The 144179-nt window shown below is 43.3% G+C and overlaps 2 protein-coding genes across 2 annotated transcripts; both read right to left on the bottom strand.

Moving 5' to 3' along the window:
- Positions 1–27426: 27426 nt before the first annotated feature.
- NOX5 (NADPH oxidase 5) lies at positions 27427–133807 on the bottom strand. The gene is given in 21 exon segments (XM_034994621.1): positions 27427–27555; positions 28474–28637; positions 30295–30983; positions 36151–36271; positions 36449–36578; positions 38397–38539; positions 40498–40630; positions 42227–42449; positions 43049–43066; positions 43570–43693; positions 43922–44075; positions 45345–45379; positions 45382–45597; positions 46466–46521; positions 46523–46660; positions 46662–46715; positions 47722–47803; positions 51039–51189; positions 53034–53157; positions 56628–57002; positions 133729–133807. Coding segments are annotated over 20 exon segments (2934 nt in total). The 5' UTR covers positions 56678–57002; positions 133729–133807.
- On the bottom strand, positions 105056–133926 carry SPESP1 (sperm equatorial segment protein 1). The gene is made up of 2 exons (XM_034993911.1): positions 133729–133926; positions 105056–106417 (listed from the first exon to the last, which is right to left on the bottom strand). Exons 1-2 carry the CDS (start codon positions 133796–133798, stop codon positions 105372–105374), a joined length of 1116 nt encoding a protein of 371 aa, XP_034849802.1. The 5' UTR covers positions 133799–133926; the 3' UTR covers positions 105056–105371.
- Positions 133927–144179: the final 10253 nt, after the last annotated feature.

The raw sequence follows: 144179 nt of genomic DNA, 5'->3' as shown, positions 1-144179 counted from the left end.
GTGCCGCTGGGGCCTGAAACCCCACATGTCTAACACCTAACTCATTCGCACCCCCACCCTCCAAACCACACGCTCCAAAAACTGCTTCCCTCTGTGTTCCCACCACCACCACTGAGCTGGAAACCTGGTCAGCCTTGACCCTCCCCAGGCTCTGTCCCCCAGATGTAACCAAGCCCTGACTATAAATGGCCCTGGAATCCATCTACCTCTTTCTTCTACACTTTCATCTGCCCGTTCATGGTAGGCGCTCAGAAAGTAAGGGGTGACTGACGGTTTCTATTTTAGCCAAGGCCCCACGCTGTGTTCTTCACAACCTCCTCTCTGCTCCCGTGGCCACCAGAGTGGCCTTGAGGTGAGGGCAGGGTCTGTCTCGTCGTCGCTCTGCCTGACCAGAGCCCGGGACGGTGCCTGGTGCTTAAAGATCTCCCCAGAACGGTGTGCACTGAACGGATGAACGAACGGATGAGAGAGAAAAGAGAAGGGGGACGCTTCCCGGGGGGAAGAGGCAGCACCTCTGAAGGCCTGGGAAAGCAGGGGTGCTCGGGCCCGTGTGTGGGCCTTGCTGCGGCTGTCAGGCGGGGGCCTGCCCAGCGCCCGGCGCGGGACTGTAGAGAACCTTCTGCGTGAGGCAGCCAGTGGAGTGGAGAATTCTGAAGATGCTGTGGGTCTCCAGATCCTGGGAGTCCCCTAGGCTCCGGACGGTTAGCCCCTCTCACCACCCAGAGCAGCTAAAAGTTGAATCGCTCCATTTCTTGTTTGAAACCCTCAGAAAACTAGCCCATCGAGGCAGGGGCTCTGGGAGTAAAGCATGCTTGTTCGTCCCTCGCCCCGGTCACGGGGGCTAGGCATGTGGGTTGACGACACCTAGGAGTTCAGCGACTGCAGTGACGATAAAATGTGCAGCGGGGAGAAGGCTACATGGACCCGCGTGCCTGTAAAAAGCTCGCACGCTTGAAGGACCTTCTGTGCCTTGGCAGAGACAGCCCGCTCGTGGCAGACGCACAGATGCGGAGACAGACCTGTGGCTTCGTGACTTTGGTTTTCTCCCTGAGGTCTCTGTCCTTTTGTAGACAAAGGCTCGCTCTGCCCCCGCTCCTGCTGGACAGGGCCCTCCTTCAGCGCCTGACAGGCTTGGAAAGAAAGGTAAGGAAGGAGAACCCTTGGTTTTGTGGTGCTCCTGCCTGGGCCAGTCGCCATGCTGGACACCTCGCAAGCATTATCTTATCCTGCATTCGCAGGAACCCTGAAAACAAACATCCTCACCTTCCTCATGTTTCCAGACGAGAAGGCAAAGGCCCAGAGAGGTCCCCTGACCTGTCAGAGGCTGAATGGGGGGTGAGCGGCAAAACTGACACCCGCGTGCAGAGTTGTTCTTCCCGCAGACCTAGTCGCCAGGCTGACTCCACGACCGCGTTTAGATCGTAGGGTCTCTGTAACCTGCATCACAGATGTCAGCCACACAGGATACTGCGGGTGTTCATACTTCCTCTGGCTCTGGCTCTGAGGAGAAGCCTGAGTAGTAAAACTTACGCAGCGCCCCAGTGTTGCATGTTTGCAAGACAATAATATACATGCACCATGAGAGACTCTCTGCCTGATTTCGCCATGGGGAGCTCACCTTTCATTACGCTGCTTAAAACTAACTTCCTTTCTTCCTCCTTTTCTTCCTCCCTTTCTTTTTTTTTTTTTTTTAAAGATTTTATTTATTTATTTGAGAGAGAGAAAATGAGAGAAAGCACATGAGAGGGGGGAGGGTCAGAGGGAGAAGCAGACTCCCTGCCGAGCAGGGAGCCCGATGCGGGACTCGGTCCTGGGACTCCAGGATCATGACCTGAGCTGAAGGCAGTCGCTTAACCAACTGAGCCACCCAGGCGCCCTCTTCCTCCCTTTCTTTTCTTTCTCTTTCTCTTTCTATCTTTTTCTCTTTTTCTCTTTCTCTCTTTCTTTCTCTGTCCCTTTCTTTCTCTCTTTCTTTCCTTCCTCCCTCCCTTCTTTCCTTCCTTCCTTTCCTTCTTTTTTCCTTTCTTTCTTCTTTTCTTCCTTTCTTTCTTTTAATATGGAGAGGTTCCAAGAAGATAACCAAAAGTAAGTCTTTAAGCTTTCTGGTCAGATTAGCCTTTGTTGACACTAAAAAAAAATCTATTGGGGCACCTGGGTGGCTCAGTTGGTTGAGCGTCTGACTCTTGGTTTTGGCTCAGGTCATCATCTCAAGGTTGTGAGATTGAGCCCTGTGTCAGACTCTGTGCTGGGCGTGGAGCCTGCTTAAGATTTTCTCTCTCTCTCTCCCTCTGCCCACCACTGTCCCCATCTCTCTCTCTCTCTTTCAACAACAACAACAACAATAACAAAAAAACCTATTAACTAAACTTACTGTGGTAATCACTTCACAAATGTATGTATCAGATCTTCATGTTGTACACTTAAAATGTATATAGCATCTGACCATTATATCTCAATAAAGCGGGGGGGGGGAATCGAAGTATAAATTTTAAAAATTCAAACAGCAGGAAAACTTGCAAAATTAAGTACCATCCCCTTCTCTCCCTGTCCCAAAGTCCATCTTTGCTAACATTTTCTTGTGATTCCTTCAGGAAAAAGGAACATGAACAAATAAGACTCCATTTTGTGTGGGACATGAGTGGGGTTACAAGATACCCCTGGATGTTCTGCACCTTGTTCTTTTTCACTCAGTAACACATCTGAGAGAATCTTCCCCCCTCTTTAGTACCAGGCCATCCACCTTCTTTTCCGGAACACATGGTGTTCATTTTCTTTGTTCATTTGAAAACGTGGTTTGGGGTCTTTTTCTTATCAAACACTTAGAACTTATAGAAATCAGTTTTTGGTCAATTTTATGTGTTACAAATACATTTTCCCATTTTTCACTGTATAATCTCAAATAAATGCTAGCATTTGTTTCTAGAGGTAGCTCAAACGATTGCTTCACAAGGACCATGGGGAGGGCAGGAGGGGCTGTATTTGTTTTCTATGGCTGCCATAAGACATTACCCCAAATGTAGTGGCTTAAAACCAGTTGAATTTACTATCTGCGGTTGGCAGTCTAAAGTGGGTCAGCGGGGCTCCTGGAGGCTCTGGGGGAGAACCCATCTCCTTGCCTCTTCTAGCTTCTGGGGCCCACCTTAATTTGCGGCTGCTTCCTCCATCCTCAAAACCAGCAGCATAGAATCTTCTCTCCTCCCTGGTTCTGTTTTCCATCCTCCCATCTTTTCTATTTGAGCCTCCTGCTTCCTTTTATAAGGACACTGTGCTTACATTGGACCCATCCAGACAATCCAAGATAATCTCCCCATCTCAAAATCTGTGATCACATTGGCAAAGACCCCTTTGCCATGTAAGGTGACACAGTCCCAAATTCTAGGGATCAGGACATGGACATCTTTTGGCAGGCCGTTATTGAGGGAAGAGAGGGAGGAGGGGTGGGCGGAAGAGGTTGGTAGTATTGTCCCAAAGCATAGTCACCCCTCCTCCATCTCTGGCATTCTGGAACTTTCTATATGCACTGTGACCTGAGCCTCTCTGCAGACGTCTTCTTCCAACCCCACCTAAAAGGTGACTTCCTTGGGATGCCTGGGTGGCTCAGATGGTTAAGCGTCTGCCTTCGGCTCAGGTCACAATCCCAGAGTCCTGGGATCGAGTCCCGCATCAGGCTCCCTGCTAGGCGGGGAGCCTGCTTCTCCCTCTGCCACTGCCTCTCTCTATCTCTCTTTGACTCTCATGAATAAATAAAACAAACAGACAAACAAACAACAAAAAAAAGAATTAAAAAAAAACGGTGACTTCCTTGTTCTTCAAGGGCTGTCACATGACCATGTTTGTTTCTTACTCACTCTTGTCTCTGCACCCCCTGCCCCCAGTGGGGAATAGGGACAGCTTCTGGAAATCAAGCTCTTGTGCTAAGAAATTAACTCTTAATTCCTTGCCAGGCTGTATGCACCTGGAAGCCAAGGGCCAAGTCTTCAGCTCTTGTTTTGTACCCAAAATGCCTGGCCTGGCACCACCTGCCATCAGAGAGAAAAGGAAGGAAGAAAAACTGGAAGAGAGGGAGGGAGCTGCTTCTCTCAGCCCAGCAGGCCTCCTGCACAGTCCTGCACAAAGACTCCCTCTCTCTTCCCTGAGGGCCTCTGCTCACCTGGGGCTCAGCTTGACTTCTCTCTCCCCCGTGGGGGCCTGAGGTTTTCTAAGAACCACCTGGGAGCAAAGACTCTGCAGGAGGACCGTGCCCTAGTTTCCTTCTAGCTATCATTGCCCTGTTTTCTCTCCAGCAGAACACTGCGGCCACCGCAAGGGCAACAGGGACACCTGGTATGAAGTCGAACCTCTTTCGGGGTTCTCCTGGGGGTGAAAGGGTGAGGAGGGCAAGGGGTGGTTTCTGGCATAGGGAAGGAGTTCAGATATTGTGTCTTGTTCAGGTACTTCCTCTCAGAGCCAGGGGGATGGACTGGATGGCCTCTTGGGTCACCACCAGTGGATACGTGCTGACATATCCATAACCGCTGCGTCCCCACTCCTGCAAACCTGCCTGGGCCTCCTCTCTGAAACCTCCAGACTTGAGACTTCCCTGGACAAATGGCCATGGAATTTTTTTCCCTCCTGATTTTAAAAATAACACATACCTCTTATTATTAAAAAAAAAAAAATTGACAATTTCAGAAAAACAAAGCAGCTGCAAAGTCCGATACCCGTAATCCAGATATCCGGAAGGAACCATGGTTAACATTTTAGCTCTTTCCTTCCAATCTTCTTACTCTGCGCATATATTTGCAATTCCTGTGAGAGGCTTCTTTCTAGAGTCTTCAGGGGATGGAGTGCCTGGAGATTAACTTACTCCCTCCAGGTGTCCCCAGTCGGGGGATGCTGTTCATGCTCAGTCCTGCTTGATGTCTTTCTCCCTCTCCTCTCTTCCTGTTGCCCAGCTGACTGCTCACCTCTTCCTGCCCAACCCTTCTGGGAATGGCCTCTCTTCCTAAAACGAGGAACTCTTGAATCCACTCCTGTGCCTCCCACATTCCATCCTCGGGCTCTGAATGACCGTGGCTTGTTCTCTATTGCCTCTAGAAGACAAGTAGGTCTCTGCAGGACGGGTGCAGGGGATGAGGGAGGAACCCTGTTCTCTGGAGCGCAGGGATGAAGGGGAGGGGGTGGAGGGGTCTTTCTCCCAAGCTGTAGCTGCTTCACCCAATGACACATTTACAATACAATGTATCTTACTACCTCAAGACTAATTTCTTCCAGGAAAAAAGTCCCACAACCATATAAATAATATTTGACACACATAAGAAATTAATATTCTTCCTATTACTCTACTTGTAACTCTATTTCCTGTGAGCAAACACGCTGACCTTATTAGCCCAAGAGAACATTTACCTCTTCTCTGTCAAGGTTAGATGACAAGATATCCTTCATTAACTTGACAAAAAAAGCATATTGTTTTAATTGCTTGGAAAGGAAATTGGGGGTAGGTATAGGGTGGTGGGGAGGGCGGGGGTGAAAAGTCACTTTTCAGCCTATCACACACATATTTTTAACATAGTTGGAATTATACAATTTTCTATCCTGCTTTTTTCACGATATGATAAACATTCTCTTAAGTTTTAAAAAAATTCCCTAAAAACCCTGTCTTATATAAGCACCATATTAAATGATTGTGTAACATCCCATCGTAGAACACAGCCTGGGATTTTTAGGGTTAGAAAGTCAACGTCCCAGGATTACTCTTGCTAAAGTAAATCTTTAAGAGCCCTAATAACTAGCTGGGGAATTGCTGGAGACTTTCGAAAGAAATCACTAATAGGGATCAGCTTATGTTAAATTGGAAATGTTGTTTTAGGATATCAAAGCTGTGTGCAGAAAGCACTGAGGCCAGACCTGCTGGAACCGTGTGAGCTGGGTCAAAAAACATATCCTAGGAGGAGCCAAGATAAAGTATTAAAAAAAAAAAAAAAAAGATAACAGACAAAAAACCAAACCAGATACAAAAGGCACCCTACCTGGGTAATTGTGTCAGTAGCCATCAATCGGTCCCCAGGGAGTAGAAGCAATGACATTTCGTCTTGGACACAGGCAGACAGCTGTATTCCTGGATGGGAATGAACAGAACAGCAGGCCAGCAAATTCCTAATTTTGAGCTCTGACCAGGGACCAGGTAGCTCTCAGTTCCCAACCCTGGTTGAACATTAAGGGAAAACACAAAGGAAATGTCCAAGACTTAGCTCATTCTGATTAAAGAAAAAAAACATCAGATTTTATTTTATTTTATTTTTGTCTGTGGAACCTGAGGGAAAGCTCTCTGTTCAGTTTGCACACTTGAGGTACTCTAGAACGCCTTTCTGAAGGTGGGCAGAGGACTCCATGACCTCCAGTAGGTGGCGCATCTACCTCCACCAAGACTTGGCAGGAAATACTGGGATAGCAACAATTTTACAGAGCGTTTTGTGCCCAGGTGTTTTAATTTTGCAAACCCTATTTTCAGATCTCATCATGAGGGAGACTTGGTTAGTAGGAGCGGAATTGAGGGATGACAAGGAACTCGGCTTCTGACCGCCTCGGTCCTCTCAGACATTTCCAGCAGTCCTGAGTTTCGTCCAGATATCTGCAGGGGACCTTCCAGGAAAGTGGTGGGCTGCTCACCGCCCATTAGGCCTTCCCTATGGCCTTCTGCGAGGGCCCAGTCCCAGCAGATGTGGCCCAGAATTGGGTGGCAAGCTGTGGAAGAGGAAGCTGTGTTCTATCACAAGCAGCTTCCAGCAGCTAGCCCTGAAATGGTCCCTCTCCGCCTAAGCCATGTCCCCTGCCCGCAGTCAGATGCCCCATCAGCTGGTAGGAACCATCCACACTACCTCCTAAAGCTGTCTTGGATCCATTTCTCTTCCTCCCCAACACCAGCTCCACGATGCGGGAACCATCTCCTCCCTGGTCTACCGACCTCCGATCTTTCTGTCTTCCAGTCTATTCCACAGGCCACAGCCAACGTGATCTTCGTCATCTGAGAACTTCAGTTTCCAAGATGGTGTCAAGTTGGCAATGCCCCTTTCTTTTACTGGCAACCATCTAAATCCAAAAAGAAGTTGAGAAATAAAAGCACAAACTCCATTTTTGTAGAAGTAGAACCTAAGACACAAAATGGGTGGAAGAGTTGACCCAGAACAACGGCTCTTCCACAGAGGTGCTCGTAGGAGGAAGTGGTGTGGGGGCACCGGGCTATAGAGTCTCAAGGACAGCTTGCAAAACATTCATCTAGAAGGTCGGGGGCACACCTGGGGGAGCAACGGAGAAAGCCTTCATTTGCAACAGCGGAAGCAGGTGCACACGTTGGTGGTGTCGGTTCCGCTGGACCAGGGCTAACCGTATTTGTAAGAAGTAATCTGTCTCTGTGGCAAGAGGGGAGGAGAGACTTGGTCCCGGGAAGAGCCTCACCGTTGGTGAAGAGAATTCAAAGCTAAGAGCCCTTATATTGACCTCAGTCACCAGGAAAATTGAGCCCACCTGGAAGACAACCTTGGCTGCTCTGCAGGAGGCCCAAGGGAAGGAAAAAAAAAATCACCGACCTCAGTGATGAGTAATCTATACAAAGCAATGACAAGAAATAAAGGCAGGGGGAAAAAAAAGGAAGAAACACACAGCAGGCAAAGAAGACACACCAAGCAATGTTGCCATGGAGCGGATGAACAATCTAACCAGAAAATTAAGAGAACATAGCAAAGCAGTTGTCTCCATGAAGAAAGTGCCGACATTAGAGATCACAAAAGAGGTCATGAAACAGTAGGAAGAAATGCGTCCCGAGCCAGATTGCGCAGAAAAAAAAGACAACCATCCAAACTTCATTCTTAAAGTCTAAAATCGGAAGGAGTAAAAGTGATGATAAATTCTGCTGAAAACTCAGCGAGAGACAGGAAGAGGAAGAAAGGTCCGCAAATTACACAGAAATAAAGAAAGGGTCAGCGAGGAAACTAGACGTGAAGGACGAAGACAATCTGTTTGTAGGCACAATCGATCCTTCTGAAGGGTGCCCAGGAAACTGATCATGTGCTTTGCCCTGAGGGAGGAGATGGGTCGGTGGGAGGAGGGCCGAGCTGGAAGGGAGAGTTTTCCCTTTGCTCTCTTTTAAAATGTTGACTTGCATGAACATATTAGCTCTTCAAAGCATTTTTTTTTTTAAGATTTTATTTATTTATTTGAAGAGAGAGGGAACACAAGCAGGGGGAGTGGCAGAGGGAGAAGCAGGCTTCCTGCGGAGCAGGGAGCCCAATGCGGGCTGGAACCCAGGATCCTGGGATCAGGACCTGAGCCGAAGGCAGACGCTTAACGACTGAGCCACCCAGGCGCCCCTCTTCAAAGCATTTTAATCAGGCAATCCCCACAAGCCCTCAGCAGGCGGGCACATTCACCAATCTGATTATGGTATTTACTCTTCTCCCTCCAAACCCTTGAATGGCTCTCCTTTGCCGGTAGGATAAAGAATGCACATCTCCAGATGGCTTAGTAGTGGGGTGATCATAGAATTTATTGCCCCACAGGGCAGTTTTGAGGTTCACAGGGAGTGCTACATGTGTAGCCCGAGGCCAAGGTCACCTACCTATGTGGCGGTCATGACCTGACCCTTGCTGCCCTCTCCCACCTCGCCCCTCAGCACCCCCAAGCCCCCGGCAGGAGGGGGGAGCCCTAAGCCCAGCCACACTCCAGACCTCCCCACACAGGCTGCCCTGTATTGTCCCTCCTTCCCCCCTCCCCCCCCATTCTCTCTCCTTCCCACACACACCTCCCGCCCCATCTTATTCTGCCCAACGCCCTTTGGGTCTGAATGTACCTCTCAACACTTACACATTTTACCACTTCTAAAAATGCGCATTTCCCCCTCTACTTATCTGAAATTACCATAGGTCTTACCATCCAGGCCGTCCCAGTTTCATCGGCAGCGTTTCTCCTGGAGGACCGTAAACTAATGGCACATCTTGCAACAGAACGCATGACTAGTTCCATGGCTAGCTTCCCACTAACTGGGACATCTTTGAGCGTAGTCCCATGGGTGATTTTTCATTGAATCCCCAGTTGCACTTACTGGGAAACAGTAGTGACACAGTAAATAAATTCAGCAATGAGCCAGAAATTTTCAGAAAAAAAAAAAAATTGGGTAGGGATAGGGGATTTTCTCTTAAAAACTTTTGGAGATTTATCCCCCCCCCTGAACATTTCTGGTTTTCTTGGGGTCTTCAGATCTCCAAATACCCAAACTTGGTGATGGAATGAAGAAAATCAAGTTCCATATAAAATACATCTTTATGTTTCTAACAGCAGGACTTTAGATCTAGGGATCTAAACAGGAAAGTGAAATAAAAGTGAAAATATGTATATATTTCTATTTTCTTTCAGAGTTTCCACCTTATCCTTGCCTTGGTTCACAAGGTAGAAGTGACAAAGTGCAGAAGAACATACTCATTCATTCAACAAACATCCATGGAGTCCCCATGATGATTTGCCTGCACTTTGTTCCCAACTGAAAACACCACAGCAAACAAGACAAAGTCCCCTCCCCGCCAGAGCTTACAATCTAGTGATGGATGTGAAACAGTAACATACACACAAATAAAAATATAACATGTCAGAAGTGGTGGTTATAATGACGATAATGTGAGCATACAGCATTTTGCTACATTTGGGGGTCCCCAAGCTTATCTGATCATAACGAGCACCAGGAAGCTCATTAAAAACAGAGTCACGGGCCCATAGCCAGGCCCACTGATTTGAGATCCCCAGGGGAGAGACCTGGCAAAATTATTTGAAGGAATGCTCCGGTTGCTTCTTGTGATTACTGGATGCCTAGGCTGTATCGGAGGTTTTGAACTTTGGCTACAAGATAAAATCACATGGAGAGCTTTAAAGTATATGACACCCAGGTCCCTCCCCTAAAGATTGTGATTTAATCTCTCTGGGTGAGTTCTGACTTGTGTATTTATTTAAAAGCTCAGCTGGGGATGCTAGTGAGCTGCAGGGTTGAGAACCCAGGGCCACAGGGTCTCGGGGATGGTTGGAGATCAGAACCAGGAACTCGCCAGCGCTCGGGCTATCTGCTGCCCATGCTGCCCAGGAGGGAAACATCAGGCTCCTCCACCCAGCTGCCCGCCTGTGTCCAAGGCTAAATGTCTTCAGATCTATACCCAGAGGCAGACTGATGGCCAACTGAAGTCCTGGGCCTTTTACATCGGCTTTTATCCTTTTGCTTTGGCTCCTCCTTGGCTCTGCTTCCTGTACAGCCAAGTCCGAGAGGTGACCCCTACTGTAACATTTCAGCCATGCCTGGCCCCAAGACCTTCCGTGCCCAGCTGTGACTACCTGGAGGCCACTTCTGCTCACCGAGCACAGACTGCTCCCCATTAGCGATTTCGTTGGAAAGTCCCCAGTGTATCATTTCCATTAGTAACTTCATTTTGAAATCCCATCAAGTCTACCAGGTGCTATGCTTGGAACCCAACACGCAAACACCTTCACAGCTCTCTCGAAAGAAAGAAAGAAAGAAAGAAAGAAAGAAAGAAAGAAAGAAAGAAAGAAAGAAAGAAAGAAAGAAAGAAAATGATTTCCTTTTTTAGCTCTCCAAAATCATTACATCCCTACACCTGGCCTCTGATGGGAATTGAAGAGGGAGAGGAGAAGATCGGGGTCCCGGGACGTCCAGGCGAGAAGCGCCTGGCTATTCTCTTTTCCTACGACTAGCCTCTGCAGTTAGTCCTGCCCTGACACGAAATGGAAGGGCAGACCCCACCTGGCCTTGGTTGGAGCTGCGTGATACCCGGGAGCCTCAGGGACTCCATCTGTGGGTGTTGCTATAAGAATCAGGGGTGCCCGTAACGGAGGCAGTGGGTACTGCCCCCTGCACGTAGTAGGCAGTTATGACTGTTCCTCCCTCCCTCCGCCTTCTGGTGTTTTTCTTCTAGAGAACTGATTGTGTCAGGACTTTTTTATGTCATTGCTCAATGAGCTGGAAATGGCAGCCCCGCTGATTAGAATGCTGGTTTGCAGGGAACAAGTCGGAGTGTTGACATTTGCAGAAAGCTTTCTTGCTAAACTTTAAACACTTTGCAGATCTAATCCTGCTGGCATTGCCTGTTAGGGATATTCCTATGGCTATGACGGGCACGCCGAGTTCAATCAGACACCCAGGGAAAGGGCAGGATAATTGGTTTCCTTTAGGGTTGCAGCCGAGTTAGGTGGACACCACATTCTTTTTCCCATGAAGGAAGCTAACTCGTATTGAGCGTTACCTGTCTGGCACATAGGAGGAACTCAATACATGTTGGCAAGCTGAATAATGGGAAGGAATGATTAATTAATTGCATAGGCCGGAATGAACCGTGCATTTTTATCGGGTACTATTTATTTTCTTATGCGCAAATGGCCGATTTCCAATATTGATGTGTTTGCTGGAGCACAAAATGGCCACCTTCTCACTCTGTTCTCGTTTGGCCTTCCCTTGGGGCGTGTTGGAGAGAGAACACTCTGGCCTCGGAGTCTCTTCTTAGAAGGACACTAGTCCTATTGGATCAGGGCCCCACCCTGTGGCCTCATTTTACCTGATCGCGCCTTATTCCAAATAGAGCCACACGGTTAGGGCTTCAACATATGAATTGGTGAGGGGCCAGGGGAGGGCACGCACAAATGCAGACCACAGTGTGAGCCTCCAGGGCAGTAAGTCCTGCGAGTGAGAAACCCTGGAGACCCCTGACACAGACTGGCAAGGAAGCTGGGGCAGGGGCAGATGGGGTGAGGCTGCTAGAGGAGTGGAAATGTGGCCTGGCTGGGAAGGTGGTGTCCAGGTTAGCTAGGCAGAGAGGGCGGGCGGGCCTGCCAGGCACTGGGAACTTCCCCGGAAGAGCCTGGAGACAGGGGTGAGCCTCAGAGGAACTGGAAACTGGCTGGCGGGGGGGAGTTGTTGCTGGTGCAGGGAACTGGGCAGAGGCAAGGCGGGGAGAGGTGATGGAGACCCCAACGGGTCTTGTGCCACTCACAGGGTCGTCCAGTGCCCAAGCTAGGGTGCTGTAAGGCCAGGGGCAAAACGTGTCGTTGCCCTGGAAATAATCTGATGGGGAAAAGAATCAGCTCTTTGTAAAGTGTTATTTATGAATTGCTTTTCCCTTTCAGTTTCAGAGATGGAGGTGGTGGCCTCCTTCCGTGGGCTTTGTCACGTTTCGGGCCTCTGCAGTCTCCATGGGGCTCTGATGGTGAGCTCCTGAAGGCCAACAGGAGCTATGGAAGCGTTTACACAGGGGAGGGGGTAGTAAAAAAGAGGCCAGCTTTCTCTTTGTTTCATCTCAGGGGCGCAGGGAAGTGGGTTCAGTAAGGCTGCTGGGATGGGGGGCCCAGCCTGCAGGGAGGGAGATGGAGGAGGAATACGGGGTTTGTCTGACGATCCCAGGTGTCCCAGTCCCCTTCTCCTGCAGAGGCCTAGGCAGGTTGGGGGGGGGGGTGGACAAGGGTGGTGACCAAGAGGCCAGATCTCAGGGCTGAAGCCGGCTTCCTCGGTTTCCTCACTGGCTGCAGCCACGACCTTGTAGGGGAGCAAACCATCTCGGGCTTCTCTGTGCCCCTTCCTCCTGTCTCTGGTTTGTGCCCAAGGCCCCGACTGATTCTTCCCTAGGCCTTTATGCAGAACCTTCGTGGACTTCCCAAGCCTGGGGACTCCGGGGCAGCCGCTGTCCCTGCAGGGCACAGAACAGAGCACCCAGGGGAACGAGAGTGCCCCACGCCCCTCCCTGCTCCAGGCTCACCAGCACACCCCCCTTCCCCCTTCTCCCCTGATGTCCCTTGGCCACTCTGCCTGGTCTGTGCCCTGCCCCTTTGGGTGTAGACACCCTCCCCACCCCTCTCCCCCTCCGTAGCTCAAACCCCACAAGGGGAGCGCAAGGGTCCAGGGGAAAGGAGGGATCAAATCAGGCAGTTCCCATTCTCTTGCTCCTCAGCAGACCACCCTGAGCACTAGGGCTGGCAGCCTCACCCAGCAAGTGCAAGGCCATGGAGATGCTTCCCTGCTTTTTTGAGCCAGGTCCTGTAGGGCAGACCCAGTGAGCTGTGAAATGCCTCTCCCTCTCGTCTGTCTGCTTCCTTCCAAGTCCTGTCTGCCTGCCTCCCTTTCTCTTCATGATTTTCCTTGTTCCATCACACAGGGAATACACAAGCTCATTTTCATGGAAGACGTTGGAAAAATAAATGCTTGAGATCACAAAGCAAAATGTCAATATCAGAGTGTACCTCCATCCTTGCCCCGCACCACCCCCCCAATTTCCCTTGCCTCCTCCCAGGTGGAATCACAGCCAGAGTCTGGGCTACACCATCTCGTCCGTGTTCCTCGGGGAAGTTCCTGCATTCACACATTTTTTTTTTAAGATTTTATTTATTTGAGAAAGAAAGAGAGTGAGTGAGAGAGAGCACGAGCAGGGGGAGGGGGGAGAGGGAGAAGCAGACTCCCCACCAAGCAGGGAGCCCGATGCGGAACTCAATGCCAGGACCCTGGGACCATGACCTGAGCCGAAGGCAGACGCTTAACCGACTGAGCCACCCAGGCGCCCCAGGTTCTGTTTTTTTTAATATAATTGGGGTCATACCATAAGTGTTCTGCAAATCGCTGTTCTCATGTAATGTGTAATGTGTAATGGGGGGAGCTGTCAATCACGGAACACACCGGTCTACATGGAGCCCTATCTCATTCCAACAGCTGCCCGTTCCAATCTGCGGATTTCTCTTGGTTTTTTAACCTCTCATTATTGACATCCCTGGTGTTTCTAACTTTTATTTTGCTATTACAAACAAGGACGTGATGACTATTATATTAGTTATCTATTGCTGCCTGGCACATTACCCCAAAACTCAGTGGCTTAAAACCATATTAAATATTTATCATCACTCCCAGTTTTTGCCAGTCAGGAAGCTGGGAGCTGCTTGGCTGGGCGGCTTCTGGCTCAGCATTTTTCACGAGGCTGCAGTGACTGGGAGTTGACGGGGGCGGGAGGGAACGCTCACTCACAGGGCTGGCAAGTGGGTGTTGGCTGTTGGTGGCGAGCCTCAGTTTCTCCCCCGTGTGGGCCTCTCCACAAGGCTGACTGGGTGTCCTCACCACACGGTGGCTGGTTTCCCCCAGCGGGAGTTGGTTCAGGAGGGAACCAAGCAGAAGCAGCAATGCCTCTTACAACCTAAGCTCACAAGTCACACGTTGTCCCTTGGGCCATGTTCTGTTCCTCAGAAACAGGTCACTAAGTCCAGCACTTCTGGAGGGAGGAGTGCAAAGGATTTGTGAACATATCTTAAAACCATCACTACTGCCCTGATACATAATCTTTGTGCATTTATGTGAATGTATCCTTAGACTAGATTTCTAGAACTGGAATTGCAGGATCAAGTGGTGTATGCACTTTTAATTTTGATCATTCCTGTTTGTGCCAGAAACTGTTCATCGTCCCCTGCTATCCATTGTCTGTCTTTTCCTGCTTCACCAGACCTCCTGGGTTTGAGCTGGCTCGGCTCGGGAACATATTTCCCAGCATCCCTTGCAGCTACGTGGAGCCATATCACTAAGTGCTGGACAATGACAGGTATCGTGTGAAACTGGGTCATGCCCTTAGAGGAGGCTGTTGGCCTACCTCCTTCCCTGTGGAGAGAGTGGGGTGATACATGGAAAGACCCCGTCCCTGGGCCCCCTCAGGGAGCCACCCTTCTTCCCAGGACTTCCTACCAGCTTAGACTTCCGTATGAGAGAGAAACGGAGTTAGACTACCTGCATTCGTGTCCCATCTCTGCCACTTGACTCTGTTGACATATCCATCCTGAGCTGTTGGCAATCCCGTGAGAACCTGCTGTGTCCGGAGCTCACCTTTGGGGGGCTGAGAGGGACAACAGGCCAGGCTGGGCTACAGCCCTCACCTGGAGAGTGGGGACAACTCCCAGGGCCACTGCCAAGACTGGATGAAGTTACCCGTGTATCGGATTGTGCCCACAGCACCCGGACGCCACAGAGCCTCAGGTCGGACAGCTGGGATAACTAAAAAAAGCCATAAAAGAAAGTTTCCAGAACCACCCCCCCCATTTCCTCTCTGGTGACTTCCATAGACTTGAATACCCATGTTTGTGTAAAAGATATTCTAAATGCTTTCTCACTGAAGGAAAATTGATTGGTGTTGTTTTGTGCCCTTCTGCTGTCACACGGACACTTTGGTGGGGGACATACTGTGTTTGACTAGACCACGGAAATGAAAAGTCTGTGAAATTTCAGGTACCAGCAAAGTTAAGTGGGGGCACTTGGCCCACTTGGAGGTGCTTCGCTGATGCTGTCGAAATCATAATTTTTAGGGAGCAGGCCCCCCGACCTCCTCTCTGCTCCCCGCCCTTATGTCTTCTCCCCTTCTCTCTCTCCTGCTCCCTCTCTGTCTTTTCCTGGCCTAAACGGCCATCTGAGTCCCTGATGATTCAATGTGATTACATTTCCATAGGCAGGTGTGTGTCCTCTTTAGTCACTTTAAAAAATAAATCACAAAAATAAATAAATAAATAAAAATTAAAAAATGAATCACTTGGCCCCACAGTAGTCAATGCATCAATCTGTTGCTCTCCTCTGCTTTCCAGAAACGGATTGCTCAAAGCGCATATGACTGCTGGGTAAGGTGAGCGGGGAAGGATGAGGTGGAGTGGACTGAGTCCTTCCGCTCGCCCTCCATCTTCCCGCCCAATCAGACAGGGACCGGGCCATGCCCACAATGATGCCCATCAGGCAGCATGTGCTGCGTTCTTGGGGCCAGTGACAGTGAGCTGCGCAAGAAATCAGGCTTGGGGAGGAGAGGCGGGGCTCGAATTTACTGACACCTGTTCTGTGCCAGGCCCTGTGCTTTCTTTTGTGTCTGTTCTCTTCTATGGGGGGATCGGGATCCTGGTGGTGGGACCCTGGGCAATTTCGCCTTTCAGGGCCTCGCTTGTTCAGACTAGAAACATTACCTCATTCTCTAGTGATTCCTTTTGCTATAATGGAAGAGTCTGGGGGTTAGACAGACCTAGCTCACCACTGTGGGCAGATTGCTTAGCCTGTTTTTTCATCTCTAAAATGGGGATGGAAATCAGGATCGAACGAGATAATATATTTAAGACACCTTATAAATAGGCAGCTAAAAAAGGATGGTGTTTAATCTCTCCTTCATAACACACATAACATACTTCAGCATCTTAGAGATTTGATTATTTTTACAGGATGGGGTGGCAGTGTTTCAGGATGTGTGTGTGTGTGTGTGTGTGTGTGTCTTAATGAAAACAATGTGGGGGAGGAAGAACTGAGTGTTTGTGGAAATCTTGGCACTTTAGAAAACCAGACCCCTGACTCTACAAAATGCTCCTGGGCATTCAGTCAGGGGGTGGTGGGTATCAGAGATGTCCCCCAGTGAACTGGTCCTACGGTCTCACTCCGTGTGACCTCCTTCCATATCTGATCTGTGCTGGTCTCTGATTTGCTTTAACCCATAAAATGTGGTGGGCACCGAGACAGTTCTGGGCCTAAGGCTTAAGAAGCCCTAGAAACTAACAATTTTGTGCTTTTGGGGGACGTGGAGCCAATATGTAAGAAATTTGGTCTCTCTGTGCTGGAGAGAGCATATTGAGAGAACACGTGGAAAAGAAGAAACTCTTAGAGTATGTGGAGAGAGAGAGAGAAGTGCAACCATCCCTGTGTCCCCCTGAGCCCAGCCTTCCTGCCACACCCGTAAGGCACCAGCCATGGGAGTGACCCATCCTGGACGCTCCAACCCAGTCCAGCCGCACATGGTTGCAGTCCCAGGCGATACCATGTACAATGGAAGAACTGCCCAGCGGATCCCAATCACCCTCCAGTCTCATGAGGGATAATCACATGGTTGTCTTAAGCCATTAAATTTTGTGTATTATACAGCAATAGATAGCTGAAACAGCGGGATTTTCAAGTCTTCACTATGTACCAAACCATGGACGCTCATTATGAGAGATATGCAGGCACTGCCCTTGGGAGCTTAGTATGGGCAAGGAGCTTGCACACAGGCAAGCATGAAGATTCAAGACATTTATTAATCCACACTCAAGTGCGTGCTTAGTAGCGTGAGACGCAGACTATGGATGATGGGGTTGGGAGCATAAAGCAGGAATACTTCCTAGAGAAAAGGAGTTTTGAGTTGGATTTTGAAAGAAAGAGCAGATGACATTAGGTGACGTTTCAGAGAATGAGGGGTAAGACATTGATAGCAGCATGGCAAGAAAATTAGGAGCACGGGGAGAGGGAGCTGAGAAACATAAAGTCTGGTATTAGCTGGATATAAAAATGGGGAGGCGGAAAGGGGTCTTGCCAAGTTAGGTTCTAGGCCTGTAGTGGGAACCTGAGAAAAGTCGGTCCCCTCCCCTCCGTGTTTGGTGGGGTTTTGACCTCTCCTACCTGGGAAGACCTGGGTCACGGGTGCCTCCTCAGCTCTGGGAATCAGGGCCAGAAGGTGATGGCCAACACCGAGAAACATTAACTCATCAACAATGAGCCATTCTGCCCTTCCCTTGAGGAACAAGAGGGGCGCAAGTGCAAGTTGTAGGGAGAGGGGCGGGTGGTCCCTGCTCTAAGCCCAGAAAGGCCGAGAGGGTCAGGGGCCAGGTGGCTTCTCACAGCATCTCTTTTCAAATTTCAGGGTGCCACCTGAATTTGTGGGGCCACCCATCTTACTCCATTTATAATTTTGGCCTACACTGTTATGAATTTTTTTAGGTATGGAGTGAATCGGTTAGGAATCTGTTTGGTTGTAAGGAACCCATCGCCAACTAACAGTGCCCTAAGGGGTAAAGACATTCCCTCGATCCACAAAAAACTACTGAGAGCTGACCACGCACCAGGCACTGTTCTAGGAGCTGCGGTGAGACCTGAGAAAAGCGAACTTCTTATCCTGGAAGAAGCAGCTTAGGTGAGGGCAAGGACTTGACATTGCCTTGGATACCGGGGTTCCGTGCCTTTCTCCTCCGATCACTCCAGGTATTGGCTTCTGCGTCGTGGTCAGCGGATGGCTCTGGTTGTCCAGGAATCTCACTCAGTCAAGACGGGAAGCAGGAGACAGAGGTGGCACCAGACTTTCCTGTTCCCTTTCCCAGAAGAACAAAAGCTTTCCCGGAAGCCCCGGCAGATTCTTGCTTACTGTCATCCCTGGGGAGACCTGGTGTCGGTGTGTGCCTACATCAGAATTTTCATGACTCCTTAATCTGGTCGGGATTTATCACCTGGGGTTGCCCAGAACAAAGTCAGGGTTTAGTTTGCAAAGAAAAAGGGAGAAGAACATTGGGGTCAGGTGTCTTGTTCCCTCACTGTTCACGGGGTGGGCGGACACCCACTAAGGTAAACACTCCCTGGGCAAGGGTACTATCGCCAACCTTCAGTATAGAGAAACGATTTAAAAATGATGTTAGATACGATCCGAGGTCAAGCAAAAAGCCTTTATGTATTTACTGCTGTTTACTAAGCTCTTTTCCAAGGGCTCTGTAGGGCACGGGAAGGGGGACGAAAGGCTCCAGCCTCGGGGACCTTTCAGACCAGCTGGAGGTGACACACACGGGCACACGGAACAGCCTCCCCCGTGAGAGAATGAGGAGGCTCTGGTGGGATCTGAGTGCACAGACCGGAGGGAACAGAGGTTCGAGCACCAGCGATCCCCGCGTGAGCCATTCTCACGGCCTTCCCTGCCCACACCCCTCCCGGAGACCACGGCCTGCTCACAGCGCCTGCAGGGGTAATCCGGAGACGTCCGGGCCCATCCCCACCCCAGCCACGGCTGATGGGACCAGACATGGGCCCCGAGCCAAAGGCAGACAGTGGCTGGCGGCCAGAACAGGAGCCCAGCCACTCAGATACTCTCTCTCAAGCATCTGGGGTCAGAGGCACGGAGACTACGGCCCCCTGCGCGAAGGGGTCTCCATACCAGAAGGGGCCAGGCGCAGGGATCTGCCAGCAGAGGAAGCCAGCAGGGAGCTGAGAGACAGAGGCCACTCGGGTCCTTGAGAAGCGAAGGGCAGCCTCACTGCTGGCTTGGGTCCATCCCCTCCCGGGATTGGAGCTTGCCTATGCCATCCTGACCATCAACTTTCCTTTTGCTAGGGCTGGCTTGAGTGGCTTCTGTGTCTCGGCTTGAATGGTTTTGGTGTGGGCAGGCTTTGCCCTCACCCTTCACCCTTCACCCCTTCATCGCCTCTTCACTGCTGCCCAATCCATCCTCCCGGCCTCCGCCTTGGTCCCGGTCCTCTTCCCCGACCTGGGCTCCCTGCATTTGCTCTCCCACCTCCATTTCATTTACAAATGTGGACGCTGATCTTTCTTATGACCCTGTCATGCCCTTGCTTTAAATCTTGGAGTGGCTCCTCAGGGCTCCGCTTCCAGACCCCGTTCCATCGCTGCACTACCCCCCACCTCGGCTACCCCCCGACTCTGCTACCCCCCCTGCCCCGCCCTCCACCACCCAGAGATACACAGTCCCACGTCCAAGCCTCCGCACGTGCTCGGACTTGTACCCCGAAGAGCCGCTTGCCTCCGCCCCTATTTCCCACTCCCCCTTCAAGACCAAGGCCGGGGGTCATTTCACCCCACCCTGACCTTGGCCCCCTCCTCCTTTGGCCATCACAGCACTTTATGAGGCTCTCCGCAGGCATCTCCTTCATCGTATTGGCACCACACTCGCTGTCCTCGTGCAGGAGGAGGGGGCTTTCCTTCCTGGGAGATCAGCCTCAGTCCAGCCCGCGTGGGCGGCCAGGTTCTTTTTGAGACCCTCCTACCTCCTAAAGCCCACCCCATCTCCCTGCTCACCTGGGGACATGGGGTCAGGCTATTTGAAATTGGCCCTCTTGTCCTCAGCACTGAATTGAAACCCCCGAGAGAATTTTGCTGTTTTTCTTCTTCTGGAGAAGAGCACAAAGCTAAAGAGCAGGGGCTGCGAAGTGTGGCTTAGATTTGATAAACAGGCAGGAGATTTCAGAAGCAATCCAGGGAGAAAAGAACATACATTATTCCCGGAATTCACAATGCAGCGCTAATGAGCTGGAGGAGCCATGATTTGATCTCGTCCTGCCTCCTACCGCCCAGGACGAGTGGGTTTGGGATGGGATGCAGGAGGGGCACTGCAGCAGTATCCACACGGCCTGGCCCGGGCTTTCCCCGGAGGTGGGGTAGGGCAGTGGTGTTTGCTGCCCCCTGGGTGCCCAGTGGTCCTCCGTGGGACAGGAGGGTGCTTATTAGGCCTCCAGATATGGCTGGTCATGAAGGACCTAAAGACAAGGGACAACAGCTGTCTCCTGATGGCAGGGGCGGAACCTGGAAGAGGGTCCTCACCAGAACCCAACCAAGCTGGCACCCCGATCTTGGACCGCCCCCCCCAGCCTCCAGAACTGAGAGCAATAAATTGTGTTCATAAGCCACCCAGCCTGTGCTGTTTTGTCATAGCGGCCCAAAGAGACTAAGACAGAAAAAACCAACTTTTATTGAAATGTAACTACATGCATGGCACTATTTTAAGCACCTCGCACACATTAACTCATTGAATCCCTACCACTGTCCTATCTAATAGGTTCCATTATTATTTTGTCCCCATTTTACAGATGAGTAAACTGAGAGCAGAGACCTTGACCCTTCTGTCCACAGTTGAACTCCAGCACCCAGAATGGTAGGAATTCAACAAACTCGTCTGCTTCACAGCACCAAAATGCCTTCTGATGTGGAGCTTGGAGGGGGGGTGGCCAACAACCTCCCCTGGGACACGGACTGAGGCTCTCATGCCCATCCCCACCACCCTCCCTTCACCCACGATTATTTTCCAAGGCCAGCGATGTGCAACACTTTCTCATAGAGAGAAATCAGATTTAGGTTTTGCCTCCAAGTAGATTATAATGACAATTTAATAAGCAGGGTTAACCTATGGGTAAAAATTATGGCAAAATAGTAAGAATCACAAAGAAAAGCAAACAATGTGCTGTAATAATTTTCTCATTCATTCATTCACTCCCTCAAGGACCATTCATCGGGCTCAGCCCTGGGATGCAGGGATGAGAGTGACTTAGGTCCCCCTTCTGGTGGGAGGAGACAGTGACTGCCCCGTCCAGGGTAGCAAAGGCCTGGGTCATGCTGCTGAGGAAAGCCCGCTACTGGCCAGAGGCTTGCGCCTCCCCCTACCCCCATCTTTCTCCTCTCTGCCCTGCGGGTGCTTCCACCAGAGCTGGCCTGGTCCGGAATGCAGCCTGCAGGGCTCTGGCCTCTGCTGAGAAAAGCAGGTCGGTGGACCTTGTCCTGGGCCTTTGGGTTGGCTGACCCCCTTCAGCGCCCCTCTGGCCTCCCTCCCTCCCCTCTGTGATGGCTGGTAGAGGACCCCAGGCACCTGCTCACTCACACAGAGCCAGCTCCAGACAGCACGGCCACTCCCCCCACCGACCGGGTGATTGATGGGGCTCCTTTGAATAATAACTTGGCAAAATCACTCTCTCTTTTTTTTTGCTCTCCCTATTTCTGATTCATTTGCTCTTTCTAAGTCATTCATCTCTTTCAAGTTACAGGAAGAGAGAGGAAGAGGAGGATGAGGTGTCACAGGTGCAAGGGACCTCGAGCCCCACCACCGAGTCTCACAGGGGGACTGGAGACACGAGCGCCTCTGCCTCTTGGATGTCTCTATTACACCTGACCTCCCCCCCTACCCCGTGGGAGAAAAGCCAGCGTGGCCGGTGGGGGAGGCGGGGGAGGCAGGAGCCTTTCTGAAGGCAGCCGCCTGCTCTACTCACAGGAAAGGTCCCGTCTGCCTGCAGGGATATTCAGGTTTTCCCACCCTCGATGGGGAGCAGGAACGAAGGTAGGGAAAGGAAGGAGAGATGGGGGCTCAAGGGGGTCCTGTCAGCTTACCAACGCCTTCGCTGATCACCTGCTACATACCAGGGGCCGAAAGACAGACAGATAGTAGACTCTGTTCCTGCCCTCAAGGGGTCCCCAGGCTAGTAAATAGGTAAGTACCCGCGGAAGATGCCTGAACGAAAGTCGGTCCCGAGCCATCATACGGAGGAGGCTGTTTATTCTGTGACGAGAGGGACCAGGCAAGGCTGTCTTCACAGATGGGCTGGTGATGAAATGTTCTGAAACCTCAGCCTGAAGGCGGGGAAGGGTGCTCCACATGTCAGGCACCGTGGAGGCCAAGGCTTGAAGGTGCTCTGTCTGGGAGGAGCTCTGTTACATGGTATTTTTAGAGCACGGAGAGGGAGATGGGCATTGGCAAGATGCAAGAGGTCAGGAAGGGCCAGTGATAATGTGGTTGCAGATCGTAACTGAGTGCTTAGCTTATGGGGGAGGTCTGTGTGCCCATCTCAGGGCTTGGATGATAGCCAAGGGACAGTTACCCAACAGGAAGATGTGTGATTAGATCTGCAACAGTTGGGGAGGGGGGATTGGCTGGGAGAGGCTGGAGGCAGGGAGACCAGCCAGGAGGCTACTGCAAGAGTCCAGGCGAAAGGCAGTTGAAGGACTGAACCTGGGCAGGGCCAACTGGGGAGGGAATGGATGTGAGAAACGCATAGAATGTCATGTTGACAGAGCTTGGTGATTGGCTGGGGGAGGAGGATGGGGAAGATAGAAGAGTCGATGCTACCTCCCGGTGCCACCAGCTGAAACAGGGACCACAGTGGCAGAAACATTCATGACATATGGCCAAGCTCCTGCCAGGTGGTAGCGTTATTCCAGTCCCAGAGACACAGAGACAAATAATTCATTTCTCTTGAATGCTCTTCAGGGGCATTTAAAGACAAGCTTAATTTATATATAAAAACTCGTATCCCACATTTGGGTGCACCTCAGAACTTCTTTACCAAAAAATGTGCCCTTTTCTCGCCTGCCCCACAGAAACTCACTACCTATTTTTCTTTTTTGTTTTCTCCAGCAGGCTACCCTCACCCAACTGGGCTGATTCAAGATGGCCCCATTTGTCCGTGGGCAGGAGCAGGGAGCCCCTTTGGGGCCATTGCCACGGGGCTCTGGTTGGGAGGCTGGAAGCTGCCGGCAGAGACAAGTCTCCTTCCAGCCCTCTCCGCCACTGAGCTTGAGTATTTTTCCCCCTGGGATGGATTTCCCCGTAAAATAAATGTCTTATCTGAATTAATCTTGTTTTTAAAAGGAGAGAGTCATCATATTGTAAAGAAAGATCATAAAAAGATGCATCAATCTGTCGGGAAGGCTGGTTACGATGAGTGTTTGTTTAGCAGAAACCGTGCCCCCCGTGCACCTCCCCCCGCCCCCCCGGCCCCCCCCCGGCCCCTCCGGCTCCCCCGGCCCCCGGCATCTGGCCTGCGAGGCTGAGCTGTTGCTGCGCCCAGCCCGGTGCATGCAGCTCCTCCTACCCAGGGCCCCTGCAGTCTGTGCGCACCGGCTTTAGTCCTGAGACCGGCTAGGGCCCGCAGGTTGGCACACTGAATCCCGGCAGGCAGGGACCTCTCTTTCCAGAAGAGGCCCAGCAGCGCCCCCCGCTGGAGGGGCCGGTCCCACTGCCCAGCCGCGGCCCGGACACTTCCATTTGGGAGCTAATCGGTGTTCAGGATCGTAAGGACACCTCAATCTCTCCATTTTGTTTATTCTCGGAAAAAACAGAACAAAACAAAACTATATAGGGGCGCCTGGGTGGCTCAGTCGTTAAGCGTCTGCCTTCAGCTCAGGCCTGGGATCAAGTCCTGCATCGGGCTCCCTGCTCCGCAGGAAGCCTGCTTCTCCCTCTCCCACTCCCCCTGCTTGTGTTCCCTCTCTCGCTGTGTCTCTCTCTGTCAAATAAATAAATAAAATCTTAAAAAAAAAAACCAAAACTATATAGGCCTTAACCTAAGAACATAGATTAAGAAGTAAAACAATCACGCAAGAATTCCTGAAGAGCCGGGTGTAAAATTCCTATGCCATAATGTGAAACGTTACATGGGTGATACATGAATGCATAAAAGAGGAAGGAGGAACGCATGAGAGTCCTCCTTTACCTCCTCCACCGTTGACCACCGCGAACGTTTGGTGCGTCGCCTGTCTTCCCACGCGTTTCCACCGATTTAGCCCTTGCTCCATAGGCATGCGCGGTTTATTTTGTGGTTACGTGAAGTTTATTTTTCTTTTACTTAACATCCTTTTAAAAAAATAAAACTATAAAACCTACAGACATTTACCATAAAAACTTCGAACTTTATGGAGGGGTAGAAGATAAAAAGAAAAAGAAACAACGACAACAAAACAACCCCCAAACAAAATCCTGTCCCTCCTGTCCCTCCATTCCCACTCCCCAAACAGGTGAAAAACACGTATTTTTTGCGTATCTTTTAAGAAAGGAGTATGCATATACTAGCATTTTAAAATACTCATCCTTAATTTGTTCATCTTATAGATGAGGAAGCGACAGCTCAGAGAGGTCCCAGGGCAGATCCAAGGTCACACAGCTCACTGCGACAGAGGCAAACGTGGAGGCCCGTGCCCTGACTTCAGAGGGCAAAGGCCTCTTTTTCTGTGGGCCTGCCTTAGCCCTCTTAGACCCGCAAATGTCTAAGGAGGAAAGTCAGCCATCTTGTTGATGGTAGGATGGCCCCCATCTGGACATCCAGGCAACATCCAGATGGACAGACCACCTACAATGATAGGCGGTGGCAGAGCCCTGGGTCAGAGCCTGGACCTACAAACTCTCCCCCAGCCAGGCCTCTTCTGACCTTACAGAAGGAAACGTGGGAAGCCCCAGGACCTGGACAGTGGGTCCCAGGAAGGGAGCGGTATGGGGGGAGGGCGTGGCAGGGAGAGGGTCTGTGTGCGCATCTGTGTGTTGGTGTTAGGGGCCGGCAGCTAGAGGAACTCTGCTCTTGAAAATTAATTCTCTCGACTTCACACATCTGCCCACGTCTGGGCCTGGAGGTGTTGCCTGGAGCTTCGGGGGGTGGTGCGGGGGGGGGGTGCAGTCTCCTCCCGCCTGCCTTGGATTCACTGCCACTCAGGAACCCGTCTCCTTCCCAGCAAACAAAACCTCCAAGATCTCTGATTCCGCAGCGCCCCCCAGTGGGTAACTGGAGTATGTCTGGAGAGAAAGCCTTAGGACTCACCGGGTCTTAAGTCAAACATGTGGGCCCTTAATGGATTTTAGAACTTACAGTCTACGGCCATACCACCCTGAACGCGACCGATCTTGTCGGATTTTAGAATTTATATATATAAAAAAAAAGATTTTATATTCATGTTCTTCCAACTGTTCCCGCCCTCTGCATGATATAAAATTCTAGATGAACAGAGACAGACAGAGAAGTCCTACGCTAAACAGACTCTGCTCTGCCAACTTTCCAAATGACTGGCACATTCCCATTGCATACCCCAGCCCTGAGTCAGAACACCCTCTTAGTTAACTTCTCCACTGCAAAGAGTGACAGTTTCCCCCAAAGACTTCACAAGTCTGATGAAGGAGGGAAAACCAAACCGGCAGGGGGAAATGGGTTCCAAGCCTGTGTGACCTCAGGCTGATAACGCGACTCCTCCATGTGAGCTGTGTGCCTACCCTAGGCTCGCTGGGAACGGAACCTGGCCATGTGTAGAAGGCCCCTGACACCAGGTCTCCCAGATGTGCGGGTTCCAGGCGCAGAGGGGCTCAGTGAGGCCCAGCTCCCCTCCTCCCCACCCTCTGCACACAGCCCTTCCTCTGGCTCCTCCTGCCTCCGATGTCCTGCCTCTGTCCCCAAGGAGCACTCCGCCCTCTCCCCCAGGGCGCCCTTGCACTCCATCGGCCACCTTCCCCTTCTCTCACTGCTGCTTTGTGAAGAGAACTTTCCCCACCGACTTTGTTTTGTTGTCACCCACAGGATGCTTCCATCGGTCCTCTCCACTCAGCCTGTGCACACCACCCCCTCATCTGTGTCCCAGCTTCCCCCTTGGATGCCCAGCTCTTTCGAAGGGGTGTCATCATCACGGCTGTCACCCAGCTTCACCTGTTCTCCCTCTGGGTCTTCCAATCCACACAAAAGAAAGGCACAACCGCAATTCCGTGGGTAAGTGCCTGATTGGAACCCCTGGAAGGCGGGTTGGGGAGGAGTGTTTTAGGCTCTCACAGAGAGAGAACTAGCCGGACAGGCTGCAATGTGGAGGATGCCCAGGACCTGAACGGTTCACAGGGGCTGGCGGTGCGGGGCAGGTGGGAACCCCCAGCTCCGATCCGAGGGGGCGAGGGCCAGCCCTCCCTCCCCTGCCCTCCACAACGTGTCTCGTAGGAGAGCTTCGGCATTTGCTCTCTCTGCCAGGTACTCTGGCCACACGGTGACAGATGCGAAAGAGGCTGCCTAGGAAGAAGATGCTGAGACCCAGAGAGCCATGTAGGGATTGAAGATGCCTGTTCTGAGCCCTGATGCTTATGTCTCATTCTATTCTCACAACTGTGACTGGGTGATATCATCAGGGCCATTTTTCAGATGAAGAATCAGACTCGGAGAGGTGGCTGCACCACAGCGGTGTGGCTCAACGGAGCTTCAAGTAACAACCTGCGTGGTTTCCAGGCACTCGGCCTTTCTGTGTCCCCCTCGGATGGACACACACACACTGTCTCCCACCTATTTCTCTGATGACTCAGTGCATGGGGAGAAGGGAGAAACCAACATGTGGAGCCAGGAAGGGACACTGAGGGACATACGCAGGGGAGAGGCAGAGGGAGAGGGGCGGGGGGGGGGGGGGGAAAAGGGACACACAGCTGGGGGACAGTGACATAGGAAATGTGCTGCCTATCTATTCCGAAGAGGATTCATTTTGAATAAAATACATCTTCCGGGTCTCCTCCCCAGGACTTCAAATCAGAATCTCTGGGAATGGGACCCAGGAGTCTGCATGTAAAGAAAGCTCCTCTGAAAGGCAAAGCGTGCTCTGAAGTGCATCACAAAAACAAGGTGCGTTGATGGACGGAGAGAGGGCTAGATGGATAAAATGCAGGAAAGCAAATATAGCAAAACGCTGACGGAGCAATCCGGCAAGTGGGTAACCCTGTCCACCATACAATTCTTTTAGCTGTCTGTAGGTTTGAAAATTTTCGTAATAAAATGTTGGGGTAAAATCCCGAATGACGTGATGATTAGGCAGGTGTGGGACCACTGCTGTACGGGAAAGACTCCCTCAGGGGACTTTTGGAGGGGCAGTGGCCTGGGGAGCCCCCTCTGCACCCCCTTCCGGAGCCGCCGGCCTCTGGCCTGGTCAGTTTCTCGGCAATCCCAGAATGCACAGCAGCACCACGCAGGCCACTGCCCTTTCCCCTGGGTCCTGCAGGAAGTCCATCTGCCCTGGGTGTGGAGCAAGACTAGGTGGGTCCTCTGAGGCTGGCCTCTGTGGGGCCTGGGAGCAATGTGATCGAGTTGGCTGGCAGTATGGGTTGGGCAGAACTGGGAGAGACGAGGCTAAAAGTTCTCTTGGAAGAATTTGAGGCCGAACTGCTCACAGGGGCCCTTGAGCACCTTGGCCAGGGCTGGGGAGCCACAGAAGACCTGCACCTTACCCTTCTTCTCAGCAGCCACTTTCTGGAGCACCTGGAGCCCACACCGGGTAGGAGAGAGCAGAGGGAGGGGAGTGAGCCTGTGGACCCGCTCAGGGACACACCCAGCTAGAACTGACAACATAATGGGTCGGCAGTGATGTCCCTCTGTCCCCATGAGGAACTCCAAGGCACAGGTGCTTAGCTTCAGAGCAGAGGGTCCAACACGCAGCCATTCTTTTGGGGGGCCATTTGCTCAACCGCCAACCTGACCCAGACCCCAGGAAGGGGCTGGACAAGAAGACCCAGGCCCTCCACTCCTGGAGCACATCTGCGGGGACACTGCAGTGTTGGGGGCAGGGATAGGGCCCCGTGGGCACGCTGAACCCCAACTGTCCGGACATCCTGCTAGTCCTCCAGCAGTCACGTGCCTCCACTGAAATGTCTCTTTCCTAAAGTCTGACTGTTCCCCCAGTGAAGACCCTTTCCCACCCCAAATTCTGCTTACGCAGATGGGAAAGCAGTACCTTCTGGCACCTCACACAAACTGCACTCCGACTGGTAAGTACTCGGGGAAAAATAATTTAAAAACCAATCTGAGAAATAAAATAGAAAGACCGCAAACTTTTGTGCCTTTGGGCCTCAGTCTTTCCATTTGTACTGGGAAGGACAGGACCTGGTGCTTCCCCAAGACCCTGTCTACTCAGGCCTTCTGACCCCAGTTCATAGGGAGTCAGGGCTGGGGGGAGGCCTAGGAGGTCAAATTGGCTAAATTCTTCTCTGAACAGATGGGGAAACCGAGCCCAAAGTTGGAACAAGGGGAGCCAGTCATGGCGCCAGTGATCCCGGTTGGACCCTGGATGCTGGCCTCGTGCCCGCTCCCTAGCTGCTCGGCCCTAACCTCCCCAGCCACGGCCTTAGGCTCTCAGCCCCACTGGTCCCTGCAGGCGGCGGGGCTCTCGCTAGCCTTTACCTTGCTCCAGTCAGGCCGCCCAGGCTGGGTGCGCGTCTGGAGGCCCGTGATGGAGTCCTTCTCCTTCTCGGCCAGGAGGTCAAGGGCCATCTGCAGGCTAATGACCTTCAGATCATGCTTGCCCAGTGCAGAGGTCATGTACATATGCAGCTCCAGGAAGGGGCCTGGGTGGTGGGAGGCAAAGGTGGCACGGAGGGGCTCACGCCCGCGATAGGCACAGGGCACGATGTCAGTCCCTTGTCCCCGGGGCTCGGAGCGAGACCACGGGTGCTCAGGACTCACACCTTCAGCCCACCAGTGCTTTAGAAAGGAAAGCTGGCCCACTGCTGGGGCGGAATCTGCTCTGCGCCAGGCATATACGGTAACTATATCCACTGTCTGGCCTGCACCCCACAGCTACCTCAGGACTCGAAGGGGAAAGGCATCCCAGGGCAGCATGGCAGTCCTTGGGCTCTGAAGCTCACGCCCTGTCACACCTCGTGGTGTGTGTTCAGTCTGGCTGGGCACCCAGGCCCGGCACAGCCGAAAAGGTAACCGAGACCAAAGGGGCAAGGGTTGAATGACGGGGTCAGATGGCCAATGCTACCGATCTACAGAGAAGGGCTGGGCAGACGGAGCTGCTCCCTGGGAGGGTGGGGGCTGGGACGGGTCTTGGGAGAGGGTCACGATTCCAAGCTGGGGCGGGGTGTGGGAAAGGAGGGCATCCTAAGAAGGGGGGACAGATGAGCCAAGGATGAGGGGCTTGAACAGACGTGGTGTGTGTCGGGTGTGGTGTGATTGCCCGCCTAGAACGCAGGATCCTTGAACAGGAGCAACAGGAGATGGGAAATGAGACTGGGACACGCACTGAGGCCGGAATGGGAAAGGCCTTGAATGCCCAGCTGGCAAATGGGGGCAGGTAGTGGGTGCTGGAGCAGGGGGTGACAGGATGAGAAGAGCTTCCCAGAAGGGGAGCCAGAGGACAGGAGGGACAGGGCAGAGACTGGCCTGGCTCTGCCTGGACACAGGCCTGGATACTGGCAGGTGTCCATAGCTCAGGGCCTGCAGTGGGACGGGTTTGCTGAGATCTGGATCCCTTCGGCTCTCAGGGCAACTGGAGCTCCCTGGTGGGCACCTCTGTGCTCAAGCAGCTTCCTCCATTTTCCCTGACATGGCAGACGAATATTACCATTTTCCATGTGGGCCACAACAGGGAAGAGGCTGGTGGGTACCACCTTCCACTTGCGCATTGGTCTAAGCCAGAAATGACGGGGCCTGATCTGAGACGTTGGTCCACGAGCTGATGATCACTTCATCCTTCTCCTCTCCCAAGACTAAAGGATTCATGCCATCCCAGCTGGCTCTCTATTGTTTCATATGCTGCCATTAGCCCCCTTTTCCTTTGGCTTAAGGTCTCAGTTAAAATGCAAATGGCCCTAGGAGGGAGAAAACATTTTATTTCACATATCACTTAACTTGAGAGAGCCCTGACCCTTCTTCCCCTCCCTCAGAGTCCCTATCCCCAGAGAGGGGGGCGGGGAGAGCGACACCGTGGTGGGAGGGAGAAGGAGGAGCGCTGGAGAATGACCTGACATGGTTTCCGTCCTCTGCAAAACTGTTGTGTTTGAGACAGCCATTCCATCTCTGGGACACTCTCTTAAGGAAATCATCCAGAGGAAGGAAATAAACTGTGTGCACATACCTATTAATTGCAGCTTTATATATGCGAGTGGAGAATCGGAACAAGTAAAAGGTCCAGTAGCAGGAGCATGGCAGACCACTAGCTGTATCCTCCATTGTACAGCCATTAAATACTACTGCTGCTGCCACTGCTGCTCTTACCGTTGCTCATATTATTGCTACGACTGCTACGGTTGCTACTCTGACTCTTACTACTACTGCTACTACAGGTATTGCTACTACAGGTCTTGCTACTACCACCACTACTACTACTGCTACTATTGCTACTCTGACTCTTACTACTACTGCTACTACAGGTATTGCTACTACAGGTCTTGCTACTACCACCATTACTACGACTGCTACGGTTACTACTCTGACTCTTACTACTACTGCTGCTACTAGTATTGCTACTACAGGTCTTGCTACTACCACCACTACTACTGCTACTATTGCTACTCTGACTCTTACTACTACTGCTACTACAGGTATTGCTACTACAGGTCTTGCTACTACCACCATTACTACTACTGCTACTATTGCTACTCTGACTCTTACTACTACTGCTGCTACTACTATTGCTACTACAGGTCTTGCTACTACCACCACTACTACTGCTACTATTGCTACTCTGACTCTTACTACTACTTCTGCTACTACAGGTATTGCTACTACCACCATTACTACTACTGCTACGGTTGCTACTCTGACTCTTACTACTACTGCTACTACAGGTCTTGCTACTACCACTATTACTACTACTGCTATGATTGCTACTATGACTATTACTATTACTGCTACTACTACTACAACTATTGCTACTACTGCTACTACTACTATTGCTACTACTGCTATACTACCATTACTACTTCTATTGCTACTACAGCTACTGTTACTACTACTATTACTACTACTGCTACTACTATTACTACTACTGCTACTACTAGTATGATTGCTACTACAGCTACTACTACTATGATTGATACTACTGCTACTATTATGATTTCTACTACAGCTACTGCTACTACTACTGCTACTAGAGCTACTGCTACAACTACTACTGCTACTATTACAGGTACTACTGCTACTAGAGCTACTGCTACAACTACTATTACTACTACTACTGCTGCTACTATTACAGGTACTACTGCTGCTGCTTACTTTACTGAGCAGTTATTAAGCTCCAGTCACTGCTCCAGGTGCTGCACAGATGAGTTCATTGAATCCTCATGACAACCCTATGAGGCGGGTACTAGTTACATCCCTATGTTTCGCATAAGGAAATCGGAGCAAAGCAGTTCAATAATGTCCCCAAGTTTCGATAGCTATTATGGTATAGAATAAAGATTCAAACTCAAACAGAATGTTTGAAGCTTAAGCTGTAGAAATTAAAAGCGGGAAGCCACACATTCTTGAACTCAAACCTTGGTAAATAATTAAAGTTGAGATCAGAAGTCATGGGTTTCTGTTGCAGTTAATGAAAAACCCTGGAAGAAATTTGAGGTAATAAAGTCGTTGACTCAAGGGCCTTGAGAAGGCAAAGCACCAGGTTTGCTGTTATCCTTTGTTTACACAGATTAGGAAGAAGCAAATAGCAAATATTTATATACCAGCAACCAGGAAATTTAAATGAAATCTAAACTTCCCCCTAGCTTGTCATCATAAAATTGCGTTTCTAATAAATTAATATACATAAAAGCATTGAGAACGAAGTTGAGGCTCTATAAATATTTGCTATAATTGTTATTTACAAGAAAGGGCGAGGAGCTTTATTGCAACATTCTAAAGTTTACCAATTCTGTGTCAAACACTGTTGACTTGTGCTTTAGGGCTTTGAACGTTTGTTATAATAAACTACATCTGTTTGAATGTTTCTTATAAGAAACTGCGTTTGAGGGGCGCCTGGGTGGCTCAGTCGTTAAGCATCTGCCTTCGGCTCAGGTCCTGATCCCAGAGTCTCGATCCCCCAGTGGGATCGAGTCCCACATCAGGCTCCCCGCTCTGCGGGAAGCCTGCTTCTCCCTCTCCCACTCCCCCTGCTTGTGTTCCCTCTCTCGCTGTGTCTCTCTCTGTCAAATAAATAAATAAAATCTTAAAAAAAAAACAAAAACGGCGTTTGATTACTTGAACTTTTAAACTATTTATCATAGGAATTTTAATTCACTCATGGCAGCCTTAGGATAATTAAACAGCCAAAGATCTGGTTCCATTGAACTCAACCAGTATAAAACCTCCCCACCAATTCTCCAAAGTTAGAAACCTATCTAAAGATATTCCTCCTCATATTATTATTCCATAAGTAAAACAAAACAATGATTCTAACAGATTAACTTTAAAACCCAGGACAAAAACCTCAGGATTCCACAAAGATGTCTTGTGAAGACTCTGATGAACCCAGAGAAACAGGCTATCAGACTAAGCCTTGGCTTAGCACAAAACGTAGGCAGCAACCCTTGGGGGGGGCAGGGGGAGACTGCGGGGCTGGGTGGGGGGACATTCACAGCATTCATTTTATTTTTTTATTTTTTTATTATTTATTTATTTATTTATTTATTTATTTATTTATTTATTTATTTATTCTTATGTTAATCCCCATACATTACATCATTAGTTTTAGATGAAGTGTTCCATGATTCATTGTTTATGCATAACACCCAGTGCTCCATGCAGAATGTGCCCTCCTCAATACCCACCACCAGGCTAACCCATCCTCCCACCCCCTCCCCTCTAGAACCCTCAGTTTGTTTTTCAGAGTCCATCGTCTCTCATGGTTCGTCTACCCCTCCGATTTCCCCCGCTTCATTCTTCCCCTCCCGCTACCTTCTTCTTCTTCTTCTTTTTTTTTTTTCTTAACATATATTGCATTATTTGTTTCAGAGGTACAGATCTGAGATTCAACAGTCTTGCACAATTCACAGCACTTACCAGAGCACATACCCTCCCCAGTGTCTATCACCCAGTCACCCCATCCCCCCCCCCCCACCCCCCACTCCAGCAACCCTCAGTTTGTTTCCTGCAATTAAGAATTCCTCATATCAGTGAGGTCATATGATACATGTCTTTCTCCGTTTGACTTATTTCGCTCAACATAATACCTTCCAGTTCCATCCACGTCGTTGCAAGTGGCAAGATCTCATTCCTTTTGATGGCTGCATAATATTCCATTGTATATATGGACCACATCTTCTTTATCCATTCATCTGTCGATGGACATCTTGGCTCTTTCCACAGTTTGGCTATTGTGGACATCACAGCATTCATTTTTGATGAAAGAATAAAAGAAGGGACCAAACAGGAAAATAATTCGTACATGCTAAGCTGTTTAGCCTGTACCTTAGACCATTCTCTACCCCTGTTGACTGCCACCTCATCTGGAAGAATACTGAGCATTCACCCCCCCAATCAATACCTATGCTTCTTCACCTGTTCATCTCTACTAGCAGATTATGTACATTAAAAATTTATGTCGGAGGGGCGCCTGGGTGGCTCAGTCAGTTGAGCATCCAACTCTTGGTTTCGGCTCATGTCGTGATCTCAGGGTCGTGAGATCGAGCCCTGCGTCAGGCTCGGTGCTCAGCGGGGCGTCTGCTTGAGAGTCTCTCCCTCTGCCCCTCCCCCTGCTTGCACGCTTTCTCTCCCTCTCAAAAAATAAATAAATCTTAAAAAAATTATCTTGGAGGAAAAAGAGTAATATTTACTTTCACCTTAAACAACTAGAAAAATGGGCAAAATACATGAAACAATGGTTTCCAGACTCATGTGACCAAGCAGCACAGGACTGTAGTCACTGAGGGAGGGAAACAGATGAAGTGAGCCCAGCTCACTGCCTGATGCTGGTCTCACTGCGTTGAGAAGACACAAGGCAGTCAGTCACAAAACTGAGGAAAGGGAACTGCAAGGAAAAGGAGCAAGGGGAAGAAGAGAAAGAGGAAGGGAAGAGGGGAGGAAGGAAGGGAGGGAGGAAGGGAGCTCCCTAGCTCCAAAAATCTGCATAAAGTTTCTGCTAAGTCTTTGGCTGAGTGTTAACCAATACATACAGGAAAGAAAATTACCAGAAAACACTAGGCTGAACAGTACTGGGAGCTCGAACAGAGCTGGGAAGAGTTTGTGTTTCCATCAACAAGCGTGGAGAGACCTTGCAATGTTCAGGGCAGTGGGCAGAGCCCACAGAGGTATCGCCCCACACTAACACCTACTCTGCACTCACCCTAACAAAAGTGGTTTTTTTTTTTTTTAAAGATTTATTTATTTATTTGAGAGAGCGAGAATGAGAGAGAGTACATGAGAGGGGGGAGGGTCAGAGGGAGAAGCAGGCTCCTCGCTGAGCAGGGAGCCCAATGCGGGACTCGATCCCGGGACTCCAGGATCATGACCTGAGCCGAAGGCAGTTGCCCAACCAACTGAGCCACCCAGGCGCCCTCACCCTAACAAAAGTTAAAAGCAAGTCTTGAAAGGATCCCGATTCCCCTAAGTAACACAACTGTGCACTGGAACAAGGTACAGTACTGGGTAAAGAAATACCACAAAATCCAGAACACACAACATGCAGTTCACAATGCCTGACATCCAATAAAATTATCGGGCATGCAGAGAAGTAGGAGAATATGTTCCATAACTAGGAGAAAATTAGTCACTTAGAAGCAGATCAAGAAATGACAGAGATGATGGACATCGACAAACATATCACAACAAATACTAAAAGTGTGGTTGAGAGAATGTAAAAATAAAAGAGAGCAGATAGGATGAAGAGAGAAACAGAAGACATAGAAGAGACCCAAATGGAACTTCTAGAGAAGAAAAACACAACAGCACAAATGAAAAACGGAGAGGATTAACAGCTATTCTAGGTCTTTTGGCTTTCCAAAAGAATCAGCTTCAGTATCTATTTTTATTTATTTTTTTAAAAGATTTATTTATTTATTTGAGAGAGAGAGAGGGAGAGCACATGAGTGGAGGGAGGGGCAGGGAGAGAATCTCAAGCAGACTCCCCACTGAGCATGGAGCCTGATGCAGGATTTGATCTCACGACCCTGAGATCATGACCTGAGCAGAAATCAAGAGTTGGGTGCTTAATTGTGCCACCTAGGTGCCCCTCTCAGTATCTATTTTTAAAAGCCTGCTGAGATTTTGATTAGGGAATGATAGATTAGGTGCTGCAATAGAAAAGATCAGTGAATGTGAAAACACACAGTAGAAAACTCAAAAATGAAGCAGAGATGGGGAGGGGGGGCAAAGTCTCAGTGACCTGTGGGATATCAAACAGTCTAACTGTGTAATTGAAGTGACAGGAAGGAGAGACAGAATAAAAATATGTAGAGAAAAAAATGACTGAAATTTACTCAAATTTGATGAAAACTATGAAAACAAATCTGATGAAAACTAGTCCACACATCCCAGAAATTCAATGAATTACAAATACAAGAAACATAAAACCATTTCTCAGAAATGTTTTGTAGTTTTTAGTGTACAGACTTGCTCATATTTTGCTAAATTTATCCTTAAGTATTTCATGTTTTTAAATTTTTTATTTAAAGTTTTTCATTACTAATTATCTGTTGCTAGTAAATAGGAATACAACTGATTGTGACCTAATATCCTATACCTTGTGGAACTCACTATGAGACTGATTGAAATGAAGAGCTAAAACTGCAAAACTTCTAGGAGAAAATACTCATGACCTTGGGTGAGGCAAAGATTTTAGAGAGGACACAAAAGTAGGAAGAATGAAAGAAAAAATCTGATAAACGGGACATCACTGAAATTTCAAAATGTTGTCCTTCAAAAGACAGTTTAAGAAAACGAAAAGACAAACCACAGACGGGGAGAATGTATTTGTCAAATGTGCAGCTGACAATGGACCTGTTTTCAGAATACATAAGGAACTCTTACAACTTAATAAAAAAAGAAGGCAAAAAACTAGATTTAAGGAGTAGACAAAATATTTGAACAGACGCTTTACAAATGCACAAACAGCAAATAGGAACATGAAAATATGCTCAGCATCATCAGTTGTTAGGGAAATGCAAATTAAGAGCACACTGAGATACTGCTACATACCCACTAGAATGGCTAAAATGTAAGACACGGCCAATATTAAATGTTGGCAAGGCTGCAGAGCAACTGGAACTCTCGTCCACTGCTGATGGAAACACAGAAATTGAAAAACCAGTTTGGCATCTCCTTATAAAGTTAAACTTAACACTGTGGACATAGACAAACATATCACAACAAATACCAAAAGTGTGGTTGAGAGAATGTAAAAATATAAGAGAGCTCCCCACCGCGCTGGAGCCCCTTCCTTTGTCCCCCTGCTTACCAGGCCTTAGGTCCCCCTGCTGTGGAGTTCCCTTGGGCCCGTAGGAGGTCAGCTCCACGGTGACGTCCCTGCCGAAGGCCACTGCTCCCTGTACGGAGGTTCCCGAATGGATGGGCTGGCACGGCAAACTCTGTTTAGTTTCAAAGTGGAAATTGCTTTGTTATTTAAATCATGCAATCAATACGTGTTAGTTTGTAAAGACTCCCATGTTACAGGGCTTGAAAGAATAAAGTGAAAAAGTACCCTGAATAAAGTGGAATAGCTTCTCTATAAATATTTTTCGATGTCCTTCCAGACTTTTACTTACACACACAGACACACAGACACACATACACACACACTTACATAAATGAAACATACCGCTTTTTAACCTGCCTTTTCCACTTAGTACATCAGATGGCCTAGCTTTCCATGCTAACACATATACAGTTACATAATCATTTTTAGGGACTTACTATTCCATGATAAGCGTAATTTATTTAGCTACACCCCTGTTGTTGGATATTTCGAGTATTCCCATTTTCTCATTATTGTTAACAACAACCACCATATATAAAATAGCACCTTTCCTGTCTCTATCCCTCTACCCTGATTTATTTTCCTTCATAGCATTTATTTTCACTTGACACATTATGCATGTATTTTGTTTGTTTATTGTCTAGCTCTCCCTCCAGAAGTTAAGCAGAGACTGCATCAATTTTGTTTACTGATAGATCTCCAGCATCTAGAACCGTCCTTGGAAAACCGTAGGTGCTATGCTTAATAAATTGCTAAATGAATGAATGAACAAGGAGATTAACGCACTTCCTGTGCAACTATCCAATTAACTTCTTAGGACAAAGCCCTAAAAATGGAAATGCTGGGCCAGTGGGTCCACATATTTAAGATGCTGATGCATGTGGCCAGACTGCCTGCCAGAAAGATTGTGCCAACTTATTCTTTGGCAGTGGTGCCTAAGGTCCCAAAGAAACACAGCCTTTCATGTATCTACCCACTGATTCCTGGGGTGCAGGACTCAGCTGGTTTGGAGAGCCAGCTTCCTCCATCCCCTGAGTAAGAGCAGAGAACGCCCTGCTTGTTTCTACCTACGTTTCATTTCCCAAAGCTTTAAAGCTTAGAAGAGGGATGCTTGCCTCTGGTCTGGCCTGGCAGGATTCTGCCTGGTTTTCTCCCCTGGACTTTAAATTCCACAAGAGCGTGGCAGGGCGGAGCCAGGCCCGGGACTTCTTTTCCTTTGACCCTGGGCAGGCTTTCCCATTGTTAACATGTCTCCCAGCTGAATGGTACGGTCTACTAGCTTTGTGTCCAGGCACTTTCAGCCTCCTCTGTCTATTCTTACTGTGATCTCGCTGTATTCCTCCCAAACCTCCAAGAGCTTGTATTCATTCCAGACACTGGCAACTTGTCAGCTTTGTGGGTTTCATCAGGGCTCAGAAGATAACAATACCACCACCGAAGCTGCTGACGGGTATGATGAAGGGTCCACGGGGACCCTGCTGACCCGTCAGCTCAGTAGTTTACCTGCATTCATTCCATCATCGGTCCTTAAAAGAATCGTGTGAGAAAGGGAGGCCAAGGATGGGAACCACCTCCAGGTGGTTGATGAATAAGCTAAAGCTCGGTGAGGCTAAAGGATGTGCAAGGTGAGGCTAAAGGATGTGCACAGTTAGAACGTGCTGGAGCAGAGACATGGAGGTGGGCTTTTCTGATCTCAATTTCCTCTCTCTTTCCATTGTCCCTCAGCTTCTAAAGGAGGGCATGGGACTGGGGAGGACCTGGCGTGGTCAGGCTCTTGGATCACACAGTTCACAGCTGCCTCACTCCCTGTGCAGCAGTCTAGCCAGCGTATACAGCCATTGTTCAACGATGGATGCTCACCAGCCGCCAGCACAGGGTCCCTGTTGGGTCTGTCCCCACGGTGGACCCTTCCTCCCCCGAAGCCACCTACCTGGGCCTTCCTCTGGCTCTTCCTCATCCTCAACCTTCTTGACAGCTGTTTGCGGCCACTGTCCATGGGGCATGATGTCTTGAAGGACTCATACAGCCTGTCTGTCCACTGGCCTTTGGACCGGACGTGCAGCCAGATGGTGTCTGAGCAAGAGACAGGGCAGGGGCACGGGGGTTCAGCATGGGTTCCTCCAGCGGGGAGCAGGCCTGTCTCACCTGAGGGACTGGAGCTGGGCATTAACTGTTCAAGTCCCAGACTAAATGTCCTTCCTCAGGCCCAAACCAGAGTCACAGCCCTGGGACTGGGAAATCTGATTTCTCCGGTGTGAGATCCATGAAGTCAACTTAAGCCTACAAAGTAAGGGTTCGGTCTCCTCTGCCAAGACAGGGGTCAGAGTGACCCTGAGCACCCTAGGAGCTCCCCGGGGGTGCAGGCCCTGCCTCCTCCATGAGGCCAGGGTCCCACCAATGCAAGGACCACTCCCTCCCACATTCAACCAGGTGCTTGTCCATGGCTCTGCACACTGTAGGTGTTCAGTCTGTGGTGGGACCAATGGCTTTCATTGCGCCCAGTGCCTGGGACCTAACAGGTCCTTATTCAGCTTCTCTGCGGAGTGGATGACTGGTAGAAGGCGGTGTGGGCTGGCTTCTCTGCTGAAGGGTCCCAAGAGAGAATCCACAACATTAGAGCAAGGAGACAGGCAGATTCCAAGCTGAGACCCTGAAGAAACCCCTTGGAGAAGGGGTCCAATCGGTGACACCTCCCTACAGTGCACGCAGTCATTATAATCATACTAATATCAGTATACTGGAACACAATGCAGCCACAGAGGGAAGTTTTTGTTTTAAAAGAACAGACATGCAAAAGCCTTCAGGACATACTGTGCATGGAGAAAAAATGGGCTGCAAAACAGCATGAACAGTGTGATTCCGTGTATGCAAAATTCTCTCTATACCTATAGAACCACGAAGAAATATTAATACAGGGCACCTGGGTGGTTCGGTCGGTCCAGCGTCTGCCTTTGGCTCAGGTCGTTATCTCAGGGTCCTGGGATCGAGCCCCGCATCGGGCTCCCTGCTCAGCAGAGAGTCTGCTTCTCCCTTTCCCTCTGCCTGCCACTCCCCCTGCTTGTGTGCACGCGTACACTCTCTCTCTCTCTCTCTCTGACAAATAAATAAATAAAATCTTAAAAAATATATTAAGACAGATCACCAAAAGACTGACAATGGCTTTCTTTGGATGGAATTATTTGAGGGATTTTAATTTTCTTCTGTACATATCTCTATACTGTCTGAATTTTCTGAGAGCATATGTCTTCTTGAGAAGCAGAACAGGGAAGAAACATAGGAAGAAAATAACATTGCCCCTCCTGCCACCACCCCCACCTTTGCCCCGCCGTACATCGAGCCACCACTCAGGTGACTCCAGGGCAGGCAGTGAGCAGCCTCACGTGGGGAGCCCTTGCCTTGGGCCTGCACCTTGAACTCTGGGAGCTGGGGTTCCCTGGGAGGCAACCCGAGTGGAGCTAAAGCTTTTAGTAGGGATGAATCAGAGAAAACAAAAAGCAGGACCCTTGGCCCCTCATGAAGTCGAGCAAGGGTCTTGCTGTCATAGGTCATGCAAGGAATTCCTGCCAGAAGTACCACTTAAGGTGGAAAGTGGCCTAGGAAGAGGGCAGAGGTCCAGGAACTGGCTCCAACAACAGCCCAGGACCAGAAGGCAGGCACACATGGGGCTGGGGGCCAGAGGTCCGCTGAGCAGTTCTGTGGGTGCTGGGGAGCCAGAGAGAAATGGGAGTGGTCCAGGGATGGGCAAGAAGGATTCGAGGGATTCTGCTGCCTCGAGGCTCCACAGGGCTCCTGCCCACAGGGATGGGGGAAGATGCCCGGGCCTCATGTGATCCTCACGGCAGCTGGCCCAGCCCTGACCTCCCCAGTCAGGAAGTGTTCAGGCATTTGCTTCCTGGTTTCGGAGGGAGCTTTTGGAGGGCAACTTTGGGTCTCTGGTCTTGTTTACTCCCGTGTTCCCAGTTCCCAGCCTGTGCCCAACACCTGGCAGGACCCTGTAAGTACGTGCCAAGTGCGTGGAGGGGTGGCCATACCTTTCTGCTCCAGAGCGCTGCTGATAGTGAAGGGCTGCCACTCGTAGAGCGCGATGCTGGGGACGTTCAGGTACAAGGAGTCGCCTGCTCTGTAGTGGAAGAGAGGGGGCCTCTCGATGAGGAGGTGGGTGACCTGGGGAGAGAAGAAGGTCAGGGTCATCCATGCGGGCTCAAAGCTGCTGGGGGGCCCCCTGGGCAAGAGGGCAGAGGCCGGGCCATCCTCCTCCACCACCACCCTGGTGGGCCCCAGACTTGAGACCCTCCCGTGCCTGTGAGTGGGGCTCCCCCTGCACCCCTCTGCCAGGTGGGGGGTGGGCGGTGATCAGAGAAAGGGAGAGCTGAGATGTGTCTGAAGTGAGGCTCATGGCTTGATCCCACGTCTTAGGAGGTAAACACTGCTTTTCGTGGCCCCTTCTCTGCTAAAGCCCCCTGACTGCTCTAGCCCCTGTGTGGAACTTCTGTAGCATTTGGCTGGGATTCCAACCACTCATGGGCATCTCCCCTGGGAGAACGACGTCCCCCTGGACCACAGCTTCAGTTCACTGAGCACTCACTGGGTGCCAGAGCTGTGTGAAGCACGGAAAGTGTAATCTCTGTCCTCACAGCCATATTCTCTGAGACGGATGCCATTCATTCTCTACTTTACAGATGAGAAGCTAAGGCTCAGGATGGCTAAGGAGCTTGCTCAAGGCCACCAGCGAGGTAACCATGGGATGCGAATCTCATCATGGCCGTCTGAGGCCAGAGCCTCAATATAAAGCGCATCACTCTCCATGTCCTCACACTCAACTGCCCAGAGGTGAGCCCACCTGGAACTGCCTTCCCTTTTCCCACAGATGGCCCAGTCACTCAGACACCTGGGAGATGTCCTAGGCTCCCTCCTCTCTCCCACCCCCAAATGCAGCAGGTTACCTCTTGAGTCTGTCTGGGATATGCTGCCCCACCCCCACCCCACAGCCCCTGTTGAAGGTCAAGGCCATCAGGAGCTCTCATCTGCACATGTGCAACAGCCTCGTAAATAGTCCTCACCAAGCCATCTTCCAGAGTGACTGTAGAAATCTAGCTGGAACACAGACCCGCCTAATACCACTGTCCCCTTCCCCCACCCACGCAGGGGTTCCCCGTTGCCTGCAGGGCAAGGAGCCTCCGGGCCCACCAGGCCCCGCCCACCCCTTCTCCCTGGCATCTTGGCTTCAGCTGTGCCAAATTACCCACAATCCCCAGGTACAGTATACCCTCCCAAACTCGGTGCCTTTGCTGGTGCTGTTCCTGTTCCAGCAGTACCCTTCCTTGTCTTGTTTATCCAACAAACTCCTGCTCGTCTCTCAGAACCCTGATGTGGCACCTCCTTCCTCCTTCGGGAGCCTTCTCTGACCTCTCAAGGATAGTTTTGTACCTCCTGACATTCTACTCTCACCCGCACCACCCTGCCCTCTAATGCAGGGCCAAGCAGGACAGTGCCTGAGCCATCTCTGTGTCTCTGCTACCTAGCACAGGGCTTGGCAACTTGCAGGCTCTTAATATATGCTTCGTGAGCTGGTCTGTAGTGGTGTCCTGCCTACCTGTCATTCCCCCGCCTCCAGTGTCACTCCTGAAGGCCAGACCGGATCCTGGACTTTGCTCGTCTCCTCCACCGTGCAGGGGCTGTAGCTACGCTAGTCCCTATTTCCTTGTGGGTCTAACAGGGTATCCGGCTGCTGCGCCCTCCACCTTCAACTCCCCTTCGCACCTTGGAGGGGAGGAGATTGACTTCCACAATGCACAGGGCTGCCATGCGGGACACTGCTAGCCCGATGATCTTCTCCAGGAAGAACAAGATGCCAGGGACCAGCAGCCACTTCCAGAAGATGGGCCCGTGCAGAATGAGCAGAATCCACATGGGGAGGTAGGTCAAATGGGTCCAGAAGAACACCTGTGAGGGTGGAGAGGGAGGGGCTGGTAAGCTTCCAGAGCTCAAGACCTGGGGGTGGAACAGGGCCAGAGCTCAGGGCCATCCTCAAAGCCAGGGCAGCACCCAGAGCCTTGGTCATACACACCCTCTCCTGGGGACTGGGCTGGGTAGGAGGCTTGGGATGGGAAGCTTTGGGGCTTCTTTATTCTGGGGGCTTGGCCCAGAGATCACATAAGCATTCCTGGTCCTGGCAGCAAACATCTGAAACGTCTGCCTAGGGATATTCTGGCCAGAGTGGAGTGCCCCCAAAGGGCTTATGAGCATCAGTGTCCCCATCACATTGACCCTTTCTCAGGGGGAAGAAAAGAAAGACAGTAATTTCCTGGGCGTGGAGAAGAAAGAGCATGAATACCGGCTCTGCCCCTAGCCACAGGAGCGTGGGCTGGGAAATTACTTGTCTGAGCATCAGACTCCTCATTGGTCAAATGAGGATGCGGAGTCCCACGTCAAAGGACTGCTGCTGGGGCTCTGTATACGTCCATCTGATGTGACCAGATCAGCCCCGGGGGCTCCAAGCCAAATCTGGGACCTCCTGCATCTTGAGGACACTACACAGAGGGGAGTGAAAATGGAACTAACCTGTTGGGAGCATCTGTGTGCCAGGTGAATAGGTAGAGGCTTCACATATGTTATCTCATTTAATTCCTAAAATAACTTCGTAGGTAGAGAACCACAGGTCCACTTTTTTTTTTTTTAAGATTTTATTTATTTATTTGCGAGAGAGAGAATGAGAGACAGAGAGCATGAGAGGGAGGAGGGTCAGAGGGAGAAGCAGACTCCCTGCCGAGCAGGGAGCCCGATGCAGGACTCGATCCCGGGACTCCAGGATCATGACCTGAGCCGAGGGCAGTCGCTTAACCAACTGAGCCACCCAGGCGCCAACCACAGGTCCACTTTATAATCTAATCCAATTTGGGCAGGGGGCAGGCCAGCAAAAAGGCAGAATCTTCCAGAGCAAAACATTTTCCACTTGGCAGACATATACTACGACCCAATGGCAGACCCCAAATCACACGCACATGATATGCAGATCAGCCTGGGCACCTCCTGGGCTCTGCAGGAAATGAGAGGGAAGCCCAGCCTGGGAGAGCAAAGGGACAAGGGGCCACCCCTCCGGACACAGGAGATGGAGCAGACAAGCACCGGTCGGGGAGGCTGAGCCATGGACCCAGCTGATGCCAGGCCTGGTGGTGAGCAGCAGTTCCCAGAACCGGAAGGCACTGGCCTCGGACTGAGCCTGGAGCGCTGGAGACGAGCACAAGGCAAGCTCTTCCCTCTCCACTGTTCCTTCGGGGGCCCCGCCCCTCCCCGTCAGACACCCACACGGGTAGAGACTTCCATCCAGACCGCTGGCTGATACAGGACACCCCTTCCCCACCCACTGGGCCTGCAGGACACACAGGGGCTGTGCCCCACGTCCTGGGCTGGGGAAAGGCCCACCCAGGTCCTCTCCCCCAGCCCCAGGCCACTCACCGAAGCTCACAACATGGGCCACAGTGTGCACAAGGGAGAGCACAACCACCACGTAGCCCATGAGCTGGTGGAAGTGGATGTTCTGGTCCAGCAGCCGGACCTGGGCCAGCCAGGTGGCCCGCGGCCATGTCAGGCAACGCCCAAGCATCAGCACCTGGCTGGACACAGCAGCAGAGAGCCCCCACCTGGCTCTCTCTTTCTCGGCCCCGTTCTCCTTTCCCCAGCAGCTGTCTCCCCGCCTCCCTCTGAGCGGGCTGTGCCTCCCCAATGGGCTCCTTCACCATCTCCCCTGCCCCCAAGCCTTCGCTGCCCCCCTAGGTCCACAGCCGAGGTGTCCAAAGCAGGGTCTCCGGAATTGGGGCAGGAAGAGAAAATGTTACAGAATGACTGCTGGTATTACTTTTACCTAAACACATGAGAAGCACAGAAGCTTTGGCTAACATTTAATATCCATGTCGACACGGTGCCCTCATTTAGTCTGTATGTCAGACGGGTGCGTGTTATGTCTAGTTGTCAAGGTGTCCTGGAGGAAGACCGGGTTTTCCAAAGGGGCTTTGGACGAGGGCTCCCTCCTTGCTCATTTGCTTTCAATATATGTGTGCCCAGATACGTAGACTTGCAGATGACGTTGTCTGGTTTTAACCAAGTTAAACTACCTCTCACAGAAAAGACAAGATTTCCTGTGGAGAAAGTGCTGATTGAAAGCAGTGTTAATAAAGCAAGTGACCAAGCAAATGAATTATGGGTCTCTGACTCTTGGTATGTAGCCAGTTCTGAGGATAAAAATAAAACCCACATAAGAAGCTGACATTATCAAGAAGAGTATCTGAACTAAAGATGTACATCCCTGACCGTTCACGATGACTCTTGCCTTATACGGTACTATAATGGTAACAGGGCATGCATATCATTATAAGTAAATGAGCACATATTGGGTCATTGGAAGGGTTTTTCATTTTCTGTTTCTGTTTTATTTTAATTATAGCAATGCACAATCAAACATGCTTGGAGACCTCACTCCCTGGCCCAGAGTATCAGTTCTGACTCATTAGCCTGGCATTCAAGGGCTCCTACTGTGTTCTCTATCTGCTTGGAGTCCTGCACGGGAGCTACCTCACCTGCCCTGGGGCCACCACAGGTTGTTGTGAACATCAAATAGAAAGGGCTTAGCACCGTGACTGTACATAGTAAGTGCACAAAATTGCCGGCTGTGTTTTACAGGCTGTGTGACTACGGACAAGTCACTGCCCCTCTCTGGGCCTCAATGTCCACCGAGTATTGATTGATGGAGCTGACGGCTGAGGTACCCTTCTGCCCTGGCACTCCGGGTGTCCACGTGTGGGTCCCTTGGGCTATGAGGAACCTGCATCAGCATGCCCCCCCTCCCGGCCCGCTTCCCAGCATTGTGCCCGTGGACTCCTACCGCGACAAAGCTACAGTCAAAGTTGAGGCATTGGCGCAGCCCTTGGCCACCATGACACTGGGGCCCGGGGCCCGGTGCACGCTGGCCGCCAGCGCGAAGAGCAGCATGTGGAGGCCCACGTCGGCGGCCAGACAGAGCAGGTGGCTGCGGTGGTTGGAGAAGGCGGAGGTCAGAGGGCGGGCACGGCACCAGCGTGGCTGGGCGGTGGGGGGGGGGGGCTTCAGCCAGTGCGTAGCGCTGCGAGAGAGGGGTTCTGCTCAGAGGCACGGGCCAGGCGGGCTGTGGGGGGGCAATCCGCGTGGGGTGTGGCGGGCAGCACCCGAGTGGGACCCTAGAGACCTCACGCCCACCGTAACCCACCAACTCTCTGGAGCCTCGCGGCAAGCAGCTGGCTTCCCTTTCTAGAAGGAAACAGAGAGGTCAAGCGACTTGCTCAGAGTCACACAGCTAGGCAAGGCCGAGATGGAACTCCCATCTGTCTGATGCCATAATCACGACTGTTTCTATTACTTCCCTTACCTACCAACTGAAGGGGGGGGAAAGGCAATCGAAAAGGATGGAAAAACCTGAGATATGTTGTGGTAAATAACCCACAAGTAAGCTAATACACAAAAAGAATGAACTACAAAAGCGGCCCTTTTCAGAGCTTGGAGTCAGACAAACTTGAGCATGTCGTTACACCCCGTCTATTTTATTTTCCTCCATAGCTCTGTTCAGTTTAGCACTTCTCTAGTTTATGCATTTGTTTATTGGCATAAATTACTTATAAATTAACAGTGCCTGCTCGACCAAGTTGAATAAATGTCTGCCTCTGCTAATTATTTGTGTGATCCCAGGTAAGTTACTTCGGGTGAGGTAACTAATTTCCTTTTGGGCGTTGCTATAAAATGCACGGGTATATTTGTAAAAATGCCCAGCCCACTGTAGGTGCTTAGTACTGTGAAGTTGATTCTGAAAAAACACTGTAAAGCAGAGACATGACCCTAGCTCCCCGCAGAACGGACCTTTGTCCCCAGTGAGAAAGCAGGCGGGGCTGGGGGATCCCCGGAGCTTACCGGCCACTCTGCACACCTGGAATCTAACCTCTACACGGGCAGTGCCCACGCCAGAGACAGAGCCACATCTGATGGTCAGGTTCTCCATGACCGAGGGGAAGCGCTGCAGCTCGTTCCGGATCGAAGGTGATGGCGCGGTTGCAGTCCTGTCGGCGGACTCCCAAGAGCTCCAGTAGCTGGTCCAGCTTCTCGTCCGGCCGCGAGATGGCGCTCTCGCGCACGCACGACTGCAGCACGGTGCGCAGCTCATCCACGTCGATCGCTGCCTGTCCCAAGTGGGGATGAAGCCGAGGGAGGGCCTGCCCCGGACCCCACTCTCTACCTACAGACTCCCCCGTGCCCAACGACTGCATGAAGTGGTGAACTTTCGCTATTCGCCCCCCTCCAGTTTTCTGCCAACCAAGTCCCTTTCGGGGTATAGACCAGGCAATCAAAGTACATAATATCATCCCCAGCTCAGAAACCTTCCATGGCTCCCTACTGCCCAGCTCAGTGGAGATAAACTCCTCCCCAAGCATAGAGAATCTTAGCTTTAGTACATGCCTTTCTCCAGAATCTGCAGCCTCCTCTCTAAGTACTGAGCTTCTAAGACCATCTGCACAGAAGATACACTTGCTTGGGGCACCTGGGTGGCTATATCAGTTAAGCATCTGACTCTTGATTTTGGCTTAGGTCATGATCTTAGGATCGAGCCCCTTGTTGGGCCCGCGCTGAGCTTGGAGCCTGCTTGAGATTCTCTCCCTCCTTCTCCCTCCCTCTCCCTCTGCCCCTCTCCCCACTGGAGCTCTCTCTCTCTCTCCAAAAAAAGGGGGGAGGGGAGGCGGGAGAGAAGATACACTTGCTTAATCTGTAAGGAGCAAATGCCCAGAGCCTCAATTATCCAGAGGCAAATTGTACAGGGGTTGGTGGTGAGGGAAAGTTCCCTGTTGTTCTCTAACTTGTAGCAGATCTTGCTTTTCCATGTTGTCCTGAGAGGTCAGAGCTGAGCCCCCAAGTCCAGTCATGTGGTCTTATGTGAACATGAGTGACTAAAGGTGTGATGGGTCAAGGAAGCCAAATCTACCCAACAAGATGAGATTTGGGCCATTTTTTTCTGTATATTTTTCCACTCTGCATGAGCAGCAGGGCCCATGATTAATGAGCTCTTGGCCTGATTTGGAGGGAGACACACATGAGGTAGCTTCATGTTTCTGCCCCTTACTAACTGTGATGATGGGCTGTAAGTCCTTCGGAGCGGCGAACCTTCCTTTGCTCATCTACAAAATGGGAATAATTCCTCCCTTTCAGAACTGGTTCAAGGATAACAATTATAAAGCACTTACTGCAGTATCTGGAAGAAGGTAGCTGCATATAAATGGAAAGTCTTATTGGTATTTTGATCATCATAAAGGCCCAAGCCAAAGTCTGTAATCACATGACAGTGCAGAGTCTAATGTACCACTCTCCAGTCACGCCTCCTGTCCTTCAGCTTTCCCAGTCAAGAGCCACCATGCAACAGGTTTCTAACTGCATCTAGTGTTCCTCCCCTGCTGCCTTCACACCCTCTCATCCAACAAGCTTTATTCACTCCTTGGCTAGTTTCAAATCCAGGGTCCCCCTTCACTATTATTCTCATACACACATTCCTCTTCCTTGTCCTCCTGTCCTTCTATTCCAGTGACCTAAATGTATCCCATCCCTGAGTGAATCTAGCCACCTGTTCTTTCCCTTCCTGCACCAGGGCAGCTGATAGAACATTCTTGAAGAAAAGCTGTCAAGACAGCAGGAAGCTTTGATCCCCAGCCACAGCAAGGCCTTCAACTTGCCCGGCAACTTTCTCCTGCTTCTCTTGTGAGGTCACTCTCCTACTGCCTGCAAGGACCACTTCTCACCTCCATGTGCATCCACTCCCCGCCTGGCTCTCAGAGAAAACAGAAGCCACTGGAAGGGAATGCCCTCTGGTTCCTGCCATAAAACTACAAATCTCCTTCCACCTGCCCTGTCCTGCCTTCCTCCCCACCACTGCCTGCAAGGAGAAGGTGAGTGTGCTCTTTTTCCTGTCACAAACCAGCCTCTCAGGAGTGAGCAAAGCTTGGTGGTCAGGAAGCAGTCAGTAAGGACTGTCCCATGGAGACTGGGGGGGGGGGGGGGGTCTGAGAAAGATGTTCAGGAAGCAGGTGTGGCCAACTACCTGTGTACTAGGGGAAGGGGGCCAATTTGGGAAGTGGGTTCCAGGAATGAGGTCTGGGTAGATTGAGTCAGGTGGGACTGGTAGCTAAAGAAACCCCATAGGACAGAGGGCCCTGCCCGGGAGCAGGCCTGCAGCTAGGTTGAGCTTTTCAGGATGCAAATCCAGCCCAGTGACCTCTCTGCTCAACACTCTTCAGTGGCTCCCCATGGTTAATTGTACTGAGACCAAACCTTGGCCACCAAGGCCTGTCCAGTCTGGCCTCACCCATCATCCCAGTCTCACTGGATGCCTCTTTCCAACTGGAGTCCTCCTTCCTCTGATGACTCCAGGGCCTCAGAGATGCTTGATGCCCCACAGTTGCCAAAGATTTAAAAGCAGGACATTCATAGCAGTGTCATTTTTAATGCAAAAGAAAAAAGAAAGAAAGGAAAAGAACAGAACAGAAAAGAAAAGAAAGTGGTGGGAATGGGGAGACAATGAAATTCTCCATTTTGGTAATGGGGTTTGAATAACCAGTAATAAATAACAGCTAACACTTATAAAGGTGTGCTGGGCACTGTTCTGAGTCTACATAAGCTAACTAATTTAATCCTATCAGCCTCATGAGTGTAGACTGTTATTATAACCATTATTCACATATGAGAGGTAGAGAAACTGAGGCACAAAGAAGTTAAGTGACTTGCCCGAGGCTCCGTGATTATTAATAAGTGGTGGAGCTGAACTTTGGCAGCCTGACCTCCCGGTCAGAGATCTGAACTCCTAGGCTGTGCTGCATGGGACACAGGGTCACATACGTACAAAGGGTGGAATCGGACACGGTCACAGAAAGTGATGCTGTAAACACACTGAGTTACCACTTCATACACACTAAGGTGGCTACTATTTTTTTTTTTTTAAGATTTTACGTATTTATTTGAAAGAGAGAGAGAAAGCAAGAGAAAGAGCATGACCAGAGGGGGAGGGTCAGAGCGAGAAGCAGACTCCCTGCTGAGCAGGGAGCCCAATGTGGGGCTTGATCTCAGGACCCTGGGATTATGACCTGAGCCGAAAGCAGACATTTAACCGACTGAGTAGGGGGCTACTATTAAAAAAGAGAAACAGAAATAACAAGTCTTGGCAAGAATGTGGAGAAACTGGAACCCTATGCGTTGCTGGTGGGAAGGGAAAATGGTATAACCTTGTGGAAGAATAGGGCATTCCTCGAATGATTAAAAATAGAACTACCATATGATCCAGCAATTCCACATCTGGGTATTTACCCCGAAGAATGGAAAGCAGGGTTCCAAAGACCCACACTTGTGTTCATAGCAGCATTATCCGCAGTCGTCAGGAGGTGGAAACAACCCAAATGTCCACTGACAGATGGATGGATAAACAAAATGTGGTATCATACAATGAAATATTGTCCAGCCTTAAAAAAGAATTAAATCCTGTCGCATGGTACGACATGGTGAACCTTAAAGACATTATGCTAAGCGAAATAAGCCAGATACAAAAGTTCAAGTATTACATGATTCCACTCATATGAGATACCTAGAGTAGTCAAATTCTTAGAGACAGAAAGGAGAGAGTGGTTGCCAGGAGCTGGGGAGGGCAGAATAGGAGCTGGTGTTGAGAAGAGGAGCTAGTGTTGAGTGGGTATAGCGTTTCAGTTTGGAAAGATGAAAAAGTTCTGTGGGTGGATGGTGGTGATGGTTGCCCAACAATGTGAATGCACTTAATGCTGTTACACTGACGCTTAAAAAAACGGTTAAAGTGGTAAATTTAATGTTATGTATATTTTGCTGCAGTAAAAATGAGGTTAGAAAGCAATATAGTCTTACACGAACAAGTGTTTATATTGTTTAGCAAGAAAAGGCAGTACATATGGTGTAATCCCATTTAAAAAAAAATGTGTGGGGGGCGCCTGGGTGGCTCAGTCGGTTAAGCGACTGCCTTCGGCTCAGGTCATGATCCTGGAGTCCCGGGATCGAGTCCCGCATCGGGCTCCCTGCTCGGCAGGGAGTCTGCTTCGTCCTCTGACCCTCCCGACCCTCCCCCTTCTCATGCTCTCTCTCTCTCAGTCTCTCTCTCTCAAATAAATAAATAAAATCTTAAAAAAAAAAAGAAAACTGTTCTGGGTGATTTTGGCTTTCTTCTTTAAACCATTCTCTATTGTCTAAAATGTTCTCAGTAGACATATGTTATAATAAGGAAAAAAATAAAGCAATTTCTTTTTTCAAACTTTCAAAAGAAGTTCAGGCTTCTGGAGATCGAATCAAGGGCATTTGTCTCCTGGGCCAGAGCGGCCCCTTCTCCCACGTCTCCACAGAGGGAGGCAGCGGTCAGACAGAGAGACGGTGGGGGCACACGGGGGGGCGGAGCCATCGCCTGGTCTGGAGAAAACCCGCCCCGAGGTGGGCGGATCCCCTTGCCCCTCCCACTGAGGCCGCCCCGCCCCCCGCCCGCCCGTCCCTCCCGAGCCCTTACCGCCGACGCCGTACACCTGGAAGAGGAACTGGAGTTTGTCCGTGGGGTTGCCGTGGATGAGCAGGGTCAGCGCCTCCAGCAGCTCCTGGAGGGTGACGGTGCCACCTCCATCGGGGTCAAACAGGGTGAAGAATGTCTCGGCAAAGAAGGACTGTGGCCAGAGAAGGGCGGGAGATGGGCACAGTGTGGCCGCGGCGCCCGGGCTTTGAAGGCCTGCAGGGTGTGCGCGCATGCGCTGTGGGGTGGGGGTGGGGGGCTCACGCAGGCCCCCAGTGCTTGCGCACCGGGTGTGATGGGCCCGTTTGGCCACACCAGGGGGCGGTGTGCCCGGCGCCTCCTGCTGGCCTAGAGCAAGTTTGGACTCCGTGGAAGAACGGTTCAGATCCCAGCAGTGAGGCTGGGCTTGTGTCTGGGCCTCAGGCCCCCTGCTGGCCCCTCACGCTTGGTCATTTGTACAGGCTCTCTGTCCCCTACATGCCCGTCACCCCCATCAGCCTTGCAGTCCAGACCCCTCAACATGCAAAATGCAGGCTCCTCCCAGGTCCTGTCTCATTCCCCTTGGGGTGAACACAAGGGACAAGTGAACCAGGAAGGTCTTAGAGGGTAGATGGCACTTGAGCACCTGGATCGTCCCTGTACTTATTGTTTAGGGTCCCTGCGCTTACACTTCCGGCTGATTCTTAAGCTTCTATTCACTCACTCTATTCACTCGTTCACTCATTCATTCATTCATTCATCCATTCATCCATTCATCCATTCATTCAGCAATCATGTCCTGCACAGCCCCGCCCGACTTGCCAGGCCTGGTGTTAGGCCCCCAGCACAGAAATTAAGACAGGCGGGGTCAGTGCCCCAGATATGCCGGCCCCAGAGGCTCCTCTCGAGGCAGGGAGAGGGGCTCGCAGGGCTTCATGTATGACCTAAAGAAACCATGAGGAGTTCACAAGCAGGAAGTGGGGGCCGAAGTCTGCTGTAGACACTCACCCCTGCCTCGGCTCCTCTTTCTTCCCTGGATCCCTGGCTAATGCCTTTATCACTCTCTACCATCCTGAGTGGTCTCTATCTTAAGGTATTTTACAGCGTCCTGTTAAGAGTGTAATGTATTGGGAGGCCTGGGTGGGTTAAGCGTCTGCCTTCAGCTCAGGTCATGATCCCAGAGTCCTGGGATCAAGCCCCGAGTCAGGCTCCCTGCTCAGCAGGAAGTGTGCCTCTCCCTCCCCCTCCATCCCCCCTGCTCGTGCTCTCTCTCTCAAATAAATAAATAAATAAAATATTTTTTTAAAAAAAGAGTGTAATGTATTGTTAGGCAGAATGTCTTTTTTTCCTTCCCCATGTTTACTATGGAAGGAGGCATGGCATTTTGAGTTCTTAGCAGTTTCCCTGCTACCACCAAGTGAGGGGCCCTCTGATCCAAATAGGGACATGCAAATGCTCATTGGCTCGCCCCTATCAAGGACACAGGCCACCACCAGATGCCAGCCCATAAAACGTGTGGGGAGAAGTTAACATTTGCAGGCTCACTACCCCCATATCTCTGCGGATGTCTCCCCTGTTTGTGGGGCATGCAGGCTCCTCCAGGAATGGGCAGAGAACTTATGAAATGAGAGCGGGTTTGGGAATGGGGTGGGAGTCTCATGGATACAGATCATTGAGAAGCTTATTTCTTGGAAGGAGACTTACAGACATCATAGCATCAACTCTGCCCATGAGGCTGGTGGAAAATATGAGCCCAAAAATATTTCTTAAGATCTGGCAAGCTCCTGATACCCAACTTTACATGTTGTTTTGAAGACCCCAGGAGGCACGGCTACCAGAGAGATGGGAGGGCATCAGGAACAGAGACTGAAACGCTCGGATCCTGCTCAGAGATGGGGCCGGAAGCCCTGAGGACCCCCCGGGGAGCGATCTTTCCCTCCTTGTGAGGTACTGTGTCCCTGAGAGCCAGATAGCTCCTCCGTTATGAACGCAGGGCCCACTTCCGGAGTGGACACTTGCCTCGTTCACATTCAGGGCTGCTTTGAATTCTTGCAGGTTGATCTCCCGGTCTTTTCCCGCAATGGTCTCAAACTGGTGTGTCACCCACTGAATCCACTTGGCATCTTCCTCAGTACTCATGGCGCTGGAAGAAAAGGAGACTGGTTACGGGTTTGGTGTGGCCAAGGGCTCCTGGTGGTTCCAGGACGTGTGCCTTTTTCTAACCGGGGCCTCGGGCCTTCCATGGGTTGGATCAGCTTTGCCCATGGGAGAGGAGCCTCCGCAAGACTGCTTCTTCTTTACGTCCCTAACTCCCTGTCTCTTTCTTCCATCTGGCATCAGTCAGCCTGGACTCATGTCTCTTTAGGTTCTGGAATGATAGGGTCCCAGTGAGATGGAGCCCAAATTGTGGCCCTGAAGTCAGAGAGTGGCACACTCTGGGAATGCTATTAACATGATGACAATATTCCCCACCTCACATTTAAACAGCTCTTCACTGTTTTCCAAATACTTCCCACCCACTACTTCGTTTGGTCTCTGTCACAACCTGGTGGGTCATGACGTTTTATAGGGAGGAAATAGATTCAGAGAAGATGAATAGAGAGTGTTCAAATCCAAGGCCAGTGTGTTTTCCATCATGCCCCAGAGCCTCCACCCTCTACTTGAACACTTCTAGAACAAGCCACACCAGGACTCAGACCTCGGGTCTTGACTCTCTGGGTCCAGGGCATATTCTATGATGTTCCAAGAGTATCAGCAAACTGACACCCTCCCAGACGAGCTAACTACACAATGACCTGAACAGAGGTTAGTGATAAATGAGTGCCACTTTCTGTGGCATCAGAACCCAACAAACCAAAAATGAAGCTGTGAGGGAGGATTTATAGGATCTATTACCATAAACTTTTCTCTGAGAGAATGACTTTGCCTGTATCCCATGAGTTCAACAGAACGTTAAATGATTTAGCTACAATTGATCCTCATTATTTGTAGATTCCATATTCACGAATTCACCTGTTTGTTGAAACTTGTTAGTAACCCCCAATCCAATACTTGCAGCATTTTCCCAGACATTGTGGACATGAGCAAAGCAGTGATCAGTTTGAGTTGCCTGATGTACAGGTTCCCAGCTGAGGTTGAATAAGGGGACCCTCTGCCTTCTTGTTTCAGCTTTCATACTGAGAACGAGTGTCCTTTGCATGATCTACTGAGTGCTGCAAGTTTTGAATTTTTGTGCTTTTTGTTGGTTGTTTTGCTCTTTATTTTTTTCATTCTTAAAAAAAAATTTTTTTTTGAGTGTGGTTGACACACAATGTTATGTTAGTTTCAGGTGTATCTCTAGTTATGCTGTGCTCATTGCAAGTGTAGCTACCATCTGTTACCAGGCAACACTGTTACCATATCATTGATTATAGTCCCCACGCTGTACCAGTGATTTTGCTGTTTAAAATGGCCCCAAGAGTGGTGTTGAAATGCTGACTAGTGTTCCTAAGCACAAAAAGGCTGGGATATGCCTTACAGGAAAAATAGGTGTATTAGGTAAGCTTTGTTCAGACATGAGTCCTAGTGCTGTTGACCATGAGTTCTATGTTAACAAATCAACAATTTATATTTTTAAAGGAGTCTTTAAAAGAATCACACATAAAACAAGATTATATATTGACTGTTTGATAAAAAACACTTTGTGACTAGATGTTGGCAGGAACCTAACCCTGTATTTTCCTGAGGAGCAAAGGCTCAGAATTCCCTAATTCGTTGTTTGCGATGAATTTAGAGGACAGAATTGCCATGAATAATGAGAATCAACTGTGTTTATACATAAAAATTAAGAATAAACAAGCTAACTTCCACTTAAGAAACCAGGAAAAAATAATAAAATACACACGTCTATCTAAAGATAGACCATTAAATATAAAATCCGAAATTCAGGAACTAGAAAACTAAAAAAGGTCAAAATAATACATTTATTTTTTATTATGGCGATGGCTTCGCAGATGTATCCATATGTTAAAAACTCATCAAATTGTTCATTTTAAGTATGCAGTTTATTGTTTATCAATTATGCTTCAATACAGTGAAAAAAGAAGTTGGGTCTTTGAAAAGTGTATGTAGAAAAGCACGATTAAAGAAAACAAATGGGAAAAATACAACATTAATATTGAGAAAGGCAATAAAAATGGAGGGACTACAGACATATGAGTGTCTGGTGCAAATGTTTGGCGAATTCAGGGAAATGAGTTGATTTCAAGAAGACGTAACAATCTTAACGGACCGAAAATCATTTCAGAAATGAGAAAGGCAGTGAAATGTCAGCCCCAGCTTGTTTTTGTAGCTGAGTCCTATCCAATCTTCAAAGACTAGGCCCAGTATCAAACTATCTCCGATGGTAAAAAAAATAATGGTAAGACTCCCAATTTAATTTGACCAAGCTAGCATTACCCAATCCTGATGTAGATAGCATACAAAAAAAGGAAAATTCTAGACAAATGTAACTGGTAGAGAGGCAACACTCGAACTAGAATATAACCAAGTTAAATCCTGGAATTTACTTCAAAAAATAATAATCCACCTTTATCAGGAAGGACTCCTTCCAGATATACGAGGATAGTTCACTAGGAAGAAATCTGTCAACCACCACCCACTGTCCAATGGTGCAGTGCTTGGAAGACTAGCAGCCCCCAAGCTGTGATACCTGCCTGTAAGAGACAGGGAGAGCTTGCTAAAATGCCCACTCTGGCTCACCAACTTTGGGGTGGGACCCAGGAATCTGCACATTTAACGAGCACCCTGGATGTTGGCGACCCATGCCGGCTGGTCCAGGCTCTCACCTAGAAGTTAAACAGCCCCACTTACTTTACCTCTCGGGACCCACAGGAAGGCATTCCACAAAGAAGAGAGAACTCTGGGAAATAGGCTGCGTGCAAATGCTAACCCAGGGAAGGTGGGGATAGGGTATCTGGTGTGCACTTCCCTCTTCTGGGAAATGTTAGTGTTTCGGGCCTGCAGAAGAAGAAGAAATTCTGGGAAGCTGGTGGAGAAGAGGCTGGAACAGCCGGCAGGAAGAAGGGAGGGTGGGATGGGCGGGAAAAAGAAGGTAGCTCCGAAGGAGAGAGAATTCCTCGACGAGGAGCTAGGAATCTTCAGATTTCAGAGCTCTGGGGGAACAATGTGCTCAGCAGAGGCCAGAATTTTCCTCAGGAGACCAGGAGTTTAGGTCCAGGCTTGCTTTGCCCTAACTGATCACTGGCCCCACTGCACTCTGGTTTGCTCATCTGCAACATGTAACAAACATCCCTCTAACAGGGGCTGCTATGAGGATCACATGAGATGCTATTTGGGAAAGTGCAACTGACAAGCTCTGTACAAATGCTAGATATTGTCATTACTCTGCCTAGGCCAATTCCTGATTTTACAGATGTGAAAACGGGCCCAGAGATGTCAGGTGACTTGCCCAAGGTTGCACAGCTTGCTAGTAACCGGGCAAGAGCAGAGCTCAGGTCTCCTGACTTCTGTCCCAGGCAGACAGTCATCCTTTGTAGCTCCCCCACCAAAGGCAAAGAACCCTTGCCTTTCCCTTGTTGCTGGCATGGAAAGCTAGAGAAATGAGCCACTCACCCTCTGCAGCTTTCAGGGTCTGGCTGGGCTGGGTCTTCTGGCCTGCTCATCCTTTCTCCTGTCTTCTAGACCACAGGTCCCAGAGAGGCTGTGGTCTGTACAGCAGCGTGTGTTGTGAAGCCCACAGTTCACCTCACCCCAGCTCCTCCTTTTCCTGACTCTCCTAAAGAGCTGCTCACACCCACAGCCCCTCAGTCATCCACGTACTGGCTAGTGGCCGACTTGGTCCAGAGAAATGCCAACAAGGAGCCTGCTGCAAGGGTGGGGCAAGGATTTCACTGTAAAGATGTTGGCTGTCTTCCGTCCAGCTGGATACCTTCCCCTTCCATTTCCCCTCCTTCAAGGAGACCAGCAGGTAGGAAATCTAGAAATAGACTGTGAAAAAAAAATCACCATCAAGTCGGAGCAGGCTCTGCTCAGCCCTTAATGAGCCAAGTGAAACTTCATCAATCCCAATAACATTGATTACCAACAGAAATGCTGAAGCACTTATTCTGAGCCATGCACTGTGTTAAGGACTTTACACAGAGTGTTCAATTAAATACAAAACACAGCCCTGTTTGGTGGGTGTTATTATCATCACTGCACCAAAGGTGAAAGAGGGGCTCTGAAAGGTGACTAAAATGTCCAGATGGCTTGGCAGGCATTCAGCCATGTTGGGCTGACTTTGGAGACTGTGCATTTAACGACACGGGGAGCAAAGCTCAGTCCCAACGAATTGAGTAAAATATATTGGACCGGTCCTGTGAAGAGTTTCCCAGTTCAAGGGACCTGGGGAGGGAGGGAGATCAGTGAGCCCTACTGGCCAAAAAATCTAAGAGAAATTATACAGATGATTAGATAAGGTCGCATTGCAACTAAAATTCAAAGTGCTTTTTGCTTTTTGTCCTGCCTGGCAAGACATCAGCCGAGGCTGATAACCCTGGACGTCTGTTGCAGATTCGGACCCCCGACGGGTGATTTTAGATGTCTCTTGCTAATTTCCAAAATGAGGGAAATAGTAACTGTTTTGTTTTGTCTTAAAGCAGGCAAGTTGGTAGAAGAAATTTTTTCGATTATGTGGCCCCTGGTGGGGTACTTTCAAGGGCTCCTTGGATTGTAGTTCTGTCTGGACTCCAGAGTCATCAGGGGCTCACCTGATGCCCTTTTGCAGTCACCCATACTCCTCTGCCCACAGGCTCAGCCAGTTCTCACTGAGCGAGTCCCAAGGCTCTGCAGAACCAGGGTGATCTGGTGATCTCTGAAAATTCTCCATTCTGACTTGGCAAGAGACATAATTCACTGGGTCCAGATGATTTAAGACGGCGTCAGAGGTGATAAAGAACATCTGTTTCTCTTTCAAGGGTGACTATCCCAGAGTTTGTGCTGTGATGATAGCATTTGAGAAATTCAGCCCCATGATCTTGGTTTAGGTTTGACGTGTTTTCCTTAAAATCAGGACTGGAAAGAACTTCAAGGTCATAGAGTTCAACCAACCTTTTTTTTAGCTTAAGTCCCTCCTCCACCCTACCCCAACCAGACCTGGTGGTCGGCAACCTTGACTTGCACACCCCAGTCATGGGGTGTTCACTTGCTTGGGAAGCAGCAATTTGGGGGCTACGTTGACTATTCGGAGAGTGTTCCTCATGCTAGAGGGAAGAGAGAAATAGAAACTTCTATTAAGTGACTCCAGAAACTACATGTAGGAAATGGAAAATTCTTTGGAAGAAATAAGCAAAGAAAAGATGAATTATGCTTTCAACTTGTGACCAGTTAAGGAAGAGAAGGAAGAAGAAGAGGTGAGACAGAGCTGCCTGTGTCCTATTGTCATTGTGGTTATCTGTGCATGATTCTCTGTCTACCCCACTGGACTGTGAGCTCCGAAAGGCAAGGTCTCTGGCTCATTAATTTTGAATCCCAGAAAACTAGCACGGTGCTCAGTACATAGGGAACACTCCATACACATTTGTGGAATGAATAAACATGCCTCCATTTGACAAGTATTTATGAAACACCATGTGCCATGCACAGTCAGGGTATACAGAGATGAGTAAAATAGTCCAGCGTGATCAAGGCAGATACAGAAGAGAGCATCAGGAGGATTTCCCAGTGGGGGTGACTGATCTGAGATGGGTTTTAGAGTGTGGATAGGAGTTTGCCAGGTAGAAAGCAGAAAGGACATTGGGAGCAACGAGAAGATCAAACACAAAGGCATGGAGATGTGAACGCATTCAGCGTTCAGGAAGCTATGAGTAGTTCAGGTCTAACTAAACAATGACATGGGGAAGGACAAGCTTGAAAGCAGAACTAGAACCAGGAGCAGGAGGGTCTAGTATGAGGTGAGCTAAAGAGCGAGGCCCCTGCCCTGATTGCTGGGGAGCCAGTAAAACATATAAAGCAAAGGAGCAACGTGATCAAGTACTTGCCAAAGTTCTGACAGATGAAAGTCCAGTTTATCTCCTAGTATATGGACAAAATGCGAATTTTTAGAAGGAGGATGATAAACACTGTGAATATGCATTTTTGAACACGGCTTTCTTCTAACCAACATTTGGGAAGTATACTTTTCCCCCCATCAACATTTTTGCATGATTACAAGACTTATAAACATTAATTATAGGAAAATATATAAAAGCACAAAAAAGATTTTTAAAATCACTGCAATCTACTCATCCAGATAAAATCTCTGCTACAATGAAGTGTTCCTTTCTAGTCACATGCAGAAGGTGGCCCAGCATGGGATTCGGAGGGGAGTAGTTCCTGATGAACCTGCTGGCATGGGCTGGTTTGCCTTTTGAAAGGTAAAATGGAATGGTTTTCCTTATGTCAAGGGGTTTCACCTATGTCTCCTCTCATGGAGCTGGGAGGCCATAAAGAAGCTGGGCCTCCTGGACATTTCAACAGGTGGAACCACGAACTTCTGAACCTGGCCAAACTGCAAATATTCTAAGGATTCCACCTGAACACCTGCAACTTGCTACAGTAAGAGACTTAGCTTAGTGAGAGCGTTAGCAACCAATTATACTCAGCCAAGTCTTGTTTTCTGCCCCCCAAACCAATCAAAATTCTTTGTAAACAACATATAAAAGCATTCCCTTTTGTCTTTAAAAATTTCTTGGGGTGCCTGGGTGGCTCAGTCGGTTAAGCGTCTGCCTTCAGCTCAGATCATGATCCCAGGGTCCTGGGATGGAGCCCCCGCATCAGGCTCCCTGCTCAGCGGGAAGCCTCTTCTCCCTCTCCCGCTCCCCCTGCTTGTGTCCCCTCTCTCACTCTCTTTCGCTGTCAAATAAATAAATAAAATCTTTAAAAAAAAAAATTTCTTGACTTTTTTTCCCTGGGAGGGCAGTTTGGGTTGCTGCTTACATCTGTTTCCCCAGAATTCTCAGTTCTGAGAACACAAATAAATGCTTTTGTCTTTATTTTAGCTCAGCCTCTTTTCTGGGTCAACAGCCTTGCAGAAAAGGCTTGGGATGGCCCCTGGAAAGAGGAGGAGGAAAATATGGGACTGTTCTTCAGCTCTACCCTTGAACTCTGGTCTGAGCTCTCTGAAAAGACAGGAGACGTTCTCTCCACTTTTGCAGGGAATTCGGGTGGTTCTGATACCATTTGGGCTCAGGGGTCTTGAATTTTTGGAGGACATCAGCTGCTGAGCAGTGAGAGGAGTTGTCCTTAAATGGCTGCCACGTGGTAAACATCTCTGGGAGCACCTGGATTTGAGTGGCTGGATTTGAGCAGGCTGGCTTGTGAGCACATGTGATATCAAATGCCCACTGGGAGAAATTCCTGGGGAAAACTGAAAATGGAGTAGGGAGGCCAAGATCCACAATCAGAAAAAGGTGGGTATGAATGCTAATGTTACTTCCTTCATACCCACAAGCCAGAGTCAGAAAAGTAAGAAGCTGCAATTTGGGGCTTCTGGTTAAGATGGCCTGAAGTTCACTCTTTGAGGACCCCTCATCTGTACCATACACAAAGCAATGAAAGATAAAATACGTTTAAAGATTTAAGGCACTGCTCTGGTGAAGGAAGGTGGAGACCCGGGAATAGACAGCACGGTCTGAGGATCCTCTGGGTCACATGGAGAGAGGCAGTTCCTCTGCTTGGAGTGCATTTGGGAGAGGGGGCTCAACCTCTCCAGGGGTGAGGGACCTGGTGGGGGCCATTGAGCTGCCACATTCACTAGCATAGGACTCGAGGCCAATTTCTGGGACAAACCGGTAGGTGGCCCCAGTGCAGCAAGACCTCCCCCAAGGGATCGGTGCTTGCACCGATCTCTAAAATTTGGAGTTCTGGAACCCAGTCAGGCCTGAGATAGAACACAGGAGTGTTGGCTGCCTGGCAGGCAGACAGCTCAGACACAGGCAGGGTGAAGGCAGGGATCTGACGGAAGCCGGGGACACAGAAGAGGTGATTGTGTGCTCTTCTATGAGGGCTTTCTGAAGGGTGGTGAGTGCAAACTCCTCACTACGGGAGGAGAGGGCCTGGATACCACCATATTTATCCTGCCCCTCAGCACTGATGGACTTCAGTGGGCAACACAGCACCAGCCAATGGAGGCCTGAGCCGCTTACACCAAGCCATGCCCTCCTGCACTGTGCAGGCACATCTCCACTGGTGCAAGTCCACCTGAGATTTAGCACAACAGGCCCCGCCCCCAGACAACCAGCACAACCCCTTGCCCACACCAAGTCTGCCAAACGCAGAGTGCTGCAAAACCTCAGCTCTAGAGCCAATAGGATCTAGCTTCCTTTTTATTTTTATTATTATTTTAAATTTAATTTAATTAATTTATTTTGTATTTTATTTTTATTTGTATTATTTTTTATATTTTTTGGATCTAGCTCCTTTAACAAGCAGACTAAAACACCACCTATGATCTAGCTTTCTTTCTTTTTTTAAAAAAATATTTTTTATTTTCTTTAATTTTTAAAAATTTTTTATTATTTGGATTTAGCTTCTTTTATCGAGCAGACCAAAACACCACCTACGATTTAAATTCTTCCTTCCTTCCTTCCTTTTTTCTTTCTTTCTTTCTTTCTTTCTATCTTTCTTTCTTTCTTTCTATCTATCTATCTTTCTTTCTTTCTATCTATCTATCTTTCTTTCTTTCTTTCCTTCTCCTGGACAAAATGACAAGATGGAGAAATTCACCCCAAAAGAAAGAACAGGAAGAAGTAACAGCTAGGGATTTAATCAATAGAGATATAAGTAAGATGTCTCAATTAGAATTGAAAACAACAATTATAAGGATACTAGCTGGGCTTGAGAAAAGCAAAGAAGACACTAGAGAATCCAATCTAGTCAAGCCAAAATTTATAATGCTATAACTGAGATGCAAATCCAAATGGATGCCATGACAATGAGGATGGATGAAGCAGAGGAACACTTTAGTGATATAGAAGATAAAATTATGGAAAATGATAAAGCTGAGAAGAAGAGGGAAAGAAAACTATTGGATCATGAATGTAGACTTAGGGAACTTAGCGACTACTTAAGGCATATTAACAATCATATCATAGGAGGCCCAGAAGATGAAGAGAGAGAAAAAGGGGCAGAAGGTTCATTTGAACAAATTATAGCTGAAAACTTCCCTAATTTGGGGAAGGAAACGGGCATTAAAATGCAAAGGTACAGAGAAGTCCCATTAAATTAAACAAAAGCCAGCCATCACCAAGACATATCATAGCCAAATTCACAAAATACACAGACAATGAAAGAATCCTGAAAGCTGTGAGGGAAAAAAAAGTCCTTAACCTATAAGGGAAGACAGATCAGGTTCACAGCAGATCTGTCCACAGAAATTTGGCAAGCTGCTGGAAGAGAGTGGCATGATATATTCACTGTTCTGAATGGGAAAAATATGCAGCCAAGAATACTTTATTCAGCAAGACTGTCATTCAGAATAGAAGGAGAGATAAAGAGTTTCCCAGACAAACGAAATTAAAGGAGTTCATGACCACTAAACCAGCCCTGCAAGAAATGCTAAAGGCGATTCTGACTGGGGTAAAAAGACCAAAAGCAACAAAGACTAGAAAGGAACAGAGAACACCACCAGAAACACCAACCCTACAGATAACACAGTGGCGCTAAATTCATATCTTTCAATAAGCACTCTGAATGTAAATGGACTAAATCCTCCAATCAAAAGACATAGGGTATCCGAATGGATAAAAAAAAAACAAGACCTATTTATATGCTGCCTGAAAGAGACTAATTTTAGACCTAAAGACAACTGCAGATTGAAAGTGAGGAAATGGAGAACCATCTCTCATGCTAATGGATGTCAAAACAAAGCCAGGGTAGGGGCGCCTGGGTGGCTCAGTCGTTGGGCGTCTGCCTTCGGCTCAGGTCATGATCCCAGGGTCGTGGGATTGAGTCCCACATCGGGCTCCCTGCTCTGCGGGAAGCCTGCTTCTCCCTCTTCTACTCCCCCTGCTTGTGTTCCCTCTCTCGCTGTGTCTCTCTCTGTCAAATAAATCAATAAAAATCTTTAAAAAAAAAAAAAAAAGAAAGCCAGGGTAGCTATACTTACATCAGACAAATTAGAGTTTAAATCAAAGACTGTAACATTGTCCTGAAGAAGGACATTATATCATAATTAAGGGTCTATCCATCAAGAAGATCTAACAATTGTAAATACTTATGCCCCCAACTTGGGAGCACCAAAATATATGAATCAATTGATAACAAACATATCGAAATTCATTGATATTATAATAATAGTAGGGGACTTTAACACCCTACTTACAGCAATGGATAGATCATCTAAGCAGAAAATTAGCAAGGAAACAATGGATTTGAATGACACACTGGACCAGATAGACTTAACAGATATATTCAGAACATTTCATCCTAAAGCAGCAGAATACACATTCTTTTTGAGTGCACATGGAATATTCTCCAGAATAGAATACATACTAGGTCACAAATCAGACCTCAACAAGTACAAAAAGACTGAGATCATACCATGCATATTTCTGGCCATAATACTATGAAACTTGAAATTAACCACAAGAAAAAAATTGGAAAGACCACAAATCTATGGAGGTTAAAGAACATCCTACTAAAGAATGATTGGGTTAACCAAGAAATTAAAGAAGAAATAAAAAAGTACATGGAAACAAATGAAAATGAAAACACAACAGTCCAGAACCTTTGGGATGCAGCAAAGGTGGTCCTAAGAGGGAAGTATATAACAATACAGGCCTACCTCAAGAAGCAAGAAAAGTCTCAAATATACAAATTAACCTTACACCTAAGGGAGCTAGGAAAGGAACAGCAAATAAAGCCTAAAGCCAGCAGAAGAAGGGAAATAATAAAGATTAGAGCAGAAATAAATGATATAGAAACAAACAAACAAAACAGTAGAACAGATCAACAAAACTAAGAGCTGGTTCTTTGAAAGGATTAATAAAACTGATAAACCCCTAGCCAGACTTATCAAAAAGAAAAGAGAAAGGACCCAAATAAATAAAATCACAAAGAGAGAGGAGAAATCACAACCAACACCACAGAAATACAAACAATTATAAGAGAATATTATGAAAAATTATATGTTAAAATCTGGGCAATCTGGAAGAAATGGACAAAGTCCTAGAAATATACAAACTACCAAAACCAAAACAGGAAGAAATAGAAAACTTGAATAGACTGATAACCAGCAAAGAAATAGAATCAATAATCAAAAATCTCCCAACAAACAAAAGTCCAGGGCCAGATGGCTTCCCAGGGGGATTTTACCAGACATTTAAAGAAGAGTTAATACCTAGTCTTCTCAAATTGTTCCAAAAAACAGAAATGGGAGGAAAGCTCCCAAACAGCATCTACAAGGCCAGCATTACTTTGATTCCAAAACCAGACAAAGACTCCACTAAAAAGAATTACAGGCCAATATCCCCGATGATGTAAAAATTCTCAACCAGATACTAGCAAATTGAATCCAACAGTACATTAGAAGACTTACCATGATCAAGTGGGATTTATTCCTAGGCTGCAGGGGTGGTTCAATATTTGCAAATCAATCAACATGATACACCACGTTAATAAAGAATAAGAACCAAATGATTCTCTCAACAGATGCAGAAAAAGTGTTGGACAAAATACAGCATCCATTCTTGATAAAAATCCTCAACAAAGTAGGTATAGATAGACATACCTCAACATGGCAAAGGCCATATACGAAAGACCCACAGTTGTTTGGTTTTTTTTTTAAGATTTTATTTATTTATTTGAGAGAGAGAACACTAGCAGGGAGGAGGGGCAGAGGGAGAGGGAGAAGCAGACTCCCCACTGAGCAGGGAGCCTGATGCAGGACTCCATCCCAGAATCTGGGATCATGACCTAAGCCAAAGGCAGATGCTTAACCAACTGAGCCACCCAGGCACCTGAAAAGACCCAAGTTAATATTTTCCTCAATGGGGAAAAACTGAGACCTTCTCCTCCAATGGTCAGGAATAAGACAGGGATGTCCACTCTCACCATTACTATTTAACATAGTACTGGAAGTCTTAGCCTCAACAGTCAGACAACGAAAAAATAAAAAGCACCCAAATCAGCAAGAAAGAAATCAAACTTTCACTATTTGCAGACAGCATGATAGTATATATAGAAAACCCAAAAGACTCCACCAAAAAATTGTTAGGACTGATACATGAATTCAGCAAAGTCCCAGGATATAAAAATAAATGTACAGAAATCTGTTGCATGTCTATACACCAATAACGAAGCAGCAAAAAAAGAAATCAAGGAATCGATCTCATCTACAATTGCACCAAAAACCATAATATACTAGGAATAAACCTAACCAAAGAGGTAAAAGATCTGTACTCTGATAACTATAAAACACTGATGAACGAAATTGAAGAGGACACAAAGAAACGGAAAGACATTTCATGCTCATGGATTGGAAGAACAAATATTGTTAAAATGTCTATACCACCCAAAGCAATCTACAGATTTAAAGCAATCCCTATCAAAATACCAACAGCATTTTTCACAGAACTAGAACAAATAATCCTAAAATTTGTATGGAACCACAAAAGACCCCGAATAGCCAAAGTAATTCTGAAAAAGAAAAGCAAAGCTGGAGGCATCACATTTCTGGACTTCAAGTTATATTACAAAGCTGTAGTGATCAAGACAGTATGGTATTGGCACAAAAGCAGACATATAGATCAGTGGAACAGAATAGAAAACCCAGAAATGGACCCACAACTACATGGTCAAATAATCTTTGATGAGGCAGGAAAGAATATCCAATGGAAAAAAAACAGTCTCTTCAACAAATGGCATTGAGAAAACTGGACGGCCACATGCAGATGAAACTGGACCACTTTCTTATACTATACACAGATAAATACAAAATAGATGAAAGACCTAAATGTGAAAGAGAAAACCATCAAGACCCTAGAGGAGAACACAGGCAGTAACCTCTTTGACCTCAGCTGTAGCAACTTCTTACTAGACACATCAATGGAGGCAAGGGAAACAAAAGCAAAATGAACTGTTGGGACTTCATCAAGATAAAAAGCTTCTGCACAGTGAGGCAATCAACAAAACTAAAAGGCAGCCTATGGAATGGGAGAAGATATTTGCAAATGACATATCTGATAAAGGGTATCCAAAATGTATAAAGAACTTATCCAACTCACCACCCAAAAAACAAACAATCCAGTTAAGAAACGGCAGAAGACAGGAATACACATTTTTCCAAAGAAGACATCCAGATGGCTAACAGACACATGAAAAGATGCTTAACATCGCTCATCATTAGGAAAATACAAATCAAAACCACGATGAGATACCACCTCACATCTGTCAGAATGGCTAAAATTGACAACACAGGAAACAACCAGTGTTGGTGAGGATGCAGAGAAAGGGGAACCTTCAAGCACTGTTGGTGGGAATGCAAACTGGTGCAGCCACTCTGAAAAACAGTATGGAGGTTCCTCAAAAAGTTACATATAGAACTACCTTATAATCCAGCAATTACACTACTAGGTATTTACCCAAAGGATACGAAAATACAGATTTGAAGGAGTACATACACCCTGATGTTTATAGAAGCATTATCAAAAATAGTCAAACTATGGAAAGAGCCCAAATTCCATTGACTGATGAATAGATAAAGAAGAGGTGGTATATATATATACAATGGAATATTACTCAGCCATTAAAAAGAATGAAATCTTGGGCGCCTGGGTGGCTCGGATGGTTGGGCGTCTGCTTTGGGCTCAGGTCATGATCCCGGGGTCCTGGGATCAAGTCCCGCATCGGGCTCCCTGCTCGGTGGGGAGCCTGCTTCTGCCTCTCTCTCTCTCTCTCTCCCTGTCTCTCATGAATAAATAAATAAAATCTAAAAAAAAAAATTTTTTTTAAGAAATGTTAAAAAAAAAAAGAATGAAATCTTGCCATTTGCAAAGATGTGGTTGGAGCTAGAGGGTATGATGCTAAGCGAAGTAAGTCAGTCAGAGAAAGACAAACACCAGATGATTTCACTCATATGTGGAATTTAAGAAACAAAACAGATGAACATATGGGAGGGGGAGAAAGAGAGAGAGAGAGAAAGAAACCATAAGAGACTCTTAACAATAGAGAACAAACTGAGGTTGATGGAGGGAGGTGGGGGGGGGATGGGCTAGATGGGTGATGGGTGTTATATGTAAGTGATGAACCATTGAATTCTCCGGAAACCAATATTGCACTGTGTGTTAACTAACTAGTATTTAAATAAAAATTTGAAAAAAAGTAAATACATAAAGATAAAAATTTAAAAGACCAGCTGCTATCAAAAATAAGATAAACATCTCTGTTGACCAGTGATGAAACAGAAACACACAGTGCCTGTCGAATGGAAGCTCTAGTCCTGCTCAGCTCTGGGTGCAGCTTCTAAGAACTGTGCTCCTGGGAAAGGATGTGAGCCTTGGGCTGAGGGAGCCCTGATTATGGGACAGGGCTGAAAAAAGCCTGGGACTGACTTATATTTTGTACGTAGGAGAAAAAGAGGAGTTGACATAACCTCCTCACCCAGGGCTGGACCAGGCCAACTGCAGTTTGGGGACTGCACTCACAATGTCCTCAGATCTCCATGGATGGGAGCCCCAAGCCCCCAAGACCAGCGTTGAATTGCGCGGCCCAAGAAGCTGGATGGAAACAACCATGAAACTTTTAGAGAAAGAGCATGAACACACACACACACACACACACACACACCATTCAAGGTGAGCCAACAAGCTGGTATGCCCCAAAACCCAAAAAGAATGAATGCTAAGCAGATAGCCAATCAAACCAATAATAGGGAGAATTCATTCTGTAAGCATATGTAGAGTCTTTAAAGAGAGAAAGGAAAGAAAAACACCCATTAAAAAAAAATTGAGAAATAAAAATGGGCAGAAAGGAAAGGAAACTAGTTTCAGCTGGTGTGAAGAAAACCCAGTTAGAAATATGGAGAATGGGGGCGCCTGGGTGGCTCAGTCTTTAAGTGTCTGCCTTTGGCTCAGGTCATGATCCCAGGGTCCTGGGATCGAGCCCCACATCGGGCTCCCTGCTCAGTGGGAAGCCTGCTTCTCCCTCTCCCACTCCCCCTGCTGTGTTCCCTCTCTCGCTGTGTCTCTCTGTTAAATAAATAAATAAAATCTTTAAAAAAATATGGAGAATAATATTATTAAATTATTACAATTTAAAAATAACTGAATCGATAGGTTAATTTTTAAACTAGACAGAGTTGGAGAGTGAATGTGCAATCTCTAAGATAGCATGGAATCACTCACTTGAAATAATTCTGTAGCTTTTTCCCCCACTTACCAACATATACTAAGCATTTCTCATATTATTAAATATGAATGTGTCCGAATGTTGTAAGCTGGTGCTCTATGTCTGGACATTTGATTTTCCTACATTTATTCCATTACTGTAAACAGGTTTCTGAGAAATCTTGTGATTCAATCTTTGTCCAAACTTCCAGTGGTTTCTCTCAATTGGATTCCCAAAAGAGGAATTGCTGGGGGTAAAACGTATAAACTTTCTGAAGCCCTTTAATAAAGCCAAATTGCTTTCCCCGAATCTTGAACCAGTTTTCTCTCCCACCCATGTTTTCAGAGAATGCCTCTTTCACCAAACACTTGTGAATACTAGGGATTATTCTTTAAAATACTTGTCCATCAGGTTAAAAAGGATACTTTGCAGTTTTGATCTGCCTTTGCCTGATTAGTGGAGAAGTGAAACGTCTTCATGGAAGGAAAATCGTGAACTCCTTTTTTCCTCACTTCTTGAATGAATTGGGGCATATTTTCCTGTGGAGGGGACACTGAGCTTCTTTTATATAGTCATGCTCACAACTGGTTGGGTTTTTTTTGGGGGGGAGAATAAAGTTCATTTTTCTACATTCTTTCAATCAAAGGTATGACATGTTTTCACTCTATCCCTATGGCAGATTGCTTATTCCTTCTTGGCCCTGATTTTAAGTCCTGAGTCTGTAGCCCATGGATTTTCCCTGCTTGCTGGAGGAAAGGTCAGGGAAGGACACTAAGATGTGGACAAACCCCAGAGAAGACCATGGGTCATCCACTTATGCCCTGGAGCCCTACTGTCTTACCCATTTGAGGCCTCTGGCGATTGCCCAATTTCTCCTTAATTAGCAAAACTTCCTGAACAAGTTGCCTATACTCAGTCTCTACTTCTTCATTCCCATCTTTGAGAAATCCATTTATGTCATTTGCTTTTGTTGACTTCATCAGGAAAGAAGACAAGCCATCTGGAGCCCCTCCCTTGGAGGATAGTCTGATTTTCCTCCTCCAGTAAACAAGGGCTTTCCTTAGAAGCCATAAACAATCCTTCCTGTTTCTGGGTGTGAGCAAGGAAGTTGAGTGGGTGATGGGGCCTGGTGTAAGAATTGGCTGCCCAAGGTCGGCCTCTGAACAAGACTTGGTGTTTAGAAAGCAATGGAGGCAGCAGATAAACCAGATTACCGCAGGGGAGGAGAAGAGGGACTTGGTGCCCCAAGGCAGAAGCTAAAGGTGTTTTTAGCATCAGCAGAACATGTCTCAGACTGCAAAATGCTTGTGCATGGAACATAGTGTCCTCCTGAAATAGCCCTGCTGGCTGGCTCACACACAAGTGTTTCTAGAGGCATCTTTGAAACACGCGGGACCCAGATTGGTGTGAGGATGCTGCTGGGCTGAGAAGGCCAGGCCTGTATATTGTATCACCAGGAGCAATCGCTGCCATGGCAACTTTTCAGCCTGCTAAGTCCCAAGGGGACCTTTGGCAAACCCAGGGGAGACGAGAAAGCAAGGAGATGACGATACAGAATTTCTGTTCAACCTGGCTTGAGGAGCATCCAAACAGGACTTAATTCCTTTTAATAAAAGCAAGGCATGCACATAGTGAAAACTGGAACAGCACAAGAGAGTGCACAGGGAAAAAGGAATCCCCCTTCCTCCTCAGCCCCCGGTCTCACTTTCCAGGGGTGAGAGCATTCGTGGCCTTTTGTTTGTGTACTTACACAGGACAGACGATCACAGAGCTGCCTGCAGGCACACCACATTCCTTCGACTGGCTAAAAGCATCCCATTTCCAGTCCCATTTCAATGGATTTACTTTGATTTAGACACCCTCAGGAATGTTATATTAACTGCACCCTGGACGTCATGGTATAATTTCATTTCTCTATTTATACAGGCAATTAGATTTACATATATTTACACATAATATTCCATGTATTACCAAGATTTGGAATCTGAATCTCCCTCCCTCCCGGGCTGAACCCCCCCAAAGGCAATGTCTGAAAGGGAAGGCAGTTTAGCTGTGGCCAAGGGTTAGGAACGGAAGGTAGGACACAACGATGAAGGGGACGCCCAGGGAGCTCCTTTGTGGTGATGGAACCCTCTGTACCTCGATTGTGGTGACAGGCAAATCTATGCATGTGATGACAGTACACAACCCCCCCCCCACACACACACACACAGATGAATAGCCCATGTCAACACTGGTGAGATGTGAACAACGTCTGTGGGGTTGTACCAATATCAACTTCTTGGTTTTAATATTACCCTGTGGTTTTACTTATGATGTTACTAGTGGGGGAAACTGGGTGAAGGATACACGGGACCTTTGGCAGCTTCCTGGGAATCTAGAATTATTTCAAGGAAAAAAGTGATAATGATCAAGGTCGGAGTCTCCTGCACCCTTGCCCTCTATTCCTAGCTCTAGTTCAAGCCCTGGCACAGAGATGTGCTCAGTAAATGTAAGCTAAAGAAGCAAGAGGCCTCACCTTTCTGGGCCTCAGTTTCCCCATCTGTAAAATGAGGCCATGGACTGACTGATCTCCAGCAGCCACACATCCCACACACTCCCAGTCCCCACACTCAGTTCTGTTTGGGCAGCATGGGCTCCTGCCTGTGGAACCAGTCAGCTGACTCTCCTCCTAAGTGCTGATCTCCCCGCACACTCCCCCCCACCCTCTCACCTGCAGCCCCCACAGGCTGACACCCCCTACGTTTCCAGCAGAATATAGGAGTAGTGTGATGAAATCACTAGCCAAATGAAAATGGAAGTCGTGCCACTTCTTGAAAAATTATCTTTCTGAAAGTCTGTACTGTGAAGAGCAAAAGAATTTGTCAGATATGTCAGGCAGGCCTGCTTTACTCTGTGGACAGAAAGAACGCAGCCAAGTGAAAGAATCATGTAATAGTGAAGATGGGGGTGTCTGGGCTCCAAGCCCCAACTTGCCTCCAAATGAGGTTGCCTTTCCATTGTCTCTCTCCACCAAGCCCTGGGCTTGCTAGGATTTGAGGAGACGCTGGCTTATAGTGGATAGTGTTGGTGCTCCACTCACATTGCTTTTCAGCATTTCTGTGTCCCCATCCATATTCCACAGAGGCACCCTCACCTCTTCTGGGAAAACTGCTAAAGCCAAGAATGCTGGGCTTGCTTGGGAGCCAACATCCTCCTCCTCTCCCAGTGGGTGATGGGCTGGGCAGCATGACAGCCCAGCTCCCTGGCCCCGGGATGGGACATCTGAGGTGTCACTTACACTTTGGACTCCCCCTGTGGGTTTGGGTGGCATACACAGGAGACAGGTGAGGTCTTTTGTCTCAGGCTGCTCTGGCTTGGCTTCCCCCCTTCCCTGTTCTGCTTCCCAATCCACTTACCGGTGTTCCCTGCGAGCTTAATAAATGATTTGCTTACAAGTTCACATCTCAGCATCTGCTTCTGGGGAATGAATTTGAGCAACGGTATCCTCAAACAAGTTCTAGCCATTCTTTGTCTCAGTGCCACTCCAGACTGAGGCTTGGAGAGCTCCTCCCAGGGGGCAATCAGGGAAGATGATTCGAAAAGGAGCTGAGAGAAAGTTTACAAGGAAACAGGGGCTTTGAATAACACGCTGAACCAGATAGATTTCACAGATATATTCAGAACATTCCATCCTAAAATAGCAAAATACACATTCTTTTCAAGTGCACATGGGACAGTCTCCAGAATAGACCACATATTAGGCCACAAAACAGGCCTCAACAAATTCAAGAATATTGATATCATACCGAGCACCTTCTCTGACCACAATGCTGAAACTAGAAGTCAACCAAGAAAAAATCTGGAAAGACTACAAATACATAGAGCTTAGATAACACGCTCTAAACAATGAGTCAATCCCTCAGGAAATCAAAGAAGAAATTAAAATTACATGAAAACAAATGAAAATGAAAACACAATGATCCAAAACCACTGGAATGCAGCAAAAGCCGTTCTAAGAGGCAAGTATGTAGCAAGACAGGCCTTCCTCAAGAGGTAGGAAAAATCTCAAATGAACAACCTAATTTTACACCTAAAGGAGCTAGAAAAAGAACAACAAACAAAGCCTAACGCCAGCAAAAATAGGGAAATAATAAAGATTAGAGCAGAAATAAATAATACAGAAACTAAAAAAAAAAAAAACCAACAACAATAATAGAACAGATCAATCAAACCAGGAGCTGGTTCTTTGAAAAAATTAATAAAATTAATAAATCCCTAGCCAGACTTATCAAAAAGAAAAGAGAAAGGACCCAAATAAACAAAATCACAAACAATACAGAAGAAATAATAACCAACACCACGGAAATACAAACAACTATAAAAGAATATTATGAAAAATTATATGCCAACAAGTTGGACAACCTACAAGAAATGGATAAATTCTCAGAAACATATAACCTACCAAAACCAAAACAGGAAGAAATAGAAAACTTGAACAGGCTGATAACCAGCAAAGAAATAGAATCAATAATCAAAAATCTCCCAACAAACAAAAGTCCAGGACCAGATGTCTTCCTAGGGGAATTCACCAAACATTTAAAGAAGAGTTAATACTTACTCTCCTCAAACTATTCCAAAAAATAGAAAAGGAAGGACAACTTCCAAAGTCATTGTATGAGGCCAGCATTACCCTGATACCAAAACCAGATAAAAACACCACACAAAAAAGAGAACTACAGGCTAATATCTCTGATGAACATTGATGCAGATATCCTCAACAAAATACTAGCAAACCAAATCCAACAACATATTTAAAAAAAATCATTCACAGGCAATCCCTCCTTGGGAGCTTTGTATTATCACTTTGCTATCACTCAATAAACCCTTCTTTGCTGCCCACAAAAAAAAAAAAAAAAAAAAAATTGTTCACCACGATCAACTGGGATTTATTCCTGTGTTCAATATTTACAAATCAAGCAATGTGATACACCACATTAATAAAAGAAAGGATAAGAACCATATGATCCTTTCAGCAGATGCTGAAAAAGCACTTAACAAAGTACATCCATTCATGATAAAAACCCTCAGCAAAAGAGGAATAGAAAGACCATACCTCAACGTGATAAAGGCCATATACAAAAAACCTACAGCTAATACCATCCTCAATGGAGAAAAATTGAGAGCTTTTCCCCTACGGTCAGGAACAGGACAGGGATGTCCACTCTCACCACTGTTATTTAACATAGTACTGGAAGTCCTAGCCTCAGCAATCAGACAACAAAAAGAAATAAAAGACATTTAAATCAGCATGGAGAAATAAAACTTTCACTATTTGCAGATGATATGATACTCTGTGTAGAAAACCTGAAGGACTGGCCAAAAAACTGTTAGAACAGATACACAAATTCAGTAAAGTCACAGGATACAAAATCAATGTACAGAAATCTGTTGCATTTCTATACACCAATAATGAAACAGCAGAAAAAGAAATTAAGGAATCAATCCTACTTATAATTGCACCAAAAATAATAAGGTACCTAGGAATAAACTCCAACTAAAAAGGTGAAAGATCCGTACTCTGAAAATTATAAAACACTGATGAAAGAAATTGAAGAGGACACAAAGAAATGGAAAGACATTCCATGCTCATGGATTGAGAGGACAAATATTGTTAAAATATCTATACTACCCAAAGCAATCTACAGATTTAAAGCAATCCTTATCAAAATACCAACTGCATTCTTCCCAAAACTAGAACAAACAATCCTAAATTCATATGGAACCACAAAAGACCCCAAATAACTGAAGCAGTCTTGAAAAAAAAAAGAAAAGGGGCACCTGGGTGGCTCAGCTGGTTAAGCATCTGCCTTCGGCTCATTTCTTGATCCCAGGGTCCTGGGATCAAGCCCCACGTAGGGCTCCCTGCTCAGCGGGAGCCTGCTTCTCCCTCTCCCTGCTGCTCCCCCTGCTTGTGCTCGCTCTCTCTCAGTGTCAAATAAATAAATAAAATCTTAAAAAAAAAAAAAAAAAAGTAAAGCTGGAGGCATCACAATTCCAGACTTCAAGTTGTATTTCAAAGCCGTAGTGATCAAGACAGTATAGTACTGGCATAAAAATAGATACATACAGGGCACCTGGGTGGCTCAGTTAGTTAAGCGACTGCCTTCAGCTCAGGTCATGATCCTGGAGTCCCTGGATCGAGTCCCGCATCGGGCTCCCTGCTCGGCAGGGAGTCTGCTTCTCCCTCTGACCCTCCCCCCTCTCATGTGCTCTCTCTCTCTCATTCTTTCTGTCTCAAATAAATAAATAAAATCTTTAAAAAAAAATAGATACATACATTAATGGAATAGAAGAGAAAGCCCAGAAATATACCCATAATTATATGGTCAGTTAATCTTTGACAAAGCAGGAAAGAATATGCAATGGGAAAAAGACAGTTTCTTCAACAAATGATGCTAGGAAAACTGGACAGCTACATGCAAAATAATGAAACTGGACTACTTTCTTACACCATATCCAAAAATAAATTTAAAATGGATTAAAGACCTAAATATGAGACCTGAAATCAGAAAAATCCTTGAAGAAAGCACAGGATGTAATTTCTCTGACATTGGCCATAGCAACTTCTCTTTCGATATGTCTCCGAGGCATAGGAAACAAAAGCAAAAATAAACTATTGGACTTCATCAAAATAAGAAGCTTCTGCACAGCAAAGGAAACAGTCAACAGAACTAACAGGCAACCTATGGAATAGGAGAAGATATTTGCAAATGACACATTCAGTAAAGGATTGCTATCCAAAATATATAAAGAACTTATAAAACTCAACACCCCAAAAATGAATAATCCAATTAAAAAATTGACAGAAGTCATGAATAGACATTTTTCCAAAGAAGACATACAGATGGCTAATAGACACAAGAAAAGATGCTCAACATCACTTATCATCAGGGAAATGTAAATCAAAACTACAATATCACATCACACCTGTCAGATCAACAACACAGGAAACAACAGGTGTTGGCAAGGATGTGGAGAAAGGGGAAACTTCATGCCCTGTTGGTGGGAATGCAAACTGGTGCAGCCACTGTGGGAGACAATACGGAGGTTCCTCAAACTACCCTATGATCCAGAAATCACACTACTAGGTATTTACCCAGAGAACACAAAAATACTAATTCAAAGTGATACATGCCCCCTGCTGTTTATAGCAGCATTATCTACAATAGCCAAAGTAGGAAACAGCCCAAGTGTCCATCAACTGATGAATGGATAAAGAAGAAGTGGTGTGTATATATACATATGTGTGTGTGTATAAAATGGAATACTATTCAGCCATTAAAAAGAATGAAATCTTGCCATTTGCAATGACATGGATGGATCTAGAGAGTATAATGTTAAGTGAAGTAAGTCAGTCAGGTAAAGATAAACACCATATGATTTCACTCATGTGGAATTTAAGAAACAATACAAATGAACAAAGGGGGGAAAAAGAGAGGCAAACCAAGAAAGAGATTCCTAACTCTAGAGAACAAACCAATGGTTGCAGAGGGAAGATGGGTGGGGGGGATGGGTGACATAGGTGATGAGGATTAAGGAATACACTTGTCATGATGAGCACTGGGTGTTGTATGGAAGTTTGAATCACTATGTTGTACACCTGCAACTAATGTTACACTAACTGGAATTTAAATTAAAACTTTAAGAAAAGAAAAAGGAGCTGAGAGCAGGGAATGGCTGAAAAGGGAAGAGGGAATGGTAGCTCTAGCAAAAGCTAGCATCATTTAACCTGCTATTAAGAAACCACAGCCTAGCAAGAGGTCCAGGAAGAAGAGTGACAGCATGCCTCTCGGCCAATGCAGCCTGTACCAAACATGAAGCTGAGCCTGTCTATGTTTGTCCTCCACTCTCCCTTACACCTTCCACTTCCCTTGCTGTATCCCCCAGCTCTAGGCACAAACTCTCTCCAGACTGTATTATTTAAATAGTATTACTGAAGTATGATTACACGCAATAAACTACAAATATTTCAGATGTGCAATTTGATGTTTTGACATATGCATATATCCATAAAACCATCATCACAGTGGAGACAGCGAATATACTTATCACCCCCCAAAATGCTCACTGACCTGCAATCCTGAGTCAGTGTCAGAAAGACACAGCAACATGGGTGTGGAAACAGGGAGAATCCATGGACAAGGGTGCCAAGTGGTGTCCAGATCACACAGTTCCTGAAGGTGACTTTGCTGTGTTCCTATCTACCAGCTTTCCCTTGGGTGTGTGAAGACTCTGCCCCTAGCTTTTCAACTTCTCTGTCAATCTGTGGACACTCCGATAGTCTAATCAAGTGTTGCTGAAGTTACTCATAACATAAAACCTCAAATGACAGATGGGCGATGGGGAATGGTTGGAAATGGGTCACTGGACAGAGAATTCTAGGCAGGTGTTGTCCCAGGGCCCTTCAAATCCATCAATTTCTTTCCTTAAGCTTCATGAACCAAACTCTGCTAGCTTCAGATTTTTTTTCTGCAGCCTCCTCACCTCTCAGCCTTCATAGAACTGAAGAGAGTTAGAGCCTTATTCTGGATTAGGCTTTGGCTCAGGGAAAGTTGTGGCTGGTTTGATCTTCTATCCAGACCACTCACACTTTCTCCATATCAGCAATAAGGCTGTTTCATTTTGTTATCACTCATATGTTCACTGGAATAGCACTGTTAATTTCCTTCAAGAACTTTTCCTTTGCGTTCACAACTTGGCTAACTGGCCCAAGAGGTCTAGCTTTCGGCCTGTCTCTGCTTTCAATGAAATGTCTTCCTTACTGAGCTTAATCATTTCTAGCTTTTGATTTAAGATGACAGACATGTAACTCTGACTTTCACTTGAACACTTAGAAGCCATCACAGGGTTTTAATTGACCTATTTTAATTTTGTTGTGTCTCAAGGAATAGGGAAGCCCGAGGAGAGGGAGAGACATGGGGGAATGGCCGGTCTGAGAAGCAGTCAGAACACACACAATACTTATCAATTAAGTTTGCCATCTTATGTGGGTGTGGTTTGTGGAGTTCCAGAACAATTACAAGGGTAACATCAAAGATTGCTGATCACAGATCACCAAAACAGATAAAATAATAATAATAATAATAATAATAATAATAAAGTAGTACAAGAATTACCAAAATGTGACACAGAGACATGAAGTGAGCCAATGTTGTTGGAAAAATGGTGCCCAGAGACTTGGTCCATGCAAGGTTGCCACAAACCTTCAATTTGTTAAAAAAAAAAAACCAACAATATTTGCAAGGCATACTAAAGAAAAGTGCAATAAAATGAGGTATGCCTGTCCTTGTAGATCCCCAGAAACCAGACCCATGCCATGCCTCTCAGGGCTGCATGGATCAGTCAGGAGGTGGAGGGAAGAGAGGAACCTGTGAGCAGGAGTCTTTATTGTCATTTCCATGGGAAGGATGGGTGAAGCAAGGTAAGCAGGCTGAGGATTGGCTAGTTCGAATAATTGTAGCAGGCTCTGGGGCAGAGGAGCTGTCCCTTGTCTGGTACCTGGCCCTGAGGGGAATAGTTTCCCAGAGTGCAAGAGCCCTGCGGTTGCAGGTTGGGGGTTGCGGTTGCCCAGAGGCGGTTGAGGAGGTGGTTGGGGGTGTGGGCTCCGGAGTGGTTGGTTTGCATTGAAAGGTGCACTCACACTATGGTCATGCCACCCTGAATGTGCCCAATCTCATCTGAAAGGTACATTCACATGGGAGTTACTTGCTATGTCTAGGAATTAGCTCACCTTGGGAGGAGCAGTTTCTACAGGGTCAGCAGGACCAAAGATGTCAAAGATTAAATTCAGAAAACACAGAGACATGGGTGATGCATGGAAGTACACCCACCATGTTTGTATCACACTGACTAGACCATGCACCGTATGCCTGTAGACATGATCTTGTGCCTTTCCTCGACAGCCCTGTGAAGTGGCTTTGATCACCCCTTTTCACAGATGAAGAAACTGAGGTTCACAGAGATCAAGCCGTTTACCCAGGCCACAAACCATAAGGGACCCAGCTGGGACTGGAAACTGCCTGACCCCAGAGCTCCGTATTGCATTGCATGCAGGTCCTTGAGTGAGCCCCCTGGCCTGGGCAAGCACTCACACGGCCTCTTTGGTCAGCACAGAAGAGTGGCTTTGTCCTTGGCTTGCGGTCAGGCCTCCCTGTTTAAGGAAGCTTTGACTTTCATCCAAACTGGCCTCCAGCCTGCACCCACGTACCACACCTATGCCTCAGCCCGCCCCCTCAGGGGGAGATGCTGCATCCCTCCTTCACAGAAGGGTGACATCAGGACATCTGTGAGACCAGGGAGGCTGATAGGACTGAAAGCCATCACCCAAGAGTCTCAGCTCCCCTCCGTGCAGCTGAAAGCCCAGGAGGGGCTGTAGTCTGAAACAGGAGCAGCCAGGGTCAAGGAGTTGTGAGGCTGTGCAGGGGGGAGGAAGCGAGGGGCCAGGGGTGCACGTGTGCATTGAGTGGTGGCAGGGGAACAGCCTTGCTGTGGGAGCAGGTGCATTAAATTGTCTAGGATGCATTTCCAAATCCTTTCCCCACTGTGTCCCCCTGAAGAAAAGGTCTGTTTTGTACCTTCTTCTGGACCCCATACGTGGGCATCACTGGGCAACAGCAAACTCACCTGATAATGGGCTATATCATTATTTGCCAGGGGTTCTCTTATCTTGATGGAGGCTTGCCACCTTCGCTAAAACAAACACGGCCGTTTCTCTGTTCTCCCTGTGTTTGAGTCTCCCTTTCCTACGTGCTCAGGTAGGGTGCTGAGAGCCAGCAGGGGCTTGCCTGGGCCTGTCTCCTGTCACCCCTTACCTGGACAGGGACAGAGAGCACTTGGGCTCAGGCAAAACCCCTGCTTACACCCTCACCCTTGGAGCAAAATCAGTGGAGGAGTCTTGGTGCCAAATAGGAACTGAAAGGACTCCCTTCTGGTCTCGAGCTGCCCCAGACGAGAATGACCAGGGCTTTCTCAGTTCAGCACTAAAAGTCCTGTGTCCTGCAAAACCCCTGACCCCAGGCAGACCGGGACAGTTTGTCTCCCTACTGGGACACGGGTGATCTCTGCTCCTGAAGCTCCTTCCCAGGTCTCCTGAGGGTGACCATCAGGGAGCAGAGCCTTCCTGTGGGACCTGCTAGGGACCTTACCAACGTGTCCCAGGCACCAGCCCCACCGCAGCTCCCTGAGTGTCAGCTTTTGGCACCAGCAGTAAGTTCAATCCTTCAGCAGTTTGGATTAGATCCCCTCAACTGGGATCATGCTGATAGAATGACACGAAAGGAAATCAAATTGAATGAGGTTCTTTAGAAGGGTGAGATCTTGGCTTGAGACAAGAAATGTGGCTCCAGGAGGCGGGAGGCTGCCTGTATTTAATGAGGGAAGACAGAAAGAGACCCCCACCCTCAGATGGCAGATAAGAGTATCAGACAGCCTGAGTGCTCTGGTGTGATCCCTGCCCTAGGACCACCAAATAAGACTTACCAGCAGATACAGGCGCTGCTAGAGTAAGAGCAAAATGCCAGAAAGGCTCCAGGAGAAAAATTAAAAGCTCAGCTAAGGATTTGCAAGCAAGAGGGCAAGGAGAAGGGAGGTGGGTCTGGAAGGGATTCAGGAACAAGTGAGGAATGCCCCGCCTGGCTTGAGCTGAGTGAACAGAGGAGCAAGAGAGAACACAGAGCAAGCAAAGCCCTGAGTCTTGGGAGAGGAAGTCCCCATGGGGCTGGTGGGGGGACTCACCACCCACTTACTGAGAACCAAACACCCACCTAACCCAGGCCTTGCCCAGGGCCAGAGCTTTACTTTCTTCCAAGACTCAGATTAGCCGCTCAAGCCATTGCCTGCATGGCCTATGTGGATACACGCAAGATGGCCAGGCTGTCATGGTGGATCACAGCGCATGTTATCACTCATGTTGTTTAGAATTGTTCGTGCCTTGGTGATAACAAAAGGCAGGCCACCTTTTACTTGATTGTATTACTATCTAAGGTCACAACTCCTATGAGAAGCTTTCTCCACACAGCACACTCTGTCCCCAGGTTCTGGTTAGTCTTCTTCACCTCCCTCTTACGGGCTGAGGGAAATGATGGTGTTCCTACTGATTCTTGCCCTGGAACGCTGCACTCTTCTTTGTGGTATGCCTGCCCAGACCTTTGTAAAAAGTGTCTTTATTAAACCTCCTCAAATTACCTAATTGGAGAGTGCCATCTGATTCCCTGAGTGGTATGGAATATGGCGCCAAGAAATAGATCCTCAGAAAGGGATTCCAGGGTTGGATTGTTCACATATTCGGGGGGCACAAGGATATACTCCTTGCCTGGGAGAAGCGGGGAAGCAGGCAATCCATGGTGTACGGTGGTCTCATAAATGCTCAAATTATCACTGGGGTGTCATGGTGGAGATCAGAAGTGCTCTCCTGCCCCATTCTCTCAGCCCATCTTAGATTTCAGCCTCCATTCTCAGATACCTGCCTTGTTCTCACCACCCTTCTGCCTCAGGGCTTTCTCCTAAGCCAGGAGGACGTACTCAGCTTGCAAGGAACACACAACTTGGAACTGTAAGAGAGCTACCCTCCACACCTGGGAAACAGGAATAATAGTTAAAAGACTGCCACCCATCTCCTGGGGGGACAATCCTGAGGTATATACCTCATGATTTGTCAGGGGGTCCCCAGGTTATTAAACCCCAGTTGCTCGCAGAGATACCACCTCAGAAATACTCTTGCATTTCCTGTCTTTCTATCCAGATTTCTTTATCCCTGCTCTCTTGGATCACCTTGCAAATAAACTTTGTATCAGCATACAAAGTGTATCCGCATCTTTGTCATAAAGTTGCTATATCTGCCTCTTTGTCATAAACTCTGGCTATCTGGGAGAAACCAAAGGAACATAACTGGTGCCAAGAATGGCCCTAGAAAGGAGTCCCCTTCGGATGGGACTCTGAGCATCTCATTGCTGGTAGTAAGTGGGGTGGTTGCAATCCCTGGTACGCTGAAGATTCATAATTACTAAGAGTCTCCTGTGTGATGGCTTGGTAGGAGATATAAGAGGGAGTGAAAGTACTGAGATATGCAAGAGCTCTATACTTGGTGTGAGGCCATCACAGAGGGCCAGGACTAAGGCGGAGCAAGTAAGATGCCTATAGGCACAGCATCCGTGGAGGTACACATTCTCAGGGTCATGCAAGGGCAAGGTTGGCAATTGAGAGTGTTTCTTTGAAACCTGCACCCAAGTGCCTCTCTTGCTCATCCTAGTACTGGCCTTGCATCGTGGCTCCTGGTTAGAGTAGGGATTTAGGATGCCAGGTAGTAAATTGATTGTTTGTTCAAATTTGTTTCACAGTGGTTCCAAAGGGTCCATTCATCACCCTCTGGTTATTTCACTATCCTTGAGTGCACTGAGACATATTTCCTTAGCAGCTCCTAGTCCTTGCCTTGTTTTCCTGACCTGCACCATTTGAGTCATTCTATAGGGAGGACAAGTGAAAGCTCCTAAACTAGCACCCTCCCCCAACAACCAAGATGGCAAATCTGTAGAAATAATGAATTCTTATGCATTTGCTAAGGGAGTCACTCTCAAAATTTAAAGGATGTTTGGTGGTAATCCCCATCACATCCCCCATGTAATTCACTTGTGTGGCCCCTGCAGAAACCAGACAGATCGTAGCATTAAGTGCTGTACTACCAAAACCTCAACCAAGTGGCAGTTCTAATTACCGCTGCTGTGCCTGGTGTTACTGGTTTGCTCTGACAGATCTAATACTTAATAAGTGACAAATGTTCTGGCAAATGCAATATTTTCAATCTCCACCAATAAAGAAGAGCAAATGAGGACAATATTTACATGGAAAGGACAGACGTACACATTCATTGTCTTGCCCCAGAGCTATGTTAATGCTTCTGTTCTCTGTCACAAGACGGTCCTCAGGGACTTTGATGATTTTAACATTTCACAGAATATAGTGCTGATCCACTATATTGATAAAACATCATGTTAATCAGATTTAGTGAAAAGAAGTGGAAGGTTTAAGGAAATGTGCCAGAAGGTAGGAGTAAACCCTAACAAAATTTGGAAGCCTGTCATATCAGTGAATAGTCTGGCATGCCAGTTCATCCTTTCATAAGATCAATTTTTTGTACCTGTTATCCCTTATCTTTAAGAAAGAGACATAGCACCTGATGGGTCCCTGGATTTTGGAGACAACATATACTTCATTTGGGAATATTGCTTCAACTCACTTATTGGGTAACTCAGAAGTTATCAATTTTGAGTGAAGTCCAGAATAAGAAAGGGCTCTATTACAGGTCCAGGCTGTGAGCAGCCCTGACATTTTGACCCTAAGACCCAGCCTATCCAAGGCACTAGAGATATATATGGTAGATAACTACACTATGAGGAGTCTCTGGCAAGCCCTGCTAGAAACCTATACTACAGACCTATAGGGTTTGGAGCAAAGCTATGCCTTCTGCAGCAGAAAACAACTTTCTTTTTGGAAAGGAGGTCTTGAAGTGAATCTTAGTAGAGACTAGTGACTGTCAAACTGGTACTAAGGTACCCATTTTATGGTACAGGAAGTATGATGATGGGCATGTGACCAGAAAACCCCACTGGTCCTAATATCCCAAGAAGTAACTGAGTTTATTCACTTGAGTACACTCAATCAAATTCAAGACTTAATGTGGTGGCTTAAACCCTGGGTGGGGGTGTGAAAGGTGGCATTAATAGTCTACTAGATTGTCTAAATGAAGCCTGACTTCAACAATGGCCAGTGCTGTCCTTAGACCTGCTCTTCTTCCAGGCTGTTACCCATGGAGCAGGGCCACCATGCTCCAGAGTGGAATTCCAAGGAGTCTTAGAAAATTCTAAACCTTAACCTTCTATATTGTTGTATTTTTTGAGGTAAGAGGACAAATATAACTTTTTAAAACTTGATTTATAAATATTTTTATATTTTAAATATTTAGACAATTGAACAACACTGTAAGCAAACTAGACCTAGTAGAGATATATAGGACATTCCACCCAACAATAGCAAAATACATATTCTTCTCAGACATTTACCAAAATAAACCATGTATTAGGCTACAAAAAAAGTCTCAATAAATTTTTAGAAGTTGAAATGATTCAAAGTATTCTCTTCAAAGACAATGGAAAAGACTAGAAATCAATACCAGAAGAAAAACCAGAAAATTCACAAGTATGTAGAAATTAAATAACACTCTCTCAAACAACAAATGGGTTAGAGAAGAAATCACAGAAAAATTAGAAAACACTTAAAGGTGAATGCAAGTGAAACACAATATACCAAAACTATTGGGTGCAGTGAAAGCAGTATTCAGGGGGAAATTTATAGCAGTAAATGCCTACATTAAAAAAAAGTATCTTAAATAAATAATCCAACTTTACACCTTAAGGAGCTAGAAAAAGAAGAGCACATTAACCCCAAACCTAGAAAAAGGAAGGAAATAATAAACATCAGAGTGGAGATAAATAAAATAGAGAATAGGAAGACAATAGAGGGAATCAATGAAAACAAAATTCAGTTCTTTGAAAAGATCAACAAATTGACAATCTTCAGCTAGAATGACAAAGAAAGAGAATGAGAAGTTTCAAATAACGAAAATCAGAAATGAAAATGAGACTCTTACTACCTACTTCACAGAAATAAAAATATTATGAAATATTTTATGCCAACAAATTAGACCTGGATGAAATGGACAAGTTCCTAAAACACAGATACCAAAACTGACTCAAGAAGAAATAGAAAATTTTGGGGCTCCTGGATGGCTCAGTTGATGTAGCGTGTGACTCTTGATCTCAGGGTTGTGAGTTTGAGCCCCACATTGGGTGTAGAGATTACTTAAAAAAAAAAAATCTTTAAAAAAGAAGAAGAAGGGCACCTGGGTGGCTCAGTCGTTGGGCATCTGCCTTCGGATCAGGTCATGGTCCCGGGGTCCTGGGAATGAGCCCCGCATCAGGCTCCCTGCTCAGTGGGAAGCCTGCTACTCCCTCTCCCACTCCCCCTGCTTGTGTTCCCTCTCTCGCTGTGTCTCTCTCTGTCAAATAAAGAAATCTTCAAAAAAAAAAAAAGAAGAAGAAGAAGAAGAAATAAAAAATCTTGACAGAACTATAACAAATAGAGATATTGAATCAGCAGTCCCAAAAACCTCCCAAAAAAGAAAAATTCAGGACCAGATGGCTTCACTGGTGAATTTTACCAAACATTTAACAAACAATTAATGCCAATCCTTCACAAACCCTTCCAAAAAACAGCAGAGGAGGGAATACCTCCCAATTCATTCTATGAGGGCAGGAAAGTCAGATAAATACAAGAAAAAATTATAGCTTAATGTTACTTATGAATATAGATGAAAATTTCTCAACAAAATACTAGGAAACAGAATCCAGAAGCACATTAAATATATTATACACCATGACCGAGCAGGATTTATCCCAGGAATGCAAGGGTGGTTCAACATAAGAAAATCAATCAGTATATTGGGGCGCTTGGGTGGCTCAGATGGTTAAGCATCTGCCTTTGGCTCAGGTCATGATCCCAGGGTCCTGGGATTGAGCCCCACATCGGGCTCCTGGCTCAGTGGGGAGCCTGCCTCTCCCTCTCCCTCTGCCTCTCTCCCTGCTCATGCTCTCTCTCTCTCTCTGTCTCTGTATCTCTGTGTCTCAAATGAATAAATAAAATCTTTAAAAAGAAAATCAATCAGTATAATACACCACATTAATAGAATAAAGGAAAAAACCCACATAATCATCTCAACTGACACAGCAAAAGCATCTGACAAGATTCAACACCCCTTTATGATAAAAACACTGAGAAAACTAGCACTAGAAGGGAACTTTCTTAATATGATAAAGGGCATTTATGAAAAACTCACAATTAGCATCATACTCAATGGTAGAAGACTGAAAGCTTTCTCTCTAAGATCAGGAACTAGATAAAGATGTTCACTTTCACCATTGCTATTCAACACTATATTGGAAGTTCTAGCCAGAGCAATTAGGGAAGAAAAATTAAATGCGTTCACAAGGAAAGGAAGAAATAAACTTTCCACCTCTACTTGAAAATACATGGTTCTATATATAAGAATCCCAAAAAATTCACAAAAAAAGCTACTAGAACTAAGACTCAAATTCAGGAAAGTTGTAAAGTATAAGATCAACACCAAAAAATCAGTTATGTTTCTATACACCAGCAATGAACAAGCTGAAAACAATTCTATTTACAATAGCATCCAAAAGAATAAAATATTAGGAATAAATTTAACCAAGGAGGTGAAAGATATCTACACTGAAAAATACAAAATATTGCTGAGAGACATTAAAGAAAAGTTAAATTAAAAAAGAATTCCTATGTTCATGAGATACTGCTGTTTTAAGATAGCAACACAACCCAAAGAGACCTACAAATGAAATACAATCCCTAGCAACATTCAAACAGCTGTTTGTGTTTTTGCAGGAATGGAAAAGCCAAATTGTAAATTCATATGGAATTACAGGGGCCCTGAGTAGCCAAAACAATCTTGAAAAAGAAAAAAAAAAAGCTGAGGGACTCATACTTCCCAATTTCAAAACTTACTACAAAGCTATAGTTACCAAAGCAGTGTGGTAATAGCTTAGGGATAAACACATAGGCCAATTGAATAGAATTGAAAGTCCAAAAATAAACTCATTTCTCTATTGCCAGTTGACTTTCAACACTGGTACAAGCCAACTCATTGTTGAAGAAAATCTTCAACAAATGGTGCTGGGACAACCAGCTATTCACATGTAAAAGAATAAAATTGGACTCCAGTTCCACGCCAAATACAAAAATTAACTCAAAATGGATTGATGACATAAATATAAGAGCTAACATAAAATATACATGATTATATGTATCTTGAAAACAAGGACTAAAGAAACAATTTTCAAATGAACAAATAAAAAGAGCTAACACTATAAGCTCTTAAAAGAAAACATAGGGGTAAATCTTCATGGCCTTGGATTAGGTAATGGATTTTTCAATAGGACACCAAAAGCACAAGCAACAAAAGAAAAAAAGTAGATATACTGGAGTACATCAAAATTAAAAACTTTTGTGCCTTGAATGCCACTATCAAGAAAGCAAGAAGATAACTCACAGATCAGAAGAAAATATTTGCAAACCATACATCTGCTAAGGAAGGGGCTAGTATTCAGAATATATAAAGAACTCTTACAAATCAACAGCAAAAAGGACAGCTCAATCAAAAAATAGGCAAAGAACTTGAACAGACATATCTCCAAAAAAGATATATAAATGGCTAATAAGCCCAAAAAAAGATGCTCAACATCATTAGTAATTAAGGAAATGTAAATCTAAATCACAGTGAGGTGTCACTTCAAATCCATTAAGATGGGCATAATTTTTTAAAATAGAAAATAACAAGTGTTAGCAAGGATGTGCAGAGGTTGGAACCCTCATACATTCCTGGTGGAAGTGGTCCAGCCGTCTGCAGCCACTGTGGAAAAAAGGTTGGCATTCCTCAAAAATGTAAACACAGAATTACCATATGACCTCGTAATTCCACTTCTAGGTCTATACCCCAAACAACTGAAAACAAGCACTCAAACAAGTACATATACACACATGTTCATAGCAGTTATTCATAATAGCTAAAAAGTGGAGACTGTTCAAATGTCCATCAAGAGAGGAATGAATAAACAAACTGTTGTATATGAATGCAATGTGTATTATTCAGTAATCAAAAGGAATGAAGTACTGATACATGCTACAACGTGCATGAAGCCTGAAAACATTATGCTAAATGAAAGAAGGTAAACTACACAAAAGTCATATATTGTATGATTTCTATTATATGACATATCCAGAACAGATAAATCTATAGAGACCAAACACAGATTGGTGGTTGCCAGGGGTTGAGGGGAGGGGACAATGGGGAGAAACTGTTTAATAGGTAGAGTTTTACTCTGAAGTGATGGAAATATTTTGGAACTAGATGGAGATTGTGGTTGCACAACATTGTGAATGTACTAAATGCCACTGAATTATTCAAATGAAAATAGTTAACTTTAGGGGCACCTGCATGGCTCAGTCTGTTAAGCATTGACTCTTGATTTTGGCTCAGGTCATAATCTCAGGGTCATGAGATCCAGCCCCATGTTGGGCTCCACACAGTGCAAAATCTTCTTGAGATTCTCTCTCTCTCTCTCTCTCTGCCCCTTACCCCTGCTTGTGCATGCATGCATGCACAGTCTCTAAATAAAATAAATAAAATCTTAAAAAAAAAAATTCAGCAGTGGCCCCAGTGTTGGACTTACCTAGAGTCATTGTCAATATATGAATTACGTATTACTAGGTCCTGGAAATTGTGTGACTGTCAGTATAATAACATTTTCTAGGCCAAATTGTTCATAGATTAGCAAATGAGATGTGCCCAGTTCATCAGGATTCTGATAGAAGTCATTCAATAATATTACCAAAATAAGGGTGAGGTTGCAAGAGGTTTTATAAGTTATTTTTCACAAATTTAAAATTTTGCATTTACTTAATCTATTTTATTTGCTCAATAAAATAGGAATATAAAAAAACATGTATTACTTATAAGAAATATAAGAAAAATATATCACCTTTAAGAAATATGTATTACTTGTACATGTTAATGATTCAAAAGAATCCTACTGATTTTTGTTTCTTGGCTTATTTACAGTTTAAATTTCCAGTAATTAATATGTATTTTTATACAATAAAAAATATGAAATTAAAGTTATTTTAAAACTCATAATTTTTATTGAAAAGATGCTGATAAAGAAGTTTCTTTTAATACTTTGCTTAGAGAAAATTATTTGAATAACATTTCTGCCTTTATATTAAAATATCTGATTAATAAAATTTAAATTCTTTTGTCTTACTGTTGTGTATTTTGGAATGTTTACTTTTATAAGCAGTTCTAAGAAGGAAATTTATAACAATAAATGTCTACATTAAGAAATAAGAATGAGGGGTGCCTGGGTGGCTCAGTCAGTTAAGCAGCTGCCTTCGGCTCAGGTCATGATCCCAGGGTCCTGGGATCGAGCCCCACATCAGGCTCCCTGCTCCGCAGGAAGCCTGCTTCTCCCTCTGCCACTCCCCCTGCTTGTGTTCTCTCTCTCGCTGTGTCTCTCTCTGTCAAATAAATAAAATCTTTAAAAAAAAAAAAAAGAAATAAGAATGATTCCATATAAATAACCTAACTTTATACCTCAAGGAACTAGAAAAAGAATAAATTAATCCCAAAGATAGCAGGAAAGAAATAACAAAGATTAAAGTGGAAATAAATAAAACAGACTAGAAAGACAATAGAAAAGATCAACAAAACTAAGAGCTGGCTTTTTGAAAGGGTGTACCTCAACATATTAAAGGTCATATATGACAAGCCCATCATACTAAATGGTGAAAAGCTTTATCCCCAAGATCAAGAACAAGACAGCGTTGCCCACTCTCACCGCTTTCATTCAATATAGTGCTAGAAGTCCCAGCCAGAGCAATCAGGCAAGAAAAAATTAAATAAAAGGCATCCAAATCAGAAAGGAAGAAGTAAAATTTTCTCTGTTTGCAGATGACATGATCTATATAGAAAACACTAAAGACTCTACCCTAAAAAACTGTTAAAACTAATAAGTGAATTCAGTAAAGTTGCAAGATACAAAATTAATATACAAAAATCTGTTGCACTTCTATACACTAACAACCATCAGAAAGAGAAATTAAGAAAACAATCCCATTTACATCAAAAAGAATAAAATACTCGGGGCACCTGGGTGGCTCAGTCAGTTAAGCATCCAACTCTTGATTTGGCTTGGGTCATGATCTCAGGGTTGTGAGATTGAGCCCCGTGTTGGTCTCCGTGCTGGGCATGGAGCCTGCTTAAGATTCTCTCTCTCTCCCTCTCCTTCCGCCCCTCCCCCACCCTCTCTTCCCCCCCTCTGGAAAAAAAAAATACTCAAGATAAATGTAAACCAAGGTGAAAGATCTGTAATCTGAAAACTATAATAAACATTGATGAAAGAAACTGAAGAAGACACAAATAACTTAAAAAATATTTCATGCTGATGGATTGGAAAAACTAGTATTGTTAAAATGTCCATAGTCCCCAAAGCGATATACAGATTTAATGCAATCTCTATCAAAATTCCAATGACATTTTTCACAGAAATTTAAAAAGCAATTCTAAAATTCATACGGAATAACAAGAGACTATAAATAACCAAAGCAATCTTGACCAAGAAAAGCAAAGCTGGAAGCATCATACTTCCTGATTTCAAACTACATTGCAAAGCTATAGTAATCAAAACAGTATGGTATTAGCATAAAAACAAACACATAAGTCAATGGAACAGAATAGAGAGCCCAGAAATAACCCATTCATATATGGTCAACTAATTTTCAACACAGATGCCAAAAAATACACAATGGGGAGAGGATAGTGTCTTCAATAAGTTGTGTTAGAAAAACTGAACATTCATATGCAAAAGAATGGAATTTGATCCTTATCTTACACCATACATAAAAATCAACTCAAAATGTTTGAAGATCTGAATGTAAGACCTGAAAATGTAAAACTCCTGGAAAAAAAAACAAAAAAAAACAGAGGATAAACTCCTTGACATCTTGGCAATGATTTTTGATTTGACCCCAAAAGCAAAGGCAACAAAATAAAAATAAACAATTGGGACTACATCAAGCTAAAAACCTTCTGCACAGCAAAGGAAACCATTAACAAAATAAAAGGCAATCCATGGAATAAGAGAAAATATTTACAAACCACATATCTGAAAAGTAGCTGGTATCTGAAGTATATGAGAAAGTCATATAACTCAATAGCAAAAATAAAAGCAAAAACAAATAACCCAATTTAAAAATGGGCATTGGACCTGAATAGACACTTTTCCAAAGAAGACATATAAATGGCCAATATGTATATGAAAAGGTGCTCAACACCACTAATCATCAAGGAAATGCAAATAAAAATCCACCTCAAACCTGTTAGATGTCTATTAATAAGAAGAAAGAAGATAACAAATACTAGTAAGGATGTGGAGAAATGGGAACCCCTATTCACTACTGGTAAATGTAAACTGATACAGCCATTATAAAAAAAAAAAGTAGATTAAAAATAGAGCTACCATATGATTCAACAATCCTACTCCTTGGTGTATTTCCAAACGAAATGAAATCATGATCTCAAAGAGTTATCTGTACCTCCACATTCTTTGCATTGTTCACTATAGCCAAAATATGAAACAACCCAAGTGTCTCTCAATGGATGAATAGATAAAGAAAATGTGGTGTGTGTGTCTGTGTGTGTGAGAGATGGAATATTTTTCAGCCTTAAAAAAGGAGGAAACTCTGCCATTTATGACAACATGAATGAATCGTGAGGGCATTATGTTAATTAAATAAGTTAGAGAATGACAAATACCACCTGGTATCTCTTATATATGGTATCTAAAAGAAACCGAGAGTAGAATGGTGGTTGCCAGAGGATAAGGGATGGAGGAGATGGGAGAGGCTGTTAAAAAGGTGGCTCAGTTGGTTGAGCAACTGCCTTCGGCTCAGGTCATGATCCCGGGGTCCAGGGATATATTCCCGCATTGGGCTCCCCCCTGCTCTGTGGGGAGTCTGCATCTCCCTCTGCCTCTGCCTGCCACTCCCCCTGCTTGTGCACCCTCTCTCTCTCTCTCTGTCAAATAAATAAATAAAATCTTAAAAAAAAAAGGTACAAACTTTACATTATGAGTAAGGTGTGAGGATCTAATGTATAGCATGCTAACTCTAATTGAGAATATTGTATCATATAATTGAAATTTGCTAAGAAAGTAGATCTTAAGTTTTCTTACCAAAACAAAACAAAACAAAACAAAACAAGGTAACTATGTGAGGTTATGAATATGTTAATTAACTTGATTGTGGGAATCCTTTCACAATGTAGATATATATCAAATTATCATATTATACACTTCAAACATATTACAATTTTGTCAGTTATACCTTTTTTAATAAAGATTTTATTTATTTGACAGAAAGAGCAAGAGAGCACAAGCAGGGGGAACAGTAGAGAGAGAGGGAGAAGCAGGCTCCCCGCCAAGCAGGGAGCCCGATGCGGGGCTCGATCCCAAGACCCTGAGATCATGACCTGAGCCAAAGGCAGACGCTTAACCATCTGAGCCACCCAGGCGCCCCTTGTCAGTTATACCTTAATAAAGCTGGAAAATTTTTTAAATAAAGAAATATGACAACAAAAAAAGGATAAAATAATTTATGGAAAACAAATTTCTATTTGGTAAAAGAAGTGCTAGAAAATTCTCATAGGAAATGTTAGCAAAGTCATTAGTATATTTTTTCTGCAGAATACACTTCATTGTTTGGTTTTTTTTTTAAGATTTTATTTATTTATTTGACAGAGAGAGAGACAGTGAAAGAGGGAACACAAGCAGAGGGAGTGGGAGAGGGAGAAGCAGGCTTCCCGTGGAGCAGGGAGCCCGATGCGGGGCTTGATCCCAGGACCCTGGGACCATGACCTGAGCTGAAGGCAGACGCTTAACGACTGAGCCACTCAGGCGCCCCCACATTTCATTGTTTTTATATCATGTTTGAATCGAAATTATCATCTTTATCCAGTGTCTATTACACAGCAAAATACAAAGTACTGCCCAATAGTTGTCTAACAAATGCTATTCCTTAAAAAACAATAAATATGTATTGTATTACTAATTTGATCAAACTTATATATGCTAATTTGTGACTCTATTCTTTGGGAATTAAGACATAATGTGGATTTTTGTATATCAAACCTCTGACTACATATTACAGCTTTCCTAATTCCACATGAAGACAAACAGGATTGAGCAGGCTGGCAGGAACAAATACTCGACTGAATTCACAAAGATGTGGTAGGCAATGAGGATCAGATATCCACACTGAAAATACAGTCTATCAGGCAGAACACACAGATGAGAATATAGAATATTGATGTGCTCTCAGTGATTATCACAGGATGATGGATGCTCTAGAAAGCAGCAGGTGTTTATGGTATAGTGGTTTTCAAACTTTAGCATGCATCAGAGTCATTTGGAGGGCTCATTGCAACACAGATTGCTGAGCTTCACTCCCAGAACCACTGAATTAGAAACTCTGGGTGTATGGCCCAATAATGTGCATTTCTAACAAGTTCCTAGGCAATGTTCATGCTGTTGGTTTGAAGAGCACAGTTTGACAAGTGGTAATGTAGAAGAAAATACTCATGAAGGCAGGAAGCATCAGGTAAGCCTATCAGTTAGTGCCAAGCCAGTGGGTAGAATTCTAGTCCCTGAACAGGGATTAGTCTAGAGCAGTACAAAAGGAATGATAGATTACTAAACTTGGGATTCAGGTACAAGGTTCTGATTACTAAACCTGGGGTGTGAGGTAGGGGTGAAGTCTCAGGAATAAGGAAGGAATAGGGATCTCAGAACTAGTGTACAAGTTCAAGGCTAGTTTAATACTCAAGGTGAGTTGATGCTAAGTCCAAATGGGTTGATTTATATTATTCCTGCTTAAAGTCAAAGCTGGTCCTAGGGTCAAGTCTCAATCTGCAGGAAACATCAAAAGAGATTTTAGTAGAGGGGTGCCTGGCAGACTCAGTTGGTAGAGCATGCAACTCTTCATCTCAGGGTTGTGAATGTGAACCCCATGTTGGATGTAGAGATTACTCAAAAAAATAACTTAAAAGGGATTGTTGTAGGAACTAATAACAGTTTGAAATCAAATAGAAGTTGGCTTCAACTTAAAATAATATATCCCACCAAAATCTGAACATATAAAATAGATAAAGCAGTGTCTCGCAATGCTTTAATCCAATGTAAATATTTTCTCAAAGTAGGGTTTCAAGCACATTGTCAGACTATACAGAAGATATTTGAATGTTCTCAAATCACATTATACGGCACTGGTCCTATATAATCATACTATCTAAAGCTATAAGTAACACAAAACTACCATTCATTAACACCTGCTATGTACTAGGCCCTTCACATATGCTATCCCTTTTAAATCTTCCAACTCTCTCAATCTCAGCAGATATCCTCAATTTCTACAACACTAAAAAAGAAGAAAAGAAGAAGAGGAGGAGGAGAAGAAGAAGAAGTAGCAGCAGCAGTTACAATTTGGAATTATCTCAATTTTTGTTACCAAACCTATAAACCTATCTTTATCTGAATCCTATCCTTTATCTTAAAGAATGCTTTTATGAGCATTCTTTCTCCTTCCCCCCCCCCACCTCCTGCCCCATTGCAATAAAGGAAATGTTAATCTTTCCATCTAAAGTAAAATGCTGTTGGTATTTTGATAGGGATTGCATTAAATTTGTAGACTGCTTTGGGTTGTATACATTTTAACAATATTTGTTCTTCTGATCCATGAGCATGGGATGTCTTTCCATTTCATCATCTTCAATTTCTTTCCTCAATATTTTATAGTTCTCAGAGTACAGATCTTTCACATCTTGGTTAGATTTATTCCTAGATATCTTACTATTTTTGGTGCAATTGTAAATGGGATTGTTTTCTTAATTTCTCTTTTGCTGCTTCATTATTAGTGTATAGAACTGCAACAGATTTCTGCACATTGATTTTGTATCCTGTGACTTTACTGAATTCATTTATCAGTTCTAATAGTTTTCAGGTGGAGTCTTTAGGGTTATCCATATAGAATATCACGTCATCTGCAAATAGTGAAAGTTTGACTTCTTCCTTGCTGATTTGGATGTCTTTTATTTCTTTTTGTTGTCTGATTGCTGTAACTAGGACTTCTGAGATTATGTTAAATAACAGTGGTGAGAATAGACATCCCTGTCTTGTTCCTGACCATAAAGGAAAAGGGATACATGCACCCCCATGTTTATTGCAGCGTTATCTCCAATAGCCAAATTATGGAAACAGTTCAAGTGTCCAACAACTGATGAATCGATAAAGAAGATGTGGTATGTATAAATACAATGGGATATTACTTAGCCGTAAAAAGGAATGAAATCTTCCCATTTACAATGACAAGGATGGAGCTAGGGAGCATTATGCTAAGAGAAATAAGTCAGTCCGAGAAAGACAAATACCATATGATTTCACTCCTATGTGGAATTTCAGAAACAAAACAAACAAGCAAAGGGAAAAACAAGAGAGAGGGGGGCAAACCAAGAAACAGACTCTTAACTCTAGAGAACAAAGGAATGGTGACCAGCGGGGAGGTGTGGGGGGGAGGGGTGAAATAAGTGATGGGGATTGAGGAGTGTGCACTTGTGATGAGCCCTGGGTGTTGTATGGAAGTGTCAAATCACTATACTGCAAACCTGAAATTATTTTACACTGTACATTACCTATTTTTAATTTAAATAATTTAATTAAGTAAGAATTAATTAAAAGCTTAAAGAATAAAGTAAAAATCCTTTACCAGTATTCTGGATTTCATCTGCTCCACTGACTATTCCCCCCTCCCTTCCACCTTCAACCTCTTTTCTACTGGCTCCTTCTCAACAGTTGCTAAACACAGTCTGGTCTAGTCTATCTGAAAATAACAAAGAAACTAATATTTTCCTTGGGCTTTTTAAAAAAAAGATTTTATTTATTTATTTGTCAGAGAGAGAGAGAGCACAAACAGGGGAAGTGGCAGGCAGAGGGAGAAGCAGGCTCCCTGCTGAGCGGGGAGCCCGATGCGGGGCTCAATCCCAGGACCCTGGGATCATGACCTGAGCTGAAGGCAGACGCTTCACCGACTGAGCCACCCAGGCGCTCCTTCCTTGGGCTTTTCTTTCCCCTCCAGCCCTCATCTTTTTCTGTTATTCTATTCAGTTAAATATTTCAATAATTGCCTATATTTTCTGTTTCCATGTTCTTAACTTATTCTTCCAATATGCTTTCTTCACCAATGCTTCTGCCAAAACCACTTTTTAACTAATTCAGTGGATGATTTTCAGTCTTTATCTTGTTTCTCAGTTACAACAGGGTTAACTCCTCCCTCTTTCTTTAAACACTTTTCCTTTGCCTTATATTTAATTACATTTTTCCTGTATACCCCCTACTTCTCTATTCTTACCCAGTTGCTTAAGGAGCTCTTTCCCTTATTTGTCCCTTTAAGGTAGAGTTCCTTAAGCCTTAGTTCTAGGCTTTCTTTGCTTCTCTATATACTCCGTGAAGAGTCTCTCTACATCAATGGCTTACATTTCCATTTATGTGCAGATAGTTACCAAATCCTTATTTACTGCTATCTCTTAATCTTTAGACCAATGTGTAACTGGGACATGGTCTTAAATTTAGTATATTCAGAAATAACATTTCCAAAATAATCTTCCCCACAATCATGCTCACTCTTTTTATTTTTTTTAAAGATTTATTTATTTATTTTGGAGAGAGAGAACACACGAGAAGGGGGAGGAGCGGGGGGGGAGAGAGAGAGAGAGAGAGAGAATCCTCAAGCAGACTCCCTGCTGAGCATGGAGCCTGACATGGGGCTTGATCCCAGGACCCTGAGATCATGACGTGAGCCGAAATCAAGTGCCAGTAGCTTAACCAACTGAGCCACCCAGGCATCCCAATCATACTCACTCTTTTAAATATACTATAATGTATTAATATTTATTGAGCATATAATTACAGGCCAAACATTGTGCTAGGTGCTGGGATTACAGCAGTGAACAAAACTGCCCCTCCATGGGAGACAAACACTAAACAAATAAATATACAAATAACCATAAAATCATAATTGTGATAAATGCTATTAAAAAACAAAGTACAAAAAAAAAAAAAAAGTACACTACCACCTACCCGGTGGAGCAAGTCAGAAGCATAGAAGTTATTTCTGCCTTCTTTATTTATCTTGAATATCAATCACCAAGTTCTATTGATTCTTAATTCCTAAATATTTCTGAAATTCAACTACTTATTTCCATTTCCTCTGTTACCATCCAAGTGCAGGACATCATTTTCTTTAAGATTCCTATCACATTCTTCTAACTGGCTTCTACTTCTAGTTTTGCTCTTTCTTATCTTTTATCTGCACTGCAGCCTACTAGAATGACTCGTTAAAAATGCTTAAAGTATTTCAAAATATTTTCACTGTCTTTAGGATAAAGTGCAAACTCCTAAGCATAACTAAAAACTCTGGACATCACATGTAAAATAAACACCAGAAGATTCTAAGTGGTGGGGAAAAAGAAGGCATACTGGCTAGAGAACTCTGAATCCAAGAAATGACATGGGGGTGCATTCTCCAGACTTTTTTTCTCCTTCATATATCCCAGACTTAGAGCTAAAAAAGCTGACAAACCAGAAACATGAGCAGGCACTGAGATAAAAACCCTAACAAAAGCCATTCTCTGTAGTGAAAGGATTGGAAAGGAGCAGGCTAGCAACACATAAAACTTTTAGACAGTAACCACTCAATTATAGCCAAACATTACAAAAAAACTGTAACTTCTGACCCAATCCCCATCCCCAATGGCAAAAGCCAAATAGGGACCCTCCCCTCACCAGGGTGGTATTAGAGAAGACTCAGTAGGAATGCAGGAATTTCTTCCCCAGTGGATGTACTTAATCCCCCACTTCATATTAATGAAGAGTATGTGAGTAGCCTGAACTTCCACCCCTACCCAGCAGTAATGAGTCACCCCTCCTCACCACTAGAGTGGTGTCAGAGGGGCCTAGTGGAGAGTCAGGAATTTTACCACTACCCAGCAGATACAATAATCAATAGATGTCAAGACCAAGAAAACAGCAATTTCAGAACTACATGACAAAGATGTTAAAGCAGCCATCATAAAAATGCTTCAGTGAACATTACAAACATGCTTGATATAAATGAAAAAAGTATAAAATCTCCCCCAAAGAAAGAGAGTCTTAGCAAAGAACTAGAAGATATAAAGAAGTACCAAGTGGAAATTTTGGAACTGAAAAATAAAATAGTTGAAACAAAAAGCTCACTGGATGGGCTCAACAGAAGAACAGAGGGAACAGAGGAAATAATAAGTAAACTTGAAGACAGAATAATAGAAATTACCTAATCTGAATAATAAAAAGAAAGTGAACTGAAAAAAAAAATAAATGAATAGAGCCCCAGGATCCATGGGACTATAATAAAAGATCTAGTGTTCACATCGTTGGAGTCCCAGAAAGAAAGAAAAAGGTGGGGTTGAAAAAGTACTCAAAGAGGGGCACCTGGGTGGCTCAGTGGGTTAAGTGTCTGCCTTTGGCTCAGGTGATGATCCTGGAGTCCCAGGATCAAGCCCCACATCAGGCTCCCTCCTCAGTGGGGAGTCTGCTTCTCCTCTCCCTCTACTCCTCCCCCGCTCATGCTAGCTCTCTCACTCACTCTCTCTCTCTCAATAAATAAATAAAATCTTAAAAAAAAAAAAAAAGAAAAAGTTGGGCGCCTGGGTGGCTCAGTCGTTGAGCGTCTGCCTTTGGCTCATGTCATGATCCCAGGGTCCTGGGATCGAGTCCCACATCGGGCTCCCTGCTCGGCAGGAAGCCTGCTTCTCCCTCTCCCACTCCCCCTGCTTGTGTTCCTGCTCTCTCTATCTCTCTCTGTCAAATAAATAAATAAAATCTTTAAAAAAAAAAAAGTACTCAAAGAAATAATGGACAAAAATTTTCCGAACTTGGCAAAAAGCATAAGCCCATAGATTCAAGAAGCTGAACAAATTTCAAATAGGATAAATCTAAAATAATCTACACCAAGACACATTATAGTTAAATATCTGAAAATTCATATCAAAGAAAAACAGAAAAACCCTTGAAAACAGTGAGAGAGAAATGACATATTACCAATAAGAAAAAACAATGCAAATGACAATGGGTTTCTCAACAAAAACCATGGAGGCAGGAAGGAATTAGTACAACATTTTGAAAGTGATGAAAAGAAAGAACTATCAACCCAAAAGCCAATATCCGGCAAAAATATCCTTCAGGAATGAGGGGAAAATGAAGATATTTCAGATAAGGGAAACCGGAGGGTACACTGGAGAATACCAAATGTTGAAAGAAGAATTAAGACGAATTTACACAATCTTTTCCAGAAAATGAAAGAAGGAGGAACACTCCCCAATTCATTTGATGAAACTAATATTACTCTGATGCCAAAACCAGACCAAAAAAATGCAAAAAAAAAAAAGGAAAACTACAGACCAATATTGCTCATTAGTAGGTGCAAAAATCCTTAATAATACTAGCATATGGAATTAAGCAATATATACAAAAGAATTAAACACCATAACTATTTTAGTTTCCTAGGACTGTCCTAACAGAATACCATAAACTAGATGGCATTAAACAACAGAATTTTAGTCTTTCATGGTTTTGGAGGCTAGCATTCCAGAATCAAGGTGTCAGCAATGTCATTCTCCCTCTTGCCTTTCCTCCTCTTTGCTTTTGGGTGATGGCCATTGAACCTTGTCCTTCCAATCTATATCTCTGTCATCACACAGTGTTCTCTCTGTGTGTCTCAGTCTTCAGGTGGCTTTTTAATCTTCTAATGAGGACACCAGTCATACTGAATAAGGGACCTTGCATTTGGAAATTGTTTCTTAGACGTGACACAAAAGCACAAGCAGCAAAAGGAAATAAACATTGGACTGTATTGAAATTTAAAATTCTGTGCTGAGGGGCGCCTGGGTGGCTCAGTCATTAAGTGTCTGCCTTCGGCTCAGGTTATGATCCTAGGATCCTGGGATCAAGCTCCGTGTCTGGCTCCCTGTTCGGTTGGGACCCTCCTTCTCTCTCCCTCTTCTACTCCCTCTACTTGTGTTCTCTTTCTGTCTTTCTCTCTGTCAAATAAATAAATAAAATCTTTTAAAAAATATAAATAAAATTTCTGTGCTGAAAACAGTACCATTAAGAAAGTGAAAAGACAACTGACAGAATGGGAGAAAATATTTTCTAATTGTATATCTAATAAGGGGCCTGTGTCCAGAATATATAAAGAATTACAACTCAATAATAAAAAGACAAAGAACTCAATTAAAAAATGGCAAAGGATCCGAACAGACTTTTCTCCAAAGAAGATATACAAATAGCAAATAGGCACACGAAAACGTATTCAACAGCATTAGCCATCAGAGAAATACAGGTCAAAACCACAATGAGATACCACTTCACTTCCACGAGGGTGGCTGTAATAAAAAAAAAAAAAAAGACATTGATAAGTGTTGGGGAGGATGTGAAGAAATTGAAATCCTCATATATTGCTAGGGAGAATGTAAAAAATGATTCAACCCCTTTCAGAAACAGTTTGGCAGTCTCCCAAAGTTATACATAAAGTTACCATATGACTCAATAATTCTGCTCCTAGGTATACACCCAAGAGAATTTAAAACTTATGTGTACACAAAAATGTGTACATCTGCAGCAGCATTATTCTTAATAGCCAGAAAGTGGGAAAAACCCAAAGTCTATCAACTGAGAAATGCATAAACGAAATGCAATATATCCATATAATGGAATACTATTCAGCCATAAGTAATGACGTACGGATACATGCTAGAATACAGATAAACTTTGAAAACACTGTTAATAGGAAGCCAGTCACAAATGAACACATATTGTATGATTACATCATATTGAAGTGTCCAAATAAGCAAATCCATAGAGAGAGAACACAATTGCCAGGGGCTTGGGGAGAGAGGAATGGGGAAAGGACTGCTAGTGGATATGGGGTTCTCTTTTGGGGGTGTTGAAATATTCTGGAATTAGTTAGTTATGATGGTTGTAAAATTTTATAAATACACTAAAACTATTGTACACTTTAAAATAAAATAAATAAATGTTAAATAATAGTGATGACCCCAAATGCTGGTGAGGTTTCAGAGAAACTCATACATTGCTGGTGGTTTTAGGATATGGTACAGCCACTCTGGAAAACGGTGGGCAGTTTCTTTTAATACTGAATATGTAACTACCATACATCACAGCAGTTTCACTCCTGGGCATTTATCCCAGAGAAATGAAAACTTATGTTCACAAAAAACCTGTAAATGAATGTTTATAGGAGCTTGTAATAGCCAAAACCTGGAAATAACCCAAAGGTTGTTAAGCAGGTGAATAGATAAACAAACTGCGCAGCACCACTCAAGTAAAAAGGAAGGGATTGATGCATGCAACAAGCTTGCTCAAGCTCTGGAGAACTGAGCTGTGGGAAGATAAGCCAATCCCCAAAGATTACGTGCTGTATGATTCTACTTATAGGACATTCTTGAAATGACAAAATTATGGAAATGGAGAAGAGAATGGTGGTTAGCAGAGGTTAGAAAGGTGTGAAAACAGGAGGGAAGTAGGTGTAGCTATAAAAGGGCAACATGAGGAATCCTTGCAGTCTTGTTAATGTTCTGTATCTTATACTAACGTACTTATCTTGCTTGTGATATTGCACTATAGTTTTGAAGATATTACCATTAGATGAAATGAGTGAAGAGCACATTAACTAGATCTCTTTGTATTATTTCTTAAAACAGCATGTTTATCTATAATTATCAAAAACTTAAAAATTTTAATTAAAAGGTAATAGTCACAACAATGAGACCACTACACACCTATTAGAATGGTAAAAATCCAGAACACTGACAACACCGTGTGCTGGTGAGGATGTGGAGGAACAGGAACTCTCATTCATTGCTGGTGGGATTGCAAAATGGTACAATCACTTTGGAAGACAGTTTAATGGCTTCTACAAAATTAAAAATACTCTTACCATACAACCCAGCAATTGGGCTCCTTGGTATTTACCCAAAAGAATTGAAAACTTATGTCCATACAAACACCTGCACCTGGATGTTTATAGCAGCTTTATTCATAATTGCCAAAACTTGGAAGCAACCAAAATGTCCTTTATTGGTGAATGGATAAATAGACATTATTCAGAGCTAAAATTAAATGAGCTATGAAACCATGAAAAGACACAGAGGAACCTTAAATGTGCATTTTTAAGTGACAGAAGCCAATCTGAAAACGTTACATACTATATGATTCCAACTATATGACATTATAGGAAAGACAAAACTATGGAGACAGTAAAAAGATCAGTGGTTGCCAGAGATTGAGAGGAGGAAGAAGGAATGAGTAGGCGGAGCACAGAAGATTTTTAGGGCAATGAAACTACTCTTTATGATACTATAATGGTGAAAACCTATCACTATACACTTGTCCAAACCTACAGAATGTATACCACCAAGAGTGAATCCTAATGTAAACTATGGACTTGGAGGTCATAATGATGCATCAATGTAAGTTTATCAATTGTAACAAATGTACCACTTTGGTGGGGGAAACTGATAGTGGGGGAGGCTGTACGTGTGTGGGTATATATGGAAACTCCGCACCTTCTCCTTAATTTTGCCTAAAACTGCTCTAAAAAATAGTTTATTTTTAAAAAGGTAAAAACACTAAAACACTAGGGCGCCTGGGTGGCTCAGTTGATTAAGCGACTGCCTTCAGCTCAGGTCATGATCCCAGGGTCCTGGGATCGAGTCCCACATCGGGCTCCCGGCTCGGCAGGGAGCCTGCTTCTCCCTCTGACCCTCTCCTCTCTCATGCTGTTTCTCTCTCGCTCGCTCTCCAATAAATAAATAAAATCTTTAAAAAAAAAAAAAAAAAAACACTAAAACACTAGAATAAAAAAGAGGAATTTTGTAAAATCTCAGAGTGGGAAAGGTCAGACACAAAACACAAAGGCACCCAAAGAAAAAAATGTATAAATTTGATTTATGAAGGTTTTCAATTTCTACATGGGAAAATCAAAACACAAATAATAAACTAGACAAAACATTTGTAAAAATATGACACAAAATTCCAATTTCCTTGTTACATTAAAAGGTTGTATGTATCACTAAGGAAAAGCAACCAGTAGAGAAATAAACAGGAACAAGCCGTTTCCAGAAATAAAAATATACATATAAAAAGATGTCCAACCTCACTCATAATTAAGGAAACATACATTAAAACAACTAGATAATACTTTTCATTTATCAGATTGGCCAAAATATAAAAGTTTGCTAACTTTTGCACGTTCAAAGGTGTGAAAAAAACTGGCACAATTGAAACTTAGGTCTACTCAAAAACTTGCACACAGATGTTTGAAGCAGTTTTATTCATAATTGCAAAACTTGGGAGTAATCAAGATGTCCTTCAACAGGGGAATGTATAAACTCTGGTACATCCATACAATGGAATATTACTTAGCACTACAAGAAATGAGCTGTCAAGGCACAAAAAGACATGCAGGGATCTTAAACACATATTAAGTGAAGCCGATCTTAAAAGGCTATATTCTATATGATTCTAACTACATGACATTCTAGAAAAGGCAAAAGTATAGAGAGAGTAAAAAACATCAGTTTTGCCAGAGATTGGAGGGATTGGGGAGGAAGGGGGAGGGATGAATAGGTGAAGCACAGGGGATTTTTAGGGCAGTGAAACTATTGTGTATGATATTGTAATGGTGGATATGTGTTATTATATATTTGTCAAAACCCATAAAATGTCAATACAAAGAGTGAACCTTAATGTAAACTATGGAGCTTCAGTTACTAATAATGTATCAATGTGGGTTCATCAATTATAAGAATTGTACCACACTAATATAAGATATAAATAATAGTGGAAACTATGGTAGACTAGAGAGAGGTATGTGGGAACTCTGTATTTTCTGATCAATTTCTCTATAAGCCTCCAACTGTTCCAAAGAATAAAGATCTAATTTAAAAAAACAGGTCACCATTGGAGGATTCTATGAACTAATTATTTTGAAAACTGTTAAAAAAGAGAAAGATTTGATGTCTTTCCAATACACACTGGACTCCTAGGGAATCAAATAATAGAGGAGAGGAAGTTTCTCATTATAGACATATTCCAGCTAATAAGGAAGGAATGATATGTCCATTTTGCAACACCTGATCAATAATCTATCTAGGTAATGAACATCAAAGGCTGCTTTATAAATACAAAAGTAAACACAACCAGGGTGCCTGGGTGGCTCAGTTGGTTAAGCGACTGCCTTCAGCTCGGGTCATGATCCCAGGGTCCTGGGATTGAGCCCCACATCAGGCTCCCTGCTCAGCGGGAAGCCTGCTTCTCCCTCTCCCACTCCCCCTGCTTGTGTTCCCTCTCTCGCTCTCTCTATGTCAGATAAATAAATAAAATCTTAAAAAAAAAAAAAAGTAAACACAACCAGATGATCTATGCTATCTTGACCAAAAAAAAGAGACAAACCTGAGTCTGAAAAAGCCTCTCTCGATCCAACTATCAATTTACGGAAAATACGGAGGACAGGAAAACATACTAAAAGGCATTATGGGGATACAATCAGCAAAATCGATAGGTGTAAAACTATAGGTCAAATGACCAATTTCTTTGATAAGTAAGCTTCAAGGGGAAAAAAGGTGAAAGAAAGTCTAGATTAAAAGACTTATGGGGCTCCTGGGTGGCCCTGTTGTTAAGCGTCTGCCTTCGGCTCAGGTCACGATCTCAGGGTCCTGGGATCGTGCCTGGATCGAGCCTGGCATCGGGCTCCCTTCTCATTGGGAGGCCTGCTTCTCCCTCTCCCAATCCCCCTGCTTGTGTTCCCTCTCTCGCTGTGTCTCTCTCTGTCAAATAAATAAATAAAATCTTAAAAAAAAAAAAAAAGATTTACGAGTCAAATCAAATCTCAGTGTGTGAACTTTATTTGGATCTTTGATTCATACAAACTCTAAATTTAAAAAAATTATTAACAGTTGGAAATCTGAACAATGACTGGATATTTGATGATAAAGAATTATTAAATTTGTATGTGTGGTGATATTGTGGTTATTTTTTTTAAAAACTTAAAGAGCTTCACACTGTAATCTTTACAAATGAAATGAAAAAGTATCTGGGATTTAATTCAACATAAAATAGGAAAGGGGAAAAGGTGAGGGTTTAGGTGAAACAAGACGAGTCATTAGTAGATCACTGTTGAAACTGGACATTAGGTACATAGATCTATTACATTAATCTGTTTACTTTTTCACATGTTTGAAATCTTCCATAGTAAAATTAATTTTAAAAATAAGCAACACACACACAAAATAAAAAAATTTAAAAAAACCAAGCAACAGGAAACAGTAAAGAGTGTTATTGTGAAACAAAACCTATGTGGTCCTTTTATGATCTAGCTAATTGTGTAGAAATTATTTTTGATCCCTGCTACTCTCTCAGTCTCTATGTCCATGCAATCACCAAATACTGTTTATTCTACTTCTAAACTAACACTTTTTTCGAACTAGTCCAAGCTAAATTTGGCCTTTGCTTAGTGCACTTCTACTTTTGTCTGCCTCCAAAACTGCAGCCAGAGTGGTTTTTTTAAAAACACAAATTTGATCATACCCATCTTTTGCTTAAAATCCACGAATGCTTCTCAGCAATCATAGGAATGGCTATATTACAAATCCAAGTTACAACCACTCACTGATACTCCAAAAGTACTTAACAACAAAGAAACAGGGACGTATCTTCATATACCATCCACCTTTCAAAGGAGGCAGACAGATATTCAAATAAAAGTGCTGATTCAAGTTCCAACTTTGTTATTCAGACAGAAAACTCAGATTCTCTCGAAGAGTAATAAAGACCATATATCCTAAAATTTTACATTTATATTCATTTATTTAAAACAGGCTACATACAGATTGCACACGGTCTCAACTCTTATAAAATGGGTGAATTTAACTAATCTATTCAAGTAAAATCAAAGATCTTCATAACTTTTAAAGTTAATTAATGAGAAAAAACTACAAACTCCTGAACCAAAATTTTATTTTAAATTATTAGGCTTTCATGCATATGAAAATTTTTTATAATATATGACATGGAAAGATGTTAGCACATTGAACAATAGAAAATATTTTCATACAACTTGTGAATCACTAATATGTTTATTTCTTCAGTGAAATGAATGCACAGTTCGCTTAAATCAACTTTGTCGTGGAACATCAAGTAGGTTTAAAATTTTTATATTATTGTTTAATAACTTCCTAATAAGGTTTTGAGTTTCTAGTTGACTTACACATAATATTTTTTTCAATGTACTGAATACTGTAGTAGCTTTTTCTCTCATTTCTGGCGGAACGTGTCTAATATCTAAATATTCAGACAATTTAGATCTGGAATTGTACAGCATGTTAATAACAGTTTCAATGTCATCAATTCCAGTGTCACTGCTTTGTCCTAGTGGTAACAGCTGGGATTTATACATCTTTTGTAGTTTATGTTCCGCTGCTTCTGCTAAAGCAAGGCTCCGTTTTAGGTGCTCTCTAGAGGCTCGAATGTCCTCTCTGTATTCTGGCTTGAGGCTCTCAGCAAGAGGTACCCGTTGTACCTGTGAATGAATATCTGAAATTTTTTTCAAAATGTCTTCAATACTCAGAATCTGTGGGCGTTTTTCAAATGTTAGTGCGTCCGATTTTTCCATTTCATAATCACCTGAGAGCTGAGGAACATCTTCTAGTTCTGTGACCGTATCCACGTCAGTGCTCCTGCTTGAAGAGGTAATAAACGGTTGGCCCGAGGTGACATCTGGACTTGGGGATGTCTCAGTAACGTTTGGCAGTGGCTTTGGTGCCTCAGTTCGTGCCAGTTCCGGCTCTGGCTCTGGCTCTTTTACAATAAGCGGTTCATCTGTGTGTAACACAATAGAAATATTTTTTGGTTTAATCGACCAGAATGCTGTACTTTTGGTAGTTTTCTTCTTCTCTACTTCCAGTGTGAAGCCTCCAGTAGGGGAAGCTGTGGTGTCTTCACTGATACGATTGATTAAAACATTATTTTCAGTAGAAACGTCTCCATGTGTGATTATCTCCTTTAATCTTGATACCTTCGGTCCTATAGAATGAACATTATTTGGAGACTTTGATTTTTTCTCAGGACCTGGCTCCCTAGTAGGAACACTTAGTATTAGGTTCTGTAAAACTTCTACATAATGATTTAAGTTTTGTTCTTCGTCAGGCGTCACAGTTATGCCTTAAAGGAAAAAAAAATCAAACAATAAGTAACACTTAATATTATATATGATATATTGACAGAATCTACTGACCTAAATTTACTTCCTATGTTATCACTTAAAAGTTGAGATAAAGAACCAAGAAATAAAGCACCTTTGGCTCAGTCGATTTTCACTTAAATAAAAAAAAATAAATTTATTCAGATCCTTAACACATGAACAAGATTAGTGCAAAAGTTGCATATTAACACAATTCTCTATATTTTTTCGCTTTTATTCTCCCATATGATTCAGTAGGTAGCTTATTAAAACAAAATTCTTGATCATATCCTCCACCATAGTGGTGTGCTGGAATTGGCTCATACTGGCTCACCAGAACCAATTACTCAATTTTTAGGAATTTTGTGAACCAAATGTTAAACATAGACATTATTAAAAATTATTTTAATTTGCAATTAAATGAATTATATTCAAAATAAAGGTAATAAATATTCAAAATTCATCACTTCTTATTACTTTATGTCATTTTACTATTGTCTATGGTCTTGAGGTTATTTACATCTAGTGTAGCTGTACGGTAGAAAAGCTATGTGATGGTGTACTAGTCTATATCCCTTTCTCTGTCCCTGTTCAGTAACACGAAATAAATAGCCTGAAATCAACTGTGATGGGAATATTTACGTCATGTTAATGGGCAAGTGCTATAAATCTCAGCTTACCAGTCTCTCCAAAAAGCCAGTTGTTGAACGTTTACCAGTACACCACTGCCTTCAACCCAGCAAAGATCTAACTACAGCTTGTGGATCATATCTGATGGGGAAATGTTAAGGTTCAGAGCAAACAGTCAAGAAAGAATTCTTGACACAACTTTGGTGCAAAAAGGTGGTATTATTAAAGCAAGGGGACAGGACCCATGGGCAGAAAGAGCTGCACTGGGATTGTGAGGGGTGGCCCATTATATATTTTCAAGTTGGGAGGGGGTTAAGGATAGCCTAGGTCTCTAAGGAATTGGGAAGCAAGGTTTCCAGGACCTTGAGGGGCTAACTATTGTTAGGAAAAGTCATTTATCAGTGTCTAGTAAAACCTTAGTCATGAAACCCTTCAGATGTATATCACTGGGCCATCTGCTTGAAGGATGATTGCTAACATATATCTTGGGGGTTATAGAAAAAGGAAGTTTCCAAAGGAGACTTACAGGATCCTGGTGGTTGGGATAATGTTACACTAAGATTGCCTTTTGCCCTTAGCAAAGTATCGACATCAAGGTAATTGAGTTCCTAGAGGAAGGTCACTCTGCCTGTATCAAGGACTTGTCAACTGGCTGCCAGTTGTAAGGAAATTTAATTTTTTCTTTTGCTTTTGGTTCCCACATTAATATCCACCTAATTGTTTTGTAAATAAAGTTTTATTGGAACCCAGCCAGTCTTGCCCATCTGTTTATGTATTATCTATGGCTGCTTTTGGTTGCAACAATAGAACTGAGTAGTTACAACAGAGACCACATGGGCTACAAAGCTGAAAATACTTACTATCTGGCCCTTTACAGGAAAAGTTTGCCAACTCCTGGTCTAAACCATCAACATTTCACTCTTAAAACAAAATACAGTTCTATTTATGCAGGTATTTTGCAGCATCTGAGTGGTTGGTGAAGCCTCTCATTTCCAACACGGAAAACAAAAAAGATTATTGAATAAGATATTCCGAAATTCTCCTCAGGTCCCCTACTCCTAAGATGGTTTTTAATATTAAGTGCTGGAATTTTGTACTACATTTCATTTTGAAATGATTTTGCCACTATCAAGGATATAAATTGACTTAATTCAAGAAAGTAAGTCACTTTTTACCAAACTCTAATGCCTAACTCCTACCTAAATTCTCCCTCTGCAGGCAAAATGAAATTACAAACTTTATATTCAGCAGGTACTTCTATTCAGCACTTTCACAAGCACAAAACAGTTTAAAATGCTTTATATTTAAATGTTTTCCCTCTCTTCCGTAACTCTTGTTACAACTTAGAAAGGCCAGATGGATATTTAATCAAAATTGAAAGTATATTTCTAAATTAAAAAAAAAATTTTTTTTTAAGATTTTTTATTTATTTATTTGACAGAGAGAGACACAGAGAGAGAAGGAACACAAGCAGGGGGAGTGGGAGAGGGAGAAGCAGGCTTCCCGCTGAGCAGGGAGCCCGATACGGGCCTCAATGGGGGGCTCGATGAGGGGGCTCAATGCGGGGCTCGATTCCAGGACCCTGGGATCATGACCTGTGCCGAAGGCAGAAGCTTAACAACTGAGCCACCCAGGCGCCCCTAAATTTTAAAAATTTCTTAATGAGAACAGTTTAGTAGGCAAAGTGATAGTGGAAAGATACCAGACTTCTCTGGATATCTAGATTCTAAAAGTACATTCTGCATTTTATGTTATGCTTAGAAAAGCCTTGCATACTTCAAAATCCATATGACGATGATAGGTGAAAAAAGGGAGACAGATTTTGATATTATCTCTGTAATAATTTTCTTAAAATCGCTGACCCCATATCATGCATTTTGTCTGTGAATTGTGGATTTTAAAAAATGGACTAGAAGGTTAACATACCTAACTCTTGTGGGTCGTTGCCTATTTTGTGCCAGTCTCAGCCTATCCATAATAAAGCTGCAGACTAGAAATGCCTGGTGGTGCTCACCTGGGCCCTGGAGTGAGCTACCCACAGACATTTCCCCTTTCCAGATCAGTGTTATGACTGGACTGACCCTTGTGGTTCTTATTATGATTCCAAGACATCCTTCAGCAACAACCATCAGGAAACTTTGACAAAACAAGGGTTTATTACTTATAAGACCTGGAAATTACATAGTACACTTGGGGCCACACAGTGGGAGGTGGAGACGGATGGAGAGAAAAAAACAGAGAGGGAGAGGAGAGTGTGTGGGAGCCCAGGAAAGCAAGGGAGCCAGAGACAGTGCCAGAGATTGGGGGTGGGGGGGGTGGGGCTGGGGCTGGTAAAGTGCAAATGGGCCAGGGGTTTTCCTTTTATTGGGGTCAAATGTGGGGGCTCTAGGGCTCACTCTTTATTGATGAATTAAAACATAAGAGCATGAATTTGAAACTCAGGAAGAGGAAAAAACAACTGGCCCAAAAGGACAGTTATCAAAATCAATTAAGATCTGCAAAACAAAGGAGCCTCATTAGGGGCAGGTGGCCTGGCTCTTTATCTAGGCTTGTGGCTGGCACTGTGTATATTTAAGAGAGCAATCTTTGAGATGAATGGCTCTTTGATATGGATGCCTCTACAATCAAAGCTTAAGTCTGGCACTTGCATTACAAAAAAAGAAAAAAACCCACAACTGTCCGAGTCTATACTACATTGCCTCCGAGGAGAGGAAATGGGACTGAAGTCAGGTCATTAAAGGGAACTTTACACTTACCCACATATAATATTTTACTCTCTAAAAACACATAAGCACACATACCCAATCATTCAATATAGCGAACCATTAAAACTCACATTTTAAAAAGGAAAATAACTTATTTATGTATTCTCATAGGCATGTAAGGCGTTGTCCTGAATCTATAGTTTCCTGGAGGAAAATATTAAGTAAAATGAATATGCAGCCTAGTGCAGTGAAAAAAAACTTTTTTTATTCTGGTCCTCCTTGTACCACTTCCTAAGCATCATGACCTTAGGCAATTACTTAATTTCTCTCAACATTTACTTAACTATAAAATTAAGTTACTCTATTTGCCCTTTTATCTCATAGAACCAAATAAATTAGATACTTGAAAAACACTTTAAAAGCCCTATAAAGAAAAATAAATAAATAAAAGCTCTATAAAGATAACTGCTGACATTTCTCATCTTAAAATACAAAGTTAAATCCCTTAAAAAAATATGCTTTGGATCCTATCTGTAAAAAACACTAGAAGCTTTTCTGCTAAAGACTGAAATAAGATCAGGATACTAATATCTCCACTATTATTTAACATCATGTTGGAGGTATTAGTCAATGTAATTAGACAATGGAAAATAACTGGAAGCATGAGAGTTGGGAAGAAAAAGGTTAAACTATGTTTATGTGTAGATGATATAATTAGACATCTAGCAACAAAAAAGAATTCCTTTGAAAAGCTACTGCAAGGAGTTAAGAGAATTTAGAAAAGTAGCAAGTTATAAAGTCAACATACAAAAATCAGTATACCAATATAAACCAGTTAAAAGATGAGAAAGAAGATGCTATTTTGATAACAAATAATGAAAGAAAATATCTAATCATAAATTTAAAAAGACATGTCCAAAATCTATAGGAGTAATTACATTAGGCTGAATATAGGCATCCAGAGGTCTTTGCAGATGTGATTAAATTAAGGATCTTGACAGGGGATTATCCTAGATTATCTGGGTAGACTCTAAATCCAATCACAAATGTTTTTATAAGAGAGAGACAAACAGAGATTTGATACACAGAAGAGGAAGGGGTAATATGGAGGAGGAGGCAAAGATTAGAATGAAGTGGCCATAAGACTTGGAATGCTGGCAGCTACCAGAAGCTAGAAGAGCCAATTAAAATATTGTCTCTTTGAGCTTGCAGAGGGAACACAGCTCTGCCTTACACCTTGATTTTGGCTCAGTGAAGCTGATTTTAGACTTATGGCCTCAAACTGTGAAAGAATAAATTTGTTATTTTTTGATACCAAGTTTATAGTAATTTGTTATAGCAGCCACAGAAAACTGATACAGGAATGTAACAAAATCTTCCAAAAAACATAATGTAAGCTTCAGCAAATGGAAAGATATACCATGTTCTTAGACAAGAAGATTCAATATCATAAAGATGCTTAGATGTCATATTCTCTCTGTTAATGTATACATTTAATATGCTCCTAACAAAATACCATTACTTGTTTTCTGGAGTTAGGAAAATGGATTATAAAGCTCATCTGGAAGGAAAAATGAGTAAGAATAGCCAGGAAAATAGAGGCTAGCCCCAATAAATATTGAAATATATTATAAAGCCTCTATTATAAAAATAGTATAGCATTGCACATGAATGTACAGATGAATGGAACAGAACAGAAAATACAGAAACAGACCCAACTGCATATGGAAAAATAGCTCTCTAAGTGAGGGAAGTTTCAATTTATAAACTTACTTAGCTAATAAATGAAGAAGCCACCTATAATTATGACATTTTGCAATGATTATCAGTATCAAAGATTATTTGTATTACAAAAAGATACACAATCAGACATTATGTATTTCTAGCACCTATGAAGCAGTCTTGTAAAAATGGTCAAAACCTGAATCTAACAGGTGTCTCTAGATCTGACAATATACTGAAAGTTCATGGGACAACAAAGGAAGATATAAACGAGACCATAGGGATATAATCAGCAAAATCTAGACTATGGGAAACTATAGAACATATGATCCAGTTTCAACAACTACATTGCAAGGACAAAAATAGAGATGAAGGAGGACTACATTAAAATGGAATTAAAAGATATATGAATTAAATGTACGAATCTTATTTGAATCTCAATTCAACCAAACAAACTAGAAGAGAGAGAATCAGGGAAGTTTGAACATTGGCCAGATACTTGATAATACTAAGGAATTATTATTTTTTAGGTGTGAAATTCACATTATTATTGTGCTTATTTATATTTTAGTGCTTTATATTAAAATATTTATTGATGAAATTATATGATGTATCAAATTTGCTTCTAAAAAATTCAAGTCTGAGAAGTTGGGGAGAGGGACCAGGAAGGTGAGGGGGAAAGGAATGTGGGTGGACATATCAATGAAACAAAATTAATTGTGGGTTAGTAGTTGAAGCTAGTTATAGGTATATGGAGATTTATTATACCATTCTTTCTACTTGTGTATATATTTAAGTTTTTCCACAATAAAATTTTTTTATATCGGTTTTGGAAAAATTTCAATTCTGGGCCACTATTCACATGCAAATCTAAAATCTGCAACCAACAAAGGCTTAAATGCTTTTAAAAAGACATTGCCAATAGATTGTAGGCTGCTAAACATTCCATTTTTTTAAGTTATTTTTTTTTTAAGATTTTATTTATTTGAGAGAGAGAGAGAGCAAGGGCAAGGGGGAGGGGTAGAGGGAGAGGGAGAAGCAGACTCCCCGCTGAGCAGGAAGCCCTATGTGGGACTTAATCCCAGGACCCTGGGATTATGACCTGAGCCAAAGGCAGATGCTTAACTGACTGAGCCACCCAGGCACCCTAAACATTCCATTTTTAATCATTTAACTTCTCCCTTCTCAGAGTAGTAAATAGGACATCCAGGTTACTATTAGGTGAATTAGATTGTCAAAGGACAGGAAAAGGAGATCCTTACTGCTAGCTGATTCCTAAAAAAAATTGACGGACTCATTATCCCTTTATACTATTACTTAGGCAACATTAAAAAACCTGTTCATGGCTGCCGAACAATACAGCACCCTATCTTCTACCTTGTTTTTCTTCTCTTCTTCATGAACCCTTTGTGTCCATATTGTTCTATTGTTAAATCTATCCTCTCGCTACACACTTCCCACCTCCTACTTTTGTACCCCTAAAACATCTACTTACTTCATATTGACTTCTCAGTTTCCCTAATCAGGACTGCTCTTGCAAATCAATTTGATCTTTATACAAATGTTTGCAGGCAAGGTAGTAAAAGATAGTCAAGGCTCAAACATCCTGACAAATGGCCCCGACCACTATGAAAACCTGCTTTCCCCATTCTTCAGAAGTTCCTAGAAAGATCTATATATATACAATGGAATATTATGCAGCCATCAAAAGGAATGAGATCTTGCCACTTGCAACGATGTGGATGGAACTGGAAGGTATTATGTTGAGCGAAATAAGTCAAACAGAGAAAGACATGTATCATATGACCTCACTGATATGAGGAATTCTTAATCTCAGGAAACAAACTGAGGGTTGCTGGAGTGGGGGGTGGGGTGGGAGGGATGGGGTGACTGGGTGATAGACACTGGGGAGGATATGTGCTCTGGTAAGTGCTGTGAATTGTGTAAGACTGTTGAATCACAGATCTTTACCTCTGAAACAAATAATTCAATATATGTTAAGAAAAAAAAAAGAAGAAGAAGAAGGTAGCAGGAGGGGAAGAATGAAGTGGGGAAAATTGGAGGGGTAGACGAACCATGAGAGACGATGGACTCTGAAAAACAAACTGAGGGTTCTAGAGGGGAAGGGGGTGGGAGGATGGGTTAGCCTGGTGATGGGTATTGAGGAGGGCACATTCTGCATGGAGCACTGGGTGTTATGCACAAACAATGAATCATGGAATACTACATCTAAAACTAATGATGTAATGTATGGGGATTAACATAAGAATAAAAAAAAAACCTAAAAAAAAAAAAAGTTCCTAGAAAGATGAACAAAATTCAAATTCTTACAAAGACCAGACTACTCTGCTAGAAGTTGAGTTTTTACACATTGGATATGTATAGTTTACACTGGTGTGCTTTATCCTCCTCTGTCTTCTTTACCAGTTAGTGATCCAACCAAACATAGCAATGTCTCAGAATGTGGATAAGGTAAGAATCTCTTCCACCTTTAGAAACCATAATGCTGTTTTCCAGTGCCTCTAGTTAGAAGGATGGCTCCCTGCTATGCAGGCTTAAGGTTTAACAGGAATCACAGACACAGATGTCATAGCTGTGCTTGAGACTGTCTGCACTTTTCTTCTTGAAATAGTACAGGGAGAATCAGTCACATGACAGAAATAATAGGAAAGTAAACAAAATGGGAAAACAACTGTAGGAACAAAAGTGGCATGAAATCTGAAGGGGAAAATTGGAAGACAGTGATTGAAAAGACCATAATAGCTCTGACTGACTGAGCAATTGCTTTGTGCCAGGCACTATACTAAGGGCTTTGAACGTGAGGAGTGTTTTTACAAAGAAGAAAATAAGGACACTTAGAAAGGATAAGTAATTTGCCTAAGATTATATTTGATTTGTAGGTGGTAATAATGGCATTCAAACAGAGGCTGCCTTATTTCAAAGCTGGTACACATAACAACTACACAATGTTGTCATAAAAAGATGACACAAGGATGCTGGCAAAATAGAAGTATGATAATAAAATTGTCCTGGAAGAATACAACTCTCTTTTAAAATACATGTAAATATTAAAATACAATCAATCAATACATAAGTAAAATATATAAAATTTTGCTCTACTGTCAACTGGATGAAAATATATCCCTTTCATATATTAAAATGTATTTAGAATTTTTAAACCTGATCCAAAAACCTTTTTTACTTTTTATTTTTTAATTTTTATTTAAATTCCAGTTAGTTAACATAGTGTCACATTAGTTTCAGGTATACAATACAGTGATTCAACACTTCCATACAACACCAGGTGCTCATCATGACAAAGTGCACTCCTTAATCCCCATCACCTATTTCACCAACCCCCCCACCCACCTCCCCTCTGGCAACCATCAGTTTGTTCTCTATAGTTTAGAATCTGTTTCTTGGTTTGCCTCGCTCTTTTTTCCCTTTGCTTGTTTGTTACTTAAATTCCATATATAAGTGAAATCATATGGTATTTGTCTTTCTTGGACTGATTTATTTCATTTAGCTCCATCCACATCATTGCAAATGGTAAGATTTCATTCTTTTGTATAGCTGAGTAATATTCCATTGTATACATATACCACGTCTTCTTTATCCATTCATCAGCTGATGGACACTTGGGCTGTTTCCATAATTTGGCTATTGTAGATAATGCTGCCATAAACATTAAGGTGCATGTACCCCTTTGAATTAGTATTTTGTATTCTTTGGGTAAATACCTAGTAGTGCAATTGCTAGATTGTAGGGTAGTTCTATTTTTAACTTTTTGAGGAACCTCCTCCATACTGTTTTCCACAGTGGCTGCACCATTTTGCAATCCCACCAACCGTGCAAGAGGATTCCCCTTTCTCCACATCCTTGCCAACACCTGTTATATCTTGTGTTGATTTTAGCCATTCTGACAGATGTGAAGTGATATCTCATTTTAGTTTTGATTTGCATTTCCTTGATGATTAGTGATGATGAGCATCTTTTCATGTGTCTGTTGGCCATCTGTATGTCTTCTTTGGAAAAGTGTCTAAAACTGATCCAAATTTGATATATTTTTGTTACTACAAAGTATGGATAGCAACTGACAGTCAATGACTTATAAAAGAATACATTCACTTCACACAGAAGCAAAAAGTTAGTTTTGAGTTTATTTTGAGGAAAATAATAAAATCTGATTTAAAATGAGCAATGTAATAAAAAACTTAAATCAACAAACAATAGTTTCAAAACATACATTTCCTTCTCAAGAATGGCCAATTAAAGATGGAAGAAGAGAGTACAAGAAATAAAATAAAAGCCAGTTAACATGAAAAGTTGCTAAAGTTCACTGTTCATAAAAGAAATGCAAGTTAAAAACAATCTTTGTCAGTCAAGTAGGTAAAAAATTTTTCTAAAAACCTAGGATTGACATGTGTATAATTACTTCCTTAGTAAAAGAAGTAACTTCCTGGAACACCTGGGTGGCTCAGTCAATTAAGCATCTGACTCTTGATCTCAGCTCAGGTCTCAATCTTAGGGTCATGAGTTCAAGCCCCACGCTGGGCTCTGTGTTGGGTGTGGAGCCTCCTTAAAAAAAAAAAAAAAAAAAAAAGTAACTTTTCTTCCTTTTTGATCCTCACATCCTTCATTAGTTTCTCACAAGCACACTGATCTTTTCTTTATAGAATTTAAGATAATCTTAACTATATATATTTGTTTAATGTTTTTTAACTACTACATATTGTAAGCTCTTTGAAAGCTGTGACCATGTCTGCTTCTCTATATCCCCTGTTCTACCCAGTGCCTAGAGCCATGGCAGTCAAAAAAGCATTTGTTAAGTGAATGACTGAATGAATAAACCAAATGCTGGCAGGTATGTAAATTAATTGTACCTCCACTAATTTATCTTAAGGAAATAATCACAGGTAAAAAAAATTTCTATAAAATTCTGTTAGAACGCTGTAGAGGAAAACTAAATGTCATGTTATGTCTAAAATAAATCTGCTGGTCTAAAGAGTGTCTTTGTTTTGATTTGTTTTGATTTTGGGTTTGTTTAGTTTTTGGGTTTTTTGTTTGGTTTTGTTTCTTAGCTAATAGTCCAATAATAATTAGTGAGAAAATCTGGGCATTAAAAAAAAAGTTCTCTTATTTTAGGCTAAGAAGGCAGTTTTTATGTTTTTCTAAATTTCTAAGTCTGAAGTTTATCAACAACAACATCATAATTATTATAGTTAAATAGCTCCAATTTTCAGAAAGCCCTGTACTTCTAACTGGCCCTTACTAAATAGCCTAATATAAATTTAGATCACATAAATTTAACTAAATTTGTTTAAGTTCTGTTAATTTTCTTTTATTAGATTTTATCAATCTCTAAGGTAACATTGCATTAACATAATTTTAAGTAAATTACAATCTTAGGGATTAAAAATCCCTAAGGGTTACTAGGATTAAAATACCTTCATAACTTATCTTTTACATATTTTAAAGTATACAATTCAATGGTATTTAGTATATTCACAGTTGTGCAACTATCACCAACCACGATCTAAGTTTAAAACAGTTTCATCATCCCCAAAATAAACCCATTCCCCATTTCCTCAGCCCTAGGCAAATACTAAACTACTTTCTGTCTCTATGGATTTGCCTATTCTTGATGTTTTATATACATTAAATCATAAAATATGTGTTCTTTTGTGACTGGCTTCTTTCACTTAGCATAATGTTTTTAAAACTCATCCATATTGTAGCATACGTCAGTATTTCATTCCTTTTTATGGCCAAATAATATTCCATTGTATGGATATACCACCTTTCGTTTATGAATTCATCAGTTGCTACACATTTGGCTTGTTTCTACTTTTTAGTGATAATGGTGATGCTGCTATGCTCATGTACAAGTTTTTGTGTGGATGTATGCTTTCATTTCTCTTGAACATATGTCTAGGAGTAGAATTACTAGGTCATATGATAATATTATGTTTAACCTTTAAGGAACTGCCAAAGCAGCTGCATTTCCATCAATATATGAGGGTTCCAATTTCTCCATATCATCCCAATACTTACCTGTCCTTTTGATTACAGCCATCCTTGTTTGTGTTAAGTCATAACTCATTGTAGTTTCAACTTGTATTTCTCTAATAGCTAATAACACTGAACATCTTTTCACATGCCTGTTGGCCATCTGTATATCTTCTTTGGAGAAATCTGTATTCTGATACTTTTCCCATTTTTTAATTGGGTTTTCCTTATTACTGAGTTGTAAGTATTCTTTATATATTCTGGAGACCAGGCCTTTGTCATATATATGACATATGTCAGATATGTCATATCTTTGTCATATATATGATTGAAAATATTTTCTCCTACTCGTTAGTTGTATTTTCATTTTCTTAAGGTTATCATTTGCAGCATAAAAGTTTTTAATTTTAATGTGGTTCAATGTATCCATTTTATTGAGGCTTTTGATGTCATATCTAAGAAACTGTTGCCAAATCCAAGCGCACAAATACTTACATCTACATTTTCATCTAAGAGTTCTAAGTTTTAGCTTTTACATTTAGATCTATGACCTAGCTTGAATTAACTTTTATATATGGTTTGAGGTAAGGGTCCAACTTCATTCCTTTGCCTAGTGTCCCAGCACCATTTGCTGAAAAGACTGTTCTTTTCCCCACTGAATTGTCTTGGTATCCTTGTTGAAAATCAATTGACCAATAATGTAAGAGGTCCTTTCTGGACTCTCGACTCAATTTCATTCATCTATATGTCTATTCTTAGGCCAGTACTACACTGTCTTGATTACTGCAGCTGTATAGTAAGTTTTGAGATCAGGAAGTGTGAGTCCTTGAACTTTGTTCTCTTTCAGGATTGTTATGGCTAGTCTGGGTCCCTTGTATTTCCACATGAATTTTAGTATCAGCTTGTTAATTTCTGCAAAAAAAGCAAGCTAGGATTGTGACAAAGTGTTGAATCTGTAAATCAATTTGGGAGTATTGCCATCTGATACATTTTTAAACAGAACTCAAGATTATACATAATATATTTACATAAATAGGATCACAATATATATACTACTACTTTTGATCAACATTTAAATTTTTTATTGAAATATGCCTCTTATGCATTTTAAAGTCATCAAGTGTTCTTGGCCTTGAAGCCACAAAGCCAAGAGCCTAAAGAATTCGGTCTTTTTCATCTGCAGAGTAAGCAACACAAATTATTTCTCATTTCATCTCTTATGACTAAATGGTACAAATGAAATTTTCAGGGCAAGATTATTTTGGACTAGGAAAGCAGAAGGCCCAATGTATAAGTTCTTGGCTTCTAACAATGTCTGTGGGGATGTTTTCATCCACTCCATTCTTTTTAAGAACCACAAAGGGCAAGGAGAGAAGTTAAAATAGCCACCAGCAACAACTACCAAACCCATCAACAAGCAAATAAATGTAAATAAAAAGCATAATTCTATATGTTTTAAGCACATTTAAAAGGTTACTTGGCTTTGGCATCACGTTCTCTTTATCCTGTTGTGGTACAGCTATCAGGATCACTTGGGAGAGCACCTTAGTGTGAATGGACCATCTTGACACATTTCATTAACTTCTGAAATAATATGGTAGCATATCTTCTAATATGTGAATCCTGTTGTGGGTAGCCTCTGGCGGGGGTTGCGGGGAGGGAGGTTGGCAAAAGAATCATGGGTCTGTCCATAAATATTTTATAGGGAGAAAAGTAAGATCTTCTTGTAAGCTCTGATTTGTATTAGTTTTAGAGTAAGGAAACACTTTTGCTGATCTGGGTTACATAAATAAAATGAAATGTAAACAGTATTTTTAAGCATTTGAAGAAAATTCACCCAAGTAAAGTATTAAGTATTTGAAAAGTAGTTCTTACACTTTTGAGTTTCATTATGACTCATACACTTTTTTTTTTTTTAAGGATTTTTTTAAAGATTTTATTTATTTATTTGACAGAGCACAAGCAGGGGGAGTGGTAGGCAGAGGGAGGGGGGAAGCAGGCTCCCTGCGAGCAGGGAGCCCAACGACTCACATATTTTTTAACAGTCTTATATTATCATTTTCTTTTTTTATGTTCATATGGTCACAACTTAGCCAGCTGGAGCCACTGTAAGCTGTCTCCTGTCCTTTTGAGGGAACCTCTGAATTTTTAAAGGATCCTTGCTTGTTCTCTGGTAGGTACTGCTGCCTGCCTCCCTGCCATCTCCTATCCCACTCTCATCCTTAACCCTCCAATTTGTACTTATTTCCCTAAAGATGAAAATCAGCTATCTGTTCAAGGAATCCTAGTTTCTTTTTATGGAAAACAATATTAGAGATAAAAATCTGAGGGCTAGAAGTACATATCAAAACTAGCATTACAGGGTGACATTGTTATTAGGCCACCTTAGTCAACAGAACTAAAAAATATATATGTACAGACATTAATTTTTACTGATCTTTTCCAATTGACTTTTAACATTAATTTAAAGCACACCTACCTGAATTTTAAACCCTCATCTAAATTATAATGCATTCCCTTTTATAACATAATAAGTCATACAACTATTACTTTAGCTGTAAATCTTGATTAAAACTGACATAATTATTGTTTCTGTCAATAACAATTTTTTTTTTTTAAAGATTTTATTTATTTATTTATTTGACAGAGAGAGACACAGCGAGAGAGGGAACACAAGCAGGGGGAGAGGGAGAGGGAGAAGCAGGCTTCCCGCCGAGCAGGGAGCCCGATGTGGGGCTCGATCCCAGGACCCTGGGATCATGACCTGAGCCGAAGGCAGTCGCTCAACTGACTGAGCCACCCAGGCGCCCCTCTGTCAATAACAATTTATTAATATTAAAGTTCACCATAAAAATAAAATAAAATAAAATAAAAAAAAATAAAAAATAAAAGTTCACCATAAAAATACTGACTGAATAACAAGGTTGAACATTACAATCGCTTTTGGATAATTTGACTACATTCCACTCCAACTAATGAATGGTCAAATTATCTTGTTTGGGGTTATGTGTAATTTTTAAAACTGTTTTGTTGTTAAATACACCATATTCTGATACATTCTTTATTCTAATTGCTTAATTTTCATTTGAGATTGTTAATGTTTTAACTGACGATTGTTTCTTGGTAGCAGCATTACAGTACTAGAGTTTAAAAGAAGCCTTTTTTTTTTTAAGTACACTTTGAGATGGATGAAAAATATAAGCAGTTTGGTCTGTCATATTCAAGAATCTTATCTGGTTAACCTAATGATTCATGTAGCTACATGAATAATCTTTCACTCTATATAAGTTCTTCCTGGAGAAACTCAGTTTTGGAAGTGTAAGAAACTTGGGAAATTCCAGTCACCTAAATCTCTATGCAATATTTTATTTGTTTACTTATTTTTTTAAACATTTTATTTATTTATTTGAGAAAGACAAAGCAAGTGAGCATAAGTGAGTGGTGGGAGGGGCAAAAGGCGAGGAGAGAATCTCAAGCCAACTCTGGGCTCAGCCTGACACGGGGCTCAATCTCACAACCCTGAGATCATGACCTGAGCCAAAATCAAGAGTCTGTCGCTTAATCAACTGAGCCACCCAGGTGCCCCTCTATGCAAGATTTTAAATAGTTGCATGCATTAGAACATAATACTTGTAAACTAGCCTAGGCTGGTAATATTTTGTCACTTGGTTCAGGCATTGGTTACACAAGGGCATTAACCATAAAAATTCATTAAGCCTCTGATTTATGTACTTTATTGTATGTATATATTTAAAATGTCATGTTTATCACTCTGTTTTGCATTATAGTTACTGGACATTAACATAAAGATAAAACAAAAAATCATTTTTAAAGAACGAGTTTATAAAAATTTGATTTTATCAATAGATGTTATTGTCACTTCAGTTAGTAGAACTAATTGAAGACATTCTATAAACTGAGCTATATTTCCCAGTTTCGTTATGCTATAGATTTTATTACTTTGAACTAAGACAAAACTAATATAAAATTTCTTACATTTAAGATTACGGATATGACGGTATAGCTCATAAGATTTTTTTCTTCTACCAAAGAGTTAGGAGTGCTTTGGTTCCCCTGTCTAAGCTGAGAAACCATGGTTTCTGTGGCCAGAGATATTACAAATTTTTAAAATTAAAAAATGTGATTTTTAGCTCTAGTCATTTTAAATAACAAAAGTGGTTTTAACACATGTAAATTACATGGTTTATTTTCTTTTTTAATGAAACTGTGTAACGAACCACCCCAAGAAAACCTAGTGCTCTATTATCTATGCAAATATATTGCATACTAATCGAGTTTTATTTTAATTAATTTATTTTTTAAAAAGATTTTATTTATTTATTTGACACAAAGAGAGAGACAGCGGGAGAGGGAACACAAGTAGGGGGAGCGGGAGAGGGAGAAGCAGGCTTCCCGCGGAGCAGGGAGCCCCATGAGGGGCTCGATCCCAGCACCCTGGGATCATGACCTGAGCCGAAGGCAGATGCTTAACGAATGAGCCACCCAGGCACCCTATTTTAATTTATTTTTAAGGATTTATTTATTTACTTATTTGAGAGAGAGAGAGCATACAGAGGGAGAGGGAAGAAGAGAAGCAGACTCCCTGCTGAGCAGGGAGCCCCAATGTGGGGCTCGAGCCCAGAACCCCGGGATCATGACCTGAGCCGAAAGGCAGACACTTAACCGCCTAAGCCACCCAGGTGCCCCATTAATCGAGTTTTAAAAATGATGTTTGGAAGTCTCAAGTTCTTAAAAATGTACTCTCAAGCATCAATTAAAATATCTAATTGCATACATAAAACTTCAACTGGTAACAGGTGTAAAAAACCAAATAATTTCTTCTACAATGTCTATTTAAAAGAGTCGATATATATAGATGTGTTTTTTGTAAAAATCCGAAAAGCTTCAACTTGCTTTGTTTCTGGAGAGATTTCCTAATTGGTAAAGCTAAAATGGTATTATGCATTAACTGCTTTAATAACAATTTCTTTTTTCCATAAAACCTTACACTCAAAAATGAAAAAAAAAAAAACAAAGAAAAAAGATTCTATGCTCCTAAGTAACAGCATGCCAAAAATTACAATAAAATGTAATGATAGTAATAAATGCTAATATTAAAAATCTTATACAGTAACATATCTAGTTTCTTTGAGACTAAACTTTTAAGAAAGGAAAAACATGTCACCTTAAATCTTAAGCAAAGAATCAATAGTTTCTGAATAGTTTCTGAATTAAAAAAGAAAACTGGGCGCCTGGGTGGCTCAGATGGTTAAGCGTCTGCCTTCGGCTCAGGTCATGATCCCAGGGTCCTGGGATCGAGTCCCACATCGGGTTCCCTGCTTCTTGGGAACCTGCTTCTCCCTCTGCCTCTCTCTCTGTCTCTCATGAATAAATAAATAAAATCTTAAAAAAAAAAAAAAAAAAGAAAAAGAAAACTAAACCACTCCCACCCCTTCTTTGGTTAAAAAAAAAAAAGGAGGGGGAATATAATTTTTTAAAAATATACATGTAATTCAAATTTGGGAACTTTTATATGAATTAACTTTACTTTAAAGAATAATAAAATACAGGTCTACAATAAAACTAGGTAATTTTAATATTTCTTTGGGGAATTTCTTACTTAGTGTTACAATTTAAAATTCCAGAAGAATATTGGTAAAATTTAGGTCTTATAAAAAACTGTACCTTTTAGGGGCGCCTGGGTGGCTCAGTTGGTTAAGCGACTGCCTTCGGCTCAGGTCATGATCCTGGAGTCCCGGGATCGAGTCCCACATCGGGCTCCCTGCTCTGCGGGGAGCCTGCTTCTCCCTCTGCCTCTGTCTCTCTCTCTCTGTCTCTCATAAATAAATAAATAAAATCTTTAAAAAAAAAAAAAACTGTACCTTTTAAAAAAAGCATTTTTTAATGTGTTTCATTTGTGTGGTGATCATGCTGTTATCACAGGACACAAAACTAGAGAGTAAACAGGGCATATCCAAATCTATGCAGAATTTGGATTTTTGCACTTAGGCTAATATATCTACATTTTTTGAGAAATGATTTGAAAACATATAATAATTATAATGTGAATATAAAATTTCACTTGAAATGTGCTATAAACCAAATATCTGGTGTCTTAAAAATTAGTTATTATGAAACCTACACAATATTATAAGATCATAATGACCAATAGAATTTTTCCATTAAAATGTCTTCTGTAGAGTTTTTAAGTGTTATAATTTTCTGATAATATTTAATATGAATTGTATTTTATTTTGACATTAACTTGTTATATTTCCTGCCATTTTTAATTATGGGCCTATAAGCTAACATTTAAACTAGTAACATACGTATTTAGCTAAAGACTTAAAAGAAAAACATTAAGGTTTGGCATCAAACTGCTTGTAAGTTAAAAGGAATGTTGCTAGGAAAGTAATGTATACTGGTTAATTGCCTATAAAATTGAAAACTTGAAGAACTTTAAACAAACTCTCAAAATATTGAATTTATTTACATTCTCTGTAAGTTATTTAGGTGGAGTATTATGAATCACTAGTCAGATAAAATTCTATCTAAATAATTTAGATGTCTGATTGTCAACTAAAACTTCTTTCTCCTAATATCTACTACTTTATATACAAACTGGAAAATAATACAAACAAAATCATTGCAAGCCTAATTCCAACATATTTTGACCAAAATTAAAAATAAAAAGAGGTCGGGGCGCTTGGGTGACTCAGTCGTAAAGCATCTGCTTTCGCCTCAGGTCATGAGGTCCTGGGATCGAGCCCCGCATCAGGCTCCCTGCTCCACGGGAAGCCTGCTTCTCCCTCTCCCACTCCCCCTGCTTGTGTTCCCTCTCTCGCTGTGTGTCTCTCTCTGTCAAATAAATAAATAAATAAAATCTTTTAAATAAATAAATAATAAAATAAAAACAGGTCACCACATCATTCCAATGTATCCTCTACTTAAGTATTCTTGCTTACTTGTAAAGCACGTTGTCTCTTCCATAAGTCCCAAATAAAATGTTTTAAAACAATGTATCTGGATTTTCACTTCCAAAAAGATAGAGAACATGTACTTTTCCCCTATTCTTCCTACTAAGCACAGTTAAAAACCCTGGACACCATATATAAAATATGCATTCTGAAAGGCAGAGAGAAGACAGACCAACTAGGAACTTCAAGATCCAAGGAATGATACAGCAGCGAGTTCCCTGGGTTTTCTTTTTGCCACACATACCCCAGACTGTGGACTAGAGAAGCCAGCAACCCAGAAACACCAGTGGATATAGACAAAAAGTCTCCAAGAAAATACTGCTCTCTATAGCCAAAGGACAAGTAAAAGGGTAGCCTAGCAAGACAGAAAACTTTTAGGCAATAACCACTCTATTGCAGCCAAACACTGCAGAAAACTTTGTGGCCCTACAGCCACTAGCAAACGCTGAGTGGAAAGCCCAGACTTTTACCCTCATTAGGCTTCAGTGATGTGCTCCAACCCCTCTGCCCTTATCCCATAGAAATGTTGCTACCAAGTACAAATTAATACCTTCTCTTCCAGTAGAGAAGGCTGTCTGAGGACTTGGGACCTGTGGTAACAAGGCAACAGTTGTCTTCCACCACTCAAGTGACATCAAAGGCTCAGAGGCCTATTTAAATATGTACAGAAGATTTCAATAAGATCCAGAGTCTTACAACATAATACCCAAAATGTCCAGGTTTTAATCAAAAGCCACTAGTCACAACATGAACCAAGAAAATCCCCATTTGAATGAGAAAAAGCAGTCAACAGATACCAACACAAAGATGACACAGATGTTAGTATCATCTGGCAGGGGTTTAAAAGCAGCATCACAAAAATGCTTCAACAAGCAATTATGGACATGCCTGACACAACTAAAAAATAGAAAGTCTTGGGGCGCCTGGGTGCCTCAGTAGGCTGAGCATCCAACTCTTGATTTTAGCTCAGGTCATGATCTCAGGGTCATGGGATCAAGCCCTGCATCGGGCTCTCTGCTTAGTGGGGAGTCTGCCTCTCTCCCTCTTTCTCTCCCTTTCCCTCTGCCCCTCACCCTGCTTGTACTCTCTCTCTAAAATAAATAAATCTAAAAAAAAAAAGAAAAATAAAAACTCTCAGCAAAGAACTAGAAAATATCAGCAAAGACACAGAATAGATAAAAAAGAACCAAACTGAAATTTTAGAACTGAAAAACACAAAGACTGAAATGAAAAAAACTTCATGGATAGGCTTAACAGCAGAATGGAGGGGACAGAGGAAAGAATCCGTGAACTGGAAGACAGAACAATGACAAATGCTCAATGTGAAAAACAGAAAACAGACTGAAAAAGACATGAACAGAGCCCCGGAGATGTGTGAGACTATAACAAAAAGACCTAACATTCATGTCATCCACATCTTGGAAGGAAAGGAACAAGAAGGTGAGTCTGGAAAAGTACTCAAAGACATAATAATGGCTGAAAAAAAATCTCAAGTTTGGTAAAAGACATGAACTTACAGATTCAAAAAGTTAAGTGAACCTCAAACAGAATAAACCAAAAGAAATCCATGCCAAGACATTTGTCAAACTTCTGAAAACTAAAGACAAAGAAAAAAATCTTGAATGAAGAGAGAAATAACACCTTATCTATGGTGGAAAAAATTCTGAATGACAATTTGAATTCTCAGAAGAAACCATGGAGGTCAGAAGAAAATGGCATAATTTGTCAAGAGCTTAAAAAAAAAAGACTGTCAACCTAGAATTCTCTATCAAGGGAAAGTATTCCTCAGGAATGAAAGAACGATCAACACCTCTCAGATGAAGGGAAATGAAGAGAAGTTGTTGCCAAAAGACCTACTCTATAAGAATGGCTAAATGGAGGTCATTAAACAGAAAGAAACTGATACAAGAAGGAATCCTGGAACACTGGGAAGGAAGAAAGAATAAAAGGAAGTGCAAAAGTATGGGTAAATGCAATAGACTTTCCTTCTCTTGACTTTTTCAAATTACGTTTGACCGTTAAAGCAAAATTTTTAATACTCTGATGTGGTTCTCAAGGTATGTAAAGGAAATATTTAAAGCAATTATACCGTGAATGGGAGAGGGTAAAGGACATAAAGAAAAGTAGGTTTCTACATTTCATTCAAACTGGTAAAATACTGATACCAAAAGATTGTGATAAGTTATGTATACATAATGTAATATGTAGGCTATTCAAAGACACACTCAAAAACAGCATAAATCAGAGGAAATTCTAACAAAATCTGCATCTCTCAATATAAGATGGGTGCTATCTGATCATGTGTTTAATATACAACTTATATTTTAAAAAAACAAAGACTTTAAAGCCCAATAATACTGTTAATTTTCAAATATGTGGTAAGTTAAAGGTAGTAGTAAAATGTTCCATATATGGAGGAAACTTGGTAGCTCAGTAAAGAGGAAAAGATAAACTTTTTAACTTTCACATGAAGAGAAAGAAGTTAAAATTCAATAGGATACCTCTGGTCCTTGTGCTTTAAGAAATGCATTTTTACTTTGCCTAGGCCTATAACCTTGCTATGGCATCTGGTGATTACGCTCAAGATTTAACCAAGAACCATGAATGCTCCTTTTTTTAAAGATTCGAATATAGCTAGGATTTTTATTACCACAGGAATGAAAAACAGAATGGCTTTATTGATAAAGAACTCATGTATATAAAGCTTAACATATACCCAAGCATGGAATCATGTATAGGTGGACCAGACTCTGGCTGAATGTCCTTAATTTGGAGAACAAATTCCTTGTATTTTCCATCCATGTCATTAAGGGGGAACACAAATAGACTTCCCTTATTCTACAGAAGTGATACAAATAAGAATACCTGAAATCTGTCATCATGTAAGAACTGCGAGCTAACACACCAACATTTTCAAATTAAAAAGAACATAAATAACTAAGATGAGATACTTGTAACTCAAAGTTCTAATAACTGTGCTTCATTAGTGGGGTACACTCAAAGAATGGACGCAAAGGGAAACATTATATCTTGTCATTCATCCAGCAGTTTTCCTATAATTTGTTAATTTAAATTTTTGTGGACAGACAAAACAAGTAATTTTGTTCATATTAATTAAGTGTTCCAGGTAAAGGAATGTAACTTTAGGGTTGGGGGTGGAAGAAATAGAGAGTTCGGTAAAAGGGTACAAACTTTCAGTTATAAGATGAATAAGGCCTAAGGATCTAATGTATAACATGGTGACTATGGTTGATGACACACACAAAAATACACACAAAAGGTAATTATGTGAGGTGACGTACTAATTAACTCAGTGGGAATCCTTTCACAATGTAGACATATATAAAATTATCATATTATATATTTTATTTTTTTTAAGATTTTATTTATTTGACAGAGAGACAGAGAACAGCACAGGGAGCAGCAGGGGGAGAGAGAGCAGGCTCTCCACTGAGCAGGGAGCCGAATGCGGTGCTTGATCCCAGGACTCTGGGATCATGATCTGAGCTGAAGGCAGACACTTAACTGACTGAGCCACCCAGGCGCCCCTAATTATCACATTGTATACTTTAAATATATTACAGTTTTGTCAATTATACCTCAATAAAGCTGGGGGAGAAAAAGAAACGTAAGTTTATGACTTTGCACCTCTTGGTATTTATGTTCTTGGTTAGCGTATTCCCATAGTGAATACGGGCTTGCCCAATGTGATTGTCTTGGCCTACGGAGACATTAGAAAATCTGACACAGCATAGGCTTGATAAGAGCTTGCATACTGGGGGCTTGTAAAGCTCCCTCTTAGAAGCAAGGTGCCATGGTAAAAAGACATTTGGGCGAGACTACTAAAAGATGAGAAGTCACGTAGAGAAAGACATTGGAAGATAAGAGGCCATGTTGGATGTTCTCATCCCACTTGAGCTTCCAGCTGAATACAGCTGAATGAGTGACCTCAAATCCACTATATGAGGCAAAACTGCCCTGCTGAGCCCAGTCAACCCATAGATCATGAGAAATAATAAATCTGGGGGGTGGTCTGTATGCTGCAACACATAACCGAAACAGCTTCATTAAATTATATTTTTATTTATTTATTTTAAGATTTTATTTTTAAGTAATCTCTACACCCAACATGGGACTCAAACTCACAACTCCAAGATTACATGCTCCATCAACTGAGCCGCCATGCATCCCAAATAATACTTTTAAAAAGATTTCCAAATTCAGTTCCAGTGGAGTTAAAAACCAGGTTATCCCAGGAGTGATGTTAAAATTTAATTGGAACCAAAGCAAACTCATGACTTTGAAATAGATCTCTTCTGTTCAATAAAATGACCTAAATAACAATATCACCCGAGCACGGAAGTCTGATATGTATCCCAGGTACTTTGGTCTCTAATACCATGTTCTACTGTATCCTCAGAAGGATGGCTGAACCCATTCAGAGTAGGGAAGATACAAAGTGGTCTTAGGACAACCAGCTAATAACAGAAAACAAGAAGTCTTTAAAAACACATGAGATCTTATAAAAAGAACACAAAAAGCAGCTCAAAAGAACAGAAAGACGGCTTTTTTTCTGATAAAAAATTAAAGGACAGGCTAATGCAACTACTGCTACACCCCTAAAGACAACTCTCTGGACATTCACATATATGGTAACATGCTCATTATCTAAAACATTAATGAAGTGTGTCATGGCCTTCCATCTACAGGTCTGAGAGACTCTCCCAGTGCTATAGCCTTGGGCCTTGAAACAATGTAAAGTGAACTTGCAGCATCAGAAGTGAATTTTATCTTTTGAATATACTTGAGATAAAAGGAATCTGCTTTTCTTTTTTAATGTATTTCCCAATACATTTCAACAGTTATTGCTGTTTGCTGCTTTACTACTTCCCTTGCCTTCTGTGGTCTATTAGGACAAAGGTCTTCTAAGGACAAAGATATATGCCAAAAATGCAAATATTGAGCCTTCTTTAAATACCAACCTAGAGAAGCAAGTTAAGAGGTTTTCTTATCCAAGCTTAAAACAATCCTGTATTATTTACTCTACCTTTGCTGACTGATCCAAAGAGATAATCAGGAAAAAACAATTTATCCATGAGATACAAAAAGGAGCCTAAAAGCTAATATTTCACATTCTTGTGTTTGTAGCTTTGGGCTCACCAATATTTGGTGACTTAAAATTATAAAAGGCAAATTACATAATTTAATAGTATTTAAATATATAACTATTATGTAAATGACACTTTAGAAGTTATAATTTTTTAAAGCAATAAGAATTCTCATTAAGAAGTTATATACTGCAAATATATTAAAGAGGTATAATTTTTAAATTTGGAAAATATTTAAAATTAAACTATGGAAAAATCAGATATAAGAAAATTGAATGTATATAAATTTAAGTATATAGTAAAAAGGTGTTTATCCAGCACTATCAGGATGTGTGTGCATGTACGGGAATGCAGACTGCTGTACATCCAAGCCTTATTCATGTCAAACTGAACTTAGGTTAAACAAGTACTAGCTAAACTTGAGTTGGGCATATTAGAAAGGTATGGACAGTTAAAAGAAGTACTGAGGTTTTTAATAAATGTAATTACTTAATACAATACCCACGATGTCTGTATAAGATGACCTCAAAATTGTCTTAGTATTCTAGAAAAAAAAGTCAAAGCTGCACTTTTCATTATAAAAACCTATGTGCCTGCAGAAGAATGAAACTGGACCATTTCCTTACACCACACACAAAAATAGACTCAAAATGGTTGAAAGACCTAAATGTGAGACAGAAGTCCATCAAAATCCTAAAGGAGAACACAGGCAGCAACCTCTTCAACCTCAGCTGCAGCAACTTCTTCCTAGAAACATCACCAAAGGCAAGAGAAGCAAGGGCAAAAATGAACTACTGGGACTTCATCAAGATAAAAAGCTTTTGCACAGCAAAACAAACAGTCAACAAAACCAAAAGACAACTGACAGAATGGGAGAAGATATTTGCAAATGACCTATCAGATAAAGGGCTAGTATCCAAAATCTAAAGAACTCATCAAACTCAACACCCAAAGAACAAATGATCCAATCAAGAAATGGGCAGAAGACATGAACATTTTTCCAAAGAGGACATCCAAATGGCCAACAGACACATGAAAAAGTGCTCAACATCGCTCGGCATCAGGGAAATCCAAATCAAAACCTCAATGAGATACCACCTCACACCAGTCAGAATGGCTAAAATTAACAAGTCAGGAAACAACAGTTTCATGTAGGCGGGGATGTGGAGAAAGGGGAACCCTCCTACACTGTTGGTGGGAATGCAAGCTGGTGCAGCCACTCTGGAAAACAGTATGGAGGTTCCTCAAAAAGTTGAAAATAGAGCTACCATACGATCCAGCAATTGCACTACTGGGTATTTACCCCAAAGATACAAATGTAGGGATTCGAAGGGGTACGTGCACCCTGATGTTTATAGCAGCAATGTCCACAATAGCCAAGATGTGGAAAGAGTCAAGATGTCCATCGACAGATGAATGGATAAAGAAGATGTGGTGTATATATATATATATATATATATATATATATACACAATGAAATATTACGCAGCCATCAAAAGGAATGAGATCTTGCCATTTTCAACGACGTGGATGGAACTGGAGGGTGTTATGCTGAGAGAAATAAGTCAATCAGAGAAAGACATGTATCATATGACCTCACTGATATGAGGAATTCTTAATCTCAGGAAACACTGAGGGTTGCTGGAGTGGTGGGGGGTGGGAGGGATGGGGCGGCTGGGTGATAGACACTGGGGAGGGTATGTGCTATGGTGAGTGCTGTGAATTGTGCAAGACTGTTGAATCACAGATCTGTACCTCTGAAACAAATAATACAATATATGTTAAAAAAAAAAAAGGAGAAGAAGATAGCAGCAGGGGAAGAATGAAGGGGGGAAATCGGAGGGGAAGACGAACCATGAGAGACGACGGACTCTGAAAAACAAACTGAGGGTTCTAGAGGGGAAGGGGGTGGGAGGATGGGTTAGCTTGGTGATGGGTATTAAAGAGGGCACGTTCTGCATGGAGCACTGGGCGTTATACACAAACAATGAATCATGGAACACTACATTTAAAACTAATGATGTAATGTATGGTGATTAACATAACAATAAAAATTTTAAAAAATCTATGTGCCTTTTCTTTGGCATGACAATATTTTTTATATGATTCTCTCACCAACAAATGTTGGAATAGTGGCCTTGTAAAATAAAGAATACAAATCTGATTTAAATCAAACACAAGGATAAGCCTGGTTTCTTTTGGTGTACTTATTCCAAAAAATACATAAACAAAATTAAAATTACTTAGAGAAAAAGAGTAAGAGAGAGAAAGTAGCCATGTTAATATTGCCCTACATATCCCTTAACCCCCTTCTGTAGAAAAGTAAATTACATTTTCAAGGTATCTTCTATGATCTATATATATTTTCCTTATGTCTTGTGTCATCTATACATTCAACACAAAATGGCTCTTTTTCCTGAAAAGTATCTTTTCATTTCCTACAAGCCTTAAGAAAACTTAGGGAAGAGGCCACAAAGAAAAAGAATAGGCCACAAAATGATGCAGTCAGGCAGGAGCTTACACTGAGTTAAGTAAGGATCCAGCAATCTCAGAGTGTACTTTATGACTGTATTAATGTCAACTTTAACTAAAGTCTCCATACATGTCAGTTGTGACTTACTGATCTAAAGCTACCAAAATGCAGTAACTGATGTTAGAAATAATGACCATCAGACATCAAGAAAAGATATCATCTTCAAGGTGTCTGTTTCTTTATGGCAAAGAAGAAACATTTTACAAAGAGCTCTGTTTAAAACAGCTAACAATCATAAGTGCTAGTATTTAAAGCGCTAACTGGTGATCTAGGACACTTTATCCAGAATTTTTCTCACTACCAGTCATGATTTAGGTTGTGTTGTATTTTCATTTTTTAAATCTAATTTTTAACTAAGACCTTTTGACAATTCTGAAATATAGCTCTTCATAACTGGCATGCTCCTTGGTACGTTTTTCACACCTGCCTGTTAAACTTTATTTGGTTAAACCAACCCCAACATTACTAAATGTTACAATGAACTAGTTGGACTAGATGGACAAGCCTCACAGTCTTTTTTTTTTTTTTCTATATATATTTATTTATTCATGAGAGACAGAGAGAGAGAGAGAGAAGCAGAGGGAGAAGCAGGCTCCCAAGGAGCAGGGAGCCTGATGCGGGACTCGATCCCAGGACCCTGGGATCATGACCTGAGCCGAAGGCAGACGCTTAACCGACTGAGCCACCCAGGCGCCCAAGCCTCACAGTCTTATGTGGAATATCAGATATCAGACACTCCACTTAAATACCTCAACGTCTCCACATGTTAATACAGTAGTCTTGGCAGGTGTGATTTTCAGCTATTGGGGAGGGACAGGAACAAGTCGTTAAGTTTCAATTCTGCTTAAATACGGTTGTGAATCCTGCGCACCGGGATGCACTGTGGGAGTGCATAGGGGGTCAGTAAGTGGCCTAGACAGGCACCACAATCCACTTGCTCTCCATGTTTCACCATGGGGGTCCAACTTTTTCTGTAAAGGGCCAGAAGTAAATATTTAGGCTTTGCAGGCCATACTGTCTCTGCGGCAACTACTTAACCCTGCTGTTACAATGCGGTAAAGCAGCCATGGGCAATTCAAAAAGGAACGAGCATGGCTGTGTTCCAACGAAACTTTATCAACAATGCAATTGGAATTTCATACTTTTCCACATGTCAGGAGAGACTACATTTCATATTCACCTTTAAAAACGTAAAAACCGTTCTTGGCCAGCCAGCCACGCAAAAACAGGCCGCCTTGGCCCGCGGGCCGCAGTTTGCAGACCCTGCCTTATCCCACAGGCACAGACTCTGGCAAAAGGGGACGAGGTTAACGTCAAGGCATGTGTCCGCCAGAGGTGAGGAGGTCACACCCGCGAGCCCAGCGCGCCCAGCCCGGCGCTTCCCGGGTCACGCCTGGGACCCGCCACCTGCATCGCCCCCTGCAGCGTGCAGGTCGCGGCGGAGGAAGAGGCAAGGAGAAGAGGGCCACACCTCCGCAACGGAGGCCTAGGACCCGGGGCAGGGAGGTGTGGGAGGAGTGCAGGACCGGGTCTCCGACGGGCCCGGGAACCTGGGACTTCGCCCAGGTGCATCCCCTGGGTCGCTGCCGCCGCAGGTCGGTCACTCACTCGGACTGGCCGGCACGGACGAAGGCCACAGCAACAGCGCAACTAGAAGGACTAAGCACTTCATGGGCATCGTCCGCAGCACTCCGCCATGCGACGGGAACGTCCTGGGCCACTAGGCCGGGTACCTCAGGGCCGAAAAGAGAGGGTGTCTACGGCGACCGTCCCCCCTCAGGGCCGTGGGCGCCCTGCAACGGTTGTCCCCAGCGCGCAGGCGCAGCGAGGGGTGGGGGAGGGGAGCGCGAGCGGCCGAGGCCCGCCCCTCCTGGAGCGGCGCGCAGGAGGCGGGGCGACAGCGCTCCGCCGCGCCCCGGTGCGCATGCTCGCTCGGGATTCGAAGCTCTGCGCGGCGCGCCGGGCTCCGAACGTCCGGAAGCCCGGGCGACTTCTGGAGCTGTGAGGGCTGGCATGTGGCGGGATTCGGCGGCTTCGCGAAGGCTGGGCGTGTAGCCGTGCCTGAAACACTGCCCCTGCGTGCAAGGAACTGTCTGATGGAAGACACAGACGAGTAGCCTGGCAGTTACAGCCGCGTGGAAGTGCTGCAGTGGGGGAAGCACTCGGCACCGTGAAGCCCAGAGGAGGTCCCCCAACTCAGAAGGGCGGGGAGGAGCTCCCGAGATGGAAGAAAGCTGGACGCACCCCGAGAACCGAAAATAGTCGGGTCTAATTGCAGCGATGGGGGCAGGTGTTGGAGGTGAGGGAGGAGAGCTAAGTAGTTTAAAGCCACTTTAAGGGGCTTGGGTTTGTTTTGTTTTTTTAAAAGATTCCCCCACCCCCCTTTTAAAGCCAAACTATGGAGACAAGCTATGGCGAATAGATCTGTGGTTGTCTGGGGTTAGGGATGGGGGAGAGCCTGGCTATAAAAGGACAGCATGAGGGAGTGATTTGGAGCGACAGGTAGTTGTGGCCTCAGAATCTATACATGTGTTAAAATTCACAGAACTGTACACCACCAAGAATAAGTTTTACTATAGGGTAATATTTAAAAATCTATATGCACCCATACCTTTGCTTCAGGAAACAAAGGGCATGGGTTTTATTCTGAGGTAATGGGGAGATACTGCAAGGTTTAGAGCTGGGAAAGGTGTCATTAGATTTGCATTTCAGAAAGCTCTCCTTGCTGTGTCGAGAACTGGTTGGAGGGAAGGAAGCAAGACTAAGAGGCCGGGAGCCAAGTCAGAAGACTGTTCCAGTATTCCAAGCACGGATTGACAGAGACCTGGACTCATACTGGCAGAGCACATGGGGCCCGTGGACAGATTTGAAAGACATTTAGAGTTAGAATCAACAAGACTGGGAAATTGTCTGAATGTGAGGACTGAGGGAGAAGGAGATCATGCTCATGTTTCTGGCTTGAGCACTTTGTGTGTGGTGTGAGATGGGGAATACGGGAGTTGGGGATGGAGGAAAAGAAGTTTAGTTTCAACATTGTTCTGTTGAGATGGGCTTAGGACATCCTACTGGTGGGGCCTGTCCAGTGAGTGAATGGATGTGGGGCCCAGAAAAAGCCGAGATGGAGAGGGAGGTATAGGAGGCATCAGCATCTAGAAGTGGGGATGTGTGGGATTGCCTGAGGAGAGCTTTTAGAGGTGAAGCCCTTTGGGCCTACATTAGATCCCTGGAAACCTTGGCAGGCTAGAAAGAGCAAAGGAGATGGAAAATGGGGAGAGGAAAAGCAGGAAAGAATGGAAGCTTCATGGGAGAGGAGGAGTTTAAGGCTGTCACATGCCTCTGAGAAGTCGAACAGGAGAAGAACTTCCATTCAGCAACAGGATCCTTGGCAGAAGCGGTTTCAGTGGAGTAGTTTAGGCAGAAGCCAGACTACATGAGTTGAGGCATGACTAAGAGCCCAGGCAATGGTGACAGCTACTACAGTCAACCTTTTCAAGTTTGGTGCAGGAGTCTTAGGTATGTTCTACCAGCACTCTAGCAGCCTTCTAGAATCAAATGCTTACAACTATTGGGAAAGCCATTTGGAATATGTGACAACAGCCTTAACATAATATAAATACTATGATCTAAATTATATAAGTTCAGTGGCGGTTATGTCCTAAGATAGCTGTAACGGATCATGATCTATAATACAGTTTTTTAAAAAAAGAATGGTAAAGTTTGTTTCTAAATGAACATTCTAAAATATTGTTAGAATACTGGGCAAGTATTAAAATGGTGTTCATAAAGTATATCTAGTTTGGGGAAATCTTTCTATTGTAGTGGATTATATTTGAAGTATTAACTGAGGTCTCACCCTCTCTGGGCTTCTTGTCCCTCTACCTTTCATTCCACCATTGAGGTATCTGTGGTCACCTTAATGTATGTGATTCAAGGAAGGACAGCTAGAGTCTTGAACAGAGAAGTCAAAAGAAGGGCTGGGTTTTTTTTTTCAATTCATGATGGGGTTGAAAGCTAAATCACTTTTTTTTTTTTTTTAAGATTTTATGTATTTATTTGAGAGAGAGACAATGAGAGACAGAGAGCATGAGAGGGAGGAGGGTCAGAGGGAGAAGCAGACTCCGAGCTGAGCAGGGAGCCCGATGCGGGACTCGATCCCGGGACTCCAGGATCATGACCTGAGCCGAAGGCAGTCGCTCAACCGACTGAGCCACCCAGGCGCCCCAAAGCTAAATCACTTTTTTTTTTTTTTAAAGATTTTATTTATTTATTTGAGAGAGAGAGAGAATGAGAGAAAGCACATGAGAGGGGTTGGAGTCAGAGGGAGAAGCAGACTCCCTGCCGAGCAGGGAGCCCAATGCGGGACTCGATCCAGGGACTCCAGGATCATGACCTGAGCCAAAGGCAGTCGCTTAACCGACTGAGCCACCCAGGCGCCCAGCTAAATCACTTTTATAGGAGCTGCTGCTTAGGTGAAAAGTTTTGTTTTTGTTAATTTGTTTTGTTTGTGTTTTTTAGTGGACATGCTTGCTTGACTTTGAATATCAAAAGCCAAGGAAACTGGAGGACAGGAGAGCATAAACCATAGATGGTTTCAGGTGGATTCCAACCATAGGTGGATTCAGGATGATGTATAGTTTGTTTCCCCAATACTGATTGCAGTTTACATACAGAATCCCCTCACAGGTTTTGGTGGTTGCAGAGATTACTTACATCTCCCGAATTGAGTGAGGGGCTGTAAGTGAGAGGTTCAAAGATGTCTGTCGGTTAAGCCCAGAGTTGGGGTTGTTTTTTGCTTTTTTGTATGTTTATATAAATCGGGTAAGACCTTAGTGGCTTTCATCTTATGGATCATCCAAATGGACATGTTGAAGGGCACCTAGCTGGCTCAGTCATAAGAAAATGTGACTCTTGGTCTCAGGGTCATAGGTTCAAGCGCCACATTGAGTGTAGAGATTACTTAAATAAACTTAAACAAAATAAAACAAAAACAAATGGACATGGTGAAATAGCCAAGGTGTATCCTTACTGTGGAAATTTAGTTACCAAGAATGACTTTTAACTCTGTGTACTTTATGATCTATGTACTAACAGAAAAATCTCCAAAATAGGGTACTGAGTATTTTTTAAAGTGTGGAAAAGCACATATCCATTTATGTAAAGTCATAGCATAGTTATATATTTATAATACTCCAGAAATCATTCTGGAAGAAAACACAGCAAGCTGATAGCAGTGCTTGCTTCTAGGAAAATAAATGAGATTGGGTGGAAAAGAGGAGATTTTGAAGGGAGAATTTTTCTTTTTACTCTAATTTTTTCTCATCTCTTGAATTTTTCAAACAAGATTATATTATATATTATGCATTTCTCATGTAATTAAAAACTTTACAAAATCTAAAAGCTTAAAGGAGTAGTAGTAAAAGTAATATGCATTTTATGCTTCATGCTTTCTCCTACTGACTTCACTGAAATATTTTTATTTTTTTAGAGGGGGAGGGAGGAATGGAAGGAGAGGAAAAGAGAGAATCTTAAGTAGGCTCCATGTCCAGTGTGGAGGCCAATGAGAGGCTCAATCTCACGACCTTGAGATTATGACCTGAGCCAAAATCTGAGAGTCAGATGCTTAAGTGACTGAGCCACCCAGGAGCCCTTCACTGAAACATTTTAAAGTGACTAATTCACTACCAAAAAAAAATGTATTTGGCCTGTATCTCTGCTTCACCTCTGGACTCTGTAAACTGTTCTGATATTTAATCACACAGTATCATTTCATATTATATGATTTTTTTCCTCAGGGATGTATTGTATCTTCCCTTTATGGTGGTTCTTACGCTTCTCCATTTCACATAGCACCTTGTTGGTGCTCAATAAAGACTAACATAACAGTTCATGCTCTTCCGACCTAAAGGAAGAGATACCAACCTGTCCTTCCTCTGAACGTCCCAGACCTATCAAAATCCGCTTGTGTTTCAAGGCCCAAATGCCACATCTGCTAGGAAGCCACCCCCTCCTCACCTCTCCAATTAGAATAGATCGTATTTTCCCTATCCCATATTTCCACAAGCTATATTACAGCTGTTTTTTCATTTAATTACTGTGTTTTATTTTTACAAGTCAGTCTTCTCTAGACCAAAGTCTTTGAGGTCAGAGAGGCAGATCTAAGTTATCCCTGCATTGCATGCTCCCTAGCCTAGCCAAAGTCTTGCATTCATTGGTTGCTCAATAAATGCATGTTTGAGTTCAAAGGAAATTGAAAAGTTGGGATTTTTTCTGTAGGCTTCTACAGAATCCTGAAAGGAACTAAGTTACTCAGCTGCAGAGACAACTTCCAGCACAAATTTCAATCTCAAGAAACTCCTCAGCTCTTACGTGTCTATGATGCCATTATTTAAGCCCAGGTGAAAGGAATGGCACTGGTCTCATCTGCTCTTTTCTCTATATACCTCTGCAAGTAATTCCAGACAATAAATTCCTAATTGTGAAATTGCTGTCAAATGGAATGCACCAATTTCCATACCCATCAATAGTATAATGACTTAAGGGGCTCCTGGGTGGTTTAGTCAGTTAAATGTCCAATTCTTGATTTCAGCTCAGGTCATGATCTCGGTCGTGAGATTGAGCCCCACATCGGGCTCTGTACTGGATGTGGAGCCTGCTTAAGATTCTCTCTCCCTCAGCCCCTCCACCCTGCCTGCTTGTGCGTGCTTTCTCTCTCTCAATAAACAAACAAACAAACAAATTGCATAATGACTTACTAATACTGGGTGTCATCATCTTTGAGGACCAACTATGTTAAATATGGTACATTGTTCTTTTATCTGTTTTCCTTTGTTTTTCAGTGAGACAGAGTTCTGCTTACTCTCCCTCACTGCCCCCACCTAGAACTTCCCCTATACTCCTAGTGTGTATCTAAAGCCCGCATTTACCTGCTCTGTATTCTTTCTCCTGTTAATTAACCCAGTGGATTTGAATTAATAGGCTAAGTTAGCTAGAGTTATGTTTGTCTCCCTGAAGAATGAAGCATATTGGGGAAGTCCTTCCCCCATCCCCACTCTTCTCCTGGAACCAATGCACAGGGTAGCTCTGACCATAGCCCTTGCTTTACTTAATGCCAAAGCAATTTTCAGATCTCAGATCTCAAATTTCACTTCCTAACATCACTTGGCACAGTGCCTGGCAAAATAGTTGAAATTCAATATTTACGAAATGAATGAATCCACCCACTTCCCTACCCATCCATCCACTCCACCGTTCTAAAACTCAGCACTTACTAGCACAAGAGCACCAGCAGCTTTGTCCAAGAAGGACTTCAGCCACCTGGGGGCAGCAGAGCCTTGCCAATGGCTGGGCTAGAACTTGGCTATTACTTCTTAGCTTCTCTGCAGCTGGGAGTCTGGGAACTGGGTTCTGATTTTGTTGTGCTGGAGCATGTTTTGCTATCGTGTGTTTTGTTTTATTCTCATGCCTTGAACTCTAAACACACCAAATAGCATTTAATAATACTAAAAATGATTCTGTAATACTAGCCTTTATTCTCCAAGGGAGATTTTCTCAGTGCAGGCTGTTTAGAGGAATGTTGCATATCCAGTCTTCCTCTAGCTGTTAAAGCTACTCCATATGCATTTGCATTACAGACAGACCTGGGCTGAAATCAGTTTGTACAATGAGACCTGGAAGCACACAGAAGAAGTAGGCTGATGCTTGGGATTGCCCTCTTTTTACAGGTGCTGCACCACTTTAGGTAGGCGACTGCATTTTTTATTCACAATATAGGACTCTGAATTGGCACCATGGAATGTTTTTGTTTTGTTTTAATAAATGGATGGCAAAGAAATTTTGGAATGGGGATGAGAAGAGTTTGGAAGGAGTCACAAGCACGTGAGCCTAAGATTGTTTTTAGTTCTTTCCAGGGAAACCCTCCCTCTTTCCTTTTGTCTCTACAAAATCAGCATGCAAAATCCTGTGAAAGTCTAAGAATATAGCTTGTGACTTACAGAGATGTCAGAACAATGATTTATTGCCCTATGGATCCATCTACCTGGAAGGTCCCTGGAATTCTAAAGGAGTTCTCAATACAAATTTAATTTTAATTCACTTAACTTTTGAAAAATAGTATATGTCCCCATTAAACAGGAAGATTCTTAAGGACAGGGACTGTGTCTTTTTGTGTTTGTATCCCAGGGACTTTCACAGTGTCTGGCAGAATGTGCTCTGTAAGTATTTGTTGAATAACTTGAAATTTCCTAGCTAGTGCCACCAAATAAAATAGAAGGTGACCTTGGGTAAGAAAGACCTTAATCTCTCTGGATCTCATTTTCCATTTTTTTTCAAATAATAACGCTTTGTATTTGTTTACTGGCTTCAGTCTAAAGCTTACAGACTCTATATTTCCTTTTATATTCACAGGCATACCAGAAGGGTAGACTAAATATGTATTAGCATCCCAGTTCCATTGATGAGAAAATTGAGACTCAGGCTAAAAGATTTGGCCAGATCACCTAGCCACATTCATTCACTAAGACTACAAAACACAGGTCTTTTGCTTCTAAGTACAGCATGCTTTTCACTGTATTTCTCCAAAGTGTAAGAGATAATCACACTAGTTAGTCTCTTCAAACCATTTTTCTGGCTCCAGCAGTAGTTCCCAGTCCTCACAGCACATTAGAATTAGTATAGAGCTTTTAAAAAATAACCAGTAATCAAGACCTTGCATATTGGCAGCAGAGGGATAGCCATGTAGATCAATGGAACAGAATATAAAATCCAGAAAAAGACCCAGACATACATACCCAACCGATTTTTTACAAAATGCAAAAGCAATTCAGTGGAAAAAGGGTAACCTTTTCAAGAGATGGAGCTGGGGCAATTGGACATCCATAGGTTAAAAAATATAACTCAATCTAAACCTCACACCTTTCACAAATATTAACTCAAAATGGATCACTGTAAAACTTTAGGGGAAAAAATAGAAAAAAAACCACTTTAGGACCTAGGACTGGGCAAAAAATTCTTACACGACACCAAAAGCATGACTATGTAAGAAAAAAATTGATAAATTGGACTTCCTCAAAATTAGTAACATTTTTTCCAAAAAACACCCTGTTAAAAGGGTGAAAAGACAAGCTACAGGCTTAGAGAAAATATCTGTGAACTACAAATCTGACAAAGGACTACTATCCAGAATACATAAAGAGTTCTCAAAACTCAGCAGAAAAGAAAAATTCAATTAGAAATGGGCAAGACACAGTTCACTGAAGAGAATCTACAGGTGGCAAATATTGCACATGAAAGGATGTTTAATATCATTAGCCATTAGGGAATTGCAAATTAAACTCACCATGAGATACCACCACACACATATTAGAATTACTAAAATAAAAATAGTGACAACACCAAATGCTGCCAAGAATGAAGGGAAAGGGGCACCTGGCTGGCTCAGTTGGAAGAGCCTGTGACTCTTGATTTAGGGGTCATGAGTTTGAGCCCCTTGTTGGATATAAAGATTACTTAAATAAACTTTTTAAAAAAGAATGTGGGGAAACAGGGTTATTCATAAATTGCTGGTGGGATATAAAATGTTCTAACAATTATGAATGACAGTTTGGCATTTTCTTATAAAACCCAATGAAACAACTATATGACTCAGTAGTTGCAATCTTGAGCACTTATCCAAGTGAATTAAAAACTTGTGTTTATACAAAAATTTGGACATGAATCTTCATAGCAGCTTTATTCATAATAACCAAAAAAGTTGGAAACAACTTAGCTGTCATTCAATGGGTAAATGGTTAAACAAGCTGGTAGGGTTTTTTATTGCCTAATGTATGGTCTCTCTTGGAGAATGTTCCATGTGCACTTCAGTAGAATGTGTATTCTGCTATTATTGGGTGGAATGTCCTATATATGTCTGTTAGGTCTAGTTGGTTTACAGTGTTGTTCTATTTCCTTATTGGTCTTCTGTTTAGATGTTCTATTCATTATTGAAAGTATGATATTGCAGTCTCCAACTACCATTGTTGAGCTATTTTCCACTTCTATCACTATTTGCTTCATATATTTGGGGGCTCTGTTGCTTGGTGTATAATTATTATAACTTCTTGATGAATTGACCCCTCTACCAATATATTATGTCCTTGTTGTCTCATAATGGTTTTTGAATTAAGGTCTATTTTTTTCTATTTTACTATTGTCATAAAGTTCTGTTTGGCTTACCATTTGCATGGGAATATCTTTTTACAAACTTTCACTTTCAACCTATGCATGTCCTTATATCTAAAGTGACTCTCTTGTAGGTAAAGAGTTTCCCAGACAAAAACTAAAGGAGTTTGTGACCACTAAACCAGCCCTGCAAGAAATATTGAAGGGGATTCTTTGAGTGGAAAAAAAGATCAAAAGTGAGAAAGACTAGAAAGGAATAGAGAAAATCTTCAGAAGCAATGACAAAACAAGTAATAAAATGGCACTAAATACATATCTATCAACAATTACTCTGAAGGTAAATGGACTAAACACTCCAATTAAAAGACATAGTTTGTCAGAATGGATAAAAAAAAAATAAGACCCCTCTATGTGCTGCCTACAAGAGACAAATTTTAGACCTAAAGATACCTGCAGATTCAAAGTGAGGGGATGGAAAAACATTTATCATGCAAATGGACAGCAAAAGAAAGCCAGGGTAGCAATACTTCTATCAGACAAAGTAGATTTTAAAACAAATACTGTAACAAGAGATGAAGAAGGGCATTATATCATAATAAAGGGAACTGTCCAACAAGAAAATCTAACAATTGTAAATATTTATTCCCCTAACTTGGGAGCACCCACTTGTATAAAACAATAAGAAATATAAAGGAACTCTTTGATAATAATACAATGATAGTAGGGGAATTTAACACTCCACTTACATCAATGGACAGATCATCTAAGCAAAAAAATCAACAAGGAAACAATGGCTTTGAATGATACACTGGACCAGATGGACTTAACAGATATAGTCAGAACATTTCATCCTAAAGCAGCAGAATACACATTCTTTTCAAGTGCACATGGGACATTCTCCAGAATAGATAACATACTTGGTCACAAATCAGGCCTCAATGAGTACAAAAAGATTGAGATTATACCATGTATATTTTCTGACCACAACACTATGAAGCTTGAAGTCAACCACAAGAAAAAATATGGAAAGACCACAAATACATGGAGGTTAAAGGACATGCTACTAAAGAGTGAATGGGTTAGCCAGGAAATTAAAGAAGAAATAAAAAATTACATGGAAACAAATGAAAATGAAAACACGATGGTTCAAAACTTTTGGGATGTATCAAAACAGTCATAAGAAGGAAGTATATAGCAATACAGGCCTACCTCAAGAAGCAAGAAAAATCTCAAACAACCTAACCTTACACCTAAAGGAGCTATTAAAAGAAAAACAAATGAAGCTTAAAGCCAGCAGAAGAAAGGAAATAATAAAGATTAGAGCAGAAATAAATGATATAGAAACAAACAAACAAAAACAGAAGAGATCAATGAAACCAAGAGCTGGGAGATGGTTCTTTGAAAAAATCAATAAAATTGATAAACTCCTAGCCAGATTTATCAAAAAGAAGATAAAGGACCCAAGTAAATAAAATCATAAATGAGAGAGGGGAAATCACAACCAACACTACAGAAATACAAACAATTATAAGAGAATATTATGAAAAATTATATGCTAACAAATGAGACAACCTGGAAGAAATGGACAAATTCCTAGAAACATATAAACTACCAAAACTGAAACAGGAAGAAATAGAAAACTTGAACAGACTGATAACCAGCAAAGAAATTGAATAAGTAATAAAAAATCTCCCAACAAACAGAAGTGCAGGGCCAGATGGCTTTACAAGGGAATTCTAGCAAACATTTAAAGAAGAGTTAACACCTGTGCTTGCTTCAGCAGAACATACACTAAAGAAGAGTTAATACCTATTCTTCTCAAACTATTCTAAAAAAATAGAAATGTAAGGGAAACTTCCAAACTCATTCTATGAGGCCAGCATTACCCTGAATCCAAAACCAGA

The sequence above is a fragment of the Mirounga leonina genome, unplaced genomic scaffold (assembly GCF_011800145.1).
Source record: "Mirounga leonina isolate KUSES-001 unplaced genomic scaffold, KU_Mleo_1.0 Mir_91, whole genome shotgun sequence".
Taxonomy (NCBI): domain Eukaryota; kingdom Metazoa; phylum Chordata; class Mammalia; order Carnivora; family Phocidae; genus Mirounga; species Mirounga leonina.
The sequence above is the reverse complement of the archived record's forward strand: the minus strand, read 5'-3'. Positions and strand labels throughout refer to the sequence as shown.

Excerpts from the sequence above, each read along its gene's own strand:
- SPESP1 (XM_034993911.1), bottom strand. The coding sequence starts at position 133,798 with ATGCCCATGAAGTGCTTAGTCCTTCTAGTTGCGCTGTTGCTGTGGCCT. Across the intron at positions 106,418-133,728 it reads GTCCGTGCCGGCCAGTCCGA|GCATAACTGTGACGCCTGAC; the intron begins GTGAGTGACCGA and ends TTTTCCTTTAAG.